Raw genomic sequence first — 144,179 nt, 5'->3', positions numbered from 1 at the left:
CTTGTAGGAGCCCCACTGTTTATGGGAATGGAATAGCAACTCTTTTTTTTTTTTTTTTTTTTTTAGGAAAAAGTGTACCCCATTCATAAGATGATTTGGGGGAAAATGTGACAGAATTTGCTTCTTCAGGTATCTAATTCATAGAATGGTTTGGGTTAGAAGGAACCTTAAAGATCATCTAGTTCCAACTCCCTGCCATGGGCAGGGACACCTCCCACTAGACCAGGCGGCTCAAAGCCCCATCCAAGCCCCGGTCTTGAACACTTCCAGGGATGGGGCATTGACAACCTCCCTGGGCAACCTGTTCCAGTGCCTCACCACCCAGTAAAGAATTTCTTCCTAACACCTAATCTAAATCTCCCCTCTTTCAGTTTAAAACCATTACCCCTCGTCCTATTGCTACACTCCCTCATAAAGAGTCCCTCCCCATCTTTCTAGTAGGTAATGAAAGGCTGCTATAAGGTTTTCATTACCTTTAGCTAAGATCTCCCCAGAGCCTTCTCTTCTCCAGGCCGAACAACCGCAGCTCTCTCAGCCTGTCTTCATAGGAGAGGAGCTCCAGCCCTCTCATCATCTTTGTGGCCCTCCTCTGGACCCACTCTAACAGGTCCATAGCCTTTTTATGTTGGGGACTCCAAAGCTGGACATGGTACTCCTGGTGGTGTCTCGCAAGAGCAGAGTAGAGGGACAGAATCACATCCGTCGACCTGCTGGCCACACTTTTTTGATGCAGCCCAGGATGCAGATGACTTTCTGGGCTGTGAGCGCACATTGCTGCTCATGTTGAGCTTCTTATCCACCAACACCCCCAAGTCCTTTTCCTCAGGGCTGCTCTCAATCCATTCTCCACCTAACCTGTATTTGTGCTTGTGTATTTACGCTTTGTATTTTTTTAAGATATTCTACCAAAAGAGTGCACAGAATTTGAGCTTGTTTTGATGACTGATAATAGGAAAGGATGGTTCTGAATGATTCTGTATTTCAAAGGCTATAATTTAAACTGGATGATGGTGGCTGCACCGAGACCTTGGTGTTCAATAAAAGAAAACAGAATTGTAATTTGCATAGAGGTATTGGCTTGTATAGAATTATTGCTTGTGCTTTATTGCCTGCTATCAGTGAGTCTGTTTGCAGTGAAGAAAGATAAGGAATTGCCAACCATGCAGGTTTGGGGCATGAATCATCCCAAGTATAACAAAAAACAACTCAAGACAGAGAACCAGACAGAGGACGCAGGGGCTGGGAAAGAAAAGGCTGTGTAAATACAGGCCTGGGATAAAAGCTCTCAGATGAAATTTTAGAGGAAAATTAATAAGTCTACATGGGTCTGAAGGAAACAGAAGCAAAATTAAAAACATCATTAAAGGAATCTGAAGAAGGAAGACCAGGAATTTGAATTTGATGAGCAAAATGAGACACGTCCAGTCCTTGACTGGAATTCAGCATTCCTTTCCAGGTGTAATGTACTCTGATATTATTGCCTGAGGCTGTCTCAAGTGGAATTTATAAAACAGATATGAATTCTATCATACCACCATAGTAAATTCAAATTCAATTGACAGCTAAGAATCACTTGCCTGTTGCCCTTCTGCTTTTTATTTAAACTTTCCCAGTTTAAATCTCTCTCTCTCTTTTTTTAAATGTTATTTTTATATACTATACCTAGTCCTGTTGAGAGATGATATGATTTTCCACAGTGGAATTCCCCTACACTTCAGATGGAGAATATAGGATTTCCCATTTTCCACCTACGGATTTCCTGATTATCTGATGACTCCAGATGCACAAGTAAAAGCAGAAATTGGGAGTGTTTTATTCTGGGCACAAAGCCAGTGTGCTTTTCCAAATTTAGACAGTAATTTTTTGGCCTCTGTTATATGAAATGGTTGGGGCACTAGTGGTAAGAGTCATCAAAGTTGTCTAACATAACAATAAGTATCATAACAGTGATACTTAGATTCAGTAAGAGGTTTTGCATTCATGAAGGTTTTGCAGAACATTTTTCTGATTTGTCAGAAATGATGATGGCCTGAAAATTGTTTTTCACTCATGAATAATAGTTTTGGTGAGTTGTTGTGAATTGACCATTCATTTGGGCAAATACAAAGTAGAGCACACCAGTGAAGAGTTTATATACATGCCCATGTTAAAAATATAGAATTGTATGCATCTGTATACAATCCTGTAATTAAAGACTGTCTCAGTACATTTCCAAGCAGTAGGAAACATTCACTTCTACATTTGCTGACCTATAGTGTTTGAATGAAATCTTCTTGCTGTAGTGTTAACATCATGGACTTTTTCCTAGGAACGCTCATGCTGCGGAGAGGTGCTAAGGCCACCATGTTTTTGTTGAATACATTCATTGTTGATGCACACTACTCGACAATGTCATATATACGCCAAAAGTCCTTTTAGAAATATTTGTATTGTTAGAATGCAGCATTTTGATGTAAAGAATCAATTTCATAGTTCAGAAGCCAGTTTTGCATCACTCAAAGCAACAAGTTTGTCTTCATATATGACAAATGCACATCTTCTTTGACAAAAGATGAATTGTCACTGAAAACTGTGCAAGTACTTCTTTCTAAAAATTTCATTAACGATTTTCAGAAGGAACAAAGGTCTATGGAATAAAAATTAGTGGTGTTAATCTCGTGAATATAGCAGGATGAATGTGAGCTACAAAGAAAATATTTAAGAATAGCATTGCTCTTATTATATTTAGAAGACATTGCATCCGGCAGGCCTTGGAAGCGTACCAATTGTCCAAGGCTTTCTTCATCTCTGAAGACAAGTGTTGTATCACACACACCTCTTGCCCTGCAAACATGGACATGTGTGCTTTTCTGTCTTGTCACTTTTATGTTCATTTCATGTCTTTCTTCTTTTTTAAAGAAACTGCAATGTGCAAAAAAAGTGAGAGTATAGTTCCACTGGCACAAAGCAAACAGGAAACTGACCTCACTGCTCTGTAGCTAAAAAAGCTAAAGACTCTATGATGGAAAGCAAACCCCTAGAGGTCAGTATAATCATAGTAACATTAGCACAGAGAAATCTAAGTTTAAGTTAAGAATAAAATAAACCAACTAGAGAAAGGAGCTTACACTTAGATTATGATCTATCCCTAAGTGACCTCTCTGAAGCCATGTCGAATGTCACTAATGATTCTTGGTAATACAAGCCATCATTGTACATCAGGACGCAATGTCAAAAGGTTGCCAAAGTAGAACTGAAGCTCTGAGAGTTGGTCATCTTTGTAGCCATGAGACAGGAACGGGATGAATTGATCAACTTGGAGGTGGAGTGCCTCCAAGGATAGGCTAGCTGCTGCAGCGAGCTGTAAGGAGCATGCCAGCCCTTGTAAGGTAAGAAGGATAGTATGGAGGGAGTCAACAACTGAGGTGAAAGCAAGCTGGCTGTGGACAAGGAAGCTAACCAGAAAATAAGCTAAAAAGAAACTGTGCTTGTCACAGTGATTTGGACAAGATGACAAAGTTTGCTAAATATAATGGACCTGCTATCCATATTAAATGGTTGAAGCCTTTATATTAGTGACAGCTACAGAACAGACACTGCATTTTGTCTATGTATTGCAAACACTGTCTCAAAGGAAGCTTTCTCATACACTAAATGGAAACAGCTCACTTGGAAGCCCTTGCGTTCTGTAAGAGTAGGGCAAAATGCACTCCTAATAGTCATAACAAATGATATAGCAAGGGTAAAGGAAGCATTAGATGAACTATATAGAACAAAAAAATATTTCATAGTATAAACCGAATTGTTCAGAATATTTCAATTTAATTTATAAACATTCTACACTAGATATGGTTGGGAAGCAGTTTATTATATGACTGTGCTTTAATCTTGCACATGTTGTTGAAACCAAAGCCTGCAATACCTACATTCAGCAACCGTATTAAAACCCAGATGAATTCACTACCAACCAATTCACCATGACATGAAACAGGAGCAACTTTGCAAATGTCACAGGGACTGTATCTAATTATGCAGTAGATGATTTAGACTTCTGGCTTTTACATGCTTCACTAAGGTTCCACAACATGGGAATGTGCTATAATTTGCCAGCCAAGAGAACAAAGCATGTGGTATAAAGGTGCTGGGACTTCACTATTCCCATGTTCATGCTTTGCAGACTATGCAAAATTCCTATTGAGCAGATTTTCCAAAATATGTTTGAAGCATTTAATAGGTGTGTCCTTTATTGACAAAGTGTAAAGCTAATTTTTTGTGGTGATGACTAAGTGACAGAATACAGACACTTAGGGCTTCATTCAATTGCCTTGGCAAAACTCTGTCATGTCATTTCAGACTCTGGAGAGTTTTCATAGGCCTGTCAGATATGATACCCCAAGAAAATAAGGAAGACTTATGCCTTTTCAGATTTGCATATGAATGCCATGTGGGAAATCCCAGGGCATCTCAAATGTCACTAGATGCCTGCGTTTAGGCAACTGAATCAAACTTTCACTGTTCATATATTCCCTTAACACTGATGTTCACTGGCAGCATATGAAATAATTCATTTTTATCCCTTTTGCTGGTATGGACACAGTCTTACCTCATTACAGTAGTTCTTTGTGTTAACTTCATTGAGTTTTCAACACTACTTTTGAAAACAAGGAAAATTCCAAAACACATTGTATAAGAGCTTAGATAACAATGGCTTCAAAAGAGAGCATTAATCAAGACCTAGCCCCTGGTGCCTGAATAACTTTCAAAAGGAGACAAACAGTGTTTGTTTTGCTTTTTTTTCTCAGCTCAGACTGTCCAAACTGAACTTAAGCCTGGGGTAAAATGAGCTTAAGAAAAAAAAGAAAGCTGAAGCTGAGTTTAAAAAAAAAGAAGAAGAAAGAAGTAAAGAAGAAGAAGGTCTGTAATACTCACAGTCAAAAAGAGTAAGAAGGCCCACACCAGATCTCATCCCAGCTTTACTATGGTGTAATGACACTGACTTCTGTAAGATCGTGTTGATGCAATTGAGAGCAGAACTGATCCAGTGCGTGATACTGGAAAAGCCACGGAATTTACTTCAGAGAGATTTTTAAAATATAAAATTTTAAAATAACCTAATGCCCATTGTTGGAAATATGTTGTTATAAATGTATTTGAAAGGAGATTTTTGGTATTTAGAAACTTATTGTCCTCTTTCCCATTTTTGTGACAAGTAATCTTCTGTTTATGACATGACAGTCGTTTTGACAGCACCTCAGTAAGATGTCACTAAGGAGATGATCAACATCTGAACTAGGGAATAAACAGCTAGAAAGGAGGGAATAAAAATTGATTAGGCTGAAATGTTATTTGTACAGATGGAGTTATATTTTTGGAGAACAGATGTTATCAGTGAGACTGTAAACAGACATTAATGATTCAATTTATTTCTAAATATCTATTTCTTTTTCACTATACAAGCAGGTGTTTGTTCTGAGTATTATATAAATCATTTGATTGAAAATGTATATTGTGCTTTCCTACACAAAGAGCAATAAGTGTCAGCAGGGTTTCTGTATATTCATCTGGCAAAAAATGATGTGCTGTAACAGCATGCTATACAGAATAACTCAACAACAGAGTAATTCACCTTTTTTGCCAACAGAGGCCACTTACTATATACAGACACTTATGCAGGGAAAGAGTGATTATTATTTTAGATCCTCTAGCTGGGCTACCTGGTAAAATGGAATGAAAGATATTGATTAAAAATTTAAATTCTTTATTCAGTATTTCAGTTATCAAAGAGTCCAGAAAATCTTTGTAAATGTCTGCCAGTAAATTGGTGCTATACATTACTAGCTAATATACTATAGGGTGCACTCTGAGAATTTATATATACAAAATTAAAATACATATAGTATTTTGTCAATGTAATACACACATTTTAAAAGAATCTCAAGTTTTTCACTGATACTTATAAATCACAGAGACCTCTGTTTCTTCCAGAAACACGAACACATTTTTTCTGAGAGCTAGCATTATATTGGTTCTACCTTCTTTATTTTTCCCAATAACTATTATAGTATATAATATTTTTTTATGTATTTAATTATTATTACCCCATTCTATTAGGAGAGGATTTAGAGTACAGCATGCAACTACAATGGCAACAGAAAATGATTCCAATGAACTACAAACTTCAATTTGTGCATAGATCTACCTGGCAAATGCAGAAGCCAACCTGTTCTAATATTGCAACACAAGAAACTGTGCACCAGGCAGTAGGGTCTGTGTCCCCATTATTTAGGTCCTGTCTTTTTCCAGGTGATTTGCACTTTACATGAAGCCCATCTCCTTAGCAAGTCTCTGCCTGTAACAATTTAGGTATGATCAGATTGCACAGACAGGGCAAGAAAGCAGGCAGACAACCTCTGTGTCACATTTGTTCAAGGGTAGCCTGCAAGCTTACAGCTGAGACCCATTTGTAATCATCTCCTTCCCCAAGTAGCTTCGGAATGCACACTTTTTTTTTTTTTTTTTTTTTACATAGTTACATGAATACAGTTTTTCATAGATATGATTCTTGTAGGAATGCCTTTCTCCTGTGCGCGTCTCTCACATGTTTTGCCTTTATTATTTCACAAGAGGTTTGCCCTCAAAAGAAGTAAATTGACTGAAAACAGATCAACTGAAAACAGATGTATGAAAACTTGGTTTGTTCCTTGCCCCTGTGAAGGTCAGTGACGATCATAGTGCCTGGGAGAGTAGATTCCCAGGCAGGCCATTGGGTGACATTTCTTCTGTGCACTTCTTTCCCACAGTTTATGGAGCTGATTTAAAGCTCATGGAATCACTGGGAATATTGTAGTTATCTCCTCTGTGTCTTAGGTCAAGTCCTCCAAGTCTCAAAAGAAAACCATTTCTGGCTGGTACAGGTTATTGCGTTAGAACACTTGTGTGTCTTGTGAACTGGGAGAGTGGTTTTATTGATTCATACAGCATGATCCAGCAAACATGTGACAGTGGCAATGTGCCAGGAGGATTTTTCAGAAGCACCTGCTGCTCCTGACACTTTCCCTGAGCTTGTGACCTCAGCTGTGACAAGGGGACAGCTGAGTGCCTCCTGCTCTGTTTATCCCTACCATTTCTTCTGTTTTCATGCCAGCTTGTTCTTAGTTAGATAATTTAAAAAATAGTTAGAATCTGTGTTCATTGTGTTTTTCCTGTAATTTTTGCCGTACTGCTCTAGCATCAGTAGAGCATTAGCCATATTGGGCAGGCTGTCATTTGTTTACTATTTGTATGGATCTACACTGTGGAAGATCGGCAAATCTGCCAGGAACGGTATCAGTGATCCACAGGCACTTTTCTCTCCTTCTTCTCAGCACTGATGATGCTGCTTATACGGAAAGAGGAGAATTTCAGAAAATCCCTACTGGAGATTTTTCACGTCACTTTTCTGTAGCCACAGATACTGGAGGGGGAAAAAGTAAGAAATCAAGGCAGGAGAATTTTCTGTTTACCCTCAAATACAAATGTGTTTAATGCAAGTGCAGGTTCATGTTGTTAGTTTGCACTAACAGCTTTTTCTTCTTTAGGGGAAAGATAGAACTCTCCCTTGAGCACAAATGAAACAATTGGTTCGAATAACATCTATTTAGTAATACAGCTATTGTAGCCATCATGCTGTTAAAATTCGAGACAGAATAAAATTTCTAGGTAAGGTAGTGTCTTTATTAGACCAGCTCGTTAGTTCAGTTAGAAAAAGTATTCAAAACCACACAGCTTTGAAACTGCAGTTTTACTTGAGTTCTTTTCTGTGTGCAGTATCCAAGAACTGCCCTTTGGCCACGCTGGTGTAGTCCTTGAATTTTAGAATATTTATATTTCCCATACTTCTGCTGTTTAATTTCCATTCAGTGACTAGTTCTGAAGGGCTATATAAGTTTACTCTCTGAAAGACAGATTTGATTATGTTGTATATTCAAAATAAAGCCCAGAAGTGGCATTATATCCATTTGAAGATACTGAGTCCAATTTTTGTTTGCTGAATTTCTTCTTGGGACTTTTACAGAGTTGAATGGTGTTAGAAATGGCTTCCTCTTGGGTGCAGTGTGTTCTTTTAATAGGTTCGGGAAGAAAATTCTCAGGTCTTAATTTTTTTATTATGTAGATATTTATCTGGACAGAAAATTCAGGTTTTTGGAGAGGACAGACTGTTCAGCTCAGAATGGTGGGGTATTTAGATAGACTAACAATGTAGGCGGGCAGAATGGTTCCCTCAGTCCCTGAACTAGACTGCTGGATGGTGCTGTGATTTTTTTTTTCCCTGACAGTTTGCTTTTTGCTAAGGTAATCTGTTTTGTCTGGTACCTGTATTAAGCCAGAAGTTCTCTGCACTGGCTCAAAATCTCAAAAGTAATAGTTATGCTGTTATACTGACTGTTACCTGCTCAGCTGCAGTTGAACTAGGAGAGAGAACAGGTGGGAGGGTGCATGACATACAAGATTCTTGAGGTTGCTCTTCCTTATATTCTCTTAGAGTAGAAGAAACGTTATAGCTCTGCGTTTTTTAAAAAGAGACTTAATAGCTTGTTCTTGTTTTTCCAATTTTTGTAGGAACTCTCCCAGAGGAAAAGCGTGGGTTGTATCAAACTCCATCTGCCCCAGCTGTGATAACCGTCTTGCAGACACTTATGGCACAGAACAAGAGTTAGGGACTAAGACCTTAGGGAATGCATTTGAAATGCTGCCAATTTAGCCAGTTGCCTCCTACTCCTGAATTAAACTGCGAATCTTGTCAATCAAGAAGCTGGACAGTATGGCAGTGCAGTATAATGTGGTCTGGAAAAGAAGTGTTACCATGGAAAGAAACTGATTAATCTACGTTGGAGTATTTGTTTTGCATAGGGCAGCAATTCTTTTTGCTTACTTTATAGTGATGCTTTTACATAGGAACAGAGGGACTAATGATAGCTTTTGAGTCATCTGATCTAGTCCTCCAAAACAGTAATGAAAAAGGTAAAAGCACTGAACTTCACGGTTTGGGTATTGGTTCACACCAGAGAGTGGGATGAGTAGTAGGGAAGAGAGCTCTTCTCTTGAGTTAGAAATTTGACAGAGACAGTTAGACAAAGACAGAAGCTTGTAAGATTTTCAGGATTTCCTATGTTCAGCTGAAGCAGGAGAGAATTTTTTTCATGTGTGTTCCCATTTTTCCAAAGGCAATAGGAAACAAAGTTACCTTTCTCTTCTTTGAGTTTTAAATTAGCTGTATCCTTTGAACTAGTTCTTGTTCAGGTTGGCTTTCATTTTAAAAGATCTGCTATTCCTTAGCAAATTCAATTTAAATCTGGAAAATATTCTCATCAATGTGAATATTTAATCAGAAAAAGGTTCATCTTCATGAGGTAGATTACACCAGCACCTGAAACTGAATTCTGGCTTTGAGAAGAAAGACAAAGGAAAATAATAATAATAATGCCTGCTTTTATTTGCTTTATAATAAATTGTAATAAAATAGACTATTGCAAGGAAAGAGGAAAGAAGCTAATGTAAGTATAAAATTGTGACAAGTGGAATTTGATAGAAATCCTCAGTTCTGTTTATCATCTAAGCAGGGAATCACAAATTTTTCTGCTAGGACATTTTAGATCTAGAAGTGCCATGTGAAAATCTGAACATTTTCACTGATTTTAATGAAAGAACTATAGGACTTTGGATGTGATTTAGGTATCTGTGTATCTTCCCTCTCACTTTGGTGAAGACAGGTCTAGTTCTTTTAAGTTCTTTTAACTTAAAGCAGGTTGTAACTGAAGCAGGTGGAGTTGCACCCATTGACAGCAATGTGGTTCTTGGCCTGTGATAACCATACCAGATAATAAGGTGAAAGCTGATAGAATCATGCATATTTACCTTTGGTATCCAGTAAATGCCAAGAACAATTCATAAAGTCCCTGTAAGAAAGTCAAGACCTAGAAGTAGTTAATCCAAATTATTCCATGAAAAAAAATTGTTTCCTTTATAAAAGAAATAAGGTGATTATGAGAAAGAATTGTCTGACATAGACCGAAAGAATTGCCTATCCAAGTTTCATATGTTGGCACTAAAACAGACAATGAAATAAACATATGAATTGCATGGGGTTTTTTTCAATAAAACAGGCATATAACTAAAGAAGACTCAACATAGGCTGCTATTTTGGTAGGGCAATGTCCTAAAAAGCATTACAGAATGAATGTATAAGCAGTGTAAGTCTAAAACTTATATTTATGAATGGTAACTAAAAAATATGAACTTAGAAATCTTATATCCCAAGTCCTGGTCTCACTATAGGGTATAAGTCCAATTTAAAGGTACCTATGAAGTGCAAACATGGTCATATTAGCCATATTATAAGTTTTCGGTTCATATCTGAAATTCAGTACTTATTTTGAGCAGGCAAAAGCTATCAGTGATTAGGAGAACCAGTCACCAACTTTGAGGCATTGACCGCGGTGAGAAAGGGTTAAGTGTGTTCTTCTGTCTGACAAAGACTGATAATACTTCACCCAATCCAAACAAAAGGGAGAAATGAGTAAAGAGGTGAGAAGAAGAAACTTGGTGTGGTTTGAGCAGGCCTGAGACAAGAGCCCTAAGGGCATTTATGTCTTGCCATTGTTAATCATTTTTTTCAACAAAGGCAAGCCCCAGGGAAGGGCAAAGTGTTGACTCTAAGACAGTCACTATGCATGTGACTTATGAATACACATACCTATTTCCCATTGATTCTAGTGGCATTTAAACAGATGCTTAAATGTTTCCTTTAATAGTGGTAATTTTCTAAAGCAGGCACTTTGGTTCCTATGCTTCAGGAACAGATGGGTAAGAAGGTAACAAGTACACTTTTGATGGAAAACAGCTTATAAGAAAACAAAAAGCAGACTTCCTCCTGACATTGAATTAAGGGATTAAATAGTTATTTTATTAATTTTTGCTCCAGGAGAACTGGGTTGCATTTTTTAAGGTTACCTTGTCCTTGAGAAGCAGTAACATTTGCCAGAGTTATGACTGTTGCTGATTGAGCTCACAAGCACTGAGGAAAACTGAGTTCTGACCAACTTTTCTCTACCCAACAGGCACGAATGCAGTCAACTGAAAAGTTTGTAGAGCAAGAGGGAGTCTAGGGTGAGTAGATGGCATGTGGACCGTCTGCTTATATCAAAGAACATAATCAAACCATGGAAACATACTTTTAATCAAGCTTTTATAGTAACCGTCAAAAAGACTTTTCTCGAGAAGAACATCTTTCTGTTGAGTACATCTTTTAGTTAGTTGGCCAAAAATCTTAGGGCAAGCCTGATTACTGCTGAACGTGATAAAGAAATACTGCTTGCTGCTGTGAAAGTAAACAGACAATAAGCTCCTAGAAAATGTCTGTCTCATGGACCTGCTGAGTGAACTTGAAGGTACTGCAGATACGTGCTACCTGAGGTGTCCAGCTAAGACTGGACACAGGAAAAATAACAGTCTTATCAGCAAAAAACTTATTCTTAGGATAAAAGTTCTCATAAACAGCAGAGATTTAACTAATGACTGTTTATCCAAACACTCTTGGGAACTGCTTTTTATATGTGAATGAAAAAATCAGATGGTAGCAGATGACTGTAAACAAACACAAATGCTCCCAAAACATAGTTGGAAATGATATTTTTCCATATTATGATTGAAACTGTCCAAACAGCACTACTGCTGATGCTGAAAAAATTATGTCCTTGGTAAAGGTGATAAAATATTATAAGTTTTTTAAATCAAGCTTCATGTTGCCAAATTACATTTTTAAACTAGAATGTTTATAGACAATTATTCAGGAAAACAGCATCAAAAAAAGAACTACACTAGTAAAACCAATTAGGCTAACAGTGGATATAACAGACAAACTCTCATGTTGGTTACAGACAAAGAGCTTAGGAAGAGCTCAATTACAAAAGAAGATAGTGATTGTAGACTTTTTTTTTCTTCTGAGTCGTTGGAGATGGAGGAGTAAAGACCCTGACCTATCATTAAGGTCATTAAATAGCACTTGCTTTCTTTTAAAAGAGGAGTCTGAAAAAAAGCCAAACCTAAGTAGTTGAAATTATATTTAAAAAATGTAAGAGAACCCTGTTTCTTTATATACATAGAAAAAAACCCGGTATGGTGGTAGCCAATAATACATGAATCTAAAGCGTTGACATTTGAACAAAAAGATTATCCTATTTTGAAGAGTCAGATCCTGAAGTCTCAGTTTTCCCTAGAAATATGCATTGATGCCTTGGCATCCTAAGAGTAAAAAGTGGCGGGAGGAAGGGTGAAGAGAAGGAGCAGGAGAGGAGAGGAGAGGAGAGGAGAGGAGAGGAGAGGAGAGGAGAGGAGAGGAGAGGAGAGGAGCCAAGATTTGGGGTGAAATTGCATAAGTCTGTGGTTGACCTGTTACGGAATAGCAAACCTCATTCACTTCGGGTGGCCCATAAAGTTATCAAATACAATGAAGAAAATTAGGTGAAACTACTTGTTAAGTGCTTTTAAAGAGCAGACAGAAGTCATTAGTCTTTGCTTTACTTCAGTATTATTTCCCATATTGGCACAAGAGCCTATGTGAGTGGAAGAACAATTGGTAATTTCTAAATACTTAACATTTCCCAGAAAAAGAAAAAGAGAGAGCAAGATAGGGAGGAAGTTTTAATCTCCAGTGATTTACAGAAAACATAATAGAGGGAAACATAAGATCCTATGTCCTTGGATCTGGATCTTGATAAGTATGGTATGAAGATTAAAAAAAAAAACACGAAACAATTTATTTTGCACTTCCTTAAACAGTGTTTCTGAAGTCCTCTTTCATCTGTTTTCATTGACACACCCTGTTAGACTCCAACCTCCTAAAACTCGCCCCCTGAATTTATGAAATTTTATACCCTCAAAACACTCATCCTATTTGGCCGTGAGAGCTGCAAATGTTGTACCAGGTGCATGACACATGGTTAAGCTATCACACTTCATAGCATAACTTTTGTATATATGAAAACCCTTTATCTTAGCAAGGAAAAGGTGATAAGATTAAATGTCCTTCGCAGAGGTCTAGGAAAGGTGCTTTTTCTCAGTTTATGCAGTATTCCAGGACTTGGATTTTATGGCCTTAGGTATTCAGACAGTAATCATTTCTCTTTTGTTTGACTCTTTAACATAAAAGTTCTAGACAATAATTGAACGAAAGTATTTAGTTCTTGTATTCTCTAGCAGTTATGCAATTAATGACATGGTAGATACTGGTGTGATTCATAGCACACAATACTTGTTCACTAAATTAAAGCATCGCATGGGGTATGTTGATGCAGACTTTTAGTGAAGTTACCTCAAGATGTATTGTTTCAAAAAGTATTGACTTTAAAAGGAAAAGAGTATCTTGTTTCAGAGTAAAACAGTGTTATTGTTCTGGTTGTTTTTCTAGATGCCTGAGGCATATTGTGGCATATTTACTTTTGCCACAGGGACGGGCTGTCTATTCTGTGGACTACAGGCCTCAAGATTTTCATCTTAAAAGAAATGGAAACTATGCCTAGAATTTTACATTAGGAATGATTGTTCACATCAGTCAAACTGTTTTATTGCAGTGTACACCATGTGACTGTGATTGCAAAATATACTCTTAAGGGCTTTTTCTTATTTCTAATTTGCTAACCACTGTACCATCATATGGATTATACATATGATTTATATAAACATATATACATACACACACACCCCTAAATATACAGGTATATATATCCAAATAATGCACTCACACAAGTATATAATTAATAAATTTTATGTTGTGTTTATATTACATATAATATGTATACTTTAAAATTACACACACACACATATATATGTAATATTTTCAAATTGAAGGACCTAATCCAGTTGTCTTAATTGAAATAAAACTTGTTTTAGCCTGAGTACAAAAGGATGTTTTCCCTCAGGGAACACTAAAGAACTTCCAAGTCGCACAGATAATAAATATTTATTAAATGTGAATGTTAAAAGTAAGATACAATGCTTAGAGCATCCATAGCTCTACTATTCGAGGTGTTATGGAATCACTAAATGCAGTGAATGGAGGACCACCAAGAAAAACTGGCAGACTGGATTTTTGGAGGGCGTTTATTTCAGAAATTCTTATATGGTAAAAAGGTTTATGAATGGAATGGAAAGACTTTCTGGAATAGATTGTGCAAAGTTGTGAAAATTAAAGTTTCTTTGTCATTACTTCAACTTTACTCCTAGTTAGATCTCCGTTTCCCCTTTTTGGAGATCCTTGATTAAGACTGACATAGGTGAAGATGCAGTCTGCATGAGGATGCACAACTTCCACAAAAAATTTAAGTGCTCTCCCCTCCTTGTATCTCATTGGCAGCCTTTTAGGAATCACGGCCATTCATGAGCACAACTTCTCTCCATCCCAAGAAACTGCTGTCCTTTGTCTATTATGGAGAATGATGCAACTGATTGAAAATTTTCCTATCCCAGGTTTATACCGGCTGACTACCTTATTCACTTTGTTCTTAAAAATAATGCATTATTCATAATGGTGCTGTCAAATCTGCTTTAATCTCCATTTATGTGATGAAGTATATTCAGCTGTGAACAATGTTTCATTTAGCTTCAAAATAATCCAGCATTAGGCAATCGTTTACAGGGGTTTATTAACACAAGTTACAGATGATTTTGATCAAGATAATCTCTGTTAACAACTAGTCTGCTTATTACACAGTATTTTGCCCTCCTGTAGTATGTTGTTTTCTTCTTTCTTTGCACCAGGTGCAGAAAATTGAATAAAAAGTACTTGCATGTGCTGTAAATACAAAAACCCCACACTTACTTTTCTTTATTAGTCTTCTTCCTCACCAGTACAACCTTATTTAAATACATGTATGATTTAGTTACAATCTTGCACTGTGAAATTTGCAGCATGGATTGTCTATATTGCTTTTTCATGTGCAATGTGAGAGTAATTCATGATTGAACATTCTTGATGTAAGTATACGCTAGAATTGAAGGGGTTTATGTTTGTTTTGGATTTGAACAACAGTGAATAAGATAAGACCCCATTAATTTAAAATATTCCTTGGTCCTGAAGAAACATCTGGGCTCCAGGAAGAATGCTATTAGATTTTTGCTTAAAAAATACATGAGTATATGCAAAAGACTACTAGTGATCAGTATATTATGGTATAACCAAAGGGTTTCATATGAAGGATGGGAAATCCTTTGAAGACTAAAGCTACTTAATAAGATGGTGCTCCACCCTACTGAATGTTATATTATTTGATAACTGTCTAATTATAATCTTTCCCCAAATCTGAGAGCATATTAGAAACGATGGATTTTATGGCTTCATCCATATATGAATGCATGGACATGCATGAAAAACATTTTAACCATTCATGATGTTCAGAAGACAGAGCATGCATTTTGGAGAAATATCTTAGCTTCCACTCTCTCTTCCTAAACCCTTGCTGAGACTGAACTTTTTGTGCTATGTTTCCAGTAAAAATAGCACTATAATATTTTCCTTGCCAAAAACCTAGAATAACACCCTTGTCTTCAACATTTTAACTTCATCTCTATTGCTACTTTCAAAAGTGAGCATTCTCATTTAATTGAACTGATACTTGCATGTATTGTATGCTCATGTTTTGCCAGTAATATTCTTTTTATTATGACTGGATTGAAATCTTCTATGAATTTGCCACGGTTTCCCAGTGGAAAATGATTCAGGATTTGTTTTTGAAAGTTTCTACTGCCTATAAAAACATTCCAGTATCAAACTGGAAAAGTTCATGTAGGGAAATGCTTGGCTAGTGCGTGAGTTGTAGCTTAGGTAATCATGCTGACTTTTCTATGAGTCGGGCTTCCCAACCTGACTTCACTCTTCATGATACCTGCTGGCCTTGAGACCACCAGCACCTTTTCCCCAGGAAGGAAGACTTCTGTGGAGATTCCTAGATGAAACCCAAGTTTTCTTTAGGAAAAAAGTGGGAATGTTCAACCTCTGAAATACAAATGGTATTTAGAACACCATAAGGGTTCCACATTAAAAAATACTGCTTTGGCGTTTTCCACCCTAAACTGGAGATTTTCACTGAGGAGAAACAGGGAAAGAGAGAGGCACATCATGTTCTGCCCCTGACAAATCAGCTGAGATAATATTATCACATTTTGTCTCCAGCAGCACTGCTAAACCAGGGGAATTTGGGGAGAATGAGTGATAGTCTTTTAGTTTTCGTCCATCACCTCCAAAACAGCCCGATAATTCCCATTACGTTCTGCAACAGTCAGTGTAGATGTTAGTCCCACGTCTTTGAGAGAACGTGCCAATCCCTGTTCCACTGCTTAGCCTATTTGAGAAGAAAGATAATTATCTGTCCTCTCAAGGGTCAAAGAAGAGTAAAGCATCAGCAGGTGAAGGTACTGGAGGGTCAACTAACAAACTTTTGGTTCATAAACAAAGACTGTGTGAGACAGGTTAAAGAGAAATAATACAGACAGAAATCTCAAGTTTATTTTTTCCAAGATTTTAAGAGCAGAACTCAGTAGTGAATGCTACCAGGTCATGTCCTATGTTTCTGTGACTAGGACTTAATCATGGCATCAAATTTATATTAAATCTCTAATCTGTGTACGCAGATGTGCCTGGTTTGAACACTCATGTGTGGTTACTGCCGTTCTCATACCTCTTAAACGCATATGAGGAAGAGCCAGGAACTCTGCCTGTGTTCCTTGAATTTTTTGCTTCAGGGATCTCCACAAGTGCTAGGGCTTATTTCAGTTCTGAGCTGGAGACTAACAGATGTTCAGCTATTTTAGGGCTGAGTAAAGGAAACTATGGTACTATGTTTGCTTTCCTCTGACATGTGCTAGTCGAGCTATTCAGTTAGCTATAGACGGACTGGCCACATGGCACTCAGGCATGATGCAGCCTGCATTATGCTGTAAGCATGCAAATGAAAGAGCAGTTCTTGCTTGTCAGATCCAGTTGCTCCAGATAGCTCATTTTTGATTAGTTTTGCTCTGCCCTGCTTTCGCCATCAGCTGGGTTAGTTATTCACATCAGCTGACTCAAGCAAACATTGCAGTTGTATTCCCCCAACACACACACCTGAGAAGTTGGAGTCAAAAAAATTGGGGTAGCTCACTTACTAGCACAGATCCAGATTACATCTAGGCATTCGTGTTTAGAATGTTATTGCCTTAGCATTTTAGAGACATTCATCACTGTTGCTTTCTGATGGACCTGATATAGTCAATTTCCAATGTACAGAGTAGTGATCCCATTGGGAAGTACTACTGAATGCAAAATTATTAGAATAAGGTGTATATTTTTCAGGTGCACAGTTTTGTCCAACTGAGTGCTTTTATCATTCTTTTTTTTTAATTTTTATTTTCAAACAGAAAGTTCTCTCCCATGCAATGGGAGACAAAAGTTCCTGGTAAAGTACTACCTCTTGTTCTGTGAGCAACAATTTTATCTGATCTTCTAACCTATGCTTCATGAGCAATAATGAGTAAAGTATCACATTTCTTTACAGTTCTGTCTGGACCACAGTGATAATGATCTCTTCTTGTGAAGATATCTCTTGCAAGGCAGCTGCTCTCCTTCACTGTGAAATCTGCCATACACTCCTCTCCAATCATACATTCACTGTGTGATTAATAATATTTGATGCCTGGCCATAGATCCTACATTTTGGACATATACCCTTCTTACTGTCTGTCTTTGTTTAACATACCTTGGAGAGTACTAGCAAAAATCTCAGTTTATTTTTTTACAATCTCTTGTGCTATTTACCTTAGAATCCACTTATAACATCACTTCCTTTTCCTTATGTTTTTGGAAAAAATTGTCTATGTGTTTCTTTTCTCTGCTTTCTTCTTTATACTACCTGCCAAGAGAAGACTCCTGATTCCGTTTTGGAAATTGCTTCCATTTCCAGTCAGTCCCTTATGTACCTTAAATAATATTTTTACTTTTTTATCATTATATATCCCTGTTTCATTCCACTTTTTCTGACTGCTAGCCCAGCCAGTTTTCCTTTTCAGTGACTTTTCTATCAACAAAATTAATATACAGTGGAAGTCCAGTACAGCCATTATCATACAGCAGCAGACGGTTGTTACTGAGGCATTAAAACCTGCCCATTACCACTTTACATTCAGTGTTTTCACTGAAGTCTCAGTTTTCTGGGGTTAAATGCCAAATGAAAATGTAAACTTTTATCTGCTGTATGTTCACAGCTATGAAAGAGAAGTTTGAAACATGACACATTATTGTAGAAGCAGAGTAGTCTGGAAAGAAGTAAAAAGACTTCATTTTTTTGTAATATCTTCATTTTTTGAGAACTCGGCATTTCTGAAGGTAACTGACAATACCATATCCTTGACAGAGGATTCTGGAGGTCAGGTAGCAACCCAGCACAGTAGATGACTGTCTGTGACCGTTCCTGACACTGGTGCCCATGAACTTCAAAGAATAAAATATCAAGGTATGTAAATAAATCATAGGAGCCAAAGGTCTAGATTAAATAAAAGAAAAAAAATGCAAAACCAAAAAACAAGAAAACCAAACGCAAAACTAAAGCCTTTTTCTTGTGAGTGACAGGGCCCTTTCACACTTCATCCTCCTGAATGCTTGTTTAAAAGAGCAGCTGGGCCTCAGAAACATACCATGTACTTTCCTTCCTTTCCCTTGTTCTTTATTAATGAAAATATTTGGATAAAAAGGGATCCTTGTTTCCCAACAGTTCATCTGCCTCTCCTGTTTATTCTCTACCTGGTGTCATAGTCCTCTGAGTTTTGGCAGTGTAATAATTTCCATAGCAGTCCTGCTGTGATGTCACAAACAGAGGATTAGGATTTCAGATTTTTAATAGGTAGAAAAAGAAAGATGAATACTTAAGCAAATACTCTGTCTTCAAGCAAATATCCTTAGTAATGTCCAATAAGGAAAGAAAAATAAGGGAAATCTCCAATACCTAGGCTGAACTGTGTAAGAACAGTAGAGCTTTTTCAAACTTTTCCACACACTCCCAGATGGACTTCAGGAATGCCATTGCCTTTTGTCTTTATCCTCTGTTAGGAAACTGGTTCTGTATCTTTTGGGCAGAAGAAAGTCTTTGGCAAAGTTTCAGACTTGAATGAATTTTATTTTAATCACCTTTCTGTAATGTTAAATGGCAGGATCCCACCTTAAACAGAGGGCTGGATTCCCAAAATAAATAGTGCAGAGAGAATTTCTCTCAGATGGAGGCAGAGCAAGGTGGGTATGAGCTGGACTTGGGAGAGCCAGACAGTGCTGCTGCTCAGCATGTTTAGGGCTTCGGGCTGTGAAAAAAACATCAGATGTGGTTCTAAGGAGGCCATCAATTACAGTAGTCTTTAAACTTATTCTAATCTGCATTGTGGATCACATATTTCTCTAAAACAGATAGGTGGGACAGACAAATTGGGTGGGTTAGTCAAGCACATAAATAATTGAGCTTGTAGGATTTTAATTAAAAGCACTATAAAGCCTATGAAGCAATTAGAGTTTGAAACCATGAATACAAACCTCCAGGTGTAGCTTACATACTTCTGATGCAAGTTAAAAAAAATCACTAGGGGCCAGATTGTGCCATCAGTATTCCCATGGGGTAGTTGTTTATTCTCCAAGTAATCCCTTTGAAACTGAGGATGTTTAGAACAGCAAAATCTGTTCTAAATAGCTACCGGCAACTGACCAGGTGGCGAATAAGAACTCGCTGAAAAATTATTCTTCCATATTTTTCTCATAATTGTGCTAAAACTAAAATAAGGCTTTAAGCAAGGTGTATTTTACTATTGCCATAATAATATTTCAATGTTTACTATTGCCAGAATAATATTTCAGTGTTAGCTATCCAAGTCATAGCATTTCACATGGCTTCATAGACAGGATGGTACAACTATAGCCCTTGGGAAATCTGCATTTGTTCCTGATTGAAGTTGTAACTTGCCTGAGACGAAAAAAATACTGAAATAAGAAGCTAAACATGGGCCACTTTTAAGACCTGCAAAATATAATGTACTGTTTTCCATGGAACGTGAACAATACCGTGTTATCAGTAGGAACAGAATTTTTAAGCTTTGGGTAAAAGAACTAGTATAAAGCTTAAAAAGACTGGTATTTTAAGGAGTATATTTGATTTTCCAACAGTGATAATGTCTTACGTGAAACACTTCTCACCAAAGCAATGAATGGCTTACTCCAGACAGAGTTTTACATTTCAGATGGTCTGAGATAGGTTGATTATTTTCTTACTTACATTGGAGTAAAAGAAATCTGCCAAGCGTCTGCTCTAAGGGAAAACCGGGTCATTGGTACTCGGTACCTTGCTGTGTGTGTGCAGTCTCCTACACAAGTTCAGTAGTCAGAGCAATGTATAAGGTCAACATACTCTGCTACTATGGCTGCCCTCCATAGTTCTAGTCAGTCTTGTACCCAAAACATACTAGAATTATGCTGTGTTGCCATATGTTGCTGGATGCAAGAGCTTCCAGGAACTCCTTCTTGTATCCTTCTGCATCACTGGGCCAAAGTTGCCTACCTACCTGTATGGCTTCTTTCTTATTTCCATTTTGGAATACAAGATGTACACACCAGATAACCTATCTGCTGCTAAGGAAATGAGGCCTAATTTTCTGAAAATAAGGCAAAAAAGGTAAAAGGTAACACTTGAGTGGACTGGATAAACAGTCTACTACCATCTAGTTCAAGCAGGTTTTCAGGACTGTATTTGCATTTCATGTATATATTACATGGATGAATTAGAATTACTGCGATGTGTTGACTTATGCATGCCTGTAGAAAGTTATTCTGTAATTTGCCCATACAGTGGTTTCGTCTGCATATACAATCATTACAATTATATTCGCAAATTATGTATGTATTCATGTACATGTGGGATAACTGCATACACCATTTTTTTTACTATTGGGACTATATTTTTTTTCAAGTGAACATTTATCTTATTCATTTATCCACCCAATTTGCATAAATCTTCCTTCTGGGTGAGAGCTATTGTAGCCTGCAAATTACTTTGTTCTTATCTAGACCAGAAAATATGTTTTCTGGCATTTGTACAGCTCTATCTATACACCAAGTTGTATAATCTGGTAATGTGGAAACACTCACACCTTCTCTTCATTACACTTTCTATTCTTGATGGTTAGTGTGCAAAGCCCTCCACAGCTGAGATATTCCCTCTAGCAGTTTAGCTATGTCAGCATAGTCTAATCAACCAAACATTTCCACAGCTTCTGGGGTAGTTTTCTGGTTGATATTGAATTCTGTGTTACTGTAGGTGAATTTACAATGGTTAACATTACTAGTTGAAAGCTAGCCTGTTTTTCCCTACTCTGTGGCAATCATGATCCTGTAGATACATGCAAAGACAGCTAAGGAAGGACAAAAATGGAGAATTTAATGCCACTGGGGGCATATGGGGACTAGGCGGGGGGGGGTTGGGTGTTTTTCTTTTCTTCTCTTTTCTGAGAAATTCTTTTCTTGGTATAAGATGCTGTGTCAAAGGCAAGGAGAGGAGGGTAAAAATGATAGCTGAGGTGAATGTTGAAGAAACATTAAGTTGTTTTCTCTGCTGTGTCAGAGTGGAAGAGTCTGTTGCTTGTAGATCCATTACATAGTGGCAAGTGGCAGCAGGTTGCAACTGCAGGTATGTGGCCTTAAGCCATGGGGTAAACCCCTCTGTACAGGCACCTGCTGTTAATGAGTCGTGTGCCACCATGGCTCCCATTTTCCTTACCAGCTCATCTTAGTGCCTGTTCCATATACATAACCAGTCTTGCTACTTAACATTTTCTGCTCAGGGAGTGGGAGCAGACTATGACAGGATGAAGTAAGAAGCACAAGCTCAGCAGAAAGGGAAAAGTTATTGAGGTATTTGTGTGGCAAGTAGATGGTTGAGGGTTATGAGACACATCCCAGATTGGGTGAAGCTAGAAAGGGACAAGAGGTTGAGAGTGTAAGAGAAGAATTAAGATGAATGGGCATGGTATTGGAGTAAGGAAGTGTGGTTGTTTGGAAAACAGATATGAGAAAAGAAAATTAACTTACATGCCTTTCTGTGTACTTGTGTTAACTAGTCAACTTTCAGGGACTGTAGGTGCATGACCACCACTCATAGCACGTAATCAAAGTATAATAGTATACTGACATATAGGCCCTGGTATAATAGTCCTTGAGGTTCTTTAATTGAAGGAACTTTGGTAAAGAACTTGGGAATTATTTGTTCACAGTAACCAAATTATGAGACGGCAGTAAATACTTCAAAGTCCCCAGTCTTTCAGAATCAGACTTGGGAAACAGGATATGGGATTTAGCATGCTGAGTAGGGAAAAACACTACATTTATTTAGACAACATGAAAAATAACAGGAAAGTAAATTTCTCATAGTGCTGAGAATCCCTAAGGATTTAAAACAGGGATTGTCTTTCCACAATAACACATCTGCAGGTGCAGATGGAAAGGTCTTTGGGTAGGAGTCACAGAGTAGAATTTCTAAACTATTGACAATGCAATACAAGTTTTAAAAGTCAGAAGGGCTCCCATATGATTTTTGGGTAGTCCTGGTTTGGATTAAATTGGATAGCCTGGTTGCACCAATTCCTATTTTAGCAGCATTCATTTAACTGTTTATTCCTGAAAGGTTAGACTTCAATAACTACTGCTTGCATCTCACGTGGGGCTGAGGGGCTACATGGAACACAAAATCAGCTTAAATTACTTTTGCGGATGTGTACGGATATCTTGCAGGTTGGTGTGTTAATGATGTTTGAGCAGGGAAAGCGGCTGCTGCAAACTGCGCTTCAAGACTGAATTTACACAGGGCCATTATGGGAATCAGTGCTCCCCAGAGAGGAGACACGTACAGTTTCACTGTCTTCCCTTTTGCTGTGGAAAGAGGGGGTGCCACAGAAACTGCTCCATCATTTCTGGGGCTTTCTGTTCATTCTTTATCTGAGCTTCAGAACAATATTCAAAGAAAAAGATAGGCTTTAGCCCAATGTAATTCCAAACATGTACTATGCGTAGTGCCTCCCAAAAATCTTGAATATTGAGGATCTCCCTGCTCAGACTGGACTTCACAGATTTCAGAGGACTTTTTTGAAGAGGCAGATTTCCTTTTGAACCTTTGCCACAATATTGCCCCCATACATTACTGCTGCTTGCTCCCAAAGTAGCTGCATTACAGTGGTCCTGTTTGCAAAATTTTAAAACTCTTTCCGGATAAAATAGCTACACCAATATTAAAATGCATCTATTAGAAAATCTGGGAATTCTACAGCTTTGTAATGGTAATAGACCCATTAAATGGGACTTTGGCTATAGCTTCTGCTGAGGAATCAGACTGAGAATTGTGCAGGCAGGGTGATTCAGAGAGCAGGAGTCTTTTTCTGGAAGGCAGAATGGAGTTGTTATGCCTAAATGAAACACCACATATTGCTTTATCGTCACCAGGAGACATGCTGCTGTATTTCTCTAGTACAATATGCTGTAGGAAGTTACCTACTTTCAAATCCAATACATGCAGTGATACCTGCAGAAAAACACTGATGTGCCTCCACTGCAAAAGGAAAAAAGGCTAAAGCAGTGGAAGCCAGACTGCTTAAGCGTTTGAGTAGTGTGGGTGCTAGTTTTTCAAGTTTCTTGGCAGTGTACAAGGCAAAATACTGAGAAATACAGAACCCTGCAGTAGTGACTCCATGGTGTCATGAACGAGGACTTGCTTTAAACATTGGGTGGAAATATTTTTCATAGTGCTCAAACTGCAGCTTTCACTGCCTTGATGTGTCACAAGGAAGGATTCCTACCTTATATTAATGCTATATTAATGCTATCTTACTCTGAAGAATATCCAGATGATAGCACTAGAGAACAAATAATGTTTCTATAATATCCATGAAGAACAAGATACCAAATCCACCACAGCATCAGGAAGAGAATTCCTTATATTGCCCTTTAATTTGGACTGTTAAACTCTTTTCGCTCATGTTTGCACACTAATATTCCCATTGAAAATGTATTTTGTATCTCGGAACTCCTAGATGCTTTAATAACACGAGTCAAAGTATTATGAAGGAATACCCACAGTAATAATTCTCTAATTTATTATAAATATATAATTATTAATTATATATTATTAATTATATAAAATTATTAATTTATTTATAAAAGGTGGGAAAGGGCTCAGAGGCTATTTAACATCTTTAGCAGACAAAACCACTTTTCTGTATGCGACTGAAAGATTTTCTCTCTTTCTCATGCTAAATAGTACTTGTTTGTTAGTGATCATATTCAGATTTCTCTTAAAAGAAAGAGGGTTATGCATACTAAAGAACAATGTGGGATGTCAAAGACGCTCAAGATGTCGTAGTACTTGAGAATACTGATAGATGTAAAATTGGACATGTGCCAGCAATGTGCGCTTGCCACCCAGAAAGCAAACTGTATCCTGGGCTGCATCAAAAGAAGCATGGCCAGCAGGTCAAGAGGGGTGATTCTGCCCCTCCATTTCCCTCTGGTGAGACCCCACCTGGAGTACTGTGTCCAACTCTGGAGCCCTCAGCACAGGAAGGACATGGAACTGTTGGAACGGGTCCAGCGGAGGGCTACAAAAATGATCAGAGGGCTGGAGCACCTCTCCTATGAAGACAGGCTGAGAGAGTTGGGGTTGTTCAGCCTGGAAAAGAGAAGGCTCCGGGGACATCTCAATACTTAAAGAGAGAGACTTTTTGCTAAGGCTGTAGTGACAGGATGAAGGGTAATGATTTTAAACAGAAAGAGGGTAAATTTAAACTGGGTATAGGGAAGAAATTTTTTTACAATGAGGGTTGTGAGACCCTGGAACATGTTGCCCAGAGAAGTTGTGGATGCCCCATCATCATCCGATGTGTTCAATATTAGGTTGGAGGGGCCTTTGAGCCACCTGATCTAGTGAAAGATATCCCTGCCCATGGCAGGGGGGTTGGACTAGATGATCTCTAAAGGTCCCTTCTAACCCAAACCATTCGTTAGTTTTATTGTATGATACTTTTCTGCTTCTCCGTTCACAAAATTACAACCTGCTTCAGTTTGTTCCCTCATTGCTTTGTCTTGTGAAAATGGTTTGACCTGAAAAGTGTCAGATGAGTTACTGCTGCTGAGTTACAAGATGACTTGCCAGACTATGCTGCACAAAAGCACTTTCCTTATTTAATTCATTGATTGTCTGAATAATGAGAAGGCTGAAACAATCAAGTCTTTACTGAGCAGCATTGAACAATATGACCATTGAGTACATGTTTTCAATGTAAAATATCACCTGAAGATTCCTTGCCTTTTAACAAAACTGATCATAAATCACAAAACAAAAGACAATGCTTATTGACCTCAGAGAATGTTGAATTGCATGGTTGAAATAAAACATAGATTTGGCTTCGCGTTTGAGACAATACTGAAACATGATATTACTCCAACCTTATGCTTTTGCACTTGCTGCTTAGATGAGAAGTGGCAGGCGAAGAAGAAAATTTCTAGCAGAGTTTATCACTACCTATGTAAACAGGAAATGTTAGCCACACAGGGGCACTGGTATGTTTACCGTAACAGCGCGAAGGACACAGATTTGCGACATGCAGAAAGATAGCTCTTTCTGTCAGGGCCTGGAGCTTTCTATGTGGAGAGTTTACATCACTGACCTTTATTTATGAAAATTTTGTTGTCTCATATACTCGGTGGTGAAATGTCCAGCATTTCTTATATGAAGCCCTGCTTCAAATGCTATGTAGGGAGAATACTTTACATAAACAGATAAATGTGGATTTTATTAAGCTCGAGTTTCCCCCTGAAGTTGATTTCAGCTGTAACTGTAGAGTTTTTTTCAGTTGGTATTAACAAAACCAAAGCACTAGTGAACCGACTTTTTAAATAATAAACTGAAGTGTACTATAATTGAATTGTAGAGGTAATTGCATGTAGAAATATAAGAGGAAAATGTCTGGTAGGCTGAGGGAAACTGTTTTTCTGTAGAATATGTGTGACGATATTGTCCCTTATTTCCATGCACCTATCCTAGTAGCCTGTGAACTCAAAAAGGAGTAGTAATCTGGGTTATGTTTTCTTGTCATTATTGGGATTTCCTGGTTTTATCTTCCCCGAGCATTTGCCTTTCTGTTATAGCTGAGTGACTAGACCAAATGTATGAACAATCTTGTGGGTTGTCCAGTCCTGTTCTGGCTAACATAAACAGTAATTTCACATTTATTTGGGGGGTTCATAGGACACATAAATGTAGCACTAACTAGTTCCACCAGATTCACAGCATTCTTGTGCCCAGATACCAGCACGAGGCTCCTCTACAGAGCCACAGAACCAGAACTGGTTTCTTGACTTTTCTTCAGGTAAGAAATAAAACAAAGTTGTTTAAAAATAAGCAGGGAAGTACAAAATTTAGAAATCCCCAGTCTCAAGGAATAAAAAAAAACTCAAAAAACTCGCTGAGATAACCTAAGTGGCCACTTTTCAAGGTGATTCAGAAGTTTCAGAGCAGGGGGGCAGAAAAAAATTGTGTTACTCCCATTGGCTTAGGTATTTAAATCCCTTTAAAAATCTGGCTTCAGTCATTTGTACTTGCAGCCATTATTTTTCAGTCTACATTTTTTTCTGAATTTCTTTAGGATATACTGTGAATTGCTGTGAATTCTATACTTACCTCATTTCATACGCTTTCTTCCCACTGTCTTCATCCTTTTGTTCTATATTATTTTCAGGAACTGGGGAAAGGGGTGATTTTCAACAGTATGGAAAAAAGTCAGGTACTGGATTTGAAGATCTTAGAATTTGTCATTGTTTAAGAAGCTAATAAATCACCAGATATTCAAACTCATTCTACAGTGAGCCCCAGAGATCTTTCAAGCGCTATTCCAAATTCCTCTCTGTCAGTGTCACCATAGTTGTTATCTGTTTGCAGTAGCGATAACAAATCTGTCTTCACATACTTGGTATCAAAATATTCAGTGGTAAAAAATTCAGATAAAAAGGAATTTGAACTCTTCAGACACAGCTGGTGTAAGTTTAACTTCAGAAGTTTTCCAGCAGGAATCTATACTTAACAGCATCAATTGCAACAGTTTAACTGTTTTTTTTACTTTTCTAAGAATATGTGTAATAAAGTGACTAGAGTAAAAGGAAATTTCTCACTTACGTCAAGTGAAATTAAAATTGAACAGACCTTTTTTTAAAGTTTATTTTAAAGGAAAGCATGACAGAAGAGCCCTGTAGAGATCTCAGACCAGTGTGGGAGAGAGACACTATGCTTTGTTTGATTCTGGTGCCATCTACTCAAGTTTCACTGTAGCATGAGAAGATAAAGCAACTGGGATGAACTTCAGAGTAAAGTGAAAAGAAGATGCAGCAGCTGGTAGCAGATTTTAAGTCCAAGGCTATTCTGGTGCCTAAAATCTCTTAAAAGTATTTATCAAAAGTACCAAATGGTAAAAATGTCAGGATAAATCTTATGGAAACTTCTGAGAACTAGAACTTTCTTAATTGAAATTACTGAGTTTACAATGGGATGTCAAATCAGCTAACATCCACACAGTTCTCAGAAGCATAAGTACGATAGTATGTTTCCGAGCAATAGAGAGAACTTTTTCCTGATTTCATATATCATTTAGAAAGAAAGAAAAAAAAACCAAACACAAATTTCAAAGCCAAATCATAAAAGGGAGCCTTCATGATAAGTTTAATCATATAATTAGCAAGGTATGAATAACCTTGGATGAGGGACACACGGTATCGGTTAAACTGGAAAGAATGCGGCAGTCACACTCATTAAAGAAAGCACTGAAAAATAAACAGAAAAACTAGAGTTCAAAGTTACGAAGCAACTGCATTTAAAGGAAGAAATGTCAAACTATGCATTTCTCTTTGGGAGTCCTAGTTATTGAACTGACTACAAAATTATTGCTAAGCAATAAATTAGCCTAGGAAGTTTCTTTAGATATTCTCTCAATTCCATTGCTATTGCTTTTTATTTTTATCTGGAACACATTTAATTAACACTTAGTAAATGTTCATAACACTAAAAAAAGACAACCTAAAAAAACCTAAAAAAACTGTGGTGGGATAATTCCAGTCAAGTGGGCAAATTCCCTAGGGATGTTAGGATTACAAAACTACATGAGAAAGCATAAGATCCATACTTTCTCTCATGTCTGTAGTTGACTAAAAAAGGAAATGGAAATGGCAATTAATGTTCCACCTTATTCAGACAACATGGTGGGAGTGATCCTTGGGGAGAGAATATTTTTTAAAAGGGAAAGAGAAATTTCAATAAATCTAGAACCACAATGTGTCTGACCCCTGTACAGAATGCCGACGAGCTGACCAACAGCCTTATGAATGTTATGGGTCGGTCAGAGTTGCAGTCTAAGCACTTTTCTTCTTCTCCCTCAGATGATTAAATCCCACAGGCTGGGCAGAGGTATGGTCCTGACCACACTTCATCAGCAGCTTAAGTTGGAGGAAAGGGGAGGCATGTTACTTCTTGCAAAGCAAGATCTTTTTATATATACACCAGTGGGCTCAGGGAAGACTTCTGATTCTTATACGATCTATTGTTTAGTGGCATAGTATAAAACATACTAAAATATGAAACCGTATTCATCCTCTGCGATGTAAGGATAATCCTTTTTCACAACAGCTTAAATGCAGTCTTTCTGCTACAAAGATTTCAGATAACCTAGAGTCTCTCCTACAGACTCTGCAATCTCTCCTACAGTTTCTCCTAGAGACTGATGTACAGTCTCTCTTAACTGCCATTCATTATTATACTCAAGTCTTTTTTCTAGGTCTATAGCTTCTTTAAGTACTGTAACTTATTTCATTTAGTGAACCATTTAATCACATTATGATGAAGAATGTTTAAGTAGACTTTGTATCATTTTAGGGCATGGAAAGTGAGCTGTATGAAGAAGGACATTAAGAGATATCAAACCACTGAATGGATCACTTTCATGTGGCAGTTTAATTTTGTCGCATGCCATGAGATGAGCTATCCATAACACCCCCTGGGCCCTCTGGACTTTGAGGCTGCTGCTACTGTATAGAATCAAACTTGGGGTTGGTAAAAAAAATATATATAATCAATTTTCCACTAGAGAAACCTGCTGTGAGAGAAACTTTGTTAGACAAATCACAGCAGTTTTGATCTAATATTTTTTTGTAAAAATAAAAATAAAAATTTGAAATGTTTAGAAAATATCCAAAGGCCCATTTTTATATTTTAAATGTAAGTTTTATTGATAATTTCAAAATAATTATTTGCATTTGAAATTTCTTACAGTGTTTCAAATGAATTTGAAGTGCAAATGAATTTATCACATTTATTAAAGTAAAATACTTATGTTGATCCTGTTTGGTCTTTCCAGACATGACATTATTCATGATCTTGAAAGCCAACTTTCTGATAAGTCGTAACTAAGCTTGTGGTAGAAAATAAAAATTCATAAACTATAATAATTAGCAAGATTTATAATCTTGCATAAAACAGTGAGTAACTTCAGTTAGTCACAGAACAAACACCCTGTAGTCACGTAAGAATTTAGTAAATTCACAGGAAAGTAGAAGCTATTACAGAGTCAGCAAATCTCCTTCTGGAGTGATAAAGCATCGTTTTCAAAGACACTATCATCAAGTTATATGCACATACTCATATTAATGAAAGACTATAACCTGCAACTTCATTTCATGGATCTTGTATTGATTTCACTGGGAGTCTTGAATATCTATGATCCAAAGCAAGTGAAATGTACAGAGCAAACAGATCTTTACATTTCTACGTACTTTACAAAGACAAGCAAGCATTACAATTCTTATTTGGCAGATACAAAAGATTGTGACTTAAGTAAGGTTACAGAGGCAGACAGGCAGTTACAAGGCTGGGGAAAGAGCCCCGCTCTGACATGCTCTGAAAGCCCTGTCTTCCATGTTTCCCATCAGAAATTATCCAACTGTAGGAGAGTGGAGGTTCAGAACAGCCTCTGTCTACTTTTTGTACAGCATACCTATAAAAATCCTGCAGTGCAATATTTTAAATTTTTAGAAGAACTGTACTATTGCCGGTTATCACCCAGGTCCCGGAGCAAAGAGTTTAAGCATCATTGTTAAACCCTTTGACTTCAATGAGCTTTGAGTCAGTTGCTTTTTTGTATGCATACCCTTTATTGTAAGTGTTTTCTGATGCAAAACAGAGTCTAAGCTGGTTGCATTGCCTACTTGCATACAAATCCTGGGCTTGGTATTTTTTATGGTTAGTTACCAAATCCAGAATCATGGGACTTGTTCTAAGTATCAAAAGCAGCATCATATCAAACCGCTTATTAGCTAACATAATATATGTGATGATGTGATCCTGTGAGGAATTTGGTACCCTTAAACATCACTCCTTAAAAGTTAAGCTGAGCACTTCTGCAAGTCGACCACTATTTTATTTCACAGGCAAAAATAGACAAACACTAATATGAGGTTTTCTCTGTTTAGGATAAACAATTATTCTGATTGCACTCTACTCTTAATCATTTAGTTACTTTTTTATATCTTTTTGTTTCAGAAATGTTTAGTGTTGAGATGAGATCATCCCATACATACAGACATGCTAATGACTAGTATAAACACTTGCAGAAAGAAAATCTCAAATGAAAACATGGCACAAAAAGAAAAGGCTTTGGCAGTAGGTCTTAACTACGGCAATGTAGCTACAAATATATTTTGGGGGAAAAACCTGCTTTTCGTCAATACTTGGCTTATGATTGGAATGCTTTTCACATTAATTTCATTCCAAGTTGTTTACAAGGGAGTGTGAGTGAGAGTGAGAATGAGAGTGTTTTATCAGTGACCTGGGAAATAAATTAGAGTACTCATGACAACTATTTCTCCTGAATGAAACATAATAAAAAAGCACTATTTCTCAAAGATGTAACCAAATAAAGAGTATGTGGAGGGGATATATGGGAAAGGCAGTTGGGGGACACAAGCAAGTAGAAGAAATAGGGATGGTCTATGACACCCCGAAACTTAGAAGCCGCTGTCTGTGTTGAAAAATGAGCATTGTCATTAATATTAAAGTTGTAAAACAGGTTGTCAGATATGTCTGAGGACTATGGAGATAGTAAATGATTAAGCTTTTCCTAAACCTTGAATTAAAAAAATGTTAATTTTTAAAGAATGCGTCACTGAAAAGATATGTTTGTACAAGGATGCAAATAAATTTTCACTTCACTATGTTTTGGTTCCTTCTAAAGAAAAGTATAATGAGTATATATCAGTTATGAGAAAACAGAACAAAAGTAATATAGGAAGAAAAGACCTAATGATTGCACTGATGTGTGTAAAATGAATTGTTTGAATACAAAACACCACAAGCATATTGGTGGATTTCTGCTCACAACTGACAGTATGGATTGATTTACTATGTTATTTATTCATGTTTATGTATTTATATTAAAGGAAATGGGGCCTGATCCTCGGACTTTTGAAACTACTGTAAAGTGTTCCCTTTTCATTTTACATTCACTGTACGCATCTCATGGAGAATAAAAGAGCAAATACTTGTATACATGGCTTATTGTAACAGATAACTATTGGGAGGGAGGACTTTTTTTGGTGGTGGTGGGGTTCAGTTTGCTGCACAGAGGACATGGGGCTTCAAAAGGAATTCTCATAAACCTGTCTAAAACAGGGAAAGGATTTGAAGCCTTCATTGCCCTGACCAGCCTCACCAGGCATCCAGCCTCCAAGATCTGCATCCATTGGCCCAGGAGCTCCATTTAAGCTCAGGCTCCTTACCTGACCTGTGGTCAGGTCTTTCCTGGACTTGCAGACTGGACTTGACAGGTTGATGTTTCCTTGCAGTTGTCTGATGATTTCTGGATTCTTGGTGGTCGCTCTTGTTGTCACTAGCTTGCCCTGCTCACCTTGCTCAGGTACAGTCAGACTGCAGCTTTTTTGGGACCTGTGGCTCCCATCTCACTGTCTGTTTTGGAGCAGCCCCATTCTTGCTGTTCCCTGGCATATAAGTCAGTCTGTAAATCTAGGGTGCAATATAATCTTTACAGCATACCTTACAGAGAAAAAAGGAGTTATGAACATAATAACAGTATCATCTATTTGGCAGTTGTTTTTCCATAACTCATAATTCTTTATCCACGTGCCATGACATGTGAACACAGCATTGTGACAGTGAAAAAGGAGACTGCAATCAGAAGTCTTCTTCACCAGAAGAAGTGGGATGAGAGGTCAGGAGTCAGTCTTTGTGTCCATGTATGCCCATTATACCATGTGGCATACTGGTGCTCACTCAGAAGAAACAAGGCAGCAAAGTCTCAAGGGAGACGATCATCCGGCTTGGAAACGGCATGGGAAAAGGAATATGTTTTTAAGGTGCCTTTATCTTCTTCGGTTAAGGGGATTGGATCTTAAATCTTTAGCCTTCCTTTGAAGTTATGGGTCATGAGAGGAGTACAGAACGAGGTAGTAGCCATCTTGGATAACAGAAACAAGACAGCCTTCATCTCAAAGGAGGGAACGTTCAGCTTACTCTAAGACAAAGATACATAAACTGAGGTGCTAAACAGAGAAGGAACTGCAAAACAGTATTTTTAAAGATCATATTGTTTTCTTCAAATCTTGCCTATCACCAAAGCTCACTGAGAAGTCTGGCACAAGAGCTAACATCTCATTTCCACAGGCATGCTGGAAATGAAAAACAGCAATACTGTGACCTCTAATCTAAACTGCCTCAGTGTATATGAAATGTAGAAAAAGCAGACCTTCATTCAAATTGCAGGGACTTGTTTGACGGCTGGAGAGAAAAAGGGCCTTGAATACAGGCTCTCTCCCAGACCATTTCCAATTTGGTTTAGGAGCTTGCATGCCCTTCTGCATGCAAGTGTTTGCAGTAATTTTCTGTAAGCATACTCTCCTCGACGTTGTAAGTACAAACATAGGCATCTCTTGTGGAACTGCCAATGGAATAGCCAATGTAGTCGCTTAAACCACCCATACTTCAGCCAGCTGTATTGCTGTTTTTCCTTAAAGGCAATTATCACCTAGGGATGTTAACAGTTTTTTCTTTAATTCATGGAAATAACTCAAGATGTGGATAGAAGCCTCAGTGGGACTTTCAAAAGCTGACATTTATCTTTAAACGAATTAGATATGCAGAGTTTTTTGCAAGTTCTGCACAGGAATGTAATCTTTAGGTGCCCTAATTCCTTTAAATACCAGAACCTTGAGGAATATCAATATAGGCTTTCAGGGACATCCTTCCAGTAAGTAATAAATCATCTTTGTAGAACAAAACTGATTTTTTTTCTGCTGTTTCTTTTATATATGTGCTTACTGATTTAAAGAACAAAGGGATAATATCAAGCTATAGAGAGGGGAAAACGAAGTGCTATAAACTCTAGCAGATTATGTAGAAAAGAAAAACTGTGTTTCAGAGGTGGTTTAACATCTAAGTACTTAAGCATGGCTAACAAATACAAATGATTAAAATGTGTATACTACCATTTCTTCAAATTAAAACAATGTGGCAATATATGCAGAACATATAGAATGATATTTAAGTTTTATTTTTTAACTCTTGCTAGAAGAAAAGCTCAGACTGACATTTTTGCCCAATATTTTGTATAGCTGTAGAATGGAAAGCTAACTAAATAAACAGCTCCCATCAAGTGAGAACTTTATTCCCGCTTGTCATCTTCGTGGGTCTGCAAAAATATTGCAACTTGCAGGCCATCTCGTCTCTCTGTAAACTTCTCCCCACATAATGTTCAAAAAGTTACGGTTTTGATATATTTCGTGTTTTAAACCTGCAAGTACTAATGGAATACTAACAGCACTTGGAATGAATGATCACTTCCCAGTTTACCCCTAATACACTTGACACTATTTTCACTTCAGTCACTAGTGTCACGCAGTTCAATCACACACAGCAAGAGGTAAAGACACTCCCCTCTTGGCCTTCTTTTTCCTTCTTTGCCCAAAACACAGGAATTTCCATGCAGCTTCCATTCTCAAGAGACCACCCACCCTCAAGCGCTGACAACAGTTACTACATACTTGCTGTGCATTTCCCAATAAGGAATGAAGCCAAATTCTTTGACCTTTCATTTAGCTTTCACAGTAGTTTTGTTCCACGGACAATGCATAGTCCTGCCTAGCTATGTTCTGCAAGACTGGCTGTAAAACCAGTTTTAAGGGCAGGCATTTACAAACAGCATTGCCTACTCGCTTGTTAACCTCTCAAACAGTCAGAATCCAGAAAATGAGTGTGGTAGCTCTGAGTTTAAAAATAAACAATTTGGACTATTAGCATGGTCCCCCCGCCCCCTTCCCCTCTGGACCCTGCTTTCATGGAAAGCATCGTGGTGGCATGGCGTAAAGCCAGCAGCTGCCACATGCTGAATTCTGTATGTAGCTCTGAATGCTCCATATTGAAAAGCAGTAGGATAAGAAAAGGTTCACATAATCCCAGCAAAGCAGATGATCCACGAGCAGGAGTGGCATGGAGGAGGGAACACGTACACTGGAGGTCCTCGCTTTGGAAAAGGCTGAAAAGGATCCAGACAGCAGTCCCTAAAAATCACTAGGGACAGGGAAAAGGCAAGTAAGCAATGACTGTTGATTGGCTCTTCAAATACAAGAATTAGGAAACATCTAACAAAACTACGGTCTGGCAGGTTCAGCTCAAACAAAAAGGAGGTAGGTTAGGTAACTTCTTACCACAGGAAGCGGGGAAAGATGAGAATTTTCATGTATTAAAAAAGTGAGCATACAAACAATGGCAGAAAAATTAATCGAGGCCTATTAAATATGCTGGAGGAGTCCTCAGAGTGGCAGTTATGGGAGTCTGTGACTTTTCTGGGAAAGTATTATTACTAAGTGCTGTTAGTATCCTCTGTTCTTATTTTAGGCACCCGATGTTGGTGGCCATTTCCTGCACACTCTTCACTACTCCAGTTGTTTTTGTGCTTCTTTGCAGATTTGAAAAGACAACACTGACACCGCTTGTTGCTGTGATTTTTTATTTAATTTCCGCAAGTATCACTGCATCTGTCATGGTGATTGCAGTGCTCTGTCACTGAAATTAAACTAGGTATCAAACTCTTTTCCAGACAGGAGGGATTCCCAACAGAGCAGGTTTGATTCACTCCAGCCTTTTGGCAATAGCTGTCCTTACCCCTCAGGATAACTGGGAAGTCCCCATTTTTCTCCCCCATTTTGCTACACTCCAGTGATACTCTGAATTTGACTGCTTTATGCTTATCTAGCAAAATCAGTGAGGCCAGCCTCTCAGACAAGAACTGTCAGTTACGTAATAGCTTCCCTTCACAATAAATCAAGTAGAATTTCTTTAGCACATTTACTCTTACACATTTCAGGGATTATTTAAAGGATTCCATGCAAGTAGCCATTTCTTTGTACGTACTACATAGCGGGTTTTCTCCCCTTTGCAGGTAGGGTGCAGCCAGAATTTGGCTTCTTGCTGGCAGCTTCCCTTCCTCACGGGCTGGAGGACTGCAGCTTGAGAGCCTACTGTGGAGTTCTGTCCGTTTAAAGTTGGTATTTATTGTGACCTTACTAATTTATTCTGCCAGGAAGGTTAAGTGAGCGGCTTTACAATGAGGTAGCATGTGTGCTAACCTGTCATATATGCAGTGTTGTAGCCTAAGTGTATATATATATGTATATATATAGTGACCTGAAAATTTTCTTGCCTGAAGAACAGTGCTTTGATCCTTTGGAACAGAAGTGGATCCTACATTTAACATTATGTAACTTTTGTGCAACTCCACAGTTGCTATGTTCCCATTTTTCAAATTTTCTTTGTCGTCTATGAACACGGTAATCAAGCTGATGACATAGTATTCATGCTTTTTGGTTCTCCTAAGGATATAAGGAAAAAATGCACCAGCTAACTGACTTAAAGAGTGAGCAATTCACTGTAGCTGCCAGGGGGAAAGTCAGAAAAGCCTCCTTAAACTTTTTTGGTTATGAAAGGGATGAATTACTTTTTCCACATCTCTGTAAGTAGAAAGTAGTAGCACTCCTCTCATTCATTTAATGCAAGGGGTACAAAGAGATTCCCAAAAGTCAGACTGAGAATATGTTCCAGAATTTTGACTTTGACCCTGCTCAAACTAACAGGAAACACTGAAAAGCTTTCTCACATACAGATTATTCTGTTCCTTTGATAAATAAATATATCTAACTATAACTAACTATAACTATATAACTTTAACTATCTAAACATAAACATAAATAAATATCGTAAAACTTCACCACCATTTATAGGTGCAGTTTTATGATTCCAAAAGTAGCTGCAAGCAGAGCCTCTAGAGCAGGCATATTCCCTACAGGGCCAAAGCAAAATTCCTATGGTGTGATCAGAAATTATCTTGTGCCTCAGAGTAACCTCCGCGGAACTCTTTTTTTCAGCCTTGCTCTGTTGTTGAGACACCCAGTCATGGGAAACGGCGATCAAAACCCTCCTCCTAACACATTATGGGAAGAGTCCTTTCAGTTGCTACCATGGCTACGAGATCTAAGCCAAGGTCATTGTTTGTTATGATTGTAGCTGTGCTGTGCTTGGTTTGTTTTTTTTTTTTAATCAGCAGCTGTTGCATATCAGTGAAATTAAATCATGTTTGAGGCATATATAAAGTGTAGGATTTTTCTAAATCAGGTGAGTCACGCTGATATTTCTATCTTCTCTGTGGTCCAATCTCTGATCCTCACTGTCACCATACTTTAAACACAGATTAACACCTCTAATTCAAAAGGATATCAGAATGTGTACCTTCACATAGATAATTTGAAATAAACTGGTAGTTACTGAAGTAAGTCTCCTTGCTTGCAAACTTTGCCATGTTTTAGAGATGCATTTTCTAAAACTAATGACATTGCTGGCAATCTGTATTTGTGCTTTATTTAAGTCGTATTATCCCCTGAATTAATCAGATTTATCAGATTTATTCTGGGTAGATTTAGTATCAGCCATTCACAAGCAATTTCCAAAATAAGATCAACAAAGAGGCATGGTGTAAAAAAATAAGGACGCTTCTCTTTTTAACTGTAAGGTTGATTTGGCTATTTTTTATGATATTTTTAATTTAAAGAAGTTACTTTGAAGTATCTGGACTGTAAGAAAATCTGTCACGTATTTTAAATGAGGCCTCTATGCTAAGGACCACTTCCATATATCTGGTTAAACTGTCACGTAGGATGCGAGGAGCTGGTCCAATGCTGCCTTCTTGTTTTTCAGCCCCATTCAGGCAGCAACAGAGGTAAACCCCAATTCCTAGGGTAAATTAAAGCAGATCCAGCATGGCTTTATTGTATATGAACTGGGATTATTTCTTCAAGTAGCTCTCTAGTGACTTAATGCTTATAATGGTTAATATTGCTGTAGTAGTCTAGCAAGGGTTTGATACAGAGAAGAAGCCAAGGCAGTAAATGTGACATGGTGTGATATTAGATAAGACACTAACTTATTTGGGGTAGTATTTTCTAAACATAATACAGAGAACTAAAATATAAAAAGCACAATCAGGTAACACTTCGCATGTTATTTACTTTCTGTTTCTAAAAGCTGCTTTCATGAGTAACTTTACAAAATACATGATGATAGTTTTGACTATCAGGTATTTAGCACAAAAGAGGAATATTGCCAACAAGTATATTCCTCTTCAGAGAATCTTCCATACTTCTGCATTCTCCTTTAAAAATGGTGTAAAACAACATACTTGGGATCTCTGGATTAGTCTCTAAACATCCACTTCCTTAAAAAAAAAAGATATATCTATACACACATATAATCAAAACTGTGTTTATCTTCCATTTCATGTGGACAGTCATCTACTACATGTTCTTAAATGCATCCTTATGTTAAATGACCTTAGTTAAACCTTACTGTGCAGGCTTTTATTTTCCACCGTTTCCTTTCTGACAGTGTTGACAGTAAGCCAAGTGAGCAGAGAGGATTCCTATCTTGATACATACTGAAAGGTTCATTAAAGTACATCTCTTTTCCATGACTGAATTACTCAGTTTCAGAAAGGCATATGAAATAGAATACTTCAGAAAGAACATCTAAATATTTACTATCTCTTTACTCTCCAGCCTTAGCGTATTGCAATATTTCTGAATGTAAACAGACTGAAGATTTGTTAGTAGGGAGAATACTGTATGACAAATTCTTGGGTAAAATTATTTACAGGAAGATAGGAAGTGAGTCAGGAGTCTCAGGAAAAAATAGCTATCTTACAAGCATCTGAAAAAATGTCCAAAACTTTTTTTTTTTTCAGATGGAGAAAGGAAGGGGAAATGTATCAATAGGACTTACAAATCACAAATTCCTAACTTCCTTCTTAGCTGCATTCCAGCTTTGTCTTAAACTTTTAGTGCTAGGCACCAATTGGTAAAACAGGCAAAGGAAAGAAATTGTTTGGCTTTATTCTGTATATTTAATACTCCTTGATGTAGACGCTGAATAGAACTTGAATAAGTAATCTTCTCTGCTTCCAAAATTCTTTGGAAATATCAATAGAACCGCACTGAAAAGGTTTCTAAAAGCTGCTTCAGGAGCCTTTCATATGCTATGCAGAATGCATTTTCATATGCTAAGCAGAATAACAGAATAGTTGGTATGTAGTGACTACAGTTTTACACACTAGGAGGAATCCAAAAGGTTCATGAAAACAATATTTACTTATTTCTAGGTTTTATCTTGGTAGGAGCAAGTTTGAAGACTAGAAAAAAGACAATTTTATACTCTTCCATTTGCTCTAAGGAAGGTATCAGGGCACACAGTCACTAAGTAACACAGTTTAAACTTAGATACTTCAAATAAATGGCTTTCTAGTTGAGGGAAAGAAGATTTAAAGACGATCATTAGGAACATTCTTTTGTGATGACCTGCCATTCACATGTGGCGGTACATGGGACGGATGTCTCCCTGTGTTCTCAACTATCTCCCTCTCCTTCGTGTCCAAGAGACACTAAAGAGGCTGTGAGACTCTTGCTAAGATAAGTGGGAAAAGTTACTTTCTAGTCAGAAATTTCAGGTGGGTGAAGGACAGAGGAATACTGAGGATACCTTTGATGGTGAATTTTTGCTTTGCTAAACAAGTGAGAGGAACTCTCACACTAAGACTTAAGTTTGCAGATGGCACCAAGTTGGGTGGGAGTGTTGATCTGCTTGAGGGTAGGATGGCTTTACAGAGAGACGTGGACAGGCTGGATCGACAGGCTGAGGCCAATTGTATGAGATTCGACAAGGCCAAGTGTCAGATCCTTCACTTGGGTCACAACAACCCCATACAATGCTACAGGCTTGGGGAAGAGTGGCTGGAGAGCTGCACTGTGTAGAAGGACCTGGGGATGTTGGTCAAGAGCCGCCTGAATACAAGCTGGCAGTGTGCCCAGGTGGTCAAGGTGGCCGGTAGCATCCTGGTTTGTATCAGAAAGAGCGTGGCCAGCAGGACTAGGGAAGTGATCATCCCCCTGTACTTGGCACTGGTGAGGCTGCATCTCACCTACTGTATTCAGTTTTGGACATTGAGGTGCTGGATTGTGTCCAAAGAAGACCAATGAAGTTGGTGAAGGGTCTAGAGCACAAGACTTCTGAGGAGCTGCTGAGGGAACTGGGGCTGTTTGGTGTGGAGAAAAGGAGGCCCAGGGGAGAACTGTTGTCTCCTCTTCCAAGTAACAGGTGACAGGAGAAGAGGAAACAGCTTCAAGTTGCACCAGAGCAGGTTTAGCTTAGTTATTGGGAAAAATTTCGTCACTGAAAGGGCTGTCAAGCATTGGAACAGGCTGCCCAGGGAAGTGGTTGAGTCACCATCCCGGAGGTATTTTAAAAGACATGTGGATGTGGAGCTTAGGGACATGGTTTAGTGGTGGAGTTGGCAGTGTTACGTTAATGGTTGGACTCGATGAACTTAAGATCTTTTCCAGACTAAATGATTCTATGAACATGAAAAAGAGAGAAAGGGCTTGTTTTTCCAGATAGTATAATTAGGTAACCCACACACACATTTAATAGGGGCAAGTTTCACTACTGGCATAGTGGCAGTAGAGTCGTTACTGCCCTACAGAAAAGTTTGTCAGTTCCTCCACGTAGAGGACCTTCCACGCTGCAGAGAGCAGCTGCTTTTAAGGCCTTTTCTCAGACTCAGAACATAGAAGGGGCGTGGATCTTTTTCAATTAAACTATTGCAATTCACTTTAAAAATCAGCCTTTTAACAGTAATTAGATCCAGCCTGACATCTTTATTTCCATTTTAGCAGGTCAGCTTGTAGTTCCACAGTTCACAAATGCACTCAATTAAATCAAATGGGGAACATCTCTTCCTCTTAACCCCAACAGAGCGCATACATCCACAGCTCTAAACCATTGTTCTCAACAAAGCAAGCTCCTGGAAAAGGTAATGATTCCCTGACTACTCCAGTATCCAGAGAAATGGAGGTAGACAGCCTGACTGTCAGTTAATTCACACAGATTGAGAATGGATTGAGATATATTTGGAAAAAGAAGTACATGTCAATCAAATCCTACTTATAGAGGCCTTTTTCCCCAGAGTACCCATAACTTGTTTTTATTGTAATCCTCAGATACACATATGTCAGCAGTAAAAAAGCCAGCTCAAATGGCAGTCAAGGCTTTAAAGAACAATGCATGCCTATATATTAAGAAAATGCATACACAGATTAGTAACAAAGTTTGGATTTTTTTTCAATACAGCCCTGCTTAGATTATATTACTAAGATTAAATTCACTGCTGCTCCCCAAAAGCAACATCAATAATTGAGGTATATGCATATTTAAATCCAGAGCTGCTCTTGCATAAAATATCTCCAACTTTGATTGTGACAGAATAACTATATTCCATTGTGCGATGGTCCCAGACTGTGATTTGGCAAAACAAGCACAAAATTACCTCATTGATTCTCTGTACTCTTCTTAGATTATTTCAGACTTTTCAAAACTGCAGAAAATTATTTTAGGTGTGTAACCTATACATTAGATAGTATGTGTTCCCTTAGAAATATTATTCATTGAAAACAAGTATTTAAAGTATTTTCATATCAGAACAGCTGAATCCCTTCTTTTATAGTTCCCAGAACGGGTGATGATCACAAAATGAATAGCCAGCCAGTATTGATATGCTGTCATTTGGTGCAAGACTTTGTGCATTATTTACTGCCCATTATTGAAATTATATTGTACATACAGAAAGATTAGTTTCCTCCTAGGTTTTCCTCCAGTGGTCTCATGATTTTAGGGCTTCTTTTAACATGATTTAATCCGCATCCAAGGTCCTGTGTCTATTTCCTCTTGCAAATTTTTAATATGCTATTTCATTCTTGGGTACTTATTATCATTAATGACTTGCCTCTTTGTTGTTTATAAATGTTGCTTAATAACATCCTGTGAAGATAGTTGGTAGTTTTCTAATTGGGGAGGGGGAGGAGATTAGGAAAACATTAAACTTAAAATTAATTCAGATTACACTGTTTTATAATGCTTAACAGGTAGGTTTTTTCAGAATGTTTAGCATGTAATAGATCATTGAAAAGTCAAACTCTTGACTTCAACTGCAACAACAATTCTCAAGTCTGCTGCAGATTGGATCCTACGTGTTTGAAATTTAGCTCCCAGAATGCAAGAAATGCACAGCATCTGGGAAAATATGACTTGACCAGCATTGCATACCATCTTATTATTCAAGGTGACATTCAAGTACCATGAATATGAAACTTTTTTTTTTTCCTGGAATTTGTTTTTGCTTGATTTGTTATCCACCTTCGATTACATGCAGTTAAGTTACACAGTGAGACTCTAGATGTCTTATAACTTGAAAGATGGTACTAGCAATGTAACTTATGCATTATGCATTCTGGTACAGATTTACTATTTGTTGAGTAAACATTTCAGATTTTGGTCTTTTTAGCTTTGGATAAAACTTATAGATTAGTTCTGCTATTAGACTAGTTATTAATTATTGGAATGCATTTGAAAACTCAACGTCTCCCTATGGATTACTAGCAATGTATGTTATTTTGATAACTGAGTTTGAATACGCTTACTTAAGCTTGCACCTCCAATTCTGTGATGTATGATTCCTGAATACTGAAAATGACTTAATGTGTATTTGTATGTACATCTGGACACAAATGCAATTGTATGGAGCCAAAGTCCTGGTCTCCAAAATACCTGTTTAAGCCAAGTATTTCACAAACTCTCCTCCTAAAATGAACGTAATGGATTATGCTGTTCTTTCAGCCATGTAGCTGAAACAACAGTAGGTCTCATTAATTAAGTAATGAGAAGGGAAAGAAAGAAAAGAATCAGCTTATCAGCAAATACATTCAAGAGTTTAATCATAATAAGGTGCTCTTACCACCTTGTGAACTTTCAGGATACAGGATTGAGCAAAATGAGTACAGCTTTCATTTCAAAGGTCAGTTGCTGTTGAAATTTCTCTTTCACAGAGAAAAGAATTTATTTTACCCTCTGAATTCTCACCAGGCTGAAACTTGTCAGCCAAATCCAGTTCAACTCTCTGATTTTCAGGTCCTGATGGTCCAATATGTATGCCTTTTTAACTGTTGATTAGTGAGAAACTACAGAGTTTTAGAATCATTTATCTAAAGCTCCTTTGAAATTGGATAATTTCCATGTATAATCATATTTCAGTCTTAATTGCTCTAGGTGCCAGGCTCCTCTTTCCACCTTTGGATCAGGAGCATGCTCCATTATAATAGTTTAATTTAAAAGCCAGAAAGCCATTTAAGACAGATGATCATCCCAACAACTGTATACAGCTTGAAGATGGCGGTGAGGAGGGAAGGGGGAAGAGAGCTACATTGTAGTTTTAATTACATAAATAAGCACTAGCACAGTTTCCTGATTCATCTTTGCTTACGGCAGTGGGTTTTGAAATACCATAGGAGTATTTAGAGGACTTCAAACAGGACTGAGTTCTTATTCTGTTACAATTGTGCAGACATAGTAAGAAACAGTCTGTCCACTGAAAAACCTCTGGTCTAACCTGAAACGATAGTAGAATCATGAAGACAAGATAAAAAGTCATAGCAAAAACTATGATATCTAATTTTTATATAGGCAGCTGTTGATTATCATACTGTGTTTATATACTTGGGTTAATTTTTATTCATTGCATCTTTCTGTTGATATATAACAACCATATATGTGCGGACTCTGCCAATATGATAACATACAGAAGCCCAGACTGCATCATCTATATTACAGAGTTGTTACAGACCTTCTCTTGTCAGCAACGACTGTCAAAGAAACTAAGCTCTTTTACAGATAACTAGTTAACACTAACATCCCATAACATCCTCACAGGTAAGCTTAGGAAGTGTGAGTTAGATGAGTGGACAGTGAGGTAGACTGAGAACTGGCTGAATAGCAGAGCTCAGAGGGTTGTGATCAGTGGCGCAGAGTCCACTTGGAGGCCTGTAATCAGTGGTGTTCCCCAGGGGTCAGTACTGGGTCTAGTCTTGTCCAATACATTCATCAACGACCTGGATGAAGGGACAGAGTGTACCCTCAGTGAGTTTGCTGATCACACAAAACTGGGAGGGGTGATGACACAGCAGAAGGCTGTGCTGCCATTCAGCGAGGCCTGGACAGGCTAGACAGTTGGGCAGAGAGGAATCTAATGAAGTTCAACAAAGGCAAGTGTAGGGTGCTGCACCTGGGGAGGAATAACCCTGTACAGCAGTACAGGTTAGGGGTTTAGCTGCTGGAAATCAGCTCTGCAGAGAGGCACCTGGGAGTCCTGGTGAACAAGTTGACCACGAAGCAGCAATGTGCCCTTGTGGCCAAGAAGGCCAATGGTCTCCTGGGGCGTATTAAAAAGAATGTGGCCAACAGTTCGAGGGAGGTCATCCTCTCTGTCTACTCTGCCCTGGTGAGGCCACATTTAGAGTACTGTGTCCAGTTCTGGGCTCCCCGGTTCAAGAAGGACAGGGAACTGCTGGAAAGAATCCAGTGGAGGGCTACAAGGGTGATCAAGGGAATGGAGCGTCTCTCTTGTGAGGAAAGGCTGAGAGACCTGGCTCTGTTTAGCCTGGAGAAGAGAAGACTGAGAGTGAATCTCATCAGTGCTTATCAATATCTAAAGGGCAGGTGTCAGCAGGATGGGGCCAGACTCTTTTCAGTGGTGCCTAGTGACAAGGGGTAACGGGCACAAACTGGAACACAGGAAGTTCCATCTCAACATAGGGGAAAACTTCTTTACTTTGAGGGTGGCAGAGCACTGGAAGAGGCTGCCCAGAGAGGTGGTGGAGTCTCCTTCTCTGGAGACATTCAAAACCTGCCTCACATGGTCCTGTGGAACCTGCTCTAGGTGACCCTGCTCTGGCAGGGGGGTTGGACTAGACGATCTCCAAAGGTCCCTTCCAACCCTACCATTCTGTGACTCTGATTCTGTGAAAAGATGTTTATCCCTGCTCGTTACAAAAAAAAAGCCTGAAAACATTCAGGGCAGGTTTAAAAGCTTATTTTAGTAAGAGTAGTAGTGTATGAATTCTGCAACATGTGTTAGCAGTTAACCCTCATGTTACTGCAGCAGATTGACTGGAGCATGACAGTTTCATTTCTCATGTGAGTTAAACCAGGTAAATCTGTGCAGCTAGTAAAAACTACAAAAAATAGAAGTGAAAATCCCTTAGGTTCTCTTTGGCCTTCTGTCCATTTAAGGAGAAAGTAAATCTGGCAGCATGAATTTTCCACAGAATTAAGACAGCAAAATAAAGAGAATCCATGAGTCACAAAAGATGTAGCTTCATGTTTTATTATGCTTTCTTTTTCTCTCGGGACTACAAGGCATTGTGCTTCTGGAATTAAGATACTCTTGACTCAAAAAAGAAAATGCGATATTCTTCTTGACCCCCTGCACAGGAAGCTATTAGAATGGTATTTGTTTTCAGTGACTAAGCACTGGGTTAACCATGCCCTAGATTAGCAGAACAAATCATCTGTTCTGGTTGAAAACGTTTGGCTTTTGCCTGTAAATAACCAAGCACATTTTCAACACACAAGAATCTTCAGTTGCACTAATTAATTCATGAGACAACACAGTTGAAGAAAATGTGTCCTGTTGATTAAGTTCTTGGATGGGAATCAATGGCTTCATTGCTTGGACGTATTAACTTTCTAAATATCATCACTGTGGGTTTCATTACAGAGGACACAATAGATTGCACATGGCTGAGTAAGATATACCCAGGAAGCCAGTCACTTAGAATTAATATACAGTCCTCCATGCATTAAGCTGTCCTGCTGGTGTTCTGCAGAAGGACATACTTGAAGGCCCCGATTCACAGCTGACATTCAGTCTGACCTCTCTTTCACGTAGCATGAAATAAATACGACAGGCTGGGTGTTTGTTTGGTTTTAGAATATATGCTACTGTGATAAACTGACAGGCAAGATGATCAGACCCAGGGGAGGAAATAAGGACGTGTGGTTTTTGTAGTTTTGGGAAAATCAGATGGTTTCACAAAAACTTTTTTCACTGACAAATGGGAGATTTTTGAAACTTAACTAGAAATGAGTTGTCAGATATATTTTCCTCCTCTCTTTTTTTCTTTCTGTCTCATCATATTATTCTTTTTTCCCCACTGATAACAATGTAATGTAGTATTCAGGGCTTTTCTTTTCCCATTCCTATTTGAGTCTTTTTCAAAGTGAGGAAAGTTTTCTGAAAGAAAAACAGATTACTTATATTTTTTCCTCCGATTTTCATATTTTTATAGCTCAGGAGTTACCTGTTCTGCCACACTCTGTTGCAAAAGAGAAAGAAAAACGGAGAAAACTTAATTTGCATTAAAATAATCAGAGCATTCTGGAATGAAAATCAGTAAATATTTTTACAAAAAACTCTTATCTTTTTTTTTAACCACTCCAGTTACAGGAGGTGTGGAGTTTCTAGAATACAACATAAGTATGAACTGTGCAAAATCTTGAGACACTCAACTTGAACTAAATGTTGCCTTCATTTACAAAAAGGAAGGCTCTTTGTTGGTGTCCCTAAACATGGTGATAACACTGATTGGAGCACCTGTCAAGTGGGCTGTTATTGTGGAATTGCAGTGTGTTTGGGACACTCCAAAGCTACAGTGTGTTAGCGTATCACACTATCTTGTTTTGGTTTAGTGAGTCCCTTCCTTGGTTCTGTTTTTCTTTTCCTATCTGTTCTGTACCAAAAACTTAACTGCCTCAAATTTTTGTTCCTGTTTTCAGTGCTTTTCTTCTAAGTTTTTGTTCTGTAAGGAGAAAAAAAAAATCTTTCTGAAATAGAGATGAAATTGGTTGATAGTTACCATTCAGACAGACATGCCTGACTGTACAAATCACCTATGTAGCAGCTTCTGCCCTCCTATTTGGTATAAACTTGGGGACAAGAATGCTATGTAGTTTACTCTGGCAATGGCTTCAAATGACCATGCAGGGGCCTGCAGGCTCCTGAAATGTTCTCCAGAATGTCCTCTCTTGGCACACCACTATGTTAAAGTACAGACTCCCCTGGAGCTGAGCCACAGCCTACCTCCCTCAGATCTTCCTTCACCCTGTGGTGGGTACAGGACACAGCAGACCCCAAGCACTACCACTGCCTTAAAAATGTAAGCATTGCAAGCAGATTCTTTCCTCAGACACTCTGCAAGTCTACTGTACCTTTTTTACTGTTTTTTGTGTCAGAGTAAAAATTAGAAGAGCAAAGATAACATTATATATTTCCTAAAGTATTTAAAATTCCTCTCCAAAGACTGCCATTTCTATAGCATCCTACATAGATTCCCATTTCCAGAGTTAGAAACAGTTCTTTCACTTGGCATTACTTGGTAGCTTGAATGGACATGCAGTTAAAAATGATTTTGCTCTAACTAACAGGGAGCTGGATTCCTGATGTTCAGAATATGAAGAGTGTTGAAAAGATAAATAACACTGCTCTACTAACATCTTAATGAACTTACTGAAAAGACCATCTGATGTCTTAAATCCACATTTCACATGTGCTCAACAGTTTTATGTTTCTTTTACATTCCTTTGAAGTCCTTACATGCAAAAGTTCATCACAGAATATTTTTTTTAAATCTCAAATATTAAGAGCAGTTGCATGTCTGACTCAAGGCATGTTACTGACTGCTGATATATGGCATACCAGAGAGAAAACAAAGTACCAGGCCTTTATCATAAACGCCACCTGCTTCAGAAACTGTCAGTCACCGGCCTTTTGAACTTCTTATTTCATTACAGACATGACATTGAGAAGGAGAAAAGGGAGCTGGAGAAGGACAGAAAGATTTCAAGGCAAAAGCTCCAAAAACAAACTGCAGTTTCCTTCCAGCCCAGGGAGTACACCAGAAATGTCCCTGCCTGAAACAAAGCGGAGGGAGGAAGGGTGAGGCCGAGTTTTGTGTTGTAAAGTCTATTTCAATTCCACACAAGCATTTATTATGTATCAGGCCTGAAACATAGCTATTTCTGCATCAGCACAGAAGAGAGCAACTTGTTTCAACATTTCCTTCATAAAATAGTTTTGCAGTTTTATAGGCACATGCTTAGATGGACCATTTGCATGGTCTGTTTAATTTGTGAGCCTTACAAAAATTATGAAGAAACTCAATTTTCAGTATAAGCCCCTTTGTCAGGGATTTTGGTAATACCTTAACAGGCTGGTTGGGAATTGAGTATTTAACTCAAATTTTTGAAAATTCTGTCCTTACATTGTAGTTTCAGGAACTGAATTCCAAACCCCATAACTCCATCAGGCTCACTGTTTAATAAAGTGAGATTGTTCAGAGGGGTTAATTATCTGTTAGATGATGTTAAAGAAATAGCTCGTCCGTGATGTCAGTGTTTGTATCATGGTGTAGAAGGCTAGGAACAATTTTATGGAAATTTTATGTCATAACAAGAAGTTCTGTATCCTGGAAATATTAATACTGTGTATTGATATTTTTGTTCACAGAACTTGCCATGGGTCAAGCTTGAGAGCCATAAGCAATGTTGTTACTTACTCTTGATTTTTTCTGGGGCAACTTACGTGGTGTATGTAGTTTGAAATACTTCTCAGATGTTTTTTTGTCCTCTCATTCTGGTTATATGGATGCAGAGGCATATACTGAAGAGTCTTCAAAATAGGTCCCTATGAGCTGAGAGCAATATATGTACCTTCAGAAAGCTCAACGAACCAGGGTGCTAGGATTCTGGGAGAAGAAATAGGATTGATTTAATTGTTTGCATTGCTGTTGTCAATGTGCAAAGAAGCTTTCTGATTGAAGACTGTCATATCAGTAAGGTTTTTAATAAAATAGGAAATAGTATCTTAAGGACACTTGTGCTGTTTAAGGGAAAGTAAGTGTTGTAAGGCACGTTGGAGACCTTAAAAAGCAGCATGGCTTGTGATGATTGTAGTTCATATTTACGTCACTTTGGTTGTCACAGACTCAGAAAAGCTAGACAAACTGAGTCATCCTGGATAACATCCAAAACCTCCCACATACAACCTGGAAAAAAACTGTCCTTTATAAGTATATACCTATATCTGTATCTTAAATATTCTACCCATTTTCTGGAGTTACTGCCTGATATCCTGTTGTCTTCATGTTGCAAGAGCCTAATTATGCATGGCAAATAATATACCATTTTCTACTGTTTTTCTAGTAAGAGCTTAAAATCCTTAAAACAGGTAGGAGGAACCTTCTTAATAACATACACATTACTGAGAAAACTAAGAAGTTCATAGGAAATCACCGCTGTTCTGGTACACGGAGCTCACATGTTTCTGTCAATTCTGGAATTCAGCTTCTGATATAAGCCTGAAGTGAATATGAATGAAATATTCTCGAAGTACTTAATACATGCCAGAACTGCCACTGAGCTACAACTGCACCTGACTGACAATTTCCCATCAGTAACTCCCATGAAAAGCGGGGACAGTTACACAGAATCAAGGCAAACTCTGAAAACCCTATGGACCTTCAGTATACATGACTTACAACTGCAGCAGGTCTTGAATCATACTAAAATAAAAGCATCATTTAGTTTTTTGCATCAGAGCTGGAGAACCCTATGCTCTGCTATGCCTTTACAATTCTTGGAAAAGCTGCTTTAGTCAATTTTTGCAGAATCAGGAATAGATGCCTTTTTTTTATGCTTCCCCTGTGCGTACCATGGATGATAAACCCTTCACTTGAAATCATCTCATAGATAGCTGATCTGTATAGTACGTAAGAGGGAGAGCTTTATAACTATACCCCTTATTGCTACCTCACCGGGTACTACTGACTGCCAGTCTAGCTTGTCACTAAAGGAATTTGAGTTGTTTAAATGTCATGATGTTTGGATTTCTTTTGTTGATGATCAAGAGGGTATTGTGTGCTCAGATGAAATATTGTGACCTTGGTAAAATTGTCACACCTAATGTTATCACCACTGCAACAAATTTCACATGTTGTTTCTGGTTCTAAACTCCAAATAAAATGTTCTTTTATGGTATCTAACAGACAATGGAGCCTCACGGCAGCTTATGAACTGCTGGATTCTTTTAAAAATTATGCTGGCAAATGTTTAAATGTGGAAAGTGCCCCTTTTAGAAACTTGTTTGCCCGCCTACTAGATTCTCATAATCTCCCTTTTAATTGCTGTATATTTATTGGATTCTGACAGAAAGTTGCAAAACATGCCTCTGATGATTGCGTACATTCAAACACATTTAGATAGCACTTGCCTTAAGCAACCAGTGCTGTGAAAGCAATCCTTATGTAAAAGAGGCCAAAAAACCCTGTAAACTAAAAAAGAGAGGATGTTCTGTCATCTTCAGAAACACACAGTCAGTCAAACACTAATGCCAAGCATGCTAAAACAGTGGAAAAACCCCAAGCATTATACGTCAGCATTCCGGTGTCTTTCACAAATGGTTCTTGCAGCTTTATACTCATGCGACAAGAAGACACAAGACACCAATCTTCTCCCTAACTGTAACAATAAAATCATACGCCACTTGGAATATGTAATTTATTTTCTCTGTTTTATATGCAGGATAAATATTTCCTCATGCATTAAAATGCTCTGAAATATAAGTGGAGCAGTGCAGTGAAAAAATCACTGGAATCATATCATAATCATACTGGTCTAAAGACAAGTGAGAAGTAAGGCGTGTAAGGGTAGCTTTCTCTCTTATATTTTATTTAGCCAGCTGGAAAAAGATTTGCACAGAATGTTCTATCATCTAAACAGTTGACTTGACTGGCTTAACACATCATCATTTCCTTTTTTTCTACAAGATCATCGGCATTCACATATCACCTTGCCATAATAATTAATATTGGCACCTGGTTCCCTCTTACTCTAACAGTAGAAAGCAGAAGAGAAGTGCCAGTTATGCCAAGAGGAAAAGAAAGAGGGGAAGAAGTATAGCACAAATTATAATTTTAGGGAAAAGTGGTCGTAAGCCACTAATATGATTAAAACAAGGAATTCCTTAACAAAAGAAAGTTCAGGGACCTGTTTCTCTCCTAAGTATTAATTATGACACTGGTGTGTCTCAAACAGAGCACTTCCAGTGCACGGCAGATTCTGCTTGCAAAATCCATTAAATAATAATACGAGAAAGTGTGTGACTGGCTACCCAGTAATTTGAACATGTGTGCCTTCTCTCCGCATGCTGGCACTGCCTCTTGCTCAAATTTAGTAATGCAGAAGATTAAAGCTGTCAGTTATATATAAGGGTTAAGAAGTCCAAAAGGATTTATGATCTCTGTGGAGTCTCCAGGGAGAATAAGCAGACTGTTCCCTGCCAAAACACTCCTGAGCTGCCCTGCAGTGAGGAGCGTTACAGGAAAAGTACCAGAGTTAGACAGGGGGAGGGGGAATAGCGAAGGAATAGGAAAAAGCAGCTCTTAGCATCTTACCTGCTATGTCTGCTCTCCATTCATACTTCAGTGTACCTCCTCTTTTCTTTCAGGAAACGTATTGCAAAATTGACTTAAATTTAATGTAAAGTTGACTTAATTCAAGTTAGAGAATATCAGTATATCTTTCGCTGCATATAGAAACTTCCTTAGAATAATGAACTTAAAAAAAATTTAAAGAAATAATGAACTACTAAGAATAGTGAACTACTAAAGAAGGTTGCTCCTCTCTCTATTTGCGTGTTCATTGCCAGGAATCTAGCCTCAGCTAATATTTATAGTTTACAAGTCTATTGATGGCTGAGACAATTTTTTGGTGCTCTAGTGCTCTCCTGGAGAATAGTGCTTATCAGACTGTAATTAAAGATTACTGTCTTTCAGTGACTGAAAATCTGGAAATACAATTTTGTTTCGATTCCTATCATTTAGGTATTAACTAAAGGAAAAACTTCTGGAATCATCACAGTCCAGTCTCTTGTCAAAACATAATCGTATCATCTGCATCCCTCTCCTCCCCCTCAGTAACTTTTGCACAAATTTACCAGTCAGTAGAGGTCTTTCAATCACTACTTTTTTAAAGGCTTTGCGAATGGGTTGTTGAGAGGACAGAAACTGCAGCTGAGGTAAAAAAACTGTGATTTGACTACAGATCTGCAGTTGAGACAAACTGCTTATGTGCCCCAGCTGTGTGAAGCCTCCAGCTAGAGGAACACGTATCTTTTTAAACTTCAAAATCAAGCATCAACCATCCTATCGCTTGCTGAGCAGTTTGCTTTTCTACAGCTGCATTCAGATTGTGGCAAAGGTGAGGGTGATGATAAGGGTTTACAAGACCTTAAGCTCACCCATATGCTTATTTGCACGATTCGCATCTTTTGGGTTAGCTCTTTAAAAGCTGTCCAGTCAGCATCGAATCTGCTGCATACAAGTACGTTTGGTAGGGGTCAACCCAACCTTGAACGTGAAAGGGGGTGTTGTTTTTCATTGCACCGCTCATCCCCAGTAGTGATGGAAAAGCAGCATTTTGTCACTCCCAGAAGGAGAGGAAAACAAGCCAGAGGGAGGGTTTCACTATCTGGCGCAGGGAAGGGCCATGACGACTTCACTCGAATAGCCTTTTCAAGCATAACGTTGCATGTCCTCACTTGTGTAGCAATTTATATCTTGTTTGCATAAGGTGTGTGAATGAGATGCATCTTTCCTGTGAAACGGGAGCATTTCTGAACAGTTATGTAATAAAGGTATTAGTGTGCCCGTCTGCATGCATAATGCTGAAGGAGAATAGTGTCTGAAATGGTAGGGAACATGAAAAAGCTTAAAACTCATCTATAGCTCCAAATTAAGTTTCTGTGCATCTTTGATCAATACCATTCCACATTATAAAACACTGTCAATAGGAAATTGCCAGTCTGGTGCAAGTTACGCACAAGCAATCTGACCGTGACTTTGAATATGCTATGCAGTCCTGAGTACTGCTAAAACTGGGTAGGCAGGGCAAGAATTCAACACCGCTGTATAATAGGTTGGCTCCAAAACACGCCTTAGTATATCTGTGAAGTAATTTTCTTGTAATTTCATTGGGTGTTTTAAGTAAATGAGCATCCATGTGTAACAAATCATAAACAGGAGAAAAAAACAAAATGACCACAGATTACCTAGAGATTCAGTCCTACCTGAACTGTTTAATTTGGCACAGTTTGTGTTAAAGTAACTGTCCAAATGGCTCATTGAATCTGGATCATTACATTGGAAAAGAACTGTTCTGGAAGGAAATTAATGACTTGAAGGTACAATCTAGCAAGCCCCAGGATACTGATAATTGTTCCAAGCAAATAGGCAGTTTCTTTATGGAACACATGTATTTTTGGATAGCACTAAGACAGTGCCATAAGGAACTGTAGGAGGATAGCAGATTACAAGCCAGTATCTCAGAGAAAGTCAGAGGCAGGAAACAAGCAGAAGAAGTCATGGTGAGTCTGTCTAGATCCAAAAGCCTCTTTGGAATGCCTCTGAAGTTAGGAACCGAGAATATACAGAAGAGAGACAAGCTAATATATTTTCAAATTATATGATGCTTTTATTGTTATCCCCATCCCTTCCATGCCAGAGGTATCAGCTTCATAAATTTTATGACTCTTTCTGTCAGGAAATGAACTGAAGCATCCCCTTTTTCTTTTAGTTCCAATGCTGAGCCCTGGTGTCAGTCCTGTCGTCCTTTGACACCTGACTTGGCTTCTCTTCCAGGCAATGCAGGATTTTTTAGCCTTGCCTGAATCCCTTGCCATTGTGGCTTCTCCTCCACGTGGGCCAAAAGTCCAAGGCAGATGGCAGTTGACTGCATTCTGCCTCTAGCCACTGACTGAAAATACATAAAATTCAAACGAAGAATAAATATATGAAATACAGTAAAGCCATCACAAAATTATCAAGAATACAGTTCCTCCCAGCACTTCACTGTTAGAAACTAAAATCAGAGTAAAGATAGCTGGAAAAAATCTTGATATTACTCCTTTCCTCAAGGACAGTCTAAGGATTTATTGTTTAAATTATTTCTTTACTTTCGTAGTCTCAATCAGGTGACAGTAATTTCCCTGTATTCCCTGCCAAATTCTTCTACGGTTTTCCTGTTCTGGAGTATGTCATTTCTTGGGATTTCTTTCAACTAATTTTGCCTGTTAAATGTCTTGTATAAATTCAGCATCTATGTGACTTCTCTAATGGAAAGACAGGCACTTCCCGTCTATCTTAGATTTCTATCTTAAAGTGCCATGAATCATCCACTGGAGGTGCTTATCTCTCTCCATTAGTGTAGTGTGAGAATAGACAAATAATTTAAACTTGATGTTTAAATTTAGATGGACAAAGTTAGGGGTGATAATTCCCACCCTTGGAAACTTTAATAGCAGCTTAGTTGACGCTTCTCTCTCTTATTTCCAAATGAGAACAGTTTAGGAGTATTTCTAATTGCTGATGCCATACAACTCTTGACGATGATCCCAAATCAATAGGATGTGAATCCAGTTTATAATTATCTGTTGAGAATAAAAAGAGCAAGCCAATTTTTTTTTTGTTCCGTGGAAGATTTTAGTGGCATTCATGGACAGAAGGGAAATTTGTTACTGATTTGGGGCAATTTCTTGTAAGAGAGGCAGATACTTTAATCTTCATTGGCATTGTTTTGTAGATTGAATCTCTTAACAAAATTTAGCACACCTGATTGCTATTTTACAGAAGAGGCCATATTTTCAAGCTGCAGATACTAAATCTATGGTATCTTAGTGGTGAAGAAGCATGTGTTTAGAACTCAAATTTGCTGAAGTTAATTATGGGGGGGTGAGCCTAATTTCCAAACATATTATAATGTATTATCAGCAATTAAAATAAATCAGTCTGTAAGTGAATAGCTTTTGTGACCTCAAAAAAACCATTGTGGCCAAACATTGTTTCTTAAAGGTATTTATCATTAATTACATTAATGTCCAGAAGATGTTCAGAACACGTTCAGAACACACTAACTGACTTGACATTTTTGGGTTTTTTTCTGGTCAATATTAGGACAATTCTGCCTATATCAGTAAGGGTTAGAAAGGGGAATATAACAATTTTTCAATGACAGCTCTGTTTAATGGTAGTGCTTAGTCTGAGACACATGCCATTTAATTTTCTTATGTTGAGTTCTGATACTCCTACTGAAGTGCACAGGAGCCTCGATTATCACAGGAAAGTCAGTTCCTAGATATCTTTAATTGACTTTGCAGGAACAGGGAATGCTTTTGAAAGCTCTGATGTGAATGATTATTTGAGGTTACCCTCAAAGACAGCAGCAAATCTAGGAACAAATCCTACTTATTCTCAATCTGCTGTTTCGAATATTTTTTCTGGTTTCTAGGATTGGCTTTCTACCACAAAATCAGAGCAATTATAATTACAAAATACCACTATCCTGTGCCTTAAATGCAGTGTGTATTCAAGGGAGTCCTGGATCCATAGATGAAATTCCCAGAGAGATCCACAAATCGGTGTAATACTTGGTCTTGTTTACCTCCATAGTTCACACATTTTCTTTTTTTGCAAATCATTAACTTAAAGAATTAATTTCTTATGAATAATTAAAAAAAAGAAGCAAACATTATTTGATCATGATTTTGACTCATGACCTTGACTCATGACCCTGCTCAGGCAACAAAGCAAAAGCTGAGGGCTACATAACTAAATATGTACCTAGAGAAAAGAAAGCTTCACGGAGTTATCATGCCTCTTTAGAAAGTGGCTGGCAGATAAAATTAATACAGAAGAGCTTCAGCAGTGAGTTCTGCAGTATGGCCTTTCAGGCCATCAAAAAGCATGTGCTTGATGCAGGTTTCCCTGCTTTTTGTAAGGCAAGAGCAAGAGAAAAGCTGATTCCTTGAACTTAGCTGATGCCAAGAGTGCAGCAATGTTTTTCTTCTTGTAGTTGGGAGAAAGCTTACCATCACTTGATCCCTAAAAGTGCACTTGGTGAGAAGCACTATAACATTTAGGAAATGTCCGTCCTTACAAATTCCAATTGTTTGTATTACTTTGGAGCTATCTGCCATCTTGCTAAAAAGTGATTTCATCTGAGAAACTTGCAACAAGTTACAGCCAAGTGTCAAAGAATGCAAACAATAAGACAGAAAGCGTGGAAGTTTAATATTTACTTAGTGTTTTAAAATAGAACATCTATTCCCACATATGTAGGGTTTAGAAGCCATGGAAAAGGCAAAGCAGTCATCTGAGAATCAGTGCACCATGCAGCTTCTCTTACTCTGTAGCTTTCCCCTTTCTGCTTTTCAGCTTTAATGAGATTTCACAAGCAATTATGTTTTCAGGTTCATTTACACATTGCCTTCTACTTGTATAAGTCCTTTTTTTTGTCTGGAATGTTATTGAGAGGAGAGATAACTGGAAGATGTGTGTAACTTCAAACACTTTCAGATTTGTACGCAGTTAAATAATTTATTTATGTTTCCCATGACTGACTGACAGAATTTGGAAAAGGGCCCAAATCAATACAGTTAAATATATGCATTGTGTAAATATGACCACATCCCAAAGAGAAACATTAATACGGAGGGCATTGGACACCAGATAGATAGGTTTTTGCTGATGTTTTGTACATCAGTACATCCTGTAAAAAAGAAAGATAACTATATAAGCAGGTACTTCTATGGCCTGTTTTTCACAAATTGGAAAACTAACAGTATGTTTCTAATTAATCTACTTGAGTGCAGGTTAGGCATTTGCTTTAGTCTTTTATTATTCAAAATCTTGCCCACAGATACTTAGAAACTGTTTTCTAAATACATGCCTTTATGTTCCAGGCTGCATTTCAGAATAAGGTTAGCCTACGCCTGTACCACAAACTCCAGACAGTCCTGCAGGCACTGGCATTTCAGCCTTTCGCTGGGCGCAGAGGTTCCTACACACTACTTGGGAGAGCTGGTTCTCAAAGAATGGCCTTTCAGAAGATAAAGTGAGCACAAGCTTGGAAGAAAAGCTTAGGAGGGGAATTTACTACTAACCTGATTCAGCCAGCTGATAGGCATGTGTCTTTCCCAAGATAATCAGCCTTCAAACCTTTCCTGGTGGTAGTAATCATTCAAGAAGCTTAGTTTGGATCTGCTAAACCCCCCTACCTATCACTTGCTCACACCAGCTTCTTCCCATGTATTCCTTAAGTTCCAGGTGTTTTCTGCATGAGTCCTCTGCTGTCTCTCACCTATTAGGGACCTGTCTTCTCTCATGATACTGTTATCAGGCATGTTGTAAGAATGCCAATGGTAAGGAAAGGCTGCCCGGGGCTCATGTTGTGAATAGTTCAACTGTGACACCCATAACGGTCTATCTCACATGGCCATATATGCTAGACTGAAAGCTAGTCCTAATCCCACCTAGTCCTAATCCTCAACTGTGCCAAGAACTAGGTTATCGTGAGACCCAGCTGCACAGTCAGCCGCATCCAGTCCAGCCAACATCCAGCCTAAATCCATTGGAAGCTCTTGCCACCTGCCTTTAAAATCACAGAGCTCTTTCCTTTAGGCCCCTCCACGTGTTTTGTGGGGTCCAGCCTTTGTGAACATTTTGACAGATGGCTCATAACAAGAGGAAGGTTGGCTTAGGAATTGTACATTTTCAGCCTAGATAAATAATCCACTTCGGGGGCCTTGGGACTTCTTGAAGTTGGGTTCTGCATAATGTTTTGGCCCTGGGGAGGCACACAGCATTTTCTAAATATGAAAAGGTAGAAAAACAAATGGTAGCGAACAGTCATCTGAGTAATTCTGAGGTTTTGTGCTGGACCAAGATGGGAATGAAACCTGAAATTGCTATCATAACTTGCATGTCAGCCTCTCTTCATCTTTCTTTTTATTAATTGTGTTTGTTCCAGTAATGACTAAAGACACGAACAGGGCCTCACTTATCATTGTACAAAGTTAAATATGTAGAAATGTATACTGTTGCCTTTATAGTACTTTATATCTAAAGTACATTTGAAGGCTCTCTGAGGTACACGTTGTCCTGCTTGCAGCCAGCCAGTCAGTAAGACAAACAAGCATTCTGTGCTATGCAAAACTGCTGTTCTGATAACATTGCACCTCCTAATCATTAGACTGAAAGCAATTTATGAGTGTACAAACATGCATATCTTCAAAAAAGAAATATCTTGTAAATGTGGAAGTAAAATGATATGAAGATTGGGACAAACTCTAAATGACTAGAATCATTCTGCTCAACACAGGTCAGCATAACCCAAGTAAACTTAAAGTTTAAAAATGCTCGGCAACACCTTGCATGATGTGATTCTCCAGATCCACCTTGTTCATATGAACACTTGATTGATCCTCCTGGGAAGGGTCCCTGGAACAGGAATAAAAAAACTGCTCACTTCTGCTCAGGCAAATTTTCAGAATACTTGCTTCTGCTTCACCTGTTAGTTTGTAGGGCTGTTGTGAGCATTTGGGTGACCCTGTTCATGCGCACGCAGTAAGAAGGGACTCATGGTGTTTGAAAAGCAAAGACAGTTGCACAGGTACAGAAATACTGGCAACAGGCTGCAAGGGAACCACCATCTGTCCAAGGGTGCAAGGCTCTAAGACCCTTTTATTGACAATGTCACTGTGAAAATACGAGTGTTGTTTCCAACTCGCCCACTATTGGACGCCTTCTGAATAGTTTATTACCTCTAATATCACTACACGTACAACTTCAAAAGACCTCAGCCTAAGGTACATTGTTTTGTCTCCCTCTGTAAATGTTTAATTACTGGCTTACAGCATAATGTCCAGTTGACACAAGCGTGCACACATCCTGGTGTCTATGTTTCCATTACCTTATAGTCACACAATATTTTATGAATGCTGTGTTAGAAGACATTTAAACATTTTGTATCACAGGAAAATCCATGTGCAGCATATTGGGTATTTTCACAAAGATATGCAAAAATCCATACAATTATCACAATCTTTTAGTGTATGATAATTAAAAGGCAATTTGATAATACTATAAAAATACTGATATGCATAAGAAAAATATAAAAAAACCAAATTCTCAGAATTCAGTGATCCCCTTTATATAAATTGGACACAGAGAAAAGATATTCCCACATTATAAAATATAACAATGCATGGAAATACTTATACTGCATTTACTTTAGACAATGTAACTCCAAGCTCTTCTGAAGTATATAACATTTTACCAAGATATGTCAAGTAAATTTTTCATTTTTGGATCACAGCAATACAGCAAATCTAACCCAATATTCAAAACACATCAGAATGCTTATAAAATCATAACAATTATGCCTGACAGATATTTGTAAGTGGCTTGTTTGAATGTGAGATAGCGTGTTCCATTTTTAACATTTTTAGTAGAAAACAGGGTGAAAGAAAATGTGAAAGTGCTCATCAGTTCATGAACGTGTGGAAAAGATGGCACAGTCTCTGGCTCTGTTATTATTACAATCAGTGTTTCTGCATAGCCCCACTTAGACTCCTGCGCAGCAAAGTGCTTTAGCATATGCCAACATTTTTTCACCAAATAATTCTATTCCTGCTCACCAAAACATCCAGTCATTTCTAACAGAATTTAAATATGTATAAGAATTATAAGTTTAAATGTTTTGCTCAAAGCAGCTCTTCTGACGCAGAATTTTACGTTACCTGAATGGAAATGCCACGAATTAAACAGAAGCAGACTTCTTTCACTCTGGGGATTTTTTTGATAGATCGCTTTTAAATTAACTTTACTCATAGAGAACTTAGTTTGATGTTGCTCTACTGAAATTAATCAGTTTTGCTATCAATTACTCATGAAAGTTAGATTTATATTTTAAATTAAAATCATATTTCCATCCACTTCACAGTGAATGCCACACTAATAAAAACAGGTTTTGTCTGATGCAGATTTCTAACCTTTAACAATGTAGATGACAATGTTTTAATGTAATTTCCACCAAAACTTAATAAGCAGCACATTCCAAACTCCAAGGAAAATCTTGTATTCCCTAAAGTGCAAGTTATCGAAGTACTTCGTAATGCTAACAATAGCCTTCTGGCATTAACTACCTAAAACGCAAATGACATCTGCTGGCTATTTGTTAATTATGTTTTTGAATTGCTTATGGCTACACTAGAGGATATATTCCAGGCTCTGATTTCTATTAATAGACGCCTGCTTTGGAAAGCATAAAAAACCCCTCTGTCCTACCTACCCTCTTTATAATTAAGACAGCAGGTCCCCTTCTTTTAGATCATTTACCCTGAACAAAATACAACAAATTGCTGCTCTCCCATAATATATACGGAATATCCACGTGAATGCAGAATGTGTAGTCCTCTAAGTTTTGTGAAACCATTCGTGAGCACTCAAGAAATGTGGAAGACTAATTAATTTGAGACGGCAGTTGTATTTAGTGCTTTCATAGACTTCAGTGTTCTGTTATCCTTCAGGAATAGGTTAGGTTCAGTTCAAAGGGATGTTTATCGTAGCTATCTAAATGCCTTAAGATTAGACTGGACTGTAAATAACATAAAGTGAACTTTCTTACTAGGCATCTATTAATTTCTCTTTTGATCACTCGGAAACAATTCAAGTGCAATCAGGGTCCGAGACAAAACCTGGAACTGTGGAGCTATAACATTTACATAACATTTTGATAATGACTATTGAATTTCAGAAAGTTCTGTCAAAAGCTCAGGTCTGCTTTTGTTTTACCTCTTCAGGTTTACTGAACTGACTGAGACAAAAGAAAGGCTATAGGTATATAAACTTTCACCCCGGTTTTAGGATCATTAAGAATGTAACAGCTAGTCCATATTACAGGAACTCAAATACTCTGTTCCACCATCACTGTTAAGTCCCCAACTCTTTCTACTCACAGGAGGAGGAAGAGAGATGATGAAGCGTTTCCAATAGAAAATGTAAGATATATTTGGAAAAGTAAGAAGATGTAAATGAGAATAACAACAATTTAATCCTGAAAATGCTGTAGAATGACCTCTTCAGGAGATGGAATATTGTTATTATAAAACTAGATATTTTAAAAGTTACAGTACTTATTCATAAACTATTATAACTATGTTGTAAGTAATATTATTAAATGAATTGTTCTTTTTGCATAACCAGGAGATAGCTTCTTAGAAGTCTTATCTTGTTTTTCCAAAAATGTCCTTGAAAAGTATATTCTCACTGCAGACAGAAACATTTACATGTTGCAACTCGTGGTACAGATAAAAAAAATTCCACAAAAACATATTACGTATGTATTGACAAGTTGGATAAGAATGTAAAGACCGATCCAGGACCATGTATCTGCTACTTTTGGCACGGAATAAGCCTGACATTACACCTGCCCTGGCTAGGTGAAAGATTGTCTAGATATGAAAAGGCAGAACAAACACTAACAATGAAGCTTTCATGTGAGAAGCTGGAGAACTATGTGGTGTGAGGGTAGGGCAGATACAAACGTCTGTTCAAATGAGCTCTCCAAGGGCAGAGCATCAAAGCTAGTTAAACACCAGAAGAGAGTGAGCCGGTGGGAAGTCTACCGTTGCAGGTTTTATTAGCAGGTTAGGCAAACATACATCATGAAATGTCATTGGTGCAGTTGATTTATCTTACTCCAAAGAAACAATTACACACCTCAAAATCTATTTTCCTTCCTCCCTACCCTGCTTATTATTGTTCTCATGATCTTAGTCCACTGCATTTTTTTCTTGGTCAAATTTCTCTCTCTAGATCATCTTCAGCTGTTGAAACCCAGGGCTGCAGTAACTCTACTGCTTCCTTTTAAGAGAGAAAAAGAATCAAGAAGAAACCTGGATACACTGAATCCAGAGGCAAAGGTTTTATTCTCCAGTGGTAGAACCCTGTGTAAAACAGCTCTCTTCTCACAAACTGGTGACAAAAACCTGCCCTCTCCTATCCTTGCCTGACAGTCTCTGACACCCTGAGTCTAGATGCAAGTACCAACATACCTCTTGGGTTTGTGTGACAGCTTCCTAATTTTACAAATTTTAAGAACTTAGTTGGCTTATCTGCTCTCCATAACCAGTAGAAGGAGCTAGGACCCCCCAGGGGGTGATTAGACCTTGGCTAGGCCAATTGCCTTCTAGAAGTGCTCTCCCCACCAATTTCAGGCTGACTCTGGGGAGACAAGGCACCTGAGCTGAATGGATTCATTCACTTCGTGTGAATTGACGCTTCTATGCACTAAAATAAAGGGATTTCCTCAGAGAATGGGATTGCAAAACTAAAGGTCTCTTGGAGTTAACCTTTAACTTGAATGGCTAATCCAGTGTTTTGTATACCGAGGATAGGCAAGTTCCTAGTGTTCCCATAAGAAGAGGAGGAGAAGGCGTTTTGGCACAGTCAAGATGTAGGATGTTGGCATTGGGAGGCAGTTCAGATGGGAGGTCTGGAAGAGACTGTTCTGTTGCTGTCTTTGGGCAACTCTCGCTCGGAGTAGTCCTGCAATGCAGACTATCTGCAAGGAGAAATGAGGAACAGAAGCAGTAAATTTACACACTGAGAATGGCACTTTGCCTGCTGAAAGTTAGTTTATGCTAGCGACTTTGTAAGCCTGGTGTGGGGAGCAAAAAAAAAGACCTGGCCTTTAATGACTGTGGGGAGAGAGAGAGAGGAAGCAAAGGAAGAAAAGGAACAGCCTTATCCCAGCAGGAAAAGAGTGGGGAGAGGGATGGGAAAGAATTTTCCCTGCATCTTTTTGCAAGTCATAACACCACTGAGGAACTGTCTGTTTGATTTAGTTCTCTGAAGGTCATTTGCACCCTGGAATCCTTGGCAATAATTTGATGGACAAGGTAGTTAGACCTGTATTTACAAGGCATGAAAACCAAAGTACAGCATTTCTTTTGTGAAATTAAGAAGATAACAAATGACTGAGACCTAATTAACCACATAACATTTTGGGCAAATACGTATGTGTACATATGTAATTTTCTAATACGGTACTGCCTAAATCAGAGTAACTGTCATACTTAATTCATATTTAACTAAAGAATCCCTACTTTCATGCGTAATAAATAATGAATCGTTTTTTTCAGTTTGTATTTCCAGCAAAGTTTTAATGCAAAAATGCTGATGTTTTATTTATTTATCCATACTGCCTATGAGTTACTGGGATACATTTCAGTTAGTGTATTGCTATGATGAACCGCTACAGCTATTTCTGAAAAATCACTACTTTGAAGAAATGCTAGTTCCTATTTAGAAAATAAATCTTAGGAAAATAAAGCTGGCATAAAGATATCATGTTACAGACCTACTAACCAAATTCAGAACAAAGCAAAAGGGTATCTACTACCAAACCAGTCTCCAAATCTGACAAGAATTTTAATAGAGGTTATAATATTTCACAGAAAGGGCAGGACTAAAGTAAACAGATTGATAATAAATTTTGACCTTAGATTTTGTGTTGGTTTTTTTTTTTTGTGTGTGTGGTTTTTTTTGGTTTTGTTTTTGTTTTTTATTAAATAATAAATTAGCCAAGGATTTCGGCATTATTCAATTTTTATGAATTGGATTAAAAAAAATAGCACAACATAATTTTAAGTTAGAATTGAAACAATCTCACTACAGAATAATGGAAAAATTAGCCAGCAGAATCTATGCTTTATCTCAGTACTGTGTTTGTCCCAATATCTGCAGAATGACTCCACTGGTAAAAAATAGTTCTGAAATTTGACCCATGTTCAATTCAGAATGCAGGTGAAGAAATCAAGAGTGCCTTCAATTGTGTGTGTGAAATGTTTAATGTTCAATATGACATTAGCCAGATTAAAAACATTAATTTTGGTACATCTGGATAGTACAGAAAGAGGGACAGCAACAGCTGCAAAAGTTTAAAATGTATTATGTACCATAACTTTTTGTCCTGTATTTGTAAACTTTCTGCCTTTGGCCCTGACCTTTCCTTCCTGTGCATATTGTATAAACAAAAAACAAAATTCAAACTGCAGAACTCTCAGTGAATCATATTTGTATTTATAAATTATCTTAAAGGAATCTTCATTCAACCACCAAAAGAATATTATTTATCAAAAGAGTAACTTTTTTCCAGAAATATAAGGACTACCTTATGCAAAGTATTAATGGCTAATACAACCATTTTAATGTAAAATTGTTGTCTAATTTCATTTCCTCAGTGGTAAAATCATTACATTATATAATGTTTTAAAGTGACCCTGGTTTCTTTGAGAAAAGTCATCCCTTTTCTTTGGAAACTTGAAAAAAAACAACTGAAAAAAATTTAATGAAATATCATCAGAAATATGGTTGAAGAGAAGATGTCAATACATGCAAAATGATTAGATTATGAAATCAAAGTTGCAGTTTTCACAGAGCACTGCTCAATTTTCAGATAATCTTACTAGGGAAGGCCTTTCTAGTGTCTTCTATATATTTAATAAAGCCTGCACTTTCGTATGAAGATACCATGGTAACCTTTCATAAATTGACAAGACTGTTTATTTGTATACAGTTGCCAAATGCCTGACATGACTATACTTCATCAACCTATTGTCAGGGAATCAAGGAATGAGCGGAACAACAAGTGCTGCCTTCCAAAATGCCATATTCAGCATTCACCTGTTTGATTTGGTAAAACAAGAAAACACCTGCTTTCCTATTGGAACATGAAAATTGGCACATTAATATTCTACCTAAATATTGACAAATTAGCAAAGTAATGCTGGCATACGTGTTCTAACAGAAGTAGGAATTTTGAAAAAAAAAATTTTTTGGTCTAATATCATATTTCTGAAGTGTATATTCCCCTTCACACAAAATATGCTGTGTGTTATTTCCTGCCATATCTGTAATTAGAATTTAAAATTTAACAAGAGTATCCCCCAAATAATACGCAGAATATTTCCTTATACTTAACACAAGAACAAGCTACAGTGCCTATGGATGGACAGTTCTGTTACACATGATGGTGTATGTGTTCATCTGAGGAGCAGGAGTTGTAGGGTCAAGTAGAAAAACCCTGTATGAATCTTAAAAGAATCTTTTATGGAATTCATTGTCTGTGGCTCACAACTAGGCTCAGTTGATAGAAAATAAATCCAGGGAAATTCAATATAAGTGTCATTACTCAATTCTATTTCCAGTTTCTATTAAATACATTTCCGTACAAAAAAAAGAGCAACTAAATAAATAACCTCAGTGAAAACATTTAAACATGTCCGGTGAGAGGTGAAATATTTCAATCCGGAACTCTAAACCTCCTCATTAGCTTCCTTTTTTTTTTTTTAATCTTTTTTTCCATGTACCAAACCGCAAACTAATGTTCAATGAGGGATTTCTTTTAGCAATCTACGTCTGTTCGGCATGGCTCTTAAACAAACTGCTTGACCTTAGTGGACCTGGACAAGTTTAGTGCTGAATACGCTCTTCAGTGCCTTGCTGAATAGCAAAGGAGATAAACACAGGCTTGCATGATTTGCTAAGTAAGTTGGGCGTCTAGCTATGTATATAATATAGCTATTCAGTTGAATAGCTTTATTATACATCCATTTATTTCAATACAGTACAGGTCATTAAGCAGTTTTTAAAACTCAGTGGCCTCGAGGAGTACTGAAAACTACAATCTGGGATCCAATACCTTTCAGATTGCTAAAACCTAAGACAAAGCCCAAGAAGAAAGACAGAAGCAAAACAAGACAAGAAATTTTAAACAGAATACTAGCAATAGCTTTAGGAGAAACAATCAGATAGGGAGTCACATTTTCTCTTGTAAATGAGACAAGACAGTGACAGAATGGAGGCAAATTCTCTTCTAAGGTGTGTCTTTGCTATGGGAGGTAGCTTGTCACACAAAGAACAACCTTGTGAGGTTTGTCATTACGGGGCCAACCAGGAGGACAAAAGTAATGAAGAATCAGCTATCATTTCCATTACAAACCAAAAATATTCTTTTAAAAGATCATACCGTACAGGGAAGGAAGGAAAAACTACTGCTTACTGACAGAGCAAAGACACAAGAAGAAATACTGAGCAATGCAAAGAGACAAATTTAGATATTTTTGCATTTTGGCATTCTAGTTGAGAAGGATAACCAGATCTCACAATTAGAGGATGTGCAGAGACAGCTGCAGGAAAGTATTTCTACTGCATTTCCTTCCAGGCCATTCTGCAAGATTAAGGAGTGCTTATGATATTAATTCCCTTTGACATAAATGGGTGATGACAATAGACTGCAATGTGTGGGGGTGATGCTTGCCATATGTTTTTTGACACAGTTGAAGTAGCTATTTTTGAAGCTGGATAAAACAAATTTTACAATATGACATGCGGGATAGAAATGAGCTATAGTTACACTAGAAGTCTATAGTTACACTAGACCTCTTGGTCTAAATGAACTGTTTACAGAATGTTTTGAGAATATGAATTGGTTAACCAATCAAAGCAGGAGGAAGTTGGTATCTGTTTTGCTGGAATTTTATGTACCTTTTATCAAGGGGGAAGAAAATCAAGAGTAGATTCTCTTTTGAACATTCCTACCATAATTTTCATCAGATTTTGTGCCACCAGTTTAGTTTTCCAGAATTTATAAAGGTACCTGATGATCACTTTTGCCACCAGCTGCCTCTGAATCTCACTATATAAAGTGAGATAATGCAAACATCACCTGGAAACCTAGTCTCTAACAGTGATTAGGGCCAGAAGCAAGCATAAGGAAATTCAGAGCAACGATTAATACACTGATTTGGGGAGAAATTCTTCCTAATCCTTGTTAGAGTTCACTCATACTTTGACAGAAACTATTAATATCTTCAAAATTTTCCTCTCCCTGAAAACTGCTCCTGTTTCTATTGGTCATTTCAACGACTAGTCCTTTCTTCCCCCCTATTTAAGTCTATAGCATCTGCATCAACAAGTTAATTATGCCGTGTGTCGTTACTTTTTAACTTAATTGATTGTCCCATCCCAGTAGAAAGATAGACTGTAGCTCCCTATTTTCTCTCTTCCATTGCTTTCCGGCATTTTGCACATATGTACCAAGCCTCTTTATATTTGACCTCTCTAAAGAACCACAGCCTTTTTAGTCTATTTCTCCACTTCTAAGTACTTTTATTCCTCTAAAATTGGAAACCTTAATCTATTGCTGGGTTTTTTTTACGCAGACTATTCAGACATGTCTGTATGATTTCAAATGGAGATGAGTTACCTATTGAATATGATTATAGCATTTTACTGTGTTTTTATCCCTTTTTTAACTGCTGCTGCACCGTGGTAGGGGTTTTATTAAGCTTATGTTAACACAATTTAGATTTTTTTTATTTGAATCATTCATGTTTACTTAGAAGTACCATGTACATGCTACCTTTTCCACTGAATTTTCACCAACATGAAATTTCCTTATCTGTCACAGGGACCATTCATTCAGTCATTGTGAACTTACCCTAGGAGAAAAATTCAAAAATATTTTTAAGGATAAGAAGCAAAATGTTTGGATTCTACCCTATATAAAGACATGGGGCTACATTGTATAAAACTCTGGTGTAATGATTTTCAGGGGTTAGTGATAAACTCTTTGAAAGGATGCATTTAAAGACTTCAAGAGCACATACAAAAATACACCAAGAAAAAGGAACACTTGACCACAGTATTTAGCATTGTTCAGGAATACAATAAATTATACAGCAACTTATCCTGCCAACATATCTTTAAAAAGCTACACAAAGGGCCTACAACTGATATCTGTAATGCAATCTGTAGTTCTAAGATAAGTTCTAAGACTGAAAGCAAGGGGAAAACAACTGCATTACTACAAACCTGTGTTTTCAGCTCCCACTACTTATAAGATTATAATGGATTTGACTGCCTTTGGTGTTAGTAATTTCCCAATGAATCTGTGGGTGGAACTAAAATGTGGAAATGAAAACTGAGAGGGTATTGTATGTTCAAAATATCCACCTCCACTCACACAGTAGATCTGATTCAAGCTGTCACCTTTCCATGCCTCAGTTTTCCCATTTGTAAAATGGTTCAAGTCAGAACATGCTCTTTTACCATTATTAAACTTCTTCTCCCCCCTTAGTTCCCTTGTATTCTCACATTAATTTCCTCTTCTGAAGATGAAAGGATAGAAATCATTATTAAAACTGCTTATGAGCAAGCTTACTTGATTCCCTCCCAATGGCCGTGCTCCTACGTACTATCACTCCCAAGGCTGTACACATGCTGGGACATGAGTCCCCTATGCAGCCATCGTCAGTGATGCGGTAAGGTCTATCTTCCTTGACCCATCACCCAGGATCTTATCCTTTGATGCCCACCGAACATCATAAGCATCACAATTACGTATCATACCTTCCCAAGTATTTAAATATGAATTAATGTTAAATGAGTAAGAGAAGATACTGGTGACATATGGCAGAAGTAATGTAATCTTCCTTTCCCATAACCTTAACTCCCTGGACACGTAAACTCTATAAACTCATAAAGCAACATGAAAAAATGTATAATGAGTGGATAAATAATATTTTATGCTGCTGGCATATGGGAGATGTTTAGTTTGTCATATCAGCAGTGGGTATAAGGATTTCCTTTAAAACATTTAGACTTCACCCTCCAGTCTTAACTACTCAGTTTTAAGCAGTTATTTTACTCTATTTTGTCAAATACCTTTATGGCACCAACCAGCAAGAGCCTGGAGTGAAATTATGTTTAGATTTCTACCCATCTTAAATAGCATCCTAGAATTAATTAGTACCCATGTTCCTGGCATAAATTTGGTAGTATAAAGGAATGAAAAATTCTTGCATTGCAGGAACACGTAGAACACATGAATCTCTTTGGCAGTGCCTACTCGGGTTCCCACTCTTGTTAAAATGCATGTTAGAACTTCTGTTGATGAGTGGTAGATCTCAAATCTAATTCAATTTGACTTAACGAAGATCGGTATACAAGACTTGGCAAGTTTAAGCTGCTGGACTGCTACATATAAGGATGATTCCACATGCAAAGAAAGTATCATTGAGACATGAATGGGATCAAATAACATCAGGCAGTAACCATGAAAAACTCCGTAAGAAACACTCAAGCTAGTAGTTACACATTACAGGCAAATTATGACAGTTTGGAACGTGAGAGGTAGTAAAATCATTTGAACAGCCATGGTCAAAAAACAGTAAAATAAGTCTATACAAACCTGTCAGCATCACTTGGACTACAGAGGCTGTGAATGCAAAATGTCATCCTGTTGATTTCTGTATTTTCCATTAGTTCTGAATTATTGTTTACAAGTATAACCTTACTTTGGAATACTAGGATTTTCTTGTTTTCCTTTTTTGAGAATACTGCATTATAATCATCCAGATGTACAACAGCTGATCAATATTTAAATCACGTATTTGGCTTATTTTTGATCTGATAAAATACAAATCAAATCATTTCAGACAAAGGGGCATTGTTGCCCAGGGCTGGGGGACACGCTGTGGGTACAGGGGAAGAGCAGCTTAGGGTCCCATAGGATTTATTATGGGATGTCTGGGGAGGAACCAAGGGTGGGAAAAGCTGAGGAGGACCAGGAGTGTGAAAATCAGGGGCAAAGGGGCAAAAAGGGCCAGTGGCCAGTAAGTAGTTGGCTGTTGGGTACGCTGTCAGCCATGCCCTGCGCCTGGGCAGCACAGCCTGTCCCAGATCCTGGCTAGAGTCCTTCTGTCCTGAGTGATGGCTCTATGTGTGCATGTGTGCGTGCACACATGTGTGCGTGTGCGTGTGTGAGCACACGTGTGCAGCAGTCTGTTGCAGCAGTTGCTGTGGGGTTGCAGCCCTGGGGGCTTTATGTCCTGGTGCCAGCAACTGGGGAGACTGGGACCCCAGGGCAGCTGCTGGTCAGGCTGAGGGTCTGAGCCGGCTGCCAGAGGGACCCACCTCATCCACAAACGTCTTTGTGTTGTCACTCGTGGAGCCCCATCCTGCTCTGCTGGAGAGAGGAGCAGGATGAGACCCTTGGTGCTGCCTGTGTCCATGCGAGTGTTCTGTGTGTCTGTCTGATCCGTGTGTCCAGACACATGTATAGGTACATACGTGGTGTACACGTGTGCTCTGTGTGCGTCTGCCTGCTGGGAACGTGTCTCCAGCCTCGCTGCTGGTTGGAACTGGGGACATGGAGCTGAGCAGCCTTCCCTCTCCCAGGCCCTTGGATCTGGCAGGATATATTTGCTCACGTATTTTGTTTCCTACACTTTTTTTTAACTTCTGTCACTTCACCAACCAGTCGCTCAACAGTAACTACAAACAGTGCCGGGATATTTCTTGAAATTATTAGATGGTTTCCCATAAGAAAAGCTCAGAAAAAAATATTCTAAAATAATATATTATAATAAGGCAGAACAAAACCTAAGAGTTCTCCAAACACTGAATGAAGTAGGCAAGGTGAAAAAAACAAAAGCATGACTGCAGCAAAAATGATTGGTAACTTCCAGTCAGTTTTGATAATGAGGGTTTATAGAACATGAAAAAAAAAAACCTGTCATAATACAAGGAGAATTAAATGAAAAGAACTAAAAATTAATTGTATGAGTAGAATGTGGTCAGCTGGCTTGAGCTTCTGGAAATATAGACATCTTCTCTGTGGGCACTGGTGGGCTGCTGGCCAATCCACTTCCTTAGGCTTCTTTACATAGTGAATGTCTACTCCAAATCAGAAGCTAATGAATGGGATACAAAGGTATGGAAGTTATTTTACCTTCAAGAAACATGATTACACAACAAAAAAGCCACGTCACTTTGAAAAGGAAAAATGAGAAACAGAAATCACTTAGATACACCCCTGAAGAGTAAACCAGGTCCTTATCCCTGTATTCTGTCTATCTCATCTCTATATCCAGAGAACAATCTCCAGAAGTTTAATGTTTGAGACAACTTCTTGCACACAGTTCTAAAGAGCAAAGAGATGAACAGAAGGAACAAAATCATGCAAAATGGACTTAGCTCCTGTAGAGGTGTTCTGGAAGGAAGTAGCAGAACAGGTTCCCAGCTCATGGAGAAATTAAACAGGAGGATCTCTGGTGAGAGAGACTGTGTGAGCTGTGTCCTGAGCTACTTGGCTGCAATCTGCATGCAAGGTTGGAATTAAAATTAGTACTCTGTGATACAGACTGAACAGTTACTGAGCAGTGATGAAATTCTTTACTGTGAGGGTGGTGAGACACTGGCACAGGTTGCCCAGAGAAATTGTGGATGCCCCATCCCTGGAAGCTGGCTGGGTTGGATGGGGCTTTGAGTAACCTGGTGTAGTGGGAGGTGTCCTTGCCCATGGCAGGGGGGTTGGAACTAGGTGATCTTTAAGGCCCCTTCCAACCCAAACCCTTCTTTGTGTTGGTCTGTCCACTTTAACATTTCAACAGCGCCTCAGTGCTACCCTACAGCTTCATCTACTATAAAATTCCTTAGAGACTGAGACACGTAGAAATGACTAAAACTAGAAACATAACAAAAAAATTCAGGAAGAGTATAATTTCGGTTTGAAGATACATTGGACTGCAAAAAAGCCCATTTGTTTTTTTGTTTATGTTTCCAGAATTGTTGCAATATGTTCATCTATATTCTCAAGATATTCTTGACGAACTGCCTATAACCACAGCAGTTTAAGGTAACAATATCCATCTCCCCTTCTGCCTAACACATGTACATACAGACTCGATTTTCAAATACTGGGCAAAAAAAGAATGAGTCAGATGTTAAGTGCTCTGAATGATATGTGATAATTGAAGTCTATAATTATAAGGTCTTCACATTTAATCTCACTTGGTCACATGTAGACCTTGGCAATGGTTTCTAGAGCCCGTGGGGCTTTGCTGGTCTTGACTGGACTGATACAGGCACAGGATAAAAGGCAGTCTCTTCCATACTTACACAACCAGAACTTTAAAGATAAACCAGCACCCTAAAAGTAGACATGGAAACTCACAAACTCAGGGCAGGCAGCAGGTGCTCAGTCTCCTTCCTCCAGCTACCAAAAAAGCACAGCATCTTGCAAAAATTTCCATTTCTGGATGGAGATGAAATATAGCCTCCGCCTCACTCCTAGAGTAAGTATATTGCTAACATAGTATTAAAAACCAAAGTCCTTTGAAGAAGCTATCCAAAACCTATCTTGCGTGTCAGTCTTCAACCTGATAATGTTAGAAATACTCAAATACTAGAAATAACTAGACTCACTATGAAGGTACTCTTGTTACCACCCAGTCAATAAAAACAAGGCAGTGTTGTGTTAGGGCAGTGGAATTTTGAAGACACACACAGACACATCAAAAGCATGGTCAGAACAAGAAAGGCCCCTGAAACAGATTGTTCCACCAGCACATCCGGCTGCCAGCAAACGGGTTTAATTTCTGAGTGACTTAATCATAGGATTTATCTGGCAACCTTTCAGAAGTGTTGCTGCAATTACCTTTTTTTCTTGTAAGCTAGGATTAGTATAATACAAATACAGGTACGACACCACATGACAATACAGTATTTGTTAGGGGTTCATCCAGATTTCTGAGAAAAGAAAGACAGTATTACTTAAACACTGATTTGGATGAACACCTGTAGTAATTATAAAGAACACAATGAACAGCACAGTAGTAGAATACAAATATTAACTGTGCCTCTATTTGTTATCAAACAGGAAGGAAAAAAGAAGGAAGGAAGGAAAGAATAAAAAAGAACAAACAAAGTGAGGAAAAGAAGGAAAGAAGAATCAGGCCAATTCCCAGTGCTGACTGGGAAAATGTGACATGGGATCACGATGCAGAAACAACACTTCTAGATGCTAACAATGACCATATCAAGGAGTAACGAGGTAAGTGGTAAACAAGAGGGGAAAAAACCCTCATTATGGTTCAAGCAGTGCACACACAGCACCTGTTCCAAAATTTTAGCACTGAAGAACTGCTTTGCAACAGTGACAATAGCTTGCCCTGCAGAAATAAAAGGTATGTAAACCTCCCAAATCTACCAGATTTATGCTGAACAACAAAAAATTACAAAATGAGTAAGCTGGTCAATGACAAAGCTGGAGAGGAGACCAAAAAGAGTTAGGTTCTTACAGGTGCTGACTGCTAAAAAATATCATTTTGGAGAGACAGAGAAAATTTATACCCCCAATCAACAGTGACTTGAGAAAAGTTGAGACGAAGCTGGTACCACTAAACAGCAGGAATAAGGCAAGTTACTAGAAGAAAGAAGTAATCCTTTGAAAAGCTGAAGTTGTTTCTAAATATATTAAATACAAAACAAAACAGATAATTAAGCATTACTGCCTGAACAGAATATGCAGAAAAAAATAAAAAATGAGTAAGAAATCATCCCTGACATGTATCTGGAACAGCAAGCCTATCAACAGTCTAAGCCCAATGGATAATGAAGATATAAAAAGAGCACTCAGAGAAGATAAGGCCCTATCAGGCAGGCAAAATGAGTTCTTGTCATCTGCCTGCACTGTGGAAGAAGCAGGAGATGTTCCCCTGCTGGAGCTCTTCTTTGCAAGGCATGAATAGGAGAGATCTGCCCAAACAGTAACAAGGCAACAGGTCCAAATGGCACTCAGCCCTAAGCTCTGGAGGAATGCAAAGATGAAACTGCTCAATTATTAACTCTGATGCACAGCATCTTAAAACCAGCTTTGGGCCTGAGGACATGAACTTTGAAAATGAGATAACTATTTTTAATGATTTGAAGGGAGATCTGTGGACCTACAGGCTTATAAGTCTGATGCCTGTCATCAGACAAATCACGAGATACTGTAACAAAGCAGAGAATCAGGGGACACATGGGCAAATACGATTTTTGGAGTGTTAGCACAGCTCTTGTACACTGGAAATATACCAGGGTTTTCTGAAGGCAATCACAAGCAAGTAGTTAAGATTTAGCTGAAACTATTTACACGGTTTTCTGAAATAATTTTGACAAGATCTTTTGCCAAAGGCTTTTAAGCAAACTAAGGATCAATGAAATAAGAGGGAAGGTCCGTGTTTTGATAAATAGCTGGTTTAAACACAGGAAATAGTTCTAAGTGGTGTGTTCACATACTAAAAGGAGATCCACAGTACACTCACAAGCTGAACGCTGTGTGCACATCTCAAAAAGGATCTGTTAGAACCAGAGAGGAGCAAGGACATGCGGAACAGTGTCCGCAGGAGCAAGGACTTAACTAGAATTCTGCTTGGAAAAAAGGCAAACAGGACAGAGATGTAGTCAAGGTCTAAATGTCCATGATAGTCATAACACCACAAAGTGGCTGCATTTTCCAGTGTTTTGTATTGAATATCAAATGAGCACTACAGAGTATCCAGTGAAGCTGTCAAACGGCAAATTCAAAGTAGAAAAAGGAAGCAGTTCTTCACACCATGGGGAAGTCCCTGCCACAGGACACGGGGGAAACTGCGTAACGCCAGGAGGAAACCAAACAAGTCCATGGAAGAGAAAGCCCCTCTCGCTTGCTTAGCCAGGTCCTAACGGCAAAGTGTTGGAGGCTGGGAAAGTACTGGTATGACCTGTGCTTGCCCTGTTCTTACGTGGTCTTTCCTTGGTGGCCACTGCTACAGGCTGGGTACTGGACTAACTGAACGCTTCGTTTGACCCAGGACAGCTGTTCTGTTCTGATCTTCTTAGGTGGAGTTTCATACATGTTAAACTCATTTTACCAGTGCTGGCAGCCATTCTCACAGACCCTTCTGATGCCCTGCCGTGCCAAAAGGATATGTCTGGTGACGAAAGATACCGCTAATAAGTCAGCCATCGAGCCAACTGCACCTGATATTTTCTCCAGTAAGTATACATAAATATTAGTGTGTAAAGTGTAAATAAATATTAATCAAATGTATTGAAGTTTTGAAACTTCAAAATTTAAATTTAGAAAACCAAATTTAGAATTTTCAGTAGTGCTTTTGCATCTTTGACAGGACATTGAAACACTCCACAACTCCTCCTTCCACACTTTGTAAAGAAAAAAAAAAATTGTTATCGTTCTGTGGTAAACAATTTTAGCTAGAGTAATTTATTACTCACTTTTATTTAATACGTTATGTTTTTGATTTGCTCACTAATGACACCCAGATTCTACTGTGTTAATGTTTTAAGTAGTGGTAAGTCAGAAACCAGTTAACTAATTAAGAGCTTAAAGTGAATATTCTTTTTGGGTTTTTTTTGTTCTTCAACATGTAATTTTCAGTACCAATGGCATTTTACTTGGCAGTTAATGGGAGTTTGTGTGCCTTTTGTCTCCTTGACTGTTACAGATTCTCTTACCCTTCTCACATGAAGGCCATGTGAAGTCCCAGGACCTTTATGAAGACTTGGTTCATTTTCCTCTTATTCTTGTCAGTTTTCCATACAGTAGTATTTCTTAATCTCCCTGGTGCTTTTGGTTCTGAGAGGTGTACACTTTTCTCATCCATCTTCTTCTTATTCTTGGGTCCTCTATTTCCTTGTCTTTCATGGGGACTGTGGTAGCAGCCTCAATTCTTTGCTTTCTTCAAAGCCAGTATTTAGCATTATCTCACATTACATTAGATGGACGCACATCACAAAGTTTACTTGCTATGAATGCTAAACCTTGTCTTTTTCTTTCACTTCCGTAAGGTTTCGCCTTGTGTGGAATCATGTGCCCCTACTGTCTTTCCACTAGGATGATAGACTCTTCTCTCTTAGGGCTTCTCTATGCCCCATTTTCTTCCTATTAGTATATTCTTCCCATCCAGTTCCCTCTTCCTTTTTCTAAGAAGGAACCTCTTCTTGAAGTCTGAAGTGCAAGGATACTCCATCTGCCACCTCGGTATGAGCAAGGCCAATCCAATCACTGAGTCTGGGAATGCAGAACTGCACCACACGTTAAATGTTTGAGCATTGCATTGAAGTAACATAAACAAAGACAAAAGAAGAACTGACATGAGGCAGTGTGGGCTCCACAGGTGTAGCCAATACCTATCAAGCTGTACATATCGAATGCTGTTTGATTTAAAATGCTGTTTTGATTTAAAATAGTACAATCCCATCATCACCAACTGTATCATGAGTATGGGATTTCACAAGCTGCTTCTCTCCTCTTTCCTGTTATTACTTATCTATGCAGGAAATGCACAGAAATAACCATTTTCAAATCTAAATTGCCTCCAAACACCTTACTGTATGACATTCTGTGCAGGTGTTGATCATGCAGTGTTTATGTTTGCTTACGAAAAATGTATGGTGGTGGATTTTCTTTGGGCATCATTTGCCATTCTAGTGCTGTTTGCTTTCAATTCTGAACCACAGTCCTTTATTCTGAGTTGTTCTCTTTATAATCCACTGTTTTTCAAGTCCTTACTCCCTGACAAAAGTAAAAATTTTGCCGTGGTTTAATATTTTATTTTCCAGTTCACTCACAGATTTTTACTCTTTACACTCTAAAAATTTGCTGAATCATATCTTTTTTGATTTGTTACTCTTGGGAGTTTTGGAGTCCATCAAGGAATTTCTCAAACAACTTTGAAGTATATGATTTTTGTTCTAGAACAGTGTTTGAACAGGATCCCTGTACCCACCTTTTCAATCTACTAAAGTGTCCTCAGCTTTTTTACGCATGTACACATCCATTAAAATTGAAGTACTTCTTCCTTAAGTTAACTGTTAAGAAAAAGCAAGCTTTGTTTTATAATTCCAGTCCTCTTCTGTTGGATTATGTCACCAAGTTTGTTGTTAATTTAAATAATAGAGATGTGGTGAGTGAAAGAATGGATGTTGGCGCTGAGAGTTTGCTAGACAGAGGGGAAAAATACACAAAATTGTACATCATTAGGAAAAAAGATTTGGAACAAAGAAGTACCAACCAAAAATGTTTTTGAAATAAAGAGATGCCATTGCTTGAAAGGACTTACTTAAGTGAATGTTTTCTTGATGCTTTTTAGCAACTCAGTAAGATAAAACTGTTTTGGCAACTGTTGCCCAACTCTCCTGCTATTCTGTGAACTACTACCTTCAAGTATAAAGACAATGAAAATACATCATGGAAAATTGTTGGTGGATCCCTTTCTAATTTCTTACTACGGAAGCAGAAGGATTTTACTGATGTCTGAGGTTTCTTTTTCACAGCCTCAGAACTAACCTCCCATGCTTTAATGGATTATCCAGACACCTATGCTCCACTGAGAGGGGAGGCAAGAATGACTGCATTTTTTAAATTAAAGCACTGCTGGAGCGTGTCCAAAGAAGAGCAATGAAGCTGGTGAAGGGTCTAGAGCACAAGACTTATGAGGAGCAGCTGAGAGAACTGGGGTTGTTCAGCCTGCAGAAAAGGCTGAGGGGACATCTTATCGCTCTCTACAACACCCTGAAAGGAGGTTGTAGCGAGGTAGGGGTTCGTCTTTCCTCCCAAGTAACAGGCAATAGAGCAAATGGAAATGGCCTCAAATTGCATCAAAGGTTTAGGATGGATATTAGGAAAAACTTCTTCACTGAAAGGGTTGCCAAACACTGGAACAGGCTGCCCTGGAAAGTGGTTGAGTCACCATCCCCGGAGGCGTTTAAATGACAGGTAGATGTAGCACATAACATGGTTTAGTGATGGACTTGGCCATGCTAGGTTAACGGTTGGACTTGATGATCTTAAAGGTCCCTTCCAACCTAGATGATTCAATGATTCTATGTATCCTTTGGGGGAAATAATGCAATTTATGAGAATAAGGGTGAAGAGCTGCAACACGGGACACAGAAAAAGACGTATCACTGACATTAGATCTACTGTGACAGTAGAAAATTACTTTTACAGCACACTCAGAAGAGATCTGGAGGCTGGAAGATTAACGTAGGGCTCAAACGACCGCCCAACTTCTGCTCTCCTTCAAGGTATCCGCGGGCAAACATTCCTGAAGATGCCGGGCATTTACCGGTCCTCGCTAACCCGCAGGTGCACATCTCCACTGCGTGTTTACTCATCCAAGCAGCACATCCGGACCCTTTACATCCGGACAACGTTACAGAGAGCAACCAGCTGGCATGCGGCAAACATCAACACGAGGCGGCTCAAAGCGGGGCCGGGGGTTTTGCAGGGCTGTGAGCCGACGAAGGGCCGGCGGACCCAGATCTCCATCCAGGGCCACCTGGCCTCCATCCCGCGGACCGCCCCCCGCCCACGCAGCGCCGGGGGGCGAGGAAGAGTGCAGCACGCCGCTCCTCCTGCCGACCACCCGGGGGCCGCTGGGCTCCCGCCGCGATTGGGGCGAGGGGGACGACAGGCGGCCCGCGCATCCCCCGCCGCTCCTCTCGCGAGATGTGGCGGCGGCCGGCGGGCTGAAAGGCTCTGGCAGTCAGGCGAGGGCCGGGGCGCCGCGGCGCACCACCCCCCCCCTTCCCCGGGTCGCCGCGAGGCGGATGCCGCAGCCGCCATACTTTGAGCCAGTAGAAGCCGCCGCCCTCCCCACCAGCGCCGCCGGGGAGCCGCTCCCGTCGCCGCAACAGCAACCAAGAGCGGGCGGAGCCTGGGGAAGCAGGCGGCGCTGGCGGCCCCCCGCATCTCGCCTCCGCCCGAGCTGGGAAGCGAGGTGGCGCTGGCCGGTTAGCGCCCGAGTTCCTGCCTCCGCCGGGCGGGGATCAGGTGGACCGGTCGGAGGGCGGGCGCGGGCAGTCGGAAGACACCGGATGGTGGTGGGGAGGGCTGTTTCCTTGGCGGCTCCGCCGCCCCACACCGGCCGCGGCGCCGCTCCCTCCCGCTTGCAGCCGCGGGCGGCCTCGCCCCGTGCGGCCGCTCCTCCCCGGGCGGCGCTGTTAGAGCGGCGGGCGGCGCCTGGGCGTAGCGAGGGAGGCGGAGAAGCGTGAGAGCGGCCGGTGCGGGGCGGGAGGGCGGCGGCGGGGCCGGCTGCCGCTGAGGGGGCGCGCGGCGGGGCGGGGAGCGGCATCACCACCACCTAGCGCTGCAGCGGGGCGGGGCAGGGCGCGCGCGGGGCGACTGGCGTCGTCTGCCGCGAGCCGCAGCCCCGGGCGCTGGTTGGCGGCTTAAAGCGGCGGAGGCGCAGCCGCGAGGGGCGCTCAGAGCAGCCGGCGCCGCGCGCAGTGCTGGATCGGGCAGGCATGGAGGGCAGGCAGCAGCAGCCGCAGCAGCAGCGGGGGGAGCTGCTTCCGCCCGGCCCCGACGCCCCAGCGGCCGCGGGCTCAGAGCGGCGGCCGGAGGAGGAGGAGGAAGGCAAGGATGTGGCGGGCGGCGGTACGCTGGGCAGACCGCTGGGTCCCACGCCCAGCCAGAGCCGCTTCCAGGTGGACCTGGTGGCGGAGGGCGCCGGCCGGCCGGCCGAGGAGCCCCGCAAGGCGAGCGGGGACGGCGGCGCGGCGGGGAAGGGCAGCGAGGAAGCGAAGGGCAGGTTTAGGGTGAACTTCGTGGACCCGTCGGCAGGCGACGAGAGCCCCGGCGAGCCAGGGGGCGGCAGCTCGGAGGGCGGCAATGTCAGCTTCCAGAACGGCGGCGACACGGTGCTGAGCGAGGGCAGCCTGCACTCCGGCGGGCACCACCACTACTACTATGACACCCACACCAACACCTATTACCTGCGCACCTTCGGCCACAACACCATGGACGCCGTGCCCCGCATCGACCATTACCGCCACACGGCCGCCGACCTGGGCGAGAAGCTCATCCGGCCCAGCCTGGCCGAGCTGCACGATGAGCTGGACAAGGTGAGCGGCCGCTGCGCACCATCCACCCCCCACCCACCCCCCCACCTTCCCCGGCCGCCCCCTGGCGCCGGGCGGGCCGCGGTAGCGGCCGCGGCCCCGGCGTGTGTCCCCGGTGTCCGCCGGCTGTGGTGGGAGGAAAAAAGCCAGAAACTGGCTGAGCCTCGGGGAGGCGCAAACAGCGCGAATGCACCGGGTCGCTTGCGTCTTTCTCCCCCCCCCCCCCTTTTTTTTTAATTTTCATGACGCAATGGGGGTTTTTGCCCCCCCCACCCCTGTATTTTTGGGAGAAGGTCCCCGTGCTGAGAGGTCGTTACAGCTGTAGGTCCGCGGAGCAAATGGGTTTTCCGCAACCGAGGGAGGATTTGATACGGGCGCAGCGGTTTTCCACCGCCGGTCCCTGTCCCCTTCAGCAGACAGGGAATTCGGGGTCTGACAGAGGTGTTAGCCTGGGAAGGGGAATGAAAGCGTTTGGAAGAGGTGGTTAAAAAAAAAAAAAATAAGAAGGATGTGGTCGCTCTCCGTAGTGGCAAGAGGCTTGTCGCCTAAGCCGCTGAAAACGCGTGCCCGTCCCTGCGCAGGCAGCGCCGGAGCAAACCGCCGCCTGGCGTGATGCTGAGGGCTGCACAGGCACAGCCCAGGCTCCTTCTCCTCCTTACGGAGCCCTTTCTGTCGTGCTGGGTAGCCCGGCGTGTGAGGGCGTCGTGATCGAGGCTTCAGAAATTTCGAAGCTGTGTGTGTGTGTCAAGCTTCTTCTATTTTGGACTAGTCGGTATGTTACTGGAGACGGGTTACAGTGAAAGCTTATTTGCATCGTAGGCTGCCTTTATTAAAAGGCAAGCTTTAGCTGAACCTGGTATTAATTTGATGTATTTTTTTTTTTTTTTTTTAGATAATGATTGAACGATCATGACTGAACTAAAGCCAGATCAAACTTGCAATGCTGTTTTCTTGCAGTCTGAAAATTGCCTCTTGGTGTTTGGCTGTGCTCTAAGTCCATGTTCTAGTGGGTTTTTTTTCTGTTGGGTTTACGGAAATAATGGAACACTTGTGCCATATCCTAATGAAGTGAAAAATATCCTGTTTCTAGAACTTTTTTCATCCTTGTAGGCGGAGTTCCCTGAGAAAATGTATGTTCTTTTGAGACTGTCCTGTTTCACACCATTACTAGGCAGCTTAGTGCGTCTGCACTGATCTGTGGGGTTTTTTTGGGGGGTGTGGTGTTTTTGAAACTGACTTTTCATCTGTTCCGGTAGAAATAATTGTTTGGTCTGTTACAGAGGTACTTCCTTGCAGTGTCTGAGGTTAGATATAAAAACAATTACTAACCATAACAGCAAATTACTCTTGCCTTTCAGGTCCTCTCCTGATGGAGTTAAATTGTGTTCTGCAGTCTGATTCTAAGTTAGTATGGAATGAAAGTTGGCAATTACTGTCTTGTGCATGGAGTTAGGTATGCTAAAAATAAACCACGTAACATATGTGAAAACACTGGGGGAGGTTGGTGGTTTTTTTTTTTGTTTGTTTTTTTTATTACGCCCATCCCTCCTGATTCTGACTCCTGGTCCGTGATGGGATGACCAGGTTCTTAGATTGTAAGATATTCTGTTCTGTCAACAGAACATTACTTGAATTTCTAAGCTTGGCAGATAGGTTTGTGTTAATTGCAGCAGTCAAGAAAGCTCTTAGTGACACCATTAAGACGTTTCAGTGCGGAATCTACCTTATTCTGGAACTATAGTTTCTCCAAGTGTAGTTTCTTCGTATTTCATTACAAAGCATGGCAAGCAATTTTCTGTGGTAGGTTGTGGCATTGAGGAGCTGTAGACGACCTAATTACAGGATCATTATCAGAACAGTTTCATTGTGAGCATTAATTAACTCAGATTATTCGTTTCTCAAATGTCAGAAATTTGCTCTGCAGCATGGATAGGTATCTACATGAAGATTTTTTCTTTTTAAAGTGGTGTTCTGTTTGCTCTGCCCCTACCTCCCCACCCCTCTACTCCCAAAAAAAAGATGGGGGGTGGAATATGCTATTTCAGTTACATTTGATAGTATACCTCAGTATTAATTTTAAAACCTGCCATGATATAAACTTCGGAAGTTAAGTTGATAGTAACTCTGCTGTTTTGTCGCAGGATGTTTCATTTCCAAAGCAATTAATGTGTTAGCAAGCATTTAGGCTTGTATGAAGATGGGAAGCAATTATTTTTGCTTCAGACTTAGGGAAGCAGTTTGCAAGATGAAGTTAAGAACACAAAAGCTTTTAATAAGGATGTGTCATGCATACTAATAGTATTGGATAGCTACATTTTTCACAGTCTCTGGAGTGTAAAATATACCACATCTATGATTATGTACTTGATTTCTGGCCACAGAGTGCTGATAACTTTTTAAATCCTGGTGGCGCTGTACTTTTATATGAGAGATGTTCACAAAGCTATTGTGCTTTTTTCACTGTGTTTCAGGGGGCGTATTGTTTCCATTCCCAAAGTCACTTCAGTTCCTGCTGACTAACAGTAAGGGTCTCTAGCGTTGAACAATACTATGCATTAAAGAAGATATTTCAGTAACTTTGAAGAACTTGAAAGATTATGCTTGCTTTTTAGCTGTGTTTTTTGTACTAACTTAACTTGTACAGCATGGATGTCAGACTTAGTAGGGCAGCTGGTGTAAACGTCCTAGTACCATTACATAAAATTTGCACTACGTAAAGCCCCTGCTTCTTGACCCAGTGCATCAAGGTTGGCAGTTACTTTGTGTTACGACTGATACCAAAATTTGTTCACCGGCAATGTGGTTCATTGCTTTGATGGTGGCATTTTCATCTTGCAGTTGAAGTTTGTGCTATTCTTTTTTTTCCTTCTAAGAGGTAAATAAATGTTGTGAGACAGTGTAATGTTTATGCTAGTGCCAATTATAGAACAGATTTTTTTTTTCCTTAGTTTTGTTTACAAGCTTCGTATGTCTAACTCTGGTACTGATTCTGTTCTCACATAAAAGCACTGTTGGAGGAAGATGCACTGTTTGAGGAGGATGCACTACACATACAGAAGGGGTACCTTTTGACAAGGGTTTTTCTTGCTTTCTCAGTAGGATAGGTGTCTAACCAGCTCAGGTTTCACGTGGTTGTTCCGACAGTGGCTTTCCTAGTAGTAAAGGGGTTGTTCCTGAGACCGGTTGTGGAAACACAGCTGGATCATGCTGCACTACCCTGAAGTAGATGAATTGTAGACTACTGATTTTGATCTACCATGTTAAATTTCAAGTGAGGGGTCTTGTCTCCATGTATCACTGGCTGCAGATAGCAAAGGTGATCAAACTGTTGCTTACCCAATTGATGTGCATTAATCTTACTCTGCTTTAGAGGGATGGAATTTGGGGATGCTGTTACAGTTGCTAATCTCACAGATATGGCGATGCTTTGCAGGAGCATTAGTCTCCAGAGATGCAGAGGTGAGAAGATGGTTATTAACAGGGCGGTGGGAGGGAGACAGCATACCATGAAATGTAGGGTTTTGTTGCAGTTGCAGCAGTGTCCCCTGCCCTCTTGAGGAGATCTGCCTTCAGGCAGTAGGAAGATTAAAAGTGTCCTAGCTTTTCTTATTTTTTTTTTTCTATCTTACGGTTTAGGAATATTTGTTTTGCCTAGGTCAGCTACATCTGTAAGTAAAGGTATAGCCTGTAGAAGACATTCCATCTGCCTTTATGGCTTCCTCAATGTAAAAATTACCATGCTGTAATGTCATAGACCTTATGATTCTGGAAGGTAAATACTTTTAAATTACTCAGAATTGGACTGTGATTTAGTAATCCACCACTGTGCATTAGTTTGTAATTCTTCTGTATAGTATTGCCTTAGTTGGAGAGCTTTTTTTTTTTTTGAAGAGTAAACTTCACAGTATGTGAGGGATTCTGGTTTGATATGTCTTTTGTGCAGTCATTTACAGCTGTGGTAAGTAGATGTTATGTGAACCAAGCCCTCTGCTGGTAGCTTTGTTCTGTTTGTTAGATACTCACTAAGAGTAATAGTTGGTTCCCTTGGCAGGATAGAAGATAGTGATCTCAAAGGAAGATCTTTACACCACCCCCCCTGCCAGCCCAAACTAAAAAAGCAAAACAAAAAACCTGTTTAAAAACACAAGTGTGCTTTGCTTCGTCCTGCACAGAAAACCACACAGCTGTCCCCTACATATGGAGATAGGAGTAAGAAAGAAATTACTGATAGTCTTCATGCAGAATTGAGGGGGTTTTGTTTGTTTTTGCTCTAGTTGGATGACTGATTTTTATTTTTTTTAAACTATCTTTCTAGCTTTGGTTTTTATTTTCTTGAACATTGCAGTTTTTCCTCTTACGTGATGGCTTAAAATGTTTATCTTACAGAGCATTTTCACTGTGCTTATGGCACTGCTTTTTAACAGAGAATGTATTCTCTCTTGAAGAGAGAGACTGCTGCACCTCTAACGTTTGTTTGTATTTTTTTATTTTCAGTTCTTGGTTTGTGTCTGCCTAGCCTGTAAGGAAAACAGAGCTCAGCTAAAGATGCATAAAAGGCTAAAAGATGATTCTAGATGATTCTAGGGATCAAGTTAGATGGCCGTGTTATGTAAGGTATATCTCCAAACACTGCTTCCTCCCCTGTCCCTCTGCTGGGAGACTGAGACCCTCTTGCAGATAGTTTTTATTGTACTACCTTGCTGAATCTTGCTCACAGTCAATAAGTTTCTTAGTTCTTGAGTCAGTGTGATTTATTTGGACAGCTTATTTTCCATCTCGCCCTCCTTTATATTTGTAAGCAGAACTTGAATTTTCTTTCTGAACTTCATTGAACTAAAATAAGAGAAGCTCTCTAGTGTTGGTGTCTGTGCTTTTGGAGACCCTAGAAGCCTGTGATTTGTAACTGTTCTGGTTCATCCCTGTTGAAGAACAGTGAGCTCAATGCATCTTTACTCAGATGAGGCTTTGCTAGCATCATGCAAAGTGATGGTTATATGCTTTTTCAATCTGTGTGGAGAATCCTCACTTTGCTTATCCTGATATCCTATGTAATTACCACCATCTTCATCAAGGGAAAAAAAAATTAATATACTGCTCCATTTGCAGCAGTAAATCATGTTAGTCCTTCAGTGTTTGTATTTTGTAAGGACCATGTGTATTTTGTAATTTTACGTTGCTTAATGCTTGAATCTCCCTTATCTCTGTGATGTTTTTAGTCCAAAACACCTATGGAATACTGAAACTCTGAACTGTCTTCAGCAAACTGCTAATATTGTTCTTACTACTTTGTTTTTGTTTTGCTCTAGAGAAGCTGGAAGTAACTGAGCACTGTTAATAGGTTATATAGTTTGACGGCACAAGTGTGGGCTGCTGCTGAAAGGGATAAACTTTTGTGATCTCTGCTGTGGTGATGTTTGTATTTTTGAGTTGGATCTGGGAGCTGATCTGGTTTACAGAAAGCAAACACCCCCTGCAACTGCAAAATTTTGCAGTGGGTGTGATTAGTTCCCTGATCCAGTACACCAGTGGTCTCCGCAATCTTTTGACAGCATGGTGGTATCAATAAAATATTTTCAGAAGAAAAGGCATTGTAATTTGCCAGAATAGTACAACTATGGAAGGAAGGAAGGAGGGAGTGCCTGTTAGGAGGAGCTTGGGTGTTGTTGTTTGGTGGGTTTTTTGTTCGTTTGTTTTTTAATAAACTGAGCTTAATTGACAGATTGTCAGTATCAGTGATTAGTTCAATACTGGTAACTGAAAGAAGAGCAATAACTTATCTCTAGCTAGGTAGATTTTCTTTCAGCAAAAACTATTTCAGAACTAGTTAAAGAGGAGGGTGCTGCAGAATTAATCTTGAGTTTAACTTTTTTGCCTTTTGGTATATTGCATTTGATTAAACCTCAGATGATTTTCATTCTTTAAGAACATTCTTCCAGATGAGGAGGTTGGCAAGATCAATATCTTGGAGTAATTCAAACCAGCATATTACGTCTTCTGTTGCAGCCTTTGGATTTTTTCCTAAAGCCGCATATAATATTTGTACATGAGCAACCACAAACCCATTTTACCCCCCTTTTTGATATAGGTAACAGCAATCGCAATGTGGTCACTTGTTCACTGCTGAGAACTTTTATAAATAGTTAACTTACACTTGTTTGCCTTTCAGTATTTTCGAAGCTATCCAGTTATTGCAGCTTGAGTGCATGGAACATCTTTGGTTTATTTCTACATTTCGGCATGCTGATTAGGCCTGATAAAGTTACTGAAATTTCTTCTTATGCATACAAACTAATGAACATGCATTGTTTGTGCCTGATAAACTTGCAATTATTTAAAAAAGTAAGAATTCCTAAAATTCCATTTTAACAAGGAAGCTTATCTCTTGCGTCTTCATCTTGCTAGTTAACTTTCCTTCTTCAAATAAACTGCTTTTATTTCAGATGATTCAGGTTTCTCTTTTTTTAATTCAAAGAAAACGGCAACATCTGTTTCAGCTGTAAAGAAACTGTGATGCTAGGTTAATGTTTCAGCTTACTCTGAGGGTAGAGACGGTAGAGAGACTCCTAAGACTATTCTGCCTAACACTGCCCTTGAGCTGTAAGCAGCTTGGCATCTTTGTTGTGAACATAGTGCTGTGCCAGTACAAGTAAGTGCTGTGTTGCATGAATAGACCTTGGTGCTGGCTCAGGGGCTGTGCCTGTAGCTGTATCCAGCTCTTCCAGCCGTGACATTAAAAATTCGGGCACTGCTTAATTGATTTTCAAGATTATTTCATAGAACCATAGAATGGTTTGGGTTGGAAGGGACCTTAAAGATCACCTGTTTCCAACCCCTGCCCTGGACAGGGACGTGACCCACTAGACCAGGTTGCTCAAAGCCCCATCCAACCTGGCCTTGAATACTTCCAGGCATCCACAGCTTCTCTGGCCAACCTATTCCACTGTTTCACCGCCCTCACAGTAAAGAATTTCTTCCTAATCCATAATCTAAATCTCCCCTCTTTCAGTTTAAAACCATTACCCCTCATCCTATCACTACACTCCCTGATAAACAGTCCCTCTCCACCTTTCCTGCAGGCCCTCTTTAAGCACTGGAAGGCTGATGTAAGGTTTCCTTCTCCGGGCTGAACAACCCCAACTCTCTCAGCCTGTCTTCACAGGAGACGTGTTCCAGCCCCCTCATCATCTCCATGGCCTTCTCTGGACTCACTACAACAGGTCTATGTCCTTCTTATGTTGGGGGTTTCAGAGCTGGTCACAGTACTCCAGGTGAGGGCTTACCAGAGTGGAGCAGAGGGGCAGAATCGCCTCCTTTGACATGCTGACCACGCTTCTTTTGATGCAGCCCAGGATGCTGTTGACTTTCTGGGCTGTGAGTGCACCTTGCTGGGTTATGTTGAGTTTCTCATCAGTCACCACCCTCATGTCCTCCTCCTCAGGGCTGTTCTCAATCCATTCTCTGACCAGCCTGTACTTTTGCTTGGGATTGCCCCAATTCATGTGCAGGACCTTGCACTCGTTGAATTCCATAAGGTTCGCACAGGCCCACCTCTCAGGCTTGTCAAGGTCCTTCCTGATGGCATCCCTTCCCTCCAGTGTGTTGATGGCACCATGCAGCTTGGTGTTGTTGGCAAGCTTGTTGAGGGTGCTGACAGCTGTTCACGTTGCTGATAAAGATGTTAAACGGCACTGGTCTCAGTATCAAACCCTGAAGAAGGCTAATGAACAGCCTGCTTGAATGGGCTGTTTAGCCTATTGTAAGACAATAGGTTAAATGTAATTTTTCATGAACTTACTACACTTAGAATTAATTAAATTCCCTAATTAAAGTGGGCAAATTTATTAAGGTTTCTTGCTTCCCCATCACCCATCTCTTAAATGGAAAGTGCATCTTTCTGTTTTGCAAAAGTAGATGAAAACTGAAAGGTGCTAAGAGCAAGAATGCTTCACATTATCAGTTTCTCTGGGGAGTATAGACAACTTGGGAATTTGCTGTGTTTAAAACAAGTTCTTGAGCAAGACTGAAATGCATTCTTTTGTACTTTTTCTTTGAACGCTGTATTTTTCAGACTATACTTGAATATGCAAGAGGCTTGCCAATAGGATTTAACTCAGCTCTTAAGCAATCAAATGCTGCATCTGCTTCATTCTGGATAACAAGAAAATTGTATGAAATGCTTAAAACGGCTCCAACCATTAGAGATGTATTGGGGTTATGTTTTTCAGATAATCAAGTGGAAACTACCCGTGTTGAGAAGCTGGATCTGTTTTCCTGAGAAGTGTGATTTCTCTTTTCATGCCAGTGAATATCAAAATGAATATGATGGTGAATGCACAGTAATGAATAATTGCTTTGATAATCATTCACAGTACAATGGTTCTTCTGGAAAGGATCAAATACATTGGTGCAGTAGGGAAACTAGTAGTTTGGTTCTGGAGAGGGCGGGAGAGGACTGATCGATGAAAACCAGAACTGACATGTATTCTTGAGGAGTGAAGTAGACTACATGTATTTCTTTTTCTTAAGCTGGATGGGTTGGTTGCCCCTACATTTCTGCAGCAAGTCATGCCTACTTTTTTGTGAGTAGATGTTAATGGTGCAATTTCCTGTTAACTAGAAGAAGTGGAGGGACTAGCAAGGGAAGTTTGTATCTTTTTTTATGGTAGCAGACCACCTTGAGTGTTCCTTGACAGGAAGGCCTGCCTTTACCTACAATGTTTCTGGGAGTGCAGAGCATAAGCATTGTGGGTCTGCCATAGGGTAGCCTCACTGTATAGCTGCTGAACAGAGGTCTTTTCTCATTTGTCTCTAATTCTCTTGATCATCTTGCCTGGAGTATTCATAGTGTCCTGTGCTTAAGGAGGGATGTACGAATGAAGATGTAGAGAGTTTTCTTTATATTGCTGGTTTTGCAAAATGCTCTTGTTCTTTAAGTCATGTTTTCGGTATGGAGAAAAAACCCCAACTATTTATATTTCAGATAGGATACTGCTCTTGCATACCTGCAGGTGTCAACAAAACTACTTGAAAGGATTCCATTTGGTCACACCATTCAGGTTGCAGGCTTTCAAATGCCAGCCTTTGCCTGGCTATCTAGACTTCAGTGCTTTCCTCTGGAACTTTTCTTATGTAAATAAGGCTAGTGCTTCTCTGTTAGGAATATAGAGATTTGAATATGAATTTCCTATGCGATATTATGACAACTAGATCAAATGGTGTTGGCACTTGCTGTTTCCAGAGGCACTGATTAATAATCTACCTTGATTTTGATGCGATGCTTAGGAAAGCATTGAAACTTTTTTTTTTGCTTATAAAGGGATGAAAAGTCAAAATTCCTGCTGATGCAGTTGAGAAAGCAGGTAGAGGAAGGGATGAGATCACCCTTGGAATATTATGCAATGTTCTAAGGCCTGGATTACTTAAGTGACATCACAGGTTAGTGGCTGTGGAATACTGCTGTGACAAGTTCATCAAGATCAGTCAAGGACCAGATTGTGTTTATTTTCACCACTTCAAGTACTTGTTAAGTATGGGCAGTTTTGCTGTTGTTTCATTTCCAAATTGATTTCAAACCTTTTCCTTCAAGCGAAAGTCTTATCAGATTGCAGTTTGTATCCATTCTGTATTAGGAGGGGAAGATCATAATCACCTCCTTAAAGAGAGAAGTCTATAGCCTTCATGTAGTTAGTAAGCTTAGAGATAGGTCAAAAATTCGTATGCATGTAAGACATTAAGTGGTGGTGAGCTTTATAAACAAAGTTCCTATCTGTCCTTTGCAAGTATGTTACCTTGCAAGAACAATTATTTACTCCTAAACTTAAATCAATTGCCTGAGTAAGCTTCTTGATTAATAGTCTTGCTAGCCTAGTTAATAGCTAATACCACTTGTAAGAGTTAGGAGGAAGGATGCATGATTTTCCATCACCTTAGAAGAATTAAAGTAAAAATGTCTTTTAAAATCAGAATATACACACACACAATATTGCATAATGTTTCTCTGTTAAAAGCAGTATTGAGTTGCAAGACACTGAAATACAAGGTGATGGCAGAGACATGTAGCTGGCTAACTCTTCAGTTGACATGTTAATTGTAACTATAAATTTCTTCTTTTTAAAATTGTTCCACTCTAATCAAAGTACAACAGACTTTAATTTCAGTTTAAGATAACATTAATGCTCTGTGTTTTAGTGCAATCTCTTTTAAAATCTCTGGAAGTGGATGCCAAAAGCATTTGCTGCTGTATTTTAAATTTGTAATTGTAGAGAAGGTAATATAGTCAAAAGCACTTAAGTTTTGGTCTCTTGGCTGCAAACTTGAAAAGGATTTCCTTTCAATGAGGCAAGTAACCGATGGTTGAAGCTGTTCATGCTTGATTCCAAGGGAATCCCGAGTTTTAAGAACGGATCATGTTTTATCTGGGTAACTTATCTCAGGTTGCTCTAGGTAACTGCTGGGTGCCATTTAATGGGTTAGTAGGCTTTTTTAGCTTATGACTGTAAAGATACTGGAAAGTAGCAGCATTTTATGTGTACTTCAAACAAGGAGTGGGAATTATAAATTCTATTAGCAAATTTGCTATAATTCATTCCTGGTTTAAAACCAAGCAGTAAAGCACCTAACAGGACTGCTGAATTTTCTGAACTGCTGTCAACAGCTCGCCATTGCACAATAACTAGCAGTGTTCCCTGAAAGCATGTGGGTTTTGAGTTTGTTTTATAAAAAGAATGCTAAGAAGGTGTTTAGGCAGACTGAGACGTCTTGAACTTGTGTACTACCGTGTCTTCTTTTGCGTGTGCTACCTGACTGGGTTTTTCCACTGGTAGCAATACTAATCACTGAAGCTTCCCATCTAACTCCTGAAAAATCTGAACACCTGAATCTGTTTTGCTAGTTTGGCAAATTTGTTTTTAAATAACCAATTATCAGAAATTTGTAAATTGTTCCAGGTGTCTGTGGAAGATACTCTGAGTAGCCATCTTTAAGTGAAATGTAACTGTGTTCACTTGGATTACCACCCTGTTGGAAGTACCAAAGATTTAGACTATTACATCTCTTGGTGACATGTAGATTAGTGATGTAATTAATATGTAGAAAGTGGTGACCTGCTTTAGTTTTACAATTCGCAATTTCACTGCTTTTTCATCAGAGTGAGGGCTGTTACAGAGCATTAATTGAGAATTTGACACACTAGTTCTCAAGTTTCCATACTAACTCATGATGACCCTGTCATAATCCTTATCCCAGCTGAGGACTGGTGAGGAAGAAGCAGAACTGCAAGCAATATTTAAAGTCCAGGTGTATGACAGATTTATTTTTTTTTCTTGATGTGCTCATTACAGAATAATTTTTCTGGTTTTATAATCTTTTCTCTTTCAAGTGTTACTGTGTAATGCAGTGATAACTTTATGCAAGTATTTAGGCTAGGCCAGAAAGAGAATTCTTTTAAGGCTAGTGAGAGATGTAGACAGCATGTATTTTTTTTCCTTGTTACTTTGCTTTCATAGACATTGAGTTTCAGTTGTGTTAATTTCCAGTTCCTAGGTCTAACAAAATTGTTCTGCGTTGTTTGATAGGTCTAAATAGCAAATTGCCTTTCTTAATAAGTAACTATTTCACTCGGAGATTGATATTTTCTGGTGGATATTGATATTTACTGGATAATTCTGGGGTTTTAATGGGAAGGAGGCTTAGGTAAATTCATTTTGGCATAAATTAAAGCAATGAGGATATCTAACAAAGCTTTATAGTTAGCACTTCTGATAAAGATCAGTATAGGGAAGAAAATAGCTGTTTGTCAACAACAGTATTGCTGGTGTTACTAGCTTACAAAATAGACTGTTCCTGCCAGTACTGACTGTCCCTTAAGAGTGTGTTATGTAGAGTAAAATATTTTAAAATACCTTATTTATTTTAAAATACCTTTTTAGAGCTGTTTATTTCATTTGCAAAAAAAACCCCAAAAAACTTGGAAACTGTGAGAGCCGGCAGAGGTGTTTTTCAAACTTGGTATAAAAACTTGCTGTGATTTTTTTTTTTTTGTTAGTCTACAGAGCAAAGTTAACAACAGTCTCTCAGCCATTTTGAACAGTGGTTGGTTGAAAAAATGGTTACAAACAATAGTCAGCATCACCAGATGAAGTCCAAGACTGGTAAGAACTTATTTTTCCTCGCATATTTAGGTACTGAAATACTTTGAGTTCTCAGTCAGACAACCAAATTTGAGACTTCTCTTGATAAAGTGTTAATCAAAGGACTCTCTTGTATCCCAATATGCTTAAAACTATTCCATAGAGTTGTAAACATTTGGGAAAGGAAACTCACTGCTTTTGGTTTCTCTCACCACTGGTTAGATAAAAGTATTAAAACAAAAACAGCTTATCAAAGACCCTTAGGTACAAACTGTGAATATCATGACTGTGAACATTAGCATGCTGCAAAAGCAGTGTTTAAACAACAGATATGTTTGGTACAGTTTAGTGTCCTACAGTCAACATTTAATAGCTGGCTTATTCTGTGGTAGTACAGTATCACACTTAAATATATTTGTACCAGTGCAAACTGTTTTCAAAAGTTGTCACTGTCTCATCAGAGCCAAACACCTATGTCAGCAGGACTATTCTATGCATACAATACGTCTACCACTTTTTAAACCTTTTATTCAGATCATTAGAAATGTCACAGGTGAGGTGGAAGAGTCTGAAAGTTCATTGCAGAAGGGAAAGTGGAAAGCTTGCTCATCCAAGAAAAGATATGTAGTCTTTAAAAATCATGGGAAATATTAGCATCTTCTGGGGTAAAACGTTTAGTAATTCTGCTGCTGTTTGATAACTTCCTTTAATCTGTCATTTTTATTTTATCCACACTTTGGCTAAAGTACATTTGAATTAGAAAAGCAAAAGCAAGTGTTCAGAAGCTTTTCCTCCATGTATGTTTTGAGCACTGTTAACTCTGAAACCCTTCTGTACTGCCAAGTTTTGTACTTGAGTAGCTGTAATCTTAACTGTGTGCAGCGATGGAGTTGGGCTGTTTAGGAGTATAATCTCTGTGAGTACGATTCTTCCACTGTTGAGGCAGCTGGCATGCTACAGCTGGATCTATACATTTTACTGGTTGCTTCCTTCTGCAAAAAGGAATTTCTTAAAAATGGCAATGCCTATAAAGTTAACCTTTGTGAGTTGAAACAAGAAATGGTTATGGTGAGACGTAGTGAACAGCTTGGCAACGACACTGGAAGCCGCATTGAAGGAGCGCAGAAGGTGTGTGCAAGTCTCTAGCTTTTGTGAAGGAGGATTCCACTGTCCGTGATGATTGCTGCAACGCCTTTAACAACAAAGCTCCTGTCAGGTAAAAGCGTGATCCTGTTGTTGTGGCTTCGACTGTAGCTGGTGAGAACAGAGATGTATTGCTGTACAGAATTGTTCTGTCAGTATCTCAGTTGGTGAAAGATGATTCTCAGGCAGCTTCCCTTATTTTCTGTTCTCAGTAAGTGTTTTAAATGACGAGAGCACCATGCTCAATATCAGAATGTGTACGTACAAAGCAGTTTTAAATGTAAGGAGCTGTTCTCTTAAGTGTAGTGGAATGTCATTTTTATATTTTCTTGCAGAATTTGGAGCTTAAAAAGACTAGGCTCTTGATTTTCTTTAACATTTTGAACACTAGCTACTTAAACCAGCTTCAGTGCTGTAATTTACTAAGACAAGTAAAAGCTACTGTTGTGAACCCTTTCTATGGAATTTGCATGGGGAGAAGCCCATACTATATGGCATGTACCAAACCCATAAATGGTCAAACTTGAGAGATTGAAAAAGAGTCTAGTCTCGAATGCTTCTTTGGCCTCTTCTCTCTTCACAAGAGCAATGGCAATAGGGAGGATTAGCTAAAGAAGTTATTTACTACTTGGGACATGCCAAATCAGGCAGGCTGCAAAGAAAGCAGTCTGCCTGAAGGAGGGCTGTGGAATCTTAGATACAAACTTGCTGGTTATCATGCCCTTTACTTGGGGCTTCTGTGTTGTGGTACTTGAAATAAATACCTCATACGATTCAACATGGCCTAAGTATGTTGTCTTTAAGATAGATAAGTTTACCACAAATAAATGTGCTGCATGACATACACCACTATTAAGAACTCTCAGTAAAACTAAATAGCCATTTTTACCAATGAGAATCTTTTCCATGAATCGGTGTATTTCAAACTGTGTGTGAAAAATCTCAGATCTCTTCTAGCTAACAAGTCTTTTCTCATTATTAATCCACTTCTAGTAAATGTGGAGGCTATTCACAATTGGCACAAATAACTTACTGTTATGATCCAGTACTGGAGATGAAGTAGTAGATTATCTGTGCTTTTCAGTGCACTAGTGTGATACAGCAATAGAAATTCCTGTGTAGGAACAGAATTTAACTGTTTCTTGGCTAAATTCCTATCAGTGTAAGATAGAATTGTCAGCATGCAAGTGTATCTTACTTTTTCTTTAACAGTGCAAGTGAACACCATAACTCTGAGTGTTCTTTGGACTGATTAGATAAAAGACCACATTTTGATTAAAAAATTGTGCTAATAAGAGCATTTCTGATCTGAAATGCTAAAACCTTCTCTTTTCTTTCCCCTTTTGTTACACCCCCTCCAAATCCACAGTGTGTTAGTGTTTTTTACTGTTTATGAAGATCTTATCGTACATGTATTGCTGTTCTAAAATAGTGCTAGTGTGGTTTTTTCCATTCAGTATGTGACTTGAGTAGAAGCATTGTTTTCTAATGAGCACAAGCATGAAAAATACTATGCCTGCTTTATTTACAGCTGAGACCACAGTGGTGCTTTCTTAATCTTGCATTAAAGGACTGAACTTGGAGCTTTGTGTAGTGGAATTCTTTTGTGCCCACACTCTGTAATATCTGTTCTCACTGGTACTTTATCGGGTACCCACTAGCACTGATAACCAGCAATAACCTTTCAGTTATTACATTTTACGTGTGCTTCAAAATATTTTCCTAAGAAATATTGCATAGTGTGGAGAGACAAGACATACAGAACAAAACTTTCTTGTGTTCGTAGTGTGCATGTCTTGGAGCTGATCTGGTAACTGATAACTCAAAATATCATTTGCGAGCCACTGTCTCCTTCCCAGAACACAACAGGCCGAGCTATGCGCTTTTTTGAGCACTCTAGTGAAATGTGTAGCTATCACATAATGGTTGAGGTTAGAAGTGACCTCTGGAGGTCATCTTGTTCATGGGTGCAGGTTCTAGCAATACCTGGCCAGCCATGGTCATATGCTGAAGTATATAATTGTCTGTTATGCTAGATACTAGGATATTCTCCACCTTCTCTTAAAACCTAAATGTGCAGTAAACAAAACCTAGCTTGTGGAAAAAAAAAAAGTGTTGTGACTCAGTATTACAGCATTAATAGTTGCATATAATGTGTCAATATTTTAGGACATGAAGATACAGATTTCTTCCAGCTGTTCCTTGATCCTCCCTGACCGGTCTTTTCAAAGAACGATTTTATTGTTTTTTATTAGAGATATGGCATGCCTTTTTGTAAGACCAGAAGATGTTATCAAATGTTGGCAGTTTTTTTGGCCAAAGCATAAAAACTGCTTGGGTAATATAATTGTGACTCCCCTAATGCAACATCGTTAAATTGAGTTTGTTCCAAGTATAATGTGAAGCTTTTCTGTGAGAAGTAAGAATGGATTTTATATGAAGGAATTGCAATATACAGTTACACTGTTGCATGCTTGACTGGAGGTTTTGTTGTCATGGTTGTGAATGTTTATTAATCTGTCCCTTGTTTTAATGTTTTTGTTGTGGTTTTTTTTTTCTTTTTTCCTCCCCGCTTGTGAAGGTGGGTGGGGGAAAAGTGGGGAGAAACTTATGGTAAGTGCCGCTGGAAACAGCAGAATCTGATGAGGGAGACATTAATACCTAGAAGGATTTTGAGGTTTATTTCAGCATTTCTGGAAAGTTATCTGAAGGACAAGTACTCAAGGGTATCAGAACAGGGCGGTATGTCGGCTCATTATTTTCTGTCATGCGCTTCAAGTGCATCCAAGTTGGATGAGGAGCCTGATTAGAGGGCTTTCCATTTTCTTAGTTCCGGTTTAGGCAGGTCAGTGTAGGCTCAGCCAATGAGTGGCTTCTGGCTGTGTGTTTTAAATTAAAACTAGTTAATTATTATTCTGCTTCTAGAATGATAGAATTAATTCTATGTAAAATCTTAAATGTAGCAGCATGGTAGTTCTCTTTTTTTTGATCCTCGCCGTTTTTCTTACTGCTCTAAATGGATCACACACCACTTCTTGCTTGATTTGGTTTGAGTGCCTGAATACATATAATCAGCAAATCAGTAGATTCATCTGGTCAAAGGCTGTGGAAATTTCTCAAGAAGTCACAGCCCTTAGTTCTCTTCTATTCAGAAGAGTTGCAGTTCAGCAAACTGGGTAATTCCCTGTTATGTTTCTTTTTGTTCTCTGTTTAATGTATATAATACATTATATACATATATATATATACACACAGACATATAAACAAATATATAACACATGTATCTACTTTTTTAATTCCTTCTGGAGACAAGAAAGCCTATTTAAGAAAGCTGTCTGTTAAAGGTAATGATCTGCAAACTGATCATGATTCTGCCTGGTGGTGGAAAGCTTATGCCATAAAGGATCTCCAGATGTGTTGCACGTAGACCTGTTTTTATGATAATTTCATAATGCAGTGGGAGAAGCACTGGCAAGAGTCTGTGATAATGAACTTTGGATAAGGTTGATATAATCTGATTTTTTTTTTTTAAATCTGTTTGCATGTTTACTGCTGATTGTAAAGGGCTATGTATAATACCCTTCCTAAGTGACAATGCTATAAATATTTCCTCTGGATTCCGTGCTGATGATATATTTGGTGTTATTGTATCAGAAGGAGGAAGAATTTAATAATGTATCTCACAATAAACTTTCTTACTGTGTTCAGAATGGGACATACTTCTTGAAAGCATAATTTGGGTCCAGTCTGTTTTGTGTTTTACTTAGCGGATGGGAGTTTTGCCCTTTACCTCATTGGGATTGAACCTCTAATTGCTTAAATGTTTTCTAAGCCTTCTGGGATGCAGGCTGCTTCACAAATACTGCTTGAACTGTTTTGTTGAATAGTATTCTCTGAATGGTATTCGGGGTCTTTCTAGTATATTCGTTCTTTATACTTGTTGCCTTGGATAACTAACACACTTTGCTTAAAGTGCTTTCCTGCAGGTTTCCTGCAGCAAGTCTAGAAAACCTTTGAGTTGAAATGTTTAGGTGTTTGCCTGGCTTAGCAAAACAAAACTGTCTCTTGAAAAGCAAGCATGCAACAAGTATGTGTATATACACGTATACTTTTAACATATATCGAACAGTTGAGATTTCTGCATTGTAAGTCTGAGAGTTGAATTGTAAAGAAAAGCCACACATTGCTCTTTGTACATGGGACTGATGTTTTCTGCATTTTTCATCCTTCCCTTTTGAACAGGGAAGAGACTTTTCTTCCCTCCTCCCTGAAATGACACTCTCCCACCCTCCTTTCTACCAGCATCATCTTGCAATGAATAGTAGAATAGTTTGCAGGGAAGTGAATAATTTATTTCCTGAAAAACTGATCAAATGACAGCTAAGTCTGAACTACAGAAAATGCTATAGCTGAGATCAGTAACGTGGTAGAAAAGTATATGCTTCAGATTAAGAAACAAAACTTCCTGTGCTGTAGAAGTTGCAGCATTTGAAGTCTTCTAACTCTTCTTGTAAAAGACCAGATATGTGTTTCTTAGGGCTGTAGAACTGATTCTTTAAAACACTTATTACTCTGACTGCTAACAGTTTGCTCTAACTGAAGCAGAATACCTAAGTGGTCTGTGTAAATTTTTTTTTTTTGTTCCTTGAAGTCTGTGAGATGGTCCTCATGCAAGGAACATAAAGGAAAATCTTAAAACTTCTCCTGTGTCATTCTTTAATTTTTCTGTTTACACAAGTAGACTTTTTCTTTTTTTACAACGTATCAAATGCCCTTTCTACTCTGTTAATCACATAAAAGATCAATTTTTTTTATTTCCCAGGAGCCTTTTGAAGATGGCTACGCAAATGGTGAGGAAGGCACACCAGCTGGAGAAGCAGCTGCCACTTATACACCTGATAGCAAAGGGGTGGTCAAGTTTGGCTGGATAAAAGGTGTACTGGTATGTTTGATGTATTGTACTTCAGTTTCTTAGAGATACAATCTTTCTAATAACCTTCTTTTTTGAGAGGAATTGTGATACTGCTGTATAAGGAAAAGATATGTATGAGATGTGAAAAATGCCATAAATTTAAGAAGGGTTGCTCCTACTTGTACTGAATTTTAAGGATGCAACTACTTCAGGACTTCGGGATTTTAAGGGATCATGGTTTTATAGCACAGGTTTTACTGTTTTGAAGTTGCATAATTTCAAAGAAGGAAAAAATTATATAAGTATTCATACATAATAGAAAAACTACATATTAATCTTAAGTGACAAAGACAAATGCAAATGGAGAGAATACATTTAATGTGTGTTCACTTTCCATCTGTAAAGTTTTGGACTGAAGTCTTAGAAAGCTTGATTTTTATCTATTTATTTTTAGAGAAGCAAAAAATACTGAATTGAGGAGAGTACCTCCCTCTATATGGCAAAACTTCACCAGGATTAAGTATTTAAATTTTGTTGAACTATTACAAAAAGTCATCATCTCCTAAGCTGTGTAAGTCTTAACACTAAATACAATATACTCACGGTGGAAAAAACTTGAGTCTGTCCTCATTTGCAGTAGTGAAAAATTAAGGGTGACATGGGGGATTTTATTACAAGTTTGTATTAATTTATTTTTGATATTTTGGCAACAAGAAAATGTGATTAATATGTACTCTCCAGAGCTCTTAAGAACTTAAAGTGGTGGCTGCAAGTGCAACACTTGATTAAACTGTTCTGAGCATTCAGAATACCTGACTCTAGTTCAGCAAGCTGCCACTGTGTATTAGCAGCTTCCTTACAAGTCTTGAAGTAGCCATATTCTCTACCTTGAGGGAAGTAGAGTGCCTGTGGTAGCTGTGAAATGGGTATTACGGACTTCTACTGATGTACCCCAACCAAGGACAGCGTTGTTAATTTTAAAGCAGGTATGAAGCTGACTTTGAATTTTTTCCAAACCCAAATTCTGTATTGGACTATTTTTTGAAGCAACAGTGCAAAGTATTAAAGGGATAAAAATTGCTGATCACTTTCTTCCAAAGTCTATTTAAAAGTTTCAAGAAGGATGATCTCCTTTTCAGTGATTTGAAAGTTGCAGCTAGTATTTCCTAGTAGGCTTGAGCCACCTTGGTGAATATTACCAGCTCAGGTGATCTGCATTTTGCAAAAGCCTCTTTAAATCTCTGAAAACTTTTGATTTTTGTCCTTTGGAGGGGTGCTTGTCTCACTTCTAGTCCTAATGACCAGCTGAACCTTTTGTAAGTACTGTACTCTTTAGATAAGAGAGAGCCCTAAGCCCTTGTTGTGGTTTAGCCTCAGATGGCAACAAAGAACCACATGGCTGCTCTCTCAAGCTTTCCCTGCCACAGGGAAGAACTGGGGAACCCCTTATTCCATACTATCTGCATCATGTCCAGATCTTACAGATTCCAATGAATTGCCACCACTTTCCTCTGTCTCTTATTTTTTATTTACATGTATTTTTATATATGTACATACATATATATGTGTATATATATGTACATATATAGTCATACAGATATAATGCCCTTAGTATATGGGCCATCCCTTTAAAATGTCCTTTAGAACAGCTTCTCAGGGCAGGTGAGATAGTGTGTGGTGCTGAAATGTTGCATGCTGTATTTTTGGATCTTGTGGCTGGTGTGCCCAGTGTGGCTCATGCCCATGGTCCATGGGCTGAAGGTGTAGATCTGAATGAAGCTGCTGGGCACCAGCTGCTGAGGTCAGTTCTGATCCCATCACCACTGCACTTTACTCGTTTTTTCATCAAAGTCCATCTGTCATCAATTTAGGTGATTCTTACTCTAGTACAACTGATAGCAATTATAGTAATGAGGACATACAGTGGCAGGGTTATTTAGCAATTAACATCACACAATTTGATTTATTGGCTGTTCTCACGCAAAATCAGATCCCCATGAGTACACATTGAGCTTCCTGATCTTTATACATCACCCACCACATGCCCCCAGGTCCTTGGGCAAAAGCAATCCCATGGATGGGTTTGCCTTTGCCTGAGGCAGGACTAACCCAGACTGTTTCCTTAGCATATTCTTCATGTGCACTTTATCCTGTTCTATGGTACATAGCTCAATTAGTAGAGCCCCTGGTGTTAACTAGCCAGGTAGCTTTTGCTAAATGTGTATTCCAATGTTTTAAAAGGTGCACCGCCCATTGCCCTCAGTGTACTTTTTAACAGTCTGTTGTATTGTTCTGTCGTCCCAGAGGTTGGTGCGTGATAGGGGATGTGATATACCTGCTCAGCATCATGCTCTTTGGCCCAGGTGTCTATGAGGCTGTTTCGGAAATGAGTCCCGTTGTCCGACTCATTTCTGTCTGGGGTGCCATGTCACCACAAGACTTGTTTTTCAAGGCCCAGGATAGTGTTCTGGGCAGTGGCATGGGGCACAGGGTGTGTTTCCAGCCAGCTGGTGGTTGCTTCCACCACTGTGAGCACATGTTGCTTGCCTCAATGGGTTTGTTGCAGTGTGATATTATCAATCTGCCAGGCCTCCCCATATTTGTGTTTCAGCCATCGCCCTCCATACCAAAGAGGCTTTAACCTCTTGGCTTGCTTGACTGCAGCGCACGTCTCACATTCATGGATAACTTGTGCAATAGTGTCCATGGTCAAGTCCACCCTTGGTCATGAGCCCATCTATATGTCGCATCTCTCCCTTGGTGGCCTGAGATGTTGTGGGCCCATTGAGCTATCAATAGTTCACCCTTATGTTTCCAGTCCAGATCCACCTGACCCACTTCAATCCTAGCAGCCTGATCAACCTGCTGGTTGTTCTGATGTTCCTCAGTGGCTCTACTCTTGGGTACATGGGCATCTATGTGATGTACTTTCACAGCCAGATTCTCTGTCGCAGCAGCAATATCTTGCCACAGTTCAGCAACCCACATGCGTTTGCCTCTGCGCTGCCAGTTTACCTGCTTCCACTGCCACCATCCATGAATCAGTATAGAGATAAAGTAGTGGCTGTTTTTCTCGCTCGGTGATGTCCAAAGCCAGATGAATGTCTCTTACCTCTGCAAACTGGCTCAATTTACCTTGTCCTTCACAGGCTTCTGCAACTTGTCATGTAGGACACCACACAGCAGCCTTCCACTTCTGATGCTTTCATACAATCCGGCAGGACCCATCAGTGAACAGGGCATATTTCTTCTCATTTTCTAGCAGTTTATTATATGGTGGGGCCTCTTCCATGCACGTCACCTCCTCCTCCCACCCCGTCTCTATCCTGTTAGCGTGTAGCTGTGTTGTAAGATACAAAAGTTTTAGGAATGTTTTTTTTCTTTAAAAAGAATAAATTATTTAGTAGGGTATTGCTTTAGTTCTTTTTTTAGGGGAGATTTGTGGGAGAGCTGAACTAGGATTGTAGACCTCACAGTCTTACTTTTAGTCACGTGTTCTGTAGCATGAATTTTTCAATAGTAAATATTGGGGTCTACATTTTTTTTATTATTCTGTCTAGACATACTACAGGTGTCAGATATTGAATTACTGTAAATTTACGTTAGTAACTTTTTAATCATATTTAGGTCCCTTTTTTTTAATCAAACCTATCTTGTCTAATTAAAAAAATCTATTGTCACGAAATAATTTGAGAAGTGGTGAGGAAAGACTGCAAGATGATTTCAACAAGATTAAAAACTGAAATGAAGAATTAGTGGAAATGACTGCAGGTGTAAGACCTAACCTATGTAAAATTTCTCATTTTTCTTAGGTACGATGTATGTTAAATATTTGGGGTGTGATGCTGTTCATCAGACTATCATGGATTGTAGGACAAGCTGGGATAGGTATGTGTACTGATGCTGTAATTTTGTTTCAGTGACTTTTAAACATGATCCTAAAGACATGTTGATCCTGAGCTTACACTTTAAACAGGTAGAAAATGACCTTAATATTGCCAGTTTTTAAGGTAGTTTACCCTTATCAAAACTTTACGCAGTATGAAGTTACTTAGACTTTTTCATTTAGCTGTAAGGTATGTAATTTAAAATTGACATCTGTAAGTTTTTTTCAAAGGCTTAACTGCAGAAAATATCTCATCTGCAAAAGGCATGTATTTCTTTAAAGCTCTAAGATGGCAGCTTTTACCTTGCTGATTAAAGAGGACATTTATCCAGTTTTGTTTGTATCCTGTAAACTTCTCAGTACAAAAGGGGAGTGAAGAAGCCTTTTGCTTGAGTGTGTGGAACCACACACAGTAAATTTGTGTTGTATTTGCAAGACTAATTCTGTAAACCAAGTTAAGTTTAAGATTTGTACATTTTAATACTGCTTGACTTACACCTTTTTTCCCCTCTTTTTCCAAAAGGTCTGTCTGTTGTGGTTATTGGAATGGCCACTGTTGTGACAACTATTACAGGACTGTCTACTTCAGCAATAGCCACAAATGGGTTTGTAAGAGGAGGTAAACCTACTTTCATAAAGCTTTTAAAGCTTTCATTACTCTGAAGCGTACACCTTAAGGATGGAACCTCTGACTTATTTTCTATTTTTTTTAGTAACAGGGAAAAAACAGTGTGGATAAAATGTACAGAAGAGTTAGTTTTCTGAGAAGCAGAGTCTTCCCTGTGTTCTGTAATTGACTGAGCAGTCATAGAATTAATGAAACATCAATAATTAGCCTACTAATTTGATTTGACTAGTGGCTGTCTTTGTCACTGTGGAAGAAATGTTACCTTCTCTCAATTTTTGGAATGACAAACATTTTTAGAGAACGCATATCTGGAAATGAATATGGTCTTAATATGCATCTGCACTCGTTGTTTAAGAGTGTGCATGTGTGCTTGTATGTGTTCATGTCCTGAAATAAAACTTAGTAACGAAAAAACACATCTTTTATTTATATGACAGCATACAAAGGGACATGTTCTTGTTCTATAGTGATTTTTTTTATTCAAGAAATCACTTAATTATCTCCAGCTTTCCTGAGGGTGGTGGTTTTCATTCTCTTTCATGGTTTATGTGCTGTTCGCAGCAATTCCTACAAAATAGTTTAAGTGGTTGGTGCCTTTGACATGCTCAGACTTCTTCAAAATATTACAAGACTGCTATTAGTAGAAAATGTGGTGGAATTAAAAGAGAAGTTTATAAAGTTCTGTTGATTAAGAGTGAAGAGAAAAACCTCATTATCACAAACTAAACAGACCCAATGGGAAGGATCAGCTATGAATCTTAGCATTTTACCAAGTTTAGTTACCCTTTCTTTTTTTAAATTGCGTTATACAGATCATTATATACTGTTCATATCAGAGCCTTTATTTTTTAGAGTCACTCTTGCAAAATAATACTTCATTAGAAAATTTGAAGTGTTGAATGGGAAGAACTATAGAATAAAATCACAGTTGTTCCTAAGAAAATCTTCTTACATTACAGTAATGTTTTTCTTATGTTAACGTTCTCATTTGCACAGTGTGTCAAAGCTGTGTACCTATGTATGTTTTGCACAAGAACTGTAATACAGTGAAATTTAAGATTTCTTGTTAAAATTTTTAATGTGCACTCAGTTACTTCAGACTGGAGTTGGAGAACTTTGTTGCTTGGAAAAAGCTTACCCTTAAATTGGAGGAATGTGCCTTTCCTACATTTTTTTTTTTAATTTTACTCTTCCTTAATGCTGTAGGTACTCAGTTTTCCATTTGCCACATGTGGGCTTTGAGATGTTGTATTTGTCAAGCTCAAAAATAGAAAGAATAGGTTCTGAAAAAGAGTGTCCGTGTGATTGTTTTGAGGGTCCCATTGTGGGGCAGAAAATTCCCCTAATAAGCAGAGCTTTAAGAAACAAGTCATGGAGGTTTGGAACTTGAGTGGGTTTATTAGACTGCTTTGCCAGTTTCTTGAGCTATAGCTAATGAAAATATGTAATAGTAGAACTAGGTACAAATGCTTTGAATAGTTTGAAATAAAAACCCCAGTAATACTGCTGTTTGTGTTTTACAATTTGTTTTTTAACTATAGAACTGGTTGCACAGCTGAAAAATATGATATGGTGCATAAGTCAGGTGATTATTTCCAACTGGTGTCTTTTCTTAAAAACTTTAAGTGCATTTCTGAAACTTCAGCATGCCTGTCCCTAAAATACTGAGTTTTGGGTTATTTTCCAGTACATCAAGGAAAATGCAAGAATAAATAGCATCTCGTTCATGCAAACTTCAGACTGCCGATGACCGTCTATTCTTAGTCTCTTTCACATAATTTTTTATTTCCTTTTTTTCTTTCAGGAGGAGCATATTACTTAATTTCCAGAAGTCTGGGGCCAGAGTTTGGTGGTGCTATAGGTCTGATTTTTGCATTTGCCAATGCTGTTGCAGTAGCAATGTATGTTGTTGGCTTTGCAGAGACAGTTGTGGAGCTGCTCAAGGTATATGGATGATAGTGGTTATGTTGATTACACCATCCTTTATTCAAGTTTGAGCTGTCATCTAATCATAGAATGGTTTGGGTTGGAAGGGGCCTTTAAAGGTCCAAACCCCCTGCAATGAGCGGGGGCATTTACTAGATCAGTTTGATCAAAGCCCTGCCCAACCTTGCCTTGAATGTCTCCAGGCATGGGGCCATCCCTGGAATGCCATCCAGGGACACCATCCATGGGAAACCTGTTCTGGTGTTTCACTGCCCGGGTCATAAAAAAATCTCTTCAGTATATTTAGTCTGAATCTTCATTCTTTTGGTTTAAAACCATTACCCCTTGTCCTATTGCTGCAGGCCCTACTAAAAAGTGTGTCCCCATCTTTCTTATAAGCCCCCTTTAAGAACTGGAAGGCTGCAATAAGGTCTCCCCAGAGCCTTCTGCTCTCTAGGCTGAACACCCACAATTCTCTCAGCCTGTCCTCATACGAGAGGTGCTCCAGCCCCCTGATGATCTTCATGTCCCTCCTCTAGACGCACTCCAGCAGGTCCATGTCCTTCCTGTGCTGAGGGCCCCAGAGCTGAACACAGTACTCCAGGTGGGGTCTCGCCAGAGCAGAGTAGAGGGGCAGAATCACCTCCCTCGACCTGCTGGCCACAGTTCTTTTTATGCAGCACAGGATACAGTTGGCTTTCTGGGCTGCAAGCACACATTGCTGGCTCATGTTTAGCTTTTCATCCATCAATATCCCGAAGTCCTTCTTGTTAGGGCTGCTCTCGATCCCTTCATCCCCCAGCCTGTATCGATACTAGGGGTTGCCCTGACCAGTTCAAAGACACAGAATGAAGTACAAGATTACTGATGCTATATCAGTAAAATACTACTCTAATTTGGTAGCTTTTTGGTAAAAAAACAAATTATCATTGGTGTAAAATGGAAACTTCCCATGCTGTTTATCTCCCTGAAAAAAAAAAAAGTGTAACTTGTGGTGAAGTCCAAGATAGCAGTTGAGAAGAGTGGCAGTACAGATATAAGACAATGAATTGTAAGTTGTTAAAGCTGAGATTCCTATTAGTGAACTGTTTCTTTTAAGTGATAATTTATATGAAGTTTATACTAAGTTTATATTAAGCTCAGTTTCAAAGGAGTTTTGCTTATTAAAAACAATTCCTTAATTTAAACAGAACCATGTATTAGTTTTCTGATGGATGTTTTGATTAAATGTAATACTTGGATGAACTCAACCATACTTTTTGTAGATGGGAAGAAGTTTTGAATACATTAAAAGAAGTAAGAGTAGTATTAGAACAACAAGTAAAATACACGTATAGGTGCAAGATGGTAGCAATTGCCTTGCTGATTAATTCTCTGTCAGTTGAAGACACGCTGTTCTCTCTGGGGATGGGCTACAAATGGAAATGATCACTTCCATTTAGATCATTATTTAGAACATTATTTAAAACAAGGCAGAAACCAAATTACTTGTGTCCATACAGGGAATTTGAAGTGAGTAAATTTGTGGTATAAAGGTTAACTCTAGTAATAAATTACAGCCAATATTCTGCAGTAGGGAAGATACGTACTTGATAAAGTATATGACTGTGTATTTTTTTTCTTTGTTTTCCTAGGAAAATGGAACGTTGATGATTGATGAAATGAATGATATCAGAATTATAGGAGCTATCACAGTTGTTATATTGCTGGGTATTTCCGTTGCTGGAATGGAGTGGGAGGCAAAAGTAAGGAACTATCACGTTTTCTTTTATTTGGTGCTTCATAATTTTCATTCCATTTTCTACCTCAGCTTTGTCATTTATTTTTAATATGTTTATTGCACTCTGTATTGCATGCACGACCTGGTAGAAGTCAGTCAGTGGGCAGTTTTTATGTAACAGCTCTCTGCCTAGCACTAGCATGTGCACGTCTGGACAGCATTTCAGACCTTAGGTCACTTCCACTGGAAGCTCAAGCATCTATGAGAACATAAAATCCAGCATAATTTACTCCTGATGACACTGTCAAATACGTTAATGGTATTACCCTCTTCTGGGCAACTACAGCACAGTAAGAAAAGGTAAGAGCAGTAGCGCTGGAATCTTCCTCACTGGGAACTTCAAATGAGCTCTGTGGATGGAAAATACAGGGCTGGAGCTGAAGCCAGTCTAAAGTTGTATAGTTTCTGCTAACTCAAACCCAGTATTCTCACCTTCCCTTCCACTCCCTTCTGGTTTTGTTTTCACTTTGAAGCAGCTAGGGTGTGATGCAGTCACTAGGCCCAGCATTGAGGAGGGTTGTGAACATTGGTGGTGATGACTGACTCTGTAGGAGGAGTAACCTGCTTTCCTTACCTTGTGGCTGCACAGTCGTAGGTCAGCTCTTGATTGTGGAAACAAACACGTACAGATGCTAGGATACCTTAATACAGAGGTTGCCTTATTAACTTTCTGCTCTGCATTACTAAGCAGTGTAGCTTGCTCACTGTTTTCTGTACCTGGTAGGGTTTTTCTGAATATCTGTCCATGGTATGCTCAAAAATAATTGAGAAGAGCCTCACTTGATCTCCCTTCCCGTTTGATATTTGGTTCAGAATAGCTCCCATTTCCTGCAGTGAGAGGCAACTGAAGAAGCATCTTCATGTAAGTAATAAAACAGGTTCTTACGCTCCTGCATCAACATGGTGATGATATTTGTAATCGAAACGAGAGAGAGAGTTAGGGATTGTAGAAAAAGGAAATGAAGATCAAGTGCATTACTTGGATCTACCACAGGGAGAAAAGAATCTACAGAAATTGACTTTGGCTTGTACTTGTAAATTGAAGAGTACACTTCTGTAAAAATAAAAATGGTTTACCTTTCTCAGGTAGTCCTTCACTTTTTGTAAATTCAATTTGTAATGGTATATTTATGAACCCGACTTCCAAACAATACTGTCCATCTTAATCTCAACCATTTAGTTTTTCCTTTGAATGAATTAGTTGTTATTAACCCTCTGGCTGCTGTCACTTAAAATCATGAGAAGTATTTTTGTGCTTTTGCTCTGTAGCATGAGCAATTCTGTAACAATAGATTGCATAGAAATACTCCTGTTATTTAATGTCAAACCTGAACTGTGGTATCACTGCAGCATCATCCTGATTAGGAAGTAGGTAGCTTTCAAAAATCCTGTGCTCAGTGCAAAAATCAAGGCTTGTTGGCTTGGTTTCTGCATCATTGAAGAAGACAAGTAGGAATGATGGTAAGCAACTGAACCTGTCAAACAAGCACTTCACGTGGGTTAACATACAGCTTAGCATAGCAAAACGCTAATACTTCCCTCTTGATTAAAGTATCTACGTCTCCTGTGTCTCCCCCATGACTTAGAGAATGCCTTGGAAAATGGGACGAGGGGAATCTATAATAATGCCTTTGAAGTGAGCTAAGAGAGACTGGGATTCCAGGGAAGCCTGCTTAAAAAATGACTTTTCAGAGTTTGCGATCTCTTGCCACTCAGCTCCTTGTGCTGAAGTCTTAGAAGCCCATTCTTTGTCTGAGAGTTTGAATATAAGGAAGGTATTCAGAAAATGCTCTTAGCTTCAGGGAGAAGCCTGGATTTGTTAGTGGATAAATCCACTTGTGGCAAGTGCTTTGTGGTAACTTCATGTTGAATTCCATGGGCTTATTGAAGACTTCTGTAGGCACCCAGCTGCATCCTTACACCTTTCACCTATTCTCTCGGCTTGGCAAAGGAGAAATTAAATATGATGGACAAACTGGTTTCTTCAGGTTTTCTTCTAACTCTGCTCTTGGCTGTCATGCTCTTGTTTATCGCTCTACTACCCTGTTTTCTTGTGAGGCTATGAGAACTGCAAACTGTTTCGTAATAATCATCAGTGCCACAGTGCTATTGCATATTAAGTTCTGATCCTAAGCCTGAAAAAAACGGTCAAACTACAAATAGTTTCGCCATTAGCATATACCTTTATAAGGAATCAAATAATACAAAAGGTAACAGGGCAGTGTGGTTGCTCATTTAAATGTAAAAATTGAACCATCTCTTCAATGCCTGGATTTATCTTTACTCGTGCTTTCAAGGCCTTGGATGGTTTAAAGTACTTCTTGTTCCAAGTGTAGGGTTTTTAATGGTTTTATTGAACAGTGGATAAAAATCTAGGTTGTAATGAAAAAAGTCTCAAGAAGACTAGAAATAAACAAGTAATTATGGTAGTCTGATATTTAATTTAATAAATAAGGGTTAAGAACATGAGAATGTAACAGTCTGTTGCATAAAATAGCAAACAAAAGCTGTTTAATTCCTGATGTAATAAAATTCTTAGTAAAGTAAATATCACATACTAAAGTATAAGGCAAAGCATTATGATCATGGTTAACAAGGCAATACTCCTAGCATTTGTGTGCATTTAGCTGTTTTCTTGTGAATTTCTTCAGTCTCCTCAAATCCATTCCTTTTGGAAGGCGTATAGAGAAAATAGTTCCCTATAGAGAAAATAGTTCCCTTAAGTATGTTGTTCTTAAAAGTATAAATTTGAGAGGTATGGTGATAACAAATCCTCTTTTGAACGGTTGTTAAACTTAGAAGTTATTCATGTTCCTTTATTAGAAATGCTGATACATGTTATCTCCAGATTGCCTTATTTATTTGTGGAAAACAAACTGAGAGGACTAAGCAGAATTTGGAATCCCGTAAATATTTACATTTTTGAACCACAACATTGAAGCTTGAAACTATGAAAAACGGAAGGTTGTTCTGTCTAACTGCAATTATTATCTTTCAGGCCCAGATAGTCTTACTGGTGATCCTCGTACTTGCTATTGGAGACTTTGTCATAGGAACATTTATTCCTTTGGATAGCAAGAAGCCTAAAGGTTTCTTTGGTTATAAAGGTATGTTGGAACAGTTAGTAAGGTAACAATACTTTTGGAAAGAGGAGACATGTTATCTTAATTTAAACATCTAAAATAGCTTATAGTCCTATTTAACTATAGAGATATTTTTTCCTGATTCTTTCAACTTCTGCAGTTTTGCTCCTTAAAGCGGTTGGGCCAAAACTTGGTCCTGCCTGCTTAATAGAAATTATAATAAATTTTTAAAAGCTGGATGATACTGTAAGTACTTGTTCTGGTTTTAAAGGCTATTTAAGTTTACTGTGTTGACTTTTATTTTGCATCAAAGTGACGAATTAGGACTTAAATGTTCTACGCTTAATTTTCAAGAAGGCCATAGAGCTGTGACACTCAGCTTTTTCACGGAATTAATAATGGCTGGAATGGACTAATACTGTAGCTTCTATATGAATATTGATAGACTTAAATCTTTTTCTACAGCTGAAATATTTATGGAGAATTTTGGACCAGATTTCCGACATGAGGAAACTTTCTTTTCTGTATTTGCTATTTTCTTCCCTGCTGCAACTGGTATACTTGCTGGTGCAAATATCTCAGGTGATCTTGCGGTGAGTAGCGAATTAGCAAATCTTGTTCACAAATACTGACTGTACCTTTGTCTGTGTCATCACTGTCCACTGACATTTTTCTTTCAGGATCCTCAGTCAGCCATACCTAAAGGAACGTTGTTGGCCATCTTAATTACTACATTGGTTTACGCAGGAATTGCAGTATCTGTAGGTAAATAGAGAATGTTTTTAATTTTATCCTTTCACATTCATTCTGAGGCAGTGTTTTGATATGGTTTATGTAATTAATTATGTAAAGTTGTTATGTAATTGACTTTAATGCATGGGGACATAATTGCCAGAGGTTTCTAATTTTTATTGTTGGAGGTTCAATTTTCAGCTGTTTTTACAATTTCCTAAAATGAGTAATATTTTTCTAAGGCTAGTGACTGCTTCATACTACACATGACAAAAGACTTTGTAGGGATGTTCCCTCACCTGTTGCAGCTATTTATTATAATTTAGCAGTGGGATAATCCCTGGATTAGAAAAGTGTGTTTTCAGAAGATATTTGCTGAACAAACACTTGTGTTATTTGAGGATTATGGTAGTCAGCGACTTACCTGAAGTGAATTGTGGGATGATCAAACAGCTCTTTGGTGAGGATGCATGAGCAGTAGTTCTGCAGAGGGAGTAGTACCTTCATGTGACCAGCCCATTTTCCGAAGTGTTGCCATGTTCAGAAGCATTTTCTGTAGTTTTGTTTTCATGTGGAAAGAGGAGAAACAATAGTAGACTGATCCGAGTCTTGTATAACCTTTCTCTTCCTGGTCTTCCCCACCCCAAGGTGGTTTGAAATTCTCTGTAGAAAGTGCCTCAGGGCTTGATACTCTCTATATCAGTTTTACTCTAGAGCACCAATGGTCAACCAGGTTTGTCACACCCATAAAATGACTCTATTCTAATAACCTTAAGAACATAAGATTGTAATCGTATTTCACCTGTTTCTTGCCTATGATTGGAAATGTTCTTATTTGTGTCATGTAAATTAGCTTCTGGCAGTACTGATCAGTCTTCTTACATGAAAGACCTTGCCTTATCTTAGCTGTGCTGCCTTTTGAATTAAATTCTCATTTATAAAAGTACCATTGATCTTAGCACTAATGATAACTTCCTTTCCAAAGATACCAATCTCGCTAGTCTATTGGCTAACATTGTACTGTAGTTCTGCCAAATAGTTGCTCTGAAGTGAGTGTGCTTTATGCAGGATAATGACCTACACTTGTTTCCTAATTAGATTGACCACATAGACCTCTGCTACCAAATTTGAATACTTTAGAACTTGAACCCACATGAGATAAAAAAGCTCATTAATATTCATTTGTTAATGGAATACTTTGATCATCTTTCATACATCAAAAACCTAATTTTTCCTATTGTGAAAGGAACAGTTGGCAAAATGGTGAAATTGTTTGATGCATCAGAAATGTCCTGCCTTAGTTGCATCTCATAAATTACACTCAGAATTTGGCTAGTTAGAAAAGGCCAGTGCTATTGCAGAAGTCAGAGATTATGACACGAGTGGAATTCAGCTATTTTAGAGGCAATAGATCAGGAACTGGGCAAATACAAATACTTCTTTTCCTTTCCCCACTGTAAGTTTCCATAGTGGTGATAGGCAAGTCATTAAAACTTTGAAGGGGCTAGTAAATGGCACTGAGTAGTCATGTCTGGGGTACACGATGTTCTGAATTTAACTCAGTATTTGCATGCTCTGTAGCAAGTAAGAGGGTTAAGAAACTGAGTAGAGAAGGCTCAGAAGAGGAAAATTGCTAGTCCTACTGGTAGAGCTAGGCAGCCTATTTCAAAAAGATAACAGCTTTGAGGAGAAAGTTTTAGCAAGGGACTAATTCAGATTTGCAAGCGGCAGGATGAAGATTGCGTAAGCAACTTCTGTGTCAAAATTCTTGAAAGATGCATTTCAGAGAACTTCTATTGCTTTAAAACCAAGGGAAGCTCAAATAAAAAACCCCAAATGCCGAGTAGGGTTAATACACAGGGAAGTGAAACTAATTAGTGAGAGCCTAACTATAGCTGCTTGTAGCACCACAGAAAGTTAAGCACTCCCAACTGCAGTCTGAAGGACTCAGGGTAGTATCTCTGAGTTCTTGCTGGTTGCGTGTAGTTAGGTGATAATTTGGTACAAATGGTCTGTTAACCTTCCCAGGCTTATAGTGTGGCAAAACTACATTTGACTTTGGCAGGAATGTGCCTATGAAAAGGTGAAATCCTCTTTTTACAGGAAAGAAGACCTAGAGGTTCTTAGGGAAAATGTTGCCAGAATCTTATAAATAAATAAAACTTTTCTGAATGAGGATTAAATAAAATGTCTGGATTCTTAGTTGCATCTAAGTATCTTCTGAGAATGGAGCCTGCACAGCTGGCTTCTGTTCTGTATTCTCTCGTAGTAAGGCTCAGATTAAGTTTGTTCATAGTGCCATTGTCCCTTACTGTCATACTTTGACTCCGTGTGTGAAGAGCTGCCAGCCAGTGGGATCTGAACTATGAGAAAGGGAATGAGGAAGAGGAGGACTGTCATAGTGCACTGTAGCTATTTAATGGGCTGCTCAACTGAATGGGTCTGACACTGCAATCTATTACTGACAAAATGGTATCTCCAAATGGTTCAGCTGTTGTCAGTATCTGTTGCATACTGCTTGAATGGCTGTGGTAAATACCTGCATAGTGGAAGAGAAGAAACTTTTTCTCATACAGAGCTTTTAAGCCCATTTAAAAGAGAACAACAACAACAAAAAAAAAACCAGCCCCTCCGCATACCCACAGGAAAAGCATAATACAAATGATCAATATAAAAATTTACTGAAATTGAAACAATTCGGCCTAATAAGTAACTGAAAAATAAATCTGAAAATTGGAAAAGACCAAATTAAGGGAATTCTACTAGCTACTGCTCTGTAGACTTCCCTGTTCTCTTCCCCACTCCTTATTTAAGTCCTATTCCTAGAAATATTTGCAGGTGTCCAAACAATTTGACTATTTCAACTATTAAACCATAGAATGTTAAGTAATACTTAGTCTGCTCTAGTTTGTTTTGTCCTTTTTGAGACAAAAAATCTTGAAGGAGAAGACATGTGGGCTTTTTAGTACTTTTTAGTTTTTCTTAGTACTTAAGGGCTGAAATGCCGTGTCTCCAGCATTTTCTTGACCAGTGAAATTATAAATAATCATAGATTAATTGAAGACAGCAGTTGAGGATAATTATAAAAAATGTGGTCGGAGTGGGACTGTTGGAATGGACTTTGTTTTCCGCCAAGAAACCAACTCACAATACCACAGTCACATTAGGAGGTGGCTTGTTTTAAGTATTGCAAAATGTCTTGCAACAGTCTTTCATGACAAACTAAATTTTTTTGAATGCCTGAGCCATATTGACTGGAGAAGAAGTAACCGCAATACTATGCGCACCTGTCTGTATGTATCTATACATAAACTACAAAAATGCATTCCTCTAGGAAAGTTGACAGAAAGAGAAGCTACCAAATCAAGTGATGGTGCATAATACTAACTTCAGTTAAAGACCTGTGTGGAAACTCATGATTCAGAGAAATAATATGTTGAGCTAAAATTGTGCTTTTAAACTTCTTGTAATTCTGTTGACATTGTTCTCCTCTGTGTTCAAACTTTCCTTTTCTTACTAGACTCAGATGTATTCAAAAGCTGAAGATCATCTCAGGCAAGAGAGCAGTTAGTTTGCTTGTTTGTATTCGTTCTTCATTGTGAAGATATGCTTAGTGCTGAAATGTATTAAAAATGTAAATGCCGTATTTTAATGCTGCTCTGTGAGAATATGCTTAGATAAAAAGAGAATTGAGGTTGACACATGTACTTCAGTTTAGATTCAGTCTGTTAATACTTTTTTTTTTTTTGATTGTGTCCACTCTAGGTTCCTGTGTTGTGCGAGATGCCACAGGGAACGTTAATAACACCATTGTCACCGAGCTGACGAATTGCACTACTGCAGCTTGCAAATTAAACTATGATTTCTCATCCTGTCAGACAGGGTGTCAGTATGGGCTGATGAACAATTTCCAGGTATAAAACTTTTTCCTAAATCTGTTTGTTGGCTTTTGTGTTACTTCTTTTTTTTGAATTGCATATAAAGAAAAATCATAGTCTAAAAATGCCTGTCTCCATAAATACAAGGTTTATCTGGAATAGTGGTACACTCTAGCTAGTATGTGGAAGAACAACGTAACTATGCTAAAAACTTTAGGGTGTTTATACACAGGTGGTGTAAATATTTACTCTTCTTCTGAGTAAACTGCGTAGGTTAGGTGGTGTGACTGCCAGTTTCTCTCTTCAGCTAACAATGTCCTCATTCAGTGATATGGATAGAAGTACTCTTCGTTCAATAGTGATGCATAGTAATCATAGGTAGCCTCTGTCAATAACTTGTTGCTTAACTTTTTAAGTTTCCTAGAAAATATGCTGACTTTTAAAGAATGTTTTCTGTATTTGCCACAGTATCCTCTTTTATGGTAAGAATCTTGTGAATTTTCATAAAACTTAATGTTACTGTATTTAAAAATCCTCTAGAAGTCATGGGGTAATTCATAGTCTTCAACTTGTACTTCACAGGTAATTGGGATGTCCAAGAACTATTGGTAGGCGTTTTGAAGAAACCAAGGAAAACTTACTGCTAATTAACTTAAACTTGCTTTGGGGTAGTCCATCTTTGCCCTAAGTTTTTCTAATAGGCATGCAAGAAGTTGGCTAGAGATCAAGCTGAAATCCACTAATGAAAACGGTGTCTGGCTTGTGGGTTTTGATAAGAAGTACACGTGGTACACGTACTCCTTACATGAACAGCTCACACGTTAGGCTGACAGCCTTACCTGCAAGGCTGGGTGGAAAACTGGTTTTGTACATGCTGAAATAATGCAGGCCACTCTATTAGAGTAAAATACATTTTTATAGTGGAGTTATTTGAATATCTGTGTGGTGTTATTTTTTTCTGGTTTAGAGAAAGTGTGTATTTAGAAACACTTCAGAATTGCTCTTGTGGGAGTAGTTATTGTGCAAAATCTGATTACTTTCTTCATTTGTTTAAGCTCAAAAGAACCCAGCAGATGATCAAAGGTACAGCTGAGAATAGCATAGAACTGGTTTCCTCTGTTTGTTTCTTTTCTTTTAAGTCATAAGTTCAGTAAGGTGGCTTACCATAAATGTTGCTTGTACTTCTAATAAGTTAGTGATGTTCTAGTTTCTTACCGTTTGGTCTGAAGAGTACTTCTAGCTCCAAAATTATTATTGCTTCTCTTGGTGGAAAAAGTAATGTGTTCTTGATAGGAGAAGTCACTTTCAAGGCCAGGGGCTGCACAGAAAATGCAGTGCCCCTCATGCCCCACTTTTTGTTGGGGTTTTGAGAACTTTGTCATGAAGACTGAACAGCACCTCTGGGCAGCCTGCTGCAGTGCTTAGCCCCTTTCCCTGTGGAATTTTGTTTTTCTAATACTCAGTTGGACTTCCCTTGCTGTTTGTTTTTTCTCTCATCCTCGCAGCTTTTGCTATGCATCTCTGAGAAGAGCCTGATTCCGTCTTCTCAGAAGATGTCAGAAGGATATTATTTGCATGAGAGACTGCCTACCTATGGATAAACTGTTGTCCATTTTCTAACTGAACTGCCCTCCACTTAGTAGCTTTGATTGGTAGCTGTAAGGAGAGAGATTTCTTTTTTTCTTTTTAATATGCAAGGCACAGTGTGTGTGGGGGGGGCTACAAGCTTGTGTACCTCTCAGACCCTTCATACAAACATGTAACTTCTTTCTGTAGGTTAAATAACTGAGAAGAAATACTTCACAAACATAAATGAAACCCTAAAAGATTGTTGTATTTATCTTGCAGCTTGTAAGCCAGCAGGTTCTGAGGCTGAAAGTGCCGGTTTACTCATGTGCACAGCCTGATGGCTTTATCAGTTTTGTACACTTTGTGCTGCATTCAGTTCTTCTGGCGACGAATTGGTTTGAAGTTAGTGCTTAGGCAGCTCAGGTTTTGGATGTGTTTGGGCAGCGAATCATAGAACCACGGAATGGTAGGGTTGGAAGGGACCTCTGGTGATCATCTAGTCCAACCCCCCTGCCCGAGCAGGGTCACCTACAGCAGGTTGCACAGGAACGCGTCCAGGTGGGTTTTGAATGTCTCCAGAGACGGAGACCCCATCACCTCTCTGGGCAGCCTGTTCCAGTGCTCTGCCACCCTCAAAGTGAAGAAGTTCCTCTTCATGTTTAGGTGGAATGATGACTGATGATTGACTTGTAGTATGATTTACCTGTGGAAAGCTTAGATGATGCTAAAATGTTAAGTTGTTGAGAGAGGCTTAGTCAGACTTGCATAGAAAGACCATCTTTAGTTTCTGTTGCAGTCAGTGCAAATGAATTACAGGTCCTTGCGGGCTTCAAACATTTCTTTGCTCAGTCATTGACAGTCAATGACATTTCTGTGCCCAGTGTGTCACCTGGTAGAAGAGTAACTTCAGAAACTTGTTTGGGGCTCTGTAGCTTCAGCCTGGAACTTCCTAGAGTAAGTTATAGCTTTGGATAATTTAAATGCAGAATTTGGCCAACTTTGGATGAAAAGTTGAAAGTACCATAAAGCTCCATTCCAGAAACAGTGTGAAAGTTCTGCTAAAACATTTCTCCTACAAAGGAAGGCATCTGTAAAGCATTTGTAAAAAGTTAGGGGGAGGGGGAGCTGAACAATGCTTTGTCCATATTCATTATGAAAATGTAACTTTAAAGGAGCTGCTGCTTGTTTTTTATGTGGAATTTTTTTCTTTCTCCACAATGGCTGGACCAAAGAACTGAAACTGTAGTCAAAATATGGTATTTCATTGTCCCAAATGTTTGAAATTTAAGTAACTATCTAGACAGTAAATGCCAAGCAAACATAATGAGTCCCTTATCAGCAGGAACTATACGTCTGTCTCACTACACCAGTGCTAACAGGGCAATTCTTACTAGATATCTGTCCTTCCAGTTCTGTGTGTCCTTTCAAGGATGAAAAACCTCAGTAGGTTTGCAGATGACACCAGGCTGGGGGGTAGTGTTGATCTGCTTGAGGGTAGAAAGGCTCTGCAGAGGGATCTGGATAGGCTGGATCGGCGGGCCAAGGTCAAATGTATGAGGTTCAACAAGGCCAAGTGGCAGGTCCCAGGTAACAAGTGATAGGAGAAGAGGAAACAGCCTCAGGTTGTGCCAGGGGTGGTTTAGATTGGATATTAGGAAAAATTTCTTCACCAAAAGGGTTGTCAAGCACTGGAACAGGCTGTCCAGGGAAGTGGTTGAGTCAGCATCCCTGGAGATATTTAAAAAACATGTATATGTAGAGCTGAGGGACTTGATTTAGTGGTAACTTGGCAGTCCTAGGTTGATGATCTTAAAGGTGTCTTCCAACCAAAACAATTATATGATTCTATGACTTGAGAATTACATGGTTGGACTGTATGTTGTGTGAGAAGCCACCTTCGGTTGTTCTGAAATTAGGGTCCATTTATATCCTCTGATTTGTCCCTAGTTCATTCGTTGGTATGAATGCATGATACTTAAACAGCTGTTAAGTGGAGGCTACATAGTATTTTATTGATCTGGTTTTGTAGTTAATGTTGCCGTCCATTTGTATAGTACACTTTTTCATACTCTTTTAAAAAAAATAATTATTTTGCTTTCAGGTAATGAGCATGGTATCAGGATTTGCACCACTGATTTCTGCGGGTATTTTTTCAGCTACCCTGTCTTCTGCATTAGCATCTCTTGTGAGTGCACCCAAGATCTTCCAGGTAAGTATGGAAGCAAGCCCATAATCTTTTAAAGAATAATTTCAATTAACTTTTGAACCAGATTTTTTGGAAGGGGACTCTGACATGCTGCCATCATGATTCATACTCCTTGACATGAGTAGATTGATCTAATACTTGCCTGTTGCTTAGAATGGGAAAGTACTGTGTTACTGTTCCTAAACGTAGCTAGGCTATAATTTGCTCATGTGTTTTTGGTTAGTTTAGAGGTAAGTTATGGTATAACTAACATTATAGGAATCTACAAACTCCTTTAGATGTTTCTTGTTGTACATAACAGTGGAGTACATACAGAGATAACAGATTAGTTCACTTCTCAGAATAATCATAGAAGGAGACAGCATGAAGTAGAACCTGTAGCTGTGGAATCTTAATCCTCAGACAATACATTATCAAAATAATTATGTACCGGTTCTCATGTAAATCATTTACATTGATTTTGTGTGTGTGTGTGTGTTCCTGAATGCATTTTGCTTTACCTTCTTTTTTAGCCATTTAATCTCATTCTTTGTCTTGCAAGTTCTCTTTAATTGGGTAAAACTTCAGTGTCCTCAAATGACCTTCTTTCCCAGAAGTTCGGTGTAGAGTCAAACGTAGAAGGGGTTTTGTTGCAGAATAGAAGCACAAATATTGACGCAGAGAACTATTGTATACATTGGGCAAATTTTCCACTTTCTGAGTAAACATTGTCTCTAAAGAAAGACTCTTAGTGATTGTAAGACACCAGTAAAGTAAAAGAGTCAATTACTTACAGAAGAGCAAAGCTTGTTCTTACAGATAGAAATTACTGAAGGATAATAATAATATTGGAAATGTAAAATGTCAAGATACGAAGATAGTTGAAAATAGAATTAGTACATGGTGGCTGTAAACCTTCTACTTTCATGAAGATAGTATCCAGTGGAATATAGCATTTGTAAGCATTAGTAAGAATATGTTTTGATCAAAATGCATGCTGACTCTTGGATTTTATGTTTTCTTAGGCTTTGTGCAAGGACAACATTTATCCAGCATTTCAGATGTTTGCTAAAGGCTATGGGAAGAACAATGAACCACTGAGAGGATATCTTCTAACATTTTTAATTGCTCTTGGATTCATACTAATTGGTTAGTTTGAAATTATAATAAATCTCAATATCTTTGTCCTTTACAAAGCATTCTATTCCATGTCATGACTTGATGACAGTGTCCTAGAGGTCTAATGCACAGCTGAATTCTAAGCCGGCATTTTAAATCTGTTCATTCTGAGGGTTACTTTCTCTTGTCTTCTATATATAATTCTGTCTAGAACTGCAATAAATTTGAATTGAACAGCAGCAATACTGCACTTTTCTTAATAACTGCAAGGTAGATACTATCAATCAATAGAAACACATCTTTTGCTTGTGGTAGGGAGATTTTGTATCTTGTAAATATGAAAGCTTATTTCAGATTTTTAATAATTACAAACAACTCCAGTAAATGGCAAGCTTGCATGAACAATACTTTCAGTGTGGTTTTCTGTTAAGTCACACAGTAGAGATAAGCGCTGATTCTGCTATTGCTAAAGGTAGTCTAGGTAGAATTACACATGTTCTGTGTAGGCAGCAAACTAATTGTGCTCTGTCCGTCCATGAGTCCTGTACCAGTGCTTTTAAACTTCTTTTCACAGTTTGCTCTTTCATACTTCCCCCCAAGTCTGCTTAAGGCACAGGTATACCCATGATGTCCCTATTGCAGCATGCTGACTGGAAGCTTGATTACAACAGGTAGAAACTTGCAGAGTAACATGGCACATCATGTATTTTGATCACTTTTTTTTTTGTTGATGAGAGTACACATCTAAATGTTTTTTACCATGCTGCCTCAAGGAAGGGTTCTTCCATCTCTTTCACTAGAGAGGGCGTACTCGTTGCTGTTGTTGTGATATTCGTCTACAGTAATGCACTATACTAGTACCATTAATGCAACTTTTCATTTTAAATGCAGGCAGGTGAACGAACGTGGTTGTCACATTACTCACACTAACTTTGCCTGCTATTGTCATTTACCATAGTTGATTGTCTCTTAAACTTAATAGTGCCTTGTTCTTTGCTGTTTGAGAATTGAGCTATACATACGGCAGATGTAGTAGTGCTGTCTACTGTTTCTGACATTCTTCTGAACCCCAGTACTGGTGCACTGGTGTTTGAGCAAGCCATGGTAGGAAAGAAATTTTCTTGATGAATTAGTTTGAGAAAGTATGTAATGCTTCAAAAACGGCAGTCATGGAACACTTGGTAGGGTGGGAAAAATATAAATACTTTTAAAACTGAAAGTTACACTTCATGGCTCTTAGAAGATAGCTTAGTAAATAAAAGACCATTAGGATAACAACTCTGTCTGTTGAATAAAATAAACAAACTGCTTCTCCTTAGAGTATATCAGAAAACAAGGTTGTAGCATGTTTTTCACTCTGGAATTGACAAAGCCTTTGGATGATATCTTTCTTAACAGCCTGCTTTGTTTTTGATTTTACAGCTGAACTGAACGTCATTGCTCCAATTATTTCTAACTTCTTCTTGGCCTCATATGCCTTGATTAACTTCTCTGTATTCCATGCTTCTCTTGCAAAATCTCCAGGTAGGAACTACATTTTGTGGGTGAGAGTGTAGCCTGTAATTTCTTTATGCATAAATACAGTTTAAAAGGTATTAATATAAATTAATGTTTAGTTCATTTTAGTTACTAAGTATCTATTTGACTGTCATGGTGCATCTGAATTACAAGTGTAATATGGTGTGTACTTGGGTCTTCTGAAATTTTGAGGGCTGAGTGATCCAGTAGAACTTGGGAGCTACTGATTTTGTCATCTTTGCTGAGGGAACACAAGATACTCAGTGCTTATTCAGAAACTCTTGAAGAAACTTTTTTTTGCTAATTCGATATCTGACATTCAAGAAACCATCCTTTTGCCTTCTTTGGATTTCTCTGTTAATATGTTTTTTCTTCCAGTCCAGAAGAAACTGGAATTGCAGGTGGCATTCCCACATTCTTACAGCCTTTGGTGTGGGAGGCTAGTTAGATTATAGGAATAAGCCAAAACCCAGATGATGTAGAACAGATGTAGATCATATGCAGTCCACTATGCAGTTGTACGGAAGTAGTGCCCTTTACAGTTTCTTAAGTGGCTGAACTGAGTGGCTGAACTGGTAGATATTGTGATTTTGCCAGAGCATGTGCATCACTATTTACACAACAGTTCTACGTCTAATCTTTTTTTTCTAATCACTTTTTAATCTTGGGTGTGTTAGTGGTGATGTGTATGTGTATTTACCGGATTTTGGATAAACTTGTGGCAAACTAGAGTTGCATCCCGCTTCTACCAGTATGATGCCAGTACCAGTAATAGATGCTCAGAGCCAGAGGAAGGGTCGCAGGTCAACAGGAGAGCACCTGGAGTGCAGCAGAAATGCATACTAGCCACTCCAGTAAGTTAGCTTCATCAGAGGCCCAACTCAAATGCCTCTATGCAAATGCATGTAGCATGGGGAATAAACAGGAGGAGCTAGAGGCGCATGCCTGCAGGGCTATGATCTTATTGACATCATGGAGACATGGTGGGATGGCACCTGTGACTGGAGTGTTGGAATGGAAGGATACAGGCTCCTCAGGAAGGGCAGGCAGGGGAGAGGAGGAATGGGTGTTGCCCTCTATGTCAATGGCCAGATGGAGTGCATGAAGATGGACAAGGAGCCAAGAGCTTATGGGTCAGAATTAAAGGGAGGGCAGGGACAGGTGATGTTACAGTGGGGGTCTGCTACAGGCTACCCCACCAGGAAGACCGAGTGGATGAGGCCCTCTATAGACAGGTAGGAGCAGCCTCATATTCGCAAGCCCTAGTCTTCATGTGTTACTTCAGCCACCCTGGTGTCTGTTGGAGGGACAATACAGCAGGGCATAAGCAATCCAGGAGGTTTCTGGAGTGCATTGAACTTCCTTCTCCAAGTGGTAGAGGAGCCAATGAGGAAAGGTGCTATGTTGGATGTTGTTCTCACCAACAAGGAGGGGCTGGTGGGGAACGTGAAGCTCAAGGGCAGCCTTGGCTACAGTGACCTTGAGATGGTGGAGTGCATGATCCTTAGGGCAGTGAGGGGGGCATTCAGCAAGCTCCCTACCCTAGACTTCAGGAGAGCAGATTTTGGCCTCTTCAGCAATCTGCTTGGTAGAGTGCCATGGGATAAAGCCCTGGAGGGAAGAGGGGCCTATGAAAGCTGGTTAATATTAAAAGGATCACCTCCTCCAAGCTCCGGGGCAATGCATCCCAACTAAGAGGAAGTCGGGGAAGAAAGCCAGGAAGCTTGCATGGATGAACAAGGAGCATCTGGAGAAACTCAAACTCAAAAAGGAAGCCTATGGAGGGTGAAAGCAAGGACAGGTACCCTGGGAGGAATACAAAGAAATTGTCCAAGCAGCTAAGGATCAGGTTAGGAAAGGTAAAGCCCAGATGGAATTAAATCCCCCAAGGGACATGGGGGAACACAATGGGATTGAGTCCACCCTCAGCAAGTTTGACGATGACAACAAGCTCTGTGGTGCTCAACACGTTGGAGGGAAGGGATGCCATCGAGGGGGACCTGAGAGGTGGTCCCATGTGAACCTCATGAAATTCAACAAGGCCAAGTACAAGGTCCTGCATGTGGGTCAGGGCAATCCCAAGCACAAATACAGGCTAGGCAGAGAAGAGATTGAGAGCAGCTCTGAGGAGGACATGAGGGTGTTGGTAGATGAGAAGCTCAATATGAGCCAGCAACGTGCGCTCACAGCCCAGAAAGTCAACAGCATCCTGGGCCGCATCAAAAGAAGCGTGGCCAGCATGTCAAAGGAGGTGATTCTGCCCCTCTGCTCCACTCTGGTAAGCCCTCACCTGAAGTACTGTGACCAGCTCTGAAACCCCCAACATAAGAAGGACATAGACCTGTTGTAGTGAGTCCAGAGGAAGGCCATGGAGATGATGAGGGGGCTGGAACACGTCTCCTGTGAAGACAGGCTGAGAGAGTTGGGGTTGTTCAGCCCGGAGAAGGAAACCTTACATCAGCCTTCCAGTGCTTAAAGAGGGCCTGCAGGAAAGGTGGAGAGGGACTGTTTATCAGGGAGTGTAGTGATAGGATGAGGGGTAATGGTTTTAAACTGAAAGAGGGGAGATTTAGATTATGGATTAGGAAGAAATTCTTTACTGTGAGGGCGGTGAAACAGTGGAATAGGTTGGCCAGAGAAGCTGTGGATGCCTGGAAGTATTCAAGGCCAGGTTGGATGGGGCTTTGAGCAACCTGGTCTAGTGGGTCACGTCCCTGTCCAGGGCAGGGGGTTGGAAACAGGTGATCTTTAAGGTCCCTTCCAACCCAAACCATTCTATGGTTCTATGAAATAATCTTGAAAATCAATTAAGCAGTGCCCGAATTTTTAATGTCACGGCTGGAAGAGCTGGATACAGCTACAGGCACAGCCCCTGAGCCAGCACCAAGGTCTATTCATGCAACACAGCACTTACTTGTAGTGGCACAGCACTATGTTCACAACAAAGATGCCAAGCTGCTTACAGCTCAAGAGCAGTGTTAGGCAGAATAGTTTTAGGAGTCTCTCTACCGTCTCTACCCTCAGAGTATAAGCACATGAAACATTGACAGTTTTGACATACTGAGGTTCTACTTGGATATATCTGTACTTTTGCTTTTCACGTGGTGAAAATTTCTGGCCAAATAGGAAAAATACATTACTAGAAACAGTAGTATGTGAGAGAGCAAGTCAAGAGCTGATGATTCATGTTATACTACTTTTGAAGGCAAAAATGAATTGTCAGGGGAGCTATTGCTAAAGGTTCCTGATTCAGTAGACGTATTGGCACAAACATCTTCAAGCTTTCCTTTTGAGATTGCTTTTAGAGGGCAAAATTAGGAACATTTAGGTAACTATGTAAGGAAGATGCTAATTCATTTGAAAGCATAAATGTGCTAAAGTCATTATTTTGTGTATTAGTGAAACTATCACACGTTCAAATGAAATGTGATGCAGAACATTAGGGAAGGAAAAGAGGAACAGCGCCTTCCTTCTCTTTGGGTAGTGATTAATTAATTTCCCCCCCTCTTTTCTCTCTTCAAATTATATTTTGACTAGGTTGGCGCCCTGCTTTCAAATACTACAATATGTGGATTTCTCTTGTGGGAGCTATTCTGTGCTGCATTGTGATGTTTGTCATTAATTGGTGGGCAGCACTTCTAACATACGTCATAGTCCTTGGACTTTACATTTATGTCACTTACAAGAAACCAGGTATGTTTTGGTGTTTCTTTTGGTTGCGGTGGGGGAAGAGGGATGTAGAAGAAGGGAAGAAATTATGGCCTTTAGGGAAAAAAGAAAAGGATAACTTTTCTATTTGGTGACTAGTTCAAACTTCTGTTTCATAATTTTTAGTTGTAATGAAATGTAATTATTCCTGTATAATCACTGCTGTTGTTGCCCTTCCTCACAAATTATTGAGATGCATGCTTTGTGCTTAGACATAAACATTTGAATGAAAATTGTAGGATAAGGTGCAGCAACAAAGGCACTAGGAAAGCATGTTATGTTTTGATAGGAAGTGAGAGAATGATGTTCCCTTACCTTTTCAAATTGAAAAAGGTTTTGAGTGGTGGTTGTTTTTCCAGTAAACCATTCCTACAGTGATAAACAACAACTTGTACACTTTCTTCCTTCTTCTAAGAGCACTGTATGATCGTAAGTGCAAGATGGAGTAAACTTAACCAACAAGTGTTCCTGAAGTTGAAAATAAGAAAAACCCTACATCCTGAGCTAAGAATATTATGAAGTACTTGGATGATAAATTAATTGTAGCTATCAAAAGATGTATATGGGAACAAATAGAGAAGATACTGGGATCTTTCCTTCCTTTTAGATTATTACTTTTATAAGGATGTGAAACTGATTATCTAGCAGTTTTTCACTGAAAATATTTGACTTCGGTTAGGCAATGTTTTGAGGTTACTTTTTCCTGTGTTGTGATACAACATGTTTTTTCCTGAAGTGTTGTTTTTTTGACTCTGAAGTTGTCAAAATCTTTGAAATGTTGGGGGGAAAAAAAAATCTCAATTCTTTCTTCATATAACTGTACAATATCAAACTCTTAACTTGTTTGCTAAAACTTATACAGCAATGTTAACTTTAAACAGAATTGTCTATTTAGCTGTAGGGTTTGTTGACTAGTATAGCGTAGAATGTTCCAAGATGTAGCTTCTCTGTTTTCAGTCGGCATTCAACATTCATTTTGTGATCATGTAGTTTTACAATGAACAGCTTTAAATAAAATATTGAAACTTCAAATCTTCCAACAGATGTGAACTGGGGATCCTCAACACAAGCTTTAACTTACTTGAATGCACTACAGCATTCTATTCGGCTCTCAGGAGTGGAAGATCATGTGAAAAACTTCAGGTAACACTTAATATTAAAGACATAGGAAATTACTTCCATGTATTCAGTAGGGTGGTGTCATGATGTTTTCATGGTTTCCATTAAATGCCTGTTCATCTCCTGTGGGTTATAACAACTTTGATTTTCACCCCTCTGGACATACTATGTTAGGATTTTATTTCTGTCTAAGAGTGCATTTTAGAAGCAGGTCTATGGATGATGCCTGCATATTCTTAGATGCCTAAACGGTTTGCACCATTGCATGTACCATTGCATTCCTCTTTGATGAAACTACATTGGAAGATATGCTCGAAAGTGCTAGTGAGCATTCAGTGCCCATACTTAGGAGAAAACTGATACAACCTAAAATCCCCAAGATGTGTATACTGTGGATGTTGTCCTCAACACCAGCTATTTCACATTAGACATATTCTCTCATTGCACTTCAGTACTGGCAAACAGGCTATAGTTGTCTGATTTGTTGTCAGCCAGCATGGCAACCCAGGAATGTCCTACTCAAGAAGGCAATTTTCTGTCCTATAGTATTTATGCCACTTTCTGGAATAAGCTATTGTAGAAGAAAGATGCATCAAAAAATTTTAACAAAAGGTATTGACTTCAACTAATTCCTCCAAATAAATAGAATCATAGATTGAATGTGACTTTACCATGTGGTCTTGTCCAGTCCGAACTCGGCTGACTCACCGTAGATCTGGCTGCAAAGTTAGATCCAACTTTGATGTTACATCAAATTGCTCAGGGCTGTATCCAGCCAAGTTTTTAGTATTTCCAAGGATGGAGGTCATGTTGACCTGTCTCTTTTCAAATCGAGCAGTTATCTCCTACATGCTGCCTTTTTTGAACGAAAAGATCTATGGTATTACCTGTCAGTTGGAAAAATACTCTAATTCTGACTCCTGGCCTCTCTTTGAAGTGACTATATTTTCTTGAAGTAGTACAGGATAGGTACTTACAATGTCTATATTGCATACATACAGACAGTTGAAATTAGATGTGTCAACCAATTATGATAGGTACCAGCACAACCTTGAAGAATGTGACAGTAAAACTAAATTACAAGTGTATTAATATGAGTATTAATGGGCATTCCAATTCCAGACTAAAAAGGCTTGGCTGTTCATAGGTATAAACCGCAAAACTTGAAGTTTAATTATGAAACACCTCTTCTTTCTGAAGTCCTAAGTCCTAATGTGATATTAAAATCCCTGATTTATTTAAAAACATTGTATAACAAAGATGAAGCTGTGTTGTTAACAGGAAAAGTAAGTCTACATTCAGAAACTTGTTTGTTGCTTAAGTATCTCAAGAAGCAATTTTAAAACCTTCCCTAGTGCAAATCTAAAGGCTGGCATTAACTAACTGTGATTAGTGTGACAACCTCATTTCTGTCTGCTGTTAGTCTATTTTGGGTTGCAAACTTTGATGTAGGAACAAGCTTTATAGGAAAATTCTTGCCAAGTGTAACTTCCTGCTTGTGCTGATACAGTAAAGAAAGGCTTTGCTGATCAGTATGTTTTTAGAATTGCATTGGAAGTACTTCATCTCTTTTGTTTGGGAAGCTAGTATATAGATTTCTGAGCTTTAAACTTTGTTAATTGTTATTCAGAGGAGATACAGATCTTAATGTAAGACACTTTTAAGCACAGTGGCTTTAGGATAACTATTTTTGGCCTGCTATTAGTTTGTAACCTGTGGCAAAAAATACTTTGAGTTCTATGTTCTAAACCAGAGCAGTTCAATATTTATTTATTTATATTATAAGTTTGCAGATGACACCAAGTTGGGTGGGAGTGTTGGTCTGCTTGAGGGTAGGATGGCTCTACAGAGGGGTCTGGACAGGCTGGATCAATGGGCCGAGGACAATTGTGTAAGATTCAACAAGGCCAAGTGCCAGATCCTGCACTTAGGTCACAACAACCCCATGCAGCGCTACAGGCTTGGGGAAGGGTGGCTGGAGAGCTGCCTGGCAGTAAAGGACCTGGCGGTGTTGGTCAACAGCCAGCTGAGTATGAACTGACAGTGTGCCCAGGTGGCCAAGAAGGGCAATAGCATCCTGGCCTGTATCAGAAAAACAGTGTAGCAAGCAGGACTAGGGAAGTGACTGTCCTCCTGTACTTGGCACTGGTGAGGCCCTACCTTGAGTACTGCGTTCTGTTTTGAGCCCCTCACTACAAGACAGACGTTGAGGTGCTGAGTGTGTCCAAAGAACACCAACGAAGCTGGCGAAGGGTGTAGAGCACAAGACTTATGAGAAGCAGCTGAGGGAACTGGGGTTGTTTAATCTGGAGAAAAGGAGGCTGAGGGGACACCTTGTCACTCTCTACAACTACCTGAAAGGAGGTTGTAGTGAGGTGGGTGTTTTTCTCTTCTTCCAAGTAACAGGTGATAGGAAAGAGGAAACGGCCTCCAGTTGTACCAGGGAGGTTTAGATTGGATAATTTCTTCATCGAAAGGGTTGTCAAGCATTGGAACAGGCTGAGTCATCTCCCCTGGAGGTATTTAAAAGACATGTAGATGCGGAGCTTCGGGGACACGGTTTAGTGGTGGAGTTGGTAGTGCTAGGTTAACGGTTGGACTCGGTGATCTTAAGGGTCTTTTCCAACCTAATAATTCTATAATTCTATTCTGTGATTCTAATATGGAAAAGGAAGTGGAACTGCTGTAGAGATCGAGACAGATGACTGTACGTGGTTCTTATGAAAAATTATTTCCTGATAAAAGTCTGGACACTTCATCTTTTAAAATTGCTTAGAAAGTTTTCTAGAATAACTTCCTTGCAGTTGTTTGGCTCTACCTTCTGAGTGATAGTAATTTTCACAAAAGCATGTGATTCCAGTTTTTCTATTGGGCATGGAAAAATCTTAACCTAGAAAATGCAAAGGGATGCGACTTAGCAATGGGTGAAGAAATTCATCCCTCTGACCTAGTCTTTTCTAAAATCTGTTTCTGATCTTGTTAAATGTGTAAACTTTCATATTTGGTGGGATTACTAAGTTTGGAACCAATTAATCATAGGTTTGATGACAGTCATGGAAAAATTGATCTTGTAGGTGAGGTTACTACCTCTCCAGCGACGACTATGTTCTTATTGCCAATATTTGGAAGAAACTTCTTTCTGTTAATAAAAAACCCCACAACTCCAGATGAAATGAATTCTCATCATCTTTTTTTTTTTCTCCTCATCTATTCACAAATCTAGACCTCAGTGCTTAATTATGACAGGTGCTCCAAATGCACGTCCAGCTTTGCTTCACCTTGTCCATGCTTTCACCAAGAATGTGGGCTTGATGATCTGTGGCCATGTGCATATGGTAAGTACTCTAGCTTTACTTCAAAGTTACCTTGTTTTATGTTTTGTTTGTTTGTTTTTTAACCTGTTTGCTTTTTGTTTGTTGTTCTTGCTTGTGTGGGGCATTATTAGACATGGAGAACTGCAAAAAGAGAGATTTACTGGTAGGATCCACTCGATGTATGGGTCATCACTATTCCAGTTAGGTATACTACAGGGGAAACTTTGCAAAATTAATACTTTTGATCATTTGATGCTTAAATGCTGAGGGAGGAGGCTTTGTAGGAGTAAAGTGAACATGGGATTACAGCCTGGGTCAGTTTCTGTCCTTGTGTCATAGTCTCTTGTACTCAGGCTTTGGACAGAGCAGTTGGTCAAAATGATGCACAGTATACAGCTAGATTTCCTCTCAAGTGTCACTGTTTCAGGGAGATTGATTCCTGTGTAGATTTCTTATAAAGCCTGGTCTAAAATAAACCTCCTTGAGCAGTAAATTCAGTATCAGATTAGCCAATAGTTAAAAATTGCTCTTAACCTTTCAAGTAGTTTTTTATTCCTTCAGTTACCAGATTCATTTCATCAGCAGGTGAAACAGTAATGTGAACAGATTTTTCCATTCCTGTCCCCTTTCTGACCAGCTTCACTAATTTCACTAACTTTCCCTGTTTTTTGCCAGGATATAAGGTGGTGGTTTTTGGGGGGATTGGGGATGTGTGAGGGCTATTCTGCAAGGACATAATTTCAGCAGTTCTTATTTTTTTTAATTTTTTTTTAAGCAGCACCTTCTATGGCAGACCTGTAGACATTTTGGTGTAGGGGGAAGGAAGCAAGCAAGCTTCAAGTAACTGTTCTTCAAAATCATGCTTGTTGTGAGTTGTGTTAACTGTGATATAAGGTGGCTGTCGTACTCTGATCTGTACCCAAACTTCAGTTAGCTACAGAGAGGCAATTGTGTTTCTGATGAACATTGGTAAATGCATTTTAGCATATAGGGCTTATATAGTTTAGCTTCATATTTTAAGGCCAAACCTTTTCTGTCACATCACTTAAGAACATTTAACAAGCATAATTTAAATACAAAGATTTATTACCCTTAAATATGTTTAAATTTAACACACTTACTCAATATGATTTGCTTCTGCGCTAATGACAGATAAGAGCAAATCAAGTTAAGGCAATCCACAGAACATACATAAGAACATAAACAAATATTGACCAGTTCTGTCTTCAGAAACTTTAATTCTTTTAATTCCTGTCTATACAAACTTAAAATTTCAGTGAGTGCAAAGGACAGAAACTAGACAAGTAAGATAACCACTGATGGAATTACAGTCTTTCAAAAGTAGGGCTTTGCTGAAAAGAATAAGATAGTGTCATCCTTGTAGGAAAGCAATTCTGATAAGAGATTTTCTGGGAGCATATCCTATCACTATTTAAAATCCCTTTCCTACAAGAAGGATGACACTACCTTAGTCTTCACCAACCCTGACCATCAGAATCTGTATCCTTCTGCAAAAACAGAGCTACTGTGTCCTTGACTGTCCTTTATTCTGCATTTTGATGTCTAGGGGGAACACAGTAATTCCTCCTGATGGAAGTAATAAAAAGAAAGTATTTAAAGAGGAGATGAGTTTGACTGCAACACAGAACTGCAGAAGTGACACTACTGTGACAAAGGCTTTCAGATAAGGATTATGTACACACAGAGGCACACTTCTACAGCTTGAAACAAATATTCCCATAAAGCCTAATATTAAGTCATCATGTATCTGTGTATGCTTCATTACAAATCCCTTTCCTTTTAAAACTCCGTTATTCTTTGAAGGATGAGCTTGTGCCGCCTGCTGGGGAAGTGGGTTGTACTCTGCAGGAACAAGATTGCTAAAGCTTGAACAGCTCTCTTCCTAACTATGGGAATCTGGTCTGCTCTTTGCTGCTGACAATGCCTGGTATTTTGTTGTTTTGGGGTTTTTTGATCGTGTGGAAGAACGTTTTGAGGTTCTTCAAGTTTGAATTGTATTCTAGCAGTGAAATTAAAAAAAAAAAAAGAAGGGGGAGGGGGATTTATTACTACTTACACTCATAATTCTTGTGTTCTTGTTCCCTCTCCTCTTTTTGTTTCCTTATTTTGAAAGGGTCCTCGGAGGCAAGCTATGAAGGAACTGTCAACTGATCTGGCTAAATATCAGCGATGGCTAATTAAAAACAAGATGAAAGCTTTCTATGCACCAGTGCATGCGGAGGACTTGAGGGATGGAGGACAATACTTAATGCAGGTATACCTCTCTCTCAGATTTTATTTTTTTAAATGAAAGTGGTGAAGATGAACATCAAAATTGGAAGCATTTTTATACTTTGAAATACTTTCATTTTGCAGTTATCTTAAAACTTTGATGAAAAATACTTTGTTTTCAGCTTAAGAAAATAGACCCTTCAGTTGTTACAAAGACATGGTTTTAAAAAAATAATTTTTGTTCTTCTTAGGCTGCTGGTCTGGGCAGAATGAGACCTAACACCCTTGTTGTTGGATTTAAGAAAGACTGGAGACAATGTGACATGAGAGATGTTGAAACCTATATCAATTTATTCCAGTAAGTAGAAAATGCGGAGGTGCAGCTCTTACGTTTCAGTTCAGTATGTTTGGTAATATGTCAAGAAGATCTTAGTTGCATGAAGTCTCTTTCAGGTAGACTGAGATTTTCCATATTGGTGATCCAGCAGTCTTCAATACCTTGGGTTTTTCTGATATGGAAATGAGTAAGCAAGTCTGTATAGTTTAAACAGGTTAGATTTCTATATAAGAACTCTTTCTGTGTGTAGAGGTGGGAGGTTCAAGAATTACGATCTTTAGAGATGGAACTAGTCTCTTATGTGCCAGTCTGCTGAATTCTTTGAAGCATAGCTTCTACTGAAAGCAGGATTTTTTGCACACTAGTTCTGTAGAGATTAAGTGTAGTAGAGAATGAATCAAATTTATCTGAAGTTCGATCTTCACTAAACCTTGCTCTCATATAGAAGAACTGTTTTACTTACCTTGGGTGTCAGTGCTGTGTATCTTACAATATCGTAGCCAAAAAGGAGATGGAAAAGGAAATCACAGGGTAATTTGACAGTACTGAAAGGCAGACCAATTCGCACTGAAAAATACAGTAGAATAACTCATGCTACAAACAATTAAGAAAACTTGCACTTAACACTGAGCGTTTTTTGTTTTCCTTATGTGCTGCTTAACCCACTTCATTTGTGCTTTACACTTCTTATTTACTCTGCATTTAAAAGAAAGAGAGGATGGGGGATTACAGGCAGAGATTAGAAAAGGGAAAAAACCATACCCTCACACTCTCCCAGTTCCTTAAGACAAAAGCAGGAGCAGCAAATGCAGAGAAAAATAAGGAAACATGTTGGTTTGTTCTTGGTCTTTCTTTTTTTCCTATTTTATTTTGGAATGGCTTGTGCTGGAAGATCTGTCAAGGCCAACAAATCATGTGGTTCTCCACAACCCAAAAGAGAGACCTCTGGAGGTAATAACTGTAGGTCAAGCGTATTTCTGGAAAATTTCTGGAAAATTGAAAGTTTCTAAAGCACACAATAAAAACACACCTAATCTGTACACATTTCACAAATTAAATAATGAATTAAAAATGTTCACTAATGGACAAAACATTTTCTTCTTGAATCAATCTCAGTTTTTCTTGCATTTATTATAGAATATGTCGATACTTTGAATATTTCTAATCAAGTCTTACTGCTTCTAAAGAGTTTTTAATGAGTGAAGTCTTGAGAAATTTCTGTCTGTGGAAATGACATGGGAGGGAGTTCTCTGATTTATGGTTGTTTTTAATGAAACAACTGATGATTAATGGCTAACGCAAACTGTATGCTATGGTGAAGTTCATTTTTATCTGCCTTATATCTTGTGGGGGGTTGCCGTTCATTCTACTTCACTTTTACTCAACAATTTATTCAAGGTTTTCACTTGTTCCTACAATAATGAAGTTTTCTGTGTTTATTTTTTAAAGGAACAAATGCCTTCCCCATCAGATATAATGAGAACAGGCACGTTATAGCTAACGTACAGCTCATTTGATTCTAAATTGCAACTTCATAGATTTTAATACCCAAATGTTTTGGAAAGATGTCAGAAATTTTTGGTTATCAGATCAAGGAGATCTACTCAAAATAAATTGTTGGGGAGATAAAAAATTAGATTTCTCAGAATATCTTGTCATCATCTGTGCAGAGCTTGACCGATCTGTTCATGTACTTAATCTCTGTTTATGTAGGGGCAAGAGGGAGGAGACAGACCAGATATCCTTTCTATGTGTTGCTTTTCATGATATGGTGAATGGTTCACCGATGCAGTTGATGGTTTGGAATTGAAACTGAAATTATAACACAAATTGATGATTTGGGATTTTAAATGACAGTGTTTAATCACTGGAATTTCTTCAAAGAGGGTGTGTCAAGTTGGTCCCTTGGGAAAGAAAAAGTTGTAAAATATTTCATTTTTGTTCGTTTTGTTTAGTGATGCCTTTGATGTTCAGTATGGTGTAGTTGTCATCCGTCTAAAGGAAGGCCTGGACATTTCTCATCTTCAGGGCCAAGGTAGGATTTGCTTTGTTTCATCTGGTGAACAGCTGTTGTAATTCCCTTTGAATACTGTTTTCTGAAAATCTTAAATGAAGATAAGTTATTAGAAAAACTAACAAACCAAAACACCACTCTTCTTATAGAGCAAAAATCACTGAAAATAGCAAGACCGAAATGTAAAATAAGAATTACCCATGTTCAGAACAGAACTTGGTTTTCTGCGTGTCTCAACTTTCTGTACTTGTAAGCTGTATATGGTTGCTTCCCAAGGATTTACTATTTTACTGAAAAACACTAAAGAAGCTACCAAATTGGTATCAAGTATTTGTGACCTAAGTCTAGAAATTGTGAAAATCACAACAAATGTTGCATGATCCAGGAATGCTATGTGTCTGGTGTGGGTTGCCAGCGCACCCCTATGCACACCAGTGTAGAGTCCTCAGCAGCAGTCTGTCTCAAGTTTGGAAAGGTTTTCTATTTTCAATGTAGAAGACTTGGTTATGCTTTGTAGGTAGTGTTCTGAAGCCAAATGGTGTAATTTTAGTTAAATTTTGAGCAGAATAATGGAGGAAGCACATGAGCTTTGGCAGCAACTGCCTACTGAGTTGATAATGTCTAATTTGCTTGTTGTTACAACATTGCTACAAGGGGGAAGAATGCTTGTGACACAAGCTCTGTAATTGGGGGATCCTCCTGAAAGCGGGGAGTATTTTCCTGGAAACATATGAATGTCTGAGGATTTGGAGAGAGGCAGAGAGCCTGTCACTGTGTGCAGGAGGGCAGAGGAGTATGAGAAACAACTAAGAGTGAACCTGCACTGTGAAAACAACACTGCTGAGAAGACTAGGAAATAAAACTCCAAGGTGTCAGAAGAGTCTTAGTGACTCAGTGTGAGATTGCTTTAACTCTGACAGCTACCAAGTATCTCCACTGAAGCCAAATCTGTAAAAAAAACTAGGCTGTGAGACATACTTGGTCTAGACCTTGTCTAAAGCTCATCTGCGTCTTGGAGTTACAGTGGAAATGGAAAGCGTTTCACCAAGTAATTTTTTTCCCTCCTGGTTGTACTTCCTCAGTATTAGCTAACTCTCTTTTATGTTTATCCCATGGTAATGCAATCAACACGCAAAATCTGGGAAGGAAGTAGCAAGAAATTACAGCTCTGCTAGGAGGAGCAGCCTCTTTGTAGGCATTTCATAGAAGATTTCTTTGGTTGTTGTTTTCTGCTTTTATTTATTTCTCCAACTGTGAACTATCACAGTATAGTCACATACCTCTCTTGATACCATTTGGAACAATTAAGTGGTTTATAATGTGTTTCTTTGCTTTCTTAAAGAAGAGTTACTGTCATCCCAAGAAAAATCTCCATGTGCCAAGGATGTCATAGTAAAAGTGGATTATAGCAAGAAGTCTGAGACAGACACTTCTATAGCTTTTGCTCCATCATCTAGTGAAAGAACTCCCACTCTACATAAAGGTAACTTGTTCGTTAGTAGTGAAACTTGAATTCTCAGTCTTTCTCTCTCTCATTCCCTCTTCAGTTCCTCTCTCCCCTCACCAAGGAATTATGTAAGGGATATTTTTGTCTGCAGAACAGGTGTGTGTCATGCTTTTCCAGCCATTGATGTCTAATCACTTAAGTACTTTGGTTTAGAGCTTACCCGTATGTAAAATAAATCTTTCATGTCTAGTCCCCAGAATAAAACAGATAGTAGACAATGACCTACAATGGATTTTCTTTGTTAATGAGTTTGACAGGCAGGAAAAATTGCTTGAGAATCGTGTCACACATGTAAGTGTGATTTTAAGGCTGCCAAATTTATGAAGGTTTTTTCAGTTCAGACTAGAATATTATATTCATGTTAACAGACAGAAATCGTTAAGGATACTTCGACATGACAATAAACAACTTAACTACTCTTTTTAAATAAAAGCTTGGTGTGACTTGATAGTTAAGTGAGCAATGTGATGCTTTTTTTTCTTTTTAAGGTGCAAATAGATGTCAGGGTCTTGTAGGCTGCATTTGTGTGCTTTTCTTTGTATGAAAATCCATTTCATTCTACATCTTTGTTTTCAAATTTTTTTTATACACACTAGTAGTGTTTTCATTAACATCATAAAGGAAATTAACCTTTTTATTTTGTATCTTTAAAAATCTTCCAGAGGAGGACGAGGATGGAAAGACTCCAACACAACCACTGTTGAAAAAAGGCAGGCATTTTCCATGTTTTTTGTGTTGAATCATTCTTTCGCATTGTTAATTTCAGTTTTCCTTTTGTACTCCTTTCTACATATATACATATGAGAAAGAGGAAAATACCAGCCATGCAATGTTAATTAGCTTCTTCATATCCGCTTTGGAATTGCTTCATCTTTAAGGATTAGGCTGTGGAAAAATGCAACTTTGTGGAAATTTCCCAGAACAAATTGCTACTGCAAAAGAATTGTGCATGTGTCTAAGATATGAATGTTGGATAATTGTTATTTTTTTAAAGGTTTTGTTCTTAAGTAACATTTGAAATGTGTTCAGGAGCTTGCTTAGTTCTCTTTGTCTCACGTTTCTGTCTAGATCCTTACTTGAATTAGGAGGAAGGGAAATGCTACCTAATGGTATAGTGGAAGTGCTCCATCAGACTATTCAGTAGATCTTCTAAAGCCATAGTTGTTGCTTTGTTATTTGGAATTGTTCAACAACTTGCAAATTAAGGCATAATACAGACACTCAATGAGATTAACACCTGAAATAACGTGAAGCATTTTGAGAGATGAATTGAGCAGTTTTCACTTCCTGGTTTATTTCAGACTTTTTTGAGTTAAGCAAAGATTTTTGCCTTAACTGAGATTCATCCTACCTTTTTTTTGGACATTTTCTTCATAATTTCAACAGCTAGAAGCTGTTATGTTTTAATAATGGAAAGCGAGATTACATCTTGAAGCACAAGATGGCAGTTTGGAAAAAGTCCCAGTATGCAGTAAAGTAGTATATTAATGTAAATCAGTCACAGATGTACTCAAAATTTTAAAATTCCTAATAAAATAATGACTGAGATGAGTATAAAACTGCTGGCTTTTGTTCAAGCTGAGGTTTTAATTAAGAGAAAGGGCGTAGTTTTTTCTGTAGTTTTAAAAAAAATAAATTTACCTCTGTTAATCTAATTGAAAATGCCATTGTTGTCTTGGTCTCAGCCAAATCCAATAACTTTGTTACACAAAATAGTCTATATTGTGCTTCAGGGCCTTGCACATGTAAAACAGTACTTGTTGCAAAAGACAGAATTACAATATGCAGAACTAGCTTTTATTTTCACCACATTTTTAAAGAAAAATGGACTTAAAGAGGGAATAAAAGTGCTTAGGACATGGCATTTACACATACATTAGTATCTACATCTTTACATCTTTTTAGGGAAGTTTTGTCGTATGCAAGAGGTAGCAACAATGATCTAAAGTATGTATGCAAAGCTAAATTGTCCAGGCAAATGACTGTAAAAAGATCATACATATCTGTTATTTTCACGTGTCTGCCAAATGACTTAAGATTTAAAACTTTAAGTTCTGAAGTTGTGAATTTGCACACTCCCTAAATACAGCTCAGTTTATATCCATTTAATCGAAGTTTGGAATCGGGTCGGGGGAGAAGAAACAATTTTTATTTAAACCTAGAGATACCACAAAATATTAAGTTGCATTTGATGAATTTCAGGGTGATTAAGCAAAACACTTCAGAAATGAAATTTCCTCATCCTTTTTTCCAGATTCAAAGAGCCCATCTTCTCCTTTAAATTTGGCTGACCAAAGACTTCTTGATGCTAGTACGCAGTTTCAGAAGAAACAAGGCAAAAGCAATATTGATGTCTGGTGGCTCTTTGATGATGGAGGTAATGTGTTTTCTACTTAAAAAACAAACATAGAAAAAAAATACTGAAGTGATTTTTAACTAATTGTTAATAGGTATGTTTCAGTTAGTTCATATATGGATTACAAATTTGTACTGTTAAACTCTAACATGATAATATGTTTTCTGAATGTTCCCAAATCCTGGTCAAAATGCAGGTTTGACACTGTTGATTCCGTATCTTATTACAACTAAGAAGAAGTGGAAAGACTGTAAGATCAGGGTGTTCATTGGTGGAAAAATAAACAGGATTGATCATGACAGAAGAGCGTAAGTTTACCTTTAAAAATTTTCATTTCAAATGCTAATAGAGCATGTTACATGGTAGATGACTTTCACTTCCTAGTAGCCTTCTTTCAGTTGTTCTTTGGTTGAGGTGTAATCATATTTGATTCTGTTTCTCCAAAAAAGTTCCATTTACCCCCAGATTATTTTGGATGGGATATCTCAAGTTAAACTAATTTATCTGCAGCATTGTCTGACACTAACATTTTCTTTTTCAAATATTTTCTGAACTTGTCTTTGAGGGAGAGCTCTTCTCTTAGTTTTCTGGTTTTAAAAATCTATTTTTTTTCCCAAAGCATGTTGTTTTATATCCATATGCCAGGTAAGTTGGATCAATTTTTTTCCTATCATATTTAAGTTCCTCTTTTTTATTAAACTAGTGTTTTTATTACCAAACACCTAGCTGTTTACCCTGTGAAATAATTAAAAATCTGATGATGTGTAAAGGCTTGTTTTTCTGATACAGGATGGCTACTTTGCTCAGCAAATTTCGGATAGACTTCTCGGACATTATGGTTCTTGGGGATATTAATACTAAGCCAAAGAAAGAAAAGTAAGTCTCAAAAAAACCCAACTTGTTTGTTAGTTGAATTCTTGATGTCTTTCATGAATTTATAATAACCTCATTCTTTCCTACATAACAGTTTTGAAAGAGTAGTTCCTGTAACATCCAGTGTTTCATGAAAATGCAGGAAATAAATTAAGCAATAACTCCTACATCGAAGAACATAGAATTTTGTATTTTTTAAATCTCTGGCCCTTAGACTGTAATACTAAATGTAGAAAAATACATTTTAAAAAATCCAATTTGTCTGGAACAATCTTCTTTAAAAAGAGAAATGCTCACAAAAACTTAAATGGTCTTTATCTGACTCGGAGTCTTAGTTTAATGTAACAAAGCTTGGTCTTCAAATAGCCTGATTTGTTTTTTCTTTTTTAAAAAATTGCTTGGACTTGTAATTTTCACAGGAATGATCATACGTGTGATGTTTCTGATTTTTGAGTTTAAAAAATATTAATTTTAGGTGGCTTTCAGTACAAATTTATAACAGAATGTGTAAGATCTTAAAATAGTATCTTCCTTTCCCTTCAAGTCTTCTTTAGTACTTTGAAGTTGTAAAAATATTTTTTACATGGATATGCATGTATCTGAATAATTTGATAAGTCATGCAAATTAGGAAATGTTGTTTTACAACTTACCTTTTTTGTACCCTGCTTTTTAATCACCTTTTCTTAAATGTATAGAATAAATGAAGCAACTAAAACAGTAGAGTACTTCTGGAACTCTGATGCTTTTGGATGTCTTGGCTCCTGGGAGCCTGCTACTGAGAAATGTGTAAGCTTAGAGGTAGCAGGCATTTATGCATAAAAAGTTGAGACTGTAGAATTACTTGGAATTATTTTTATTTCATAGAATTGATCCATGAGTTATTTCTTCTGAGAGCATTTTTTCTATCTCTGTGGATATGTGTAAAGCCTTTTTAAGATATCAGTTGGCATTAACGATAGCTGTAAACTAAGTGGAGGAAGACAATTTATTTTTAACAATTGTTGTGCTGTATAATAGAATATTGTTAATATTTCTCCTTTTTGTTCAGCCAAAAAATAGCAGATCACATTTGATTGTTCCCTTTTGAGGAAGGTGAAGTCATCGTATCAACTGACTTCAGTAAAGACCACCAAGGGTGGAGAAAAAGATGGGTTTTTTAGTAGTGTGGGATTTTCCTGGAGGTGAATGGGCATGGGGGGAGTGTTTAACTATATGGAAGCTAACGCATGACACATACTGATATTACAATATCAGTAATACATCCCAAGAGATATTCCTTAAAGTTTGTTAAACTTCCCATACTGTAATTTGCAACCACAGGAGATTGGCAATACCTTGCCATCTTTATAAAAAAGCTCATTCAAATAGCATCAAAATGCATTTATTTCATTGGATGTAAGGCATATATTTCAGTATGTTCTGCTAAAAATCTTGTTTATTTTTCTCACATCTCATGGGCCGGGGCTATTCAAAGACAAGTTGTTTTCATAACTTGTGGCAGCCTTAGTTTGCTGTTCAAGTATCTTAATGTGGGTAGAGAAGGAAGGGTCATGTAAGTTGTTTTTTCTAGTAGAAATGAATGCCTCTTTGGTCTTCAGAAGGTTTTCTTTTTAAGTTCTTGCTAAAGTTCAAGTACATTAAAATTAACATCTCATATTCTAAGTGCAACAGGAAGACTATACAAGATGGCTGTGGCTATTTGCATTTGAATGCGCTCTCGGAATGTATTGTAAAGATTAAAAAGAAGCAAAATAAAAATATCAGAGCCAAAATCCTAATGGTACTAGCATGAGACTTGATAGCTATTTTTTTTCAATGCGACATGTAAACTCCTTCTTTTTCAAATTTAATTCAGACGAAGCTACTGTTAGTTACTATACATTCTCTAAGGTAGTACTCTTCAACTTTCTAACAGTTCCAGTAAAAGTCTAGCAAAAGTTGGTTTTGTTTTTTTTTTTTAAACTGGCTAAAATTTAAATGTAGTCACATGAGGAACAGGGAAAGCTACAGGTGTCCCTAATTGTTTATTGAATCATAATGTCTTTGTATACAAATAGCTGATTTGATGTTCTAACTGCAATTGGCAGTAAAAAAATTTCAGTTCACTTTAAATGGTAATAAAACTTACTTTCTGATATCATGAAAGTCATTGCTGACATACAGACGCGTATCTGTTCTAATATGGCTGTTCACTTAATCGTTACAGTATTGCAGCATTTGAAGAAATGATAGAGCCCTTCCGACTTCATGAAGATGATAAAGAACAAGAAGTTGCAGATAAAATGAAGGAGGATGAACCATGGAGGATAACAGATAATGAACTTGAGCTTTACAAAACAAAGGTTCTGTATTCTTTAGGACTTCATGTTAAAAGTTGTTAAACTCTTTTCTCCTGCTGCATTTGTGGATATGATATAAATGAGTTCATTCTTGTTATTCTCCTTTTATAGCTGTTTTACGAATGGCTGATGGAAAGCAGCATCTGAAACCATTTAGATGGTTCACAAAAAAAAAGAAATGTTCCAGCATTTGAGGGGGGTGGATTAAACTACTTTCCTACAGTATTTCAGCAGTTAATTTAAAATACCATTGTCTATATTCAGCTGCTTGTCTTTTTTGACCAAACTAACACTTTTGCTTCATTATTAAAAAAAAAAACACCACATGACATCTAATAGTGATGTTAAGGAGCAATTAAATGCTTGACATTTTTCACAAGCAGTTGTGTGGTGTAGAGATGCCAGAAGTATTCCTTCTCAAGTGCTTCTATGGAGAAGACTCAGGTAGCATCCTATAAGAGGATGCAGATACAGACCAGGACCTAAAGAAAGACTCGTTAAAGTTTCAGTGATCCTAAGTCCTTCAAGACGGTCCTGAGTATATTCCACCCTTATCTTCTTTTTCCTGCCTGAGTTTTTACAACTTCTGTGAGGATTTGCAGTAGAGAAGAAATGGGAATTGTAGGTCATTCTGCACTGTAAGTGTGAAAAAGGCAGGAATCTATTCAATGGGTAGGTACAGCAGCTGCTGCTGAGATCTCTTAACAGCATATTACCAAGGGGCTAAGGGGGACGATTTTATAAAGTACAGTTACTTTATAGCTAAGGAACTGCTTGATGCCTTGATGTTCCTCATGTATACAAACACTGCCAAAATTCATTTCAGTGAGGTAACTGAAGTGATGTATTCTTTTGTCTGCTGATAGGTTAATTGTTTCTGCAGACACTAGCCTGCAGATTAACTAGACTTCATCTCATCTGAGAACAACAGAACTGTAAGAAATGGTTAACTCAAAATCTTTGCCAGAAAGTTAGTTGACATAAAAGAACTGAAAATTACTGAGGAAGCTACCTCAGACGTTAAGACAGGATAGGGTAGTAAAAAAAGGCCTATTATGAAGGTGGGCTTACCAAACAAAGATGGGGCTTTACTTCTGTAACACCTGCCCACTATGAGCTTCTAGGATATAGTTGAAAGAACCTTGAAGAGAATATAAGGGGCCCGTGCTTCTAGGAGCTACGGAGGATGGTATCATTATTAGAACTGTCTTAAATTTAGCTTTCATAGTACTTACTTGGCTTATTTGCACATTTTAAGCTTGCTGCTTTCTTCTCTCCCAGCCAGGCAACTGTAGGCATTTAGGAAAAACGAACAAGTTGCCAAACTGAGGTGGAAGTACATGCTTTCTATAAGTGACTCATACCAACTGATCTTAACTGGTTTTCATTTTTCCTTGCATAAAGGAACTTGGAGTTTTTTATAAAAGATCTTCCTAACTAGTTTCTTTTTAACTACAGACTTACCGCCAGATTAGACTAAATGAGTTGCTGAAAGAACATTCAAGTACAGCTAACATAATTGTCATGTAAGTAAATGATTTGTGCTCTTACCCTAATTGATATAGAACTGTAATTTGAAATACAAACATACATAAACGCAGGTTAGGAAAAAGGCTGTGCTTGGCATTAAAGTATAGAAATATCCAAGAAGGTTTCAGTGCTGAAAGTATTTATTAGAAGCATGGAGCTACTACACTGATGAATGAAGAATGTCCTGTGTAGTTCTGTGCTTCTGACACAATGTTTTAGGTGACTACCTCCACATTTGTAGTGTGGCTCAGGATTCTCACATTCCTTCTGCTCCCACATGCCAGGTACTCCCCTCTCTTTTGGGTCCTTCCTTTCAGTTATTTTTCTAGGAAATCTCTATAGGTAAGTTAGATCATCATCCTGACAATGAATTTCCATGGAATTACTTTGTAGGTTTCTTTGCTGTGTTTTTCTTCAGGAACCTGCTTCAGAACTCCGTGAAGTAGTACTACAAGTGAAGTTTGAGGAGGGCAAATAGTCTTAGTGTTTTCAAAAGAAAAGAGCAAGGCAGGTTTTAGGAAGGATTGTGAGAAGCAGTGTTAGACTGCACCACCCCTAGCATCCTAAGAAAAAGCTGTATTTTAAAATCTTGAAGAGTCTTTGAAGAAATTATCTCCAACTGAGGAGAATTCTTCATGAAACTACCTGAATTACAAAATGGTGGTAAGAGGCCAAAAGTGAGGGGTAAATAGATGTAAAGGACTGTGGTGCTAAAGATACGAATTCTCAACTCACGAACTGAATTCTGAGCAAAACCCAAAAACCAAAAAGGTTCCAAAATTTTACTTAATAGCTACCTCTTCACAGAATCATACTTTTGTATTTATATGATACGACTTGTACTCCACCAGGTGTTTCTAATTGAATGCTTTTTTCTCTTGTGAATTATAGGAGTTTGCCAGTTGCACGAAAAGGTGCGGTTTCTAGTGCACTATACATGGCCTGGTTAGAAGCTCTTTCTAAAGATCTGCCACCAATTCTCCTTGTTCGTGGGAATCATCAGAGTGTTCTTACCTTCTATTCCTAAGAGTACTGCACATGGGACAGCTACGATGAAATGGTACTTCAGTGCCCAGGGGAGAGTGACTGACATGGTCTATAGTTTATTAACATTACAAAGGCAAAAAGTGACTCTTCTTTCACTATTTCACTGACTTGAAAGCACACAAGGAAAGTCACTGTATTTCTAAAGTTGTGACATCTTCAGTTTTATTCTATATTTTCTGTAATTTAATCTTGCTTAATGGGGGAGGACTCCTTGTTAGACTGAAGAACAAGACAAGCTTTTTGTTTGCTATTTGAATAGCAGCAATAAAATGTTTTATTTTTGATCAATGAAAGGATTATAGATTTATAAAAGCCTTTTAGCCTTGAGGTGCCTTCTGAAATTAACCAAATCTCATCCATACATCCTATTTTGTGAATTTATATAGAATGTCAAAATCTGCCTTCAACTAATAGTTTAGATCAGACTTCTTTTAGTTTCTAGTCTCTTCCATATTACAATAAAAATGAATGCTGCTTTTCAGTCTTCCATTGAGCTATTAGTTTTTAGTACTGTATGTTTTCTATTGTCAGAAAGTTTTTGGTTTTTTGTTATTATATCTGTTAGATTTAAAGGTGAGAATTCGGGCAGGTCAGTTGAACTAAAACAAATTCCTGATGTTATTGTCAATACTTCATGCTACTAAATTTTGTAACACGTAAAATAAAACTAATTTTACCAGCAGAGAGGATCATTTTCTCACATCTGACAACGTATACTTTGGCACCAGTCTGAAATATACAGCTAACATCAGCTGCTTTGGCGAAGGATAGTGACCAGTCTCTGCTCTGTAGCTCTAATAGAAGATCAAATTCATCTTACTGGCTAAGGCTTTTTATCTTACTACAGATTTTATCTTACTAGAGACCTGTCCTAGTTCTTGGCCTATTATGTTTTGGTGTCACTTTCAACTTATTTTGAAACAAAACTCAACTTAAGGCTTGAATGGGGATAATATAAGCAATGTGATGCTATCTAACAGAAAACAGTAAACACTATGTGGAATCTTGCTATCCAATATGAAATGTAAAAGCTACAGTTCTCTCGCATTTTTCAACAAATGGTTAAAAGGACCACTAGTTACTAGGGGAGATGTTTTTAGGTCAATTCATTCAGTTGTCAGAAAATATATTCAGTCTTATTAAATAATACTCAGGTTTGATTGTCTAGCAGTTTAGATCTATTCCATACTTCCTACTTTATACATTTTCTATGTTCAATAAAAAAACTGCCAATCTTGTGTGCCCTTTCATTGTGTATTTTGAAAACTTCATAATTTAGTCTACTATGAACACCTACACAAGAAATTTCACTTGAGCCTTTGTATAAAGGTTAGTAATGTGAACTGTTTTTTAAATTCCTATTATATTTTGGATAGAAAGGATTGCCTAAAAACATTTCACAAGCTTTTGATATTAGCATAGGAGATGCTACTGGATCAGTTTACCAGTGCTTGAGTGACTTTCATTTAAGGATGCACAGAAAAGATGTATTTTTATGCTAAATACATAATCAAATTGAAATGTAACTGTTCCTTTTGAAGGACAAAGCATAATCATTGTGTGGCAAGGTAGAGCTTCGAGTTGTGAATAAAGATAAAAACATTCTACACAGTGCAGTAGACACTTGTCAAGTTCTTGGTAAACTGCAGAAAATCTTTTTGCTGTTTCTGTCAATTGGATTTAAGACTATTGAATCATTTCACTTCAAAAAAAAAAAAAGAAAAATAAACATGCATGTTTTGCTGCTAAGTGTGAGATAACTGATGCCAGCATGAACCCAGCTTGTTATGATAAACATTGTAAGACAAGACAGTTTGCAGTAAAAGTGCCGTTTCCTTCCAGGTGAGGGGGTGGTGATCAAACTTAGCAATGTATCGATTACAGGCTTTACAGTGTATTTTAGGGTATAAGGATGTCACATTGTGAATGTGTGGAATCATTGCCATGTTTCTTCTTGTTTTGTGGGTTACATTCTTTTGAACAGATGGACAGTAAGGCATGGACTTAGTGCTGCTATCTTAAAAAAAAAATGTGCACAGGTACACTTATTTAAAAGGTTTTTTGCCCATTCAGGAAAACATTGCTTGTGA

General features: G+C 38.6%; 1 protein-coding gene and 2 long non-coding RNA genes across 9 annotated transcripts; 2 read left to right on the top strand and 1 right to left on the bottom strand.

Moving 5' to 3' along the window:
- Positions 1-51,050: 51,050 nt before the first annotated feature.
- On the bottom strand, positions 51,051-56,891 carry LOC128902752 (uncharacterized). The gene is made up of 3 exons (XR_008463876.1): positions 56,587-56,891; positions 52,432-53,402; positions 51,051-52,398 (listed from the first exon to the last, which is right to left on the bottom strand). It is a non-coding gene; the product is annotated as an uncharacterized LOC128902752 (long non-coding RNA).
- A 14,619-nt stretch (positions 56,892-71,510) lies between these two features.
- Positions 71,511-76,432, top strand: LOC128902977 (uncharacterized). Of its 2 annotated transcripts, none has more exons than XR_008463926.1 (4): positions 71,511-71,628; positions 72,213-72,386; positions 74,233-74,353; positions 74,824-76,432. It is a non-coding gene; the product is annotated as an uncharacterized LOC128902977 (long non-coding RNA). The 2 variants fall into 2 exon arrangements; XR_008463925.1 differs by having other exon boundaries at positions 74,198-74,353.
- Positions 76,433-78,495: 2,063 nt separating this feature from the next.
- On the top strand, positions 78,496-143,858 carry SLC12A2 (solute carrier family 12 member 2). Of its 6 annotated transcripts, none has more exons than XR_008463662.1 (27): positions 78,496-79,228; positions 97,319-97,438; positions 101,221-101,296; positions 101,818-101,913; positions 103,727-103,866; positions 105,483-105,593; positions 108,627-108,735; positions 109,177-109,304; positions 109,392-109,476; positions 113,209-113,357; positions 116,992-117,099; positions 118,101-118,224; positions 119,617-119,718; positions 123,250-123,405; positions 124,464-124,563; positions 127,763-127,874; positions 129,988-130,128; positions 130,337-130,443; positions 132,378-132,457; positions 133,779-133,919; positions 134,606-134,653; positions 136,198-136,320; positions 136,496-136,607; positions 137,089-137,175; positions 137,869-137,959; positions 139,380-139,515; positions 140,971-141,038. XR_008463662.1 is itself a non-coding variant. In XM_054184590.1 (27 exons), the coding sequence occupies exons 1-27, from the start codon at positions 78,629-78,631 to the stop codon at positions 142,067-142,069; spliced, it is 3,495 nt and encodes a 1,164-aa protein (XP_054040565.1). In that variant the 5' UTR covers positions 78,499-78,628; the 3' UTR covers positions 142,070-143,858. The 6 variants fall into 6 exon arrangements, 2 of the variants coding, with proteins under 2 accessions (XP_054040566.1, XP_054040565.1); XR_008463661.1 differs by lacking the exon at positions 140,971-141,038 and adding an exon at positions 138,222-138,354 and having other exon boundaries at positions 139,380-139,462; XR_008463660.1 differs by lacking the exon at positions 140,971-141,038 and adding an exon at positions 138,222-138,354 and having other exon boundaries at positions 137,869-137,971; positions 139,380-139,462.
- Positions 143,859-144,179: the final 321 nt, after the last annotated feature.

The sequence above is a fragment of the Rissa tridactyla genome, chromosome Z (assembly GCF_028500815.1).
Source record: "Rissa tridactyla isolate bRisTri1 chromosome Z, bRisTri1.patW.cur.20221130, whole genome shotgun sequence".
Classification (NCBI taxonomy): Eukaryota; Metazoa; Chordata; class Aves; order Charadriiformes; family Laridae; genus Rissa; species Rissa tridactyla.
The sequence above is the reverse complement of the archived record's forward strand: the minus strand, read 5'-3'. Positions and strand labels throughout refer to the sequence as shown.

Excerpts from the sequence above, each read along its gene's own strand:
- SLC12A2 (XM_054184590.1), top strand. The coding sequence starts at position 78,629 with ATGGAGGGCAGGCAGCAGCAGCCGCAGCAGCAGCGGGGGGAGCTGCTT. Across the intron at positions 97,439-101,220 it reads GCTGGATAAAAGGTGTACTG|GTACGATGTATGTTAAATAT; the intron begins GTATGTTTGATG and ends CATTTTTCTTAG. Across the intron at positions 141,039-141,933 it reads ACAGCTAACATAATTGTCAT|GAGTTTGCCAGTTGCACGAA; the intron begins GTAAGTAAATGA and ends TGTGAATTATAG.